Source organism: Haematobia irritans, chromosome 2 (assembly GCF_050003625.1).
Source record: "Haematobia irritans isolate KBUSLIRL chromosome 2, ASM5000362v1, whole genome shotgun sequence".
Classification (NCBI taxonomy): Eukaryota; Metazoa; Arthropoda; class Insecta; order Diptera; family Muscidae; genus Haematobia; species Haematobia irritans.
The window spans coordinates 218,991,625-219,108,384 of NC_134398.1; the positions used below are offsets into that span (position 1 = coordinate 218,991,625).

The 116,760-nt window shown below is 30.3% G+C and overlaps 1 protein-coding gene and 1 long non-coding RNA gene across 4 annotated transcripts; both read right to left on the bottom strand.

The window, feature by feature from the left end:
- Nucleotides 1-2,805: 2,805 nt before the first annotated feature.
- LOC142225276 (uncharacterized) lies at nucleotides 2,806-3,407 on the bottom strand. Its single transcript, XR_012719221.1, has 3 exons — nucleotides 3,318-3,407; nucleotides 3,134-3,232; nucleotides 2,806-3,050 (listed from the first exon to the last, which is right to left on the bottom strand). It is a non-coding gene; the product is annotated as an uncharacterized LOC142225276 (long non-coding RNA).
- A 25,219-nt stretch (nucleotides 3,408-28,626) lies between these two features.
- Nucleotides 28,627-98,256, bottom strand: Shaw (potassium voltage-gated channel shaker cognate w). 3 transcript variants are annotated; one of them, XM_075297459.1, is made up of 9 exons: nucleotides 97,938-98,256; nucleotides 62,922-63,775; nucleotides 62,574-62,784; nucleotides 62,394-62,511; nucleotides 62,135-62,329; nucleotides 55,784-56,002; nucleotides 55,095-55,698; nucleotides 54,898-55,026; nucleotides 28,627-29,523 (listed from the first exon to the last, which is right to left on the bottom strand). In XM_075297459.1, the coding sequence occupies exons 3-9, from the start codon at nucleotides 62,780-62,782 to the stop codon at nucleotides 29,351-29,353; spliced, it is 1,647 nt and encodes a 548-aa protein (XP_075153574.1). In that variant the 5' UTR covers nucleotides 62,783-62,784; nucleotides 62,922-63,775; nucleotides 97,938-98,256; the 3' UTR covers nucleotides 28,627-29,350. The 3 variants fall into 3 exon arrangements, with proteins under 3 accessions (XP_075153574.1, XP_075153573.1, XP_075153575.1); XM_075297458.1 differs by lacking the exons at nucleotides 62,922-63,775; nucleotides 97,938-98,256 and having other exon boundaries at nucleotides 62,574-62,857; XM_075297460.1 differs by lacking the exons at nucleotides 28,627-29,523; nucleotides 62,922-63,775; nucleotides 97,938-98,256 and adding an exon at nucleotides 38,419-38,684 and having other exon boundaries at nucleotides 62,574-62,857.
- Between the last annotated feature and the right edge of the window lie 18,504 nt (nucleotides 98,257-116,760).

A 116,760-nucleotide genomic window follows, 5' to 3' on the forward strand; every position in this document is an offset into this window, starting at 1 on the left:
AAAAATTTTTTTTTTCGAAAGAAATTTTTTATTATTTTATATTAGACGTTTCTTTCACTATCTGAAATATTATATATTATGATCCCTTATTTTTATAGAAATTTTTGTAAAAATTTTATTTTTATAGAAAATTTTGTCTAAATTTTATTCTATGAAAAATGTTGTCAACAAAAATGTTATCAAAATTTTATTTTTATTTTCTATAGAAATAAATTTTAAATAAATTATCAAAATCTCTTTTCTATAGAAAATTTTATTTCCATAGAAATTGTTGTCAAAATTTTATTTCCATAGAAATTTTTGTCAAAATTTTATTCCCATAGAAATTTTTGTCAAAATTTTATTTCTATAGAAATTTGTGTCAAAAATTTATTCCTATAGAAAATTTTGTTAAAATTGTATTTCTATAGAAAATTTTGTTAAAATGGTATTTCTATAGAAAATTTTGTCAACAATTTATTCCTATAGAAAATTTTGTCAAAATTTTATTTCTATTTGTCAAAATTTTATTTCTATAGAAACTTTTGTCCAAATTTTATTTCTATAAAAAGATTGTCACAATTTTATTTCTCTAAAAAAGTTTGTGATATTTTTATTTCGATGGAAAATTTTGTCAAAAATTGTATTTCTATAGGAATATTTTATTTATATAAAAAGATTGTCACAATTTTATTTCTGTAGAAAGTTTTATCAAAATTTTATTTCTATAGACAATTTTGTCAGAAATTTTATTTCTATAGACAATTTTGTCAAAATTTTGTTTCTATAGTATATTTCATCAAAATTTTATTTCTATAGAAAATTTTGTCAAAATGTTATTTCGATGGAAAATTTTATTTTTATATAAATTTCGTCAAAATTTTATTTCTATAGAAAATTTTATCAAAAATTTTATTTCTATAGGAAATTTTGTCAAAATTTTATTTCTATAGTATATTTTGTGAAAATTTTATTTCTATATAAATTTTGTGAAAATTTTATTTCTATAGAAAATTCTGTCAACATTTTATTTCTATAGAAGATTTTTTCAAATTTTTTTTTCTATAGAAAATTCTGTCAACATTTTATTTCTATAGATTTTGTCAAAATTTTATTTTTATGAAAACTTTTGTCAAAATTAAGTTTTTGTGAAAAAATTAAATTTCTTTAGGAAATTTTGTCAAAATTTTATTTCTATAGAAAATTTTGTCAAAATGTGATTTCTATGGAAAATGTTGTCACAATTTTTTTTTGTTTGTGAAAAATTTTGTCAAGATGTTATTTCTATGGAAAATGTCAAAATACTACTTCTATAGTTTTTTTTTCAAAATTGTATTTCTATAGGAAATGTTGTCAAAATTTTATTTCTTTAGAAAATTCCGTCAAAATGCTATTTCGATAAAAAATTTTGTCAAAATTTTATTTCTATAGTAACTTTTGTCAAAATTTTATTTCTATAGTATATTTTGTCAAAATTGTATTTATATATAAAACTAGCGTAACCCGGCCCGCTTCGCTGCGCCTTCCGAAGCGTATTTGGAGGAACAATATGCGTTAACTTAGTCAACTATATCCTTCGTGCTGAAAACAAATTCGAAAAGATTTGAATTCTTTTAAACAAATCGGACTACTTGATTTTTCGTTTATAGGTACAAATACGGCGGGAGAGAGTGTACCCTTTCCTCCAAATGTTTTTAATAATGTTCTGTATTCAAGTAGTTGGACAATCTTCTATATTTCTTGTGAATTTTAAGTGTGGTTTGTCAAGGAAAGGTATCCTTTTCCTCAACAAATCTGAAAATTAAGCACTATTTTATCCAATAAATCGGAAAAAGCAAACGTAGTAAAAAATTTGACCACATTAACATTTGCTAAAATGTTGGAAAATGATGTACCCTCTACGTTGGCTACCAATTTCATGTAAATTTAAGTTCTTTACTAAAAAGAAGTCTGGCAGAAGCCTGTGCAAAAATCATAAAATTATGTACCGAGTTCCCATTTATGGACAACCCTCTACTTTCAATTTAAGAAAAAAAAACGGACAAAAGGGCACCTTCTCCCCACCTTCGCACCACTCCGACCTGATATCGGACTATCACGTACCCTATATTAATTTCGCAACTACTCAATGGTCCCTATAAATTCTATCGAAGTAAATCGACAAAGTTTATTTCAATTTTCCCTTCCCCAACCAGATATCGAAAAATCATATACCAATTTAAAAATCATGTATAAATTTAATCACCTCCTCCCACGTTCCCTGTAAATTTCAAGTAGATCGGCAATGTTTAAATTTTGCTCTATTGTTTTAAAGGGACGTCACTTTCCCCGATACAATATCGACAAACACCGTAGTGAATAGCACCCCCAACCTTCCCAGGAAATTCTTAAAACTTTCCTTCACCGAAAAAAAAGTTTACTATTTTTTATGAAAAATGAACTAACCCATAGTAAGAATGACCATGATTTGGCGCCAAAGATTTTTTTTATCTAGATAAGTTCATGATTTTCTTATAAATTAGTTCATGTATTGCATCGTATTTTAGTTCATTATTACTATGGTGTGGGAAGAATATACTTAAACTCATTCAAAATATTCCTGCTATCCAGAAAAATGAACAATTTTTTGGGAAACCTGTATTAAGAAATTGGTTTTAAATAAACTGTTTGTCAGTATAATTTTCAAAAAAGTAGAGAAATTGAGGAATCAAAGGTACAACAAGCCTCTATACAACTAAGAAATTTTTCGTACAAAGCAAGTCAATTTTCTATAACCACCAGTATTTTATTTCAAAAAAAATTTATAATATTACACAAAACTATGGCTTATGATATACAACAAAGGAAATATTTTTATTCGTACGTTGGATGCAGTTACTTGTCGGTAGTTAGTAATTGCTTCTTCAAAAGAGTAATATTCTATGTTAATAGGACTAAAGTAATTAATTTAAATTTCCATGTTTTCTATCCATATGAAAGATATATGTGGCATAAGTTGCTATATTCAATTGAATTGTCCAATTTAATCGATTTTGGCTAACTTTTGTTGGGCGGATTTGTCTTTTAAACATCTGAAATTGCAAAGTTATACAAAATATAAGAAAAAATATTATTAATTAATTAATTCTATCGTTCATATTGATTTTTAACTTACGGTTTTCAAGAGTATTTCTTAGAGCCAATAAGGATATCAGCTTAATTAGCATTAAACAGTAAGAATATTCAAAAAATTACCATTACAAGACCTGTCTAACTGCAAGTGAAAAAAATTATTTTTAATAAATTGAAATGTTGGTTTTATTAAAAACGGACAAAATACCGTTTATAGAAAAACTTACCACATTGAAAAATCCATCCTGTAGGTATTGGAATCATATCCATGGACTAACGGGACGTTTTTGAAATTATTCTCAGAATATATTTGAACTAAAAAATATTATAAAATTAGACATAATTTCCACTTGTCAGTATAGCATTTAGTATTTAAGTTGGACATTAAGTTCGAGTTTAGAGGCTAAAATCGCAATTTTCATGACAAGTTTTCTTTAATAATCCATTAAAAAAATAATCTTTATAAAAAACTTGGTTTGGGCTATTCTCCATCAAGTTATATTTAAATTTGTATCGAAGACGTACAATTTTATAATTTTCTTAGTGATTTATTTTTAATTTTAGCGGCTAAACTCGAACTTAGTACTCACCTGTAGGAATTGCTGTAACATAAACAAAATAGATTCCAAAAAATAGACTCCAACCTGTGATCCAGATGTGGAATAAATATAGATCATGCTATTACCACTCATGTTGTATATTTTTTATGTAAATCAATTAAAAATCCGCACTAATTTTAAACTATTAACCGAAATATACAGTTCCTTAATCTATTATTTGCTTTTTTTTTTAATCAATAAAAAGTGTTTTTGATTTCTGTAACATCACATTCACTTCTCAGTTTCTAAAATGTTTCGAATAAATGTATTTTCATTAATAAACACCAATACCGCACGTACAATTTTGCAAAATTAAATCCACGTGTGCACTTCATAAATGCATCAACATAACTGAATGCAACAATAAAACTCAAAGACACAAATAGTCATAACGGATACATAGCTGCCGTAAAGAAAAACAACTCCACACACACACACGATCCCTTTCTGATCTCGCTATTGCAAGAAAACAATTCTCACCACAAAAGATACCAACAACACACAAGGAACATTCCATTGTCTCTAGAATCAAAACAACCAACAACAGCATAAATGACGCAATAACAAACACAAACAATCATACGAGATATACACAAAATGTCTCTAAAAACTCCCTCACATGATGCACTCACATTTTCCAGTAGCACGTTTATTGATTAGTTGGAATTCTATCTATAAGTTAAGGTTAAATATATACCAAATCTATGAGGAATCTATATAAAATTATATACACCCGTCAAGGATTATATTAACTACTTTTTATTCTACTTTATCTAAAATTTTCAATGTGAGTAAAAACACTCCAACATATAGTAAAAAGGGAAATAATCTGTAGGTAGCCATCGTACGAATCGGTAATGTCGTTAAGTTAATTTTTACTACAAAATTTTTTTTTCCATACAAAATTTTTTCTTAGTAAATTGTCCACATTTCGTAGTAAGATTTTTATATTGCCCATGTATATTTATAATAGAATCAACGATGCATTAACTACTGTGTTGGAAATTTATTTAAGGAAAAATCCTTCCCATTTCGTAGTTAGTGAACTAAAAAACATTTACTGAATTTTTATAAGTTTTCCTTTAGCTAAGTTAATTTTCGTTGTGGTTACGAAAAATGAACTATATTAGAGTAAATTTGTTGAACTATGTGGAAGTTAAAATGGTCCTTAAATTTACAAGACACTTTTTTTTCTGTGTTCAAGTGTGGGGCAAGGAAGGTTGCCTCTTCGTTCATAACGTTCCCCCACTGCTTTTGTAAATTTCAAGAAAACTTAATTTTTTTGCAGTTTTAGAGGAGGACCTCCTCCCCGACCAAATATCGAAAAGTGATGTAGCGTATCTTTTGTAAACGTCCCAAAAAATGTCAAACAAATTATAAGCCTAAAGGGGCGGCCTCTCTTCCATCCAAATATCACAAAATCAGGTATCAACTATTAATATCGTAACCTCTCCCCAGTCCTCAAGTAACTCGGTAAAGTTTAATTGTTTCGCATAAGTTTGTTCCAAGTTTCAAAAAGTAGGGCAAGGGGGAGGTCCCCCTCCCCATCCACATATGAAATCATCAGGTACCCCATATTAATTCCATAACCTCACCACATGTTTTCTGTAAATCTAAGATAATTTAGAGAATTTTAGCTTTTTCACAGTACTTTAAAAAAGTCGAACAAAGGGGAGGCCCCCCTCCGCCGCCAAATATCGAAATAAAAAGTAGCGGATCTTTGTCTAGATGCCAACACCAATCTTCAATGAAAATTTCAAGCAAATCGGTCAACTTTGGTCTAATTTTCAAAAAGTCGGACAAAGGGGAGGTTCCTCTCCGCGACCATATGTCAAAAAATGAGGTACCCTATTTTCAGCACATGAGTGCCCCCCACGATCTCTGAAAGTTTCAAGTAAATCGGTTCAGCCGTTTTCGCACCAACCCGGAACATACAAATAAACAAACAAACAAATAAACAAACATAATTTGAATTTTATATATATAGATTTTGTCAAAATTTAATGTTTGTGAAAAATTTTGTCAAATTTTTATGAACAATTTTGTCAAAATGTTATTTTATGAACAATTTTGGACAATGCTATAAAAATTATATTTATACCCTTCACCGCTACTGTGGTACAGGGTATAATAAGTTTGTGCATTTGTATGTAATGCCAAGAAATAGTGGTCATAGACCCATCTTTAATATACCGATCGGCTTAGAATTAAATTCTGAGTCGATTTAGCGAGGTCCGTCTGTCTGTCCGTCCGTCTGTCTGTATATGTAATTTTGTGCACAAAGTACAGCTCGCAAATTAAGTTCGATCGTCCTAGGGCCGTTTCTTGGGACAGGGACAATCGCTATTGGTTTTGGAAAAAATCGGTTCAGATTTAGATATAGCTGCCATATATATTTATCTCCGATTTGGTCATAGTTAGCGTGCTTATTTTTATGAATCTCGAAAATCTTGCAAAATATCAGGCAAATCGGTTCAGATTTAGATATAACTCCCATATATATCTTTCGTCCGATTTGGACTCATATGACCACAGAGGCTTTAAATTTTGAACAAGGGGTACGTTTAATAGTATCGTTAAGTGTGTCAAATTTTGTTAAAATCGGTTCAGATTTAGATATAGCTGACATATATATCTTTCGCCCGATTTGGACTTATATGGTCTCAAAAGCCATAGTTTTGCCCTGACTTACTTCGAATTTTGCACAAGCGGTACTTTTAACGATACTATTATATGTGCCAAATATGGTCAAAATCGATTCAGATTTAGATATAGATATAGCTCCCATATATATCTTTCGTCCGATTTGAACTTATATGGCCTCAAAATCCAGGGTTTTGCCGTGATTTGCTTCAAATTTCGCACAAGGAGTACGTTTAGTAGTATAGGTAATTGTGCCGAATTTGGTTGAAATCGGTTCAGATTTAGATATGGTTCCCATATGTATCTTCCGTCCGATTTGCACTCATATGACCAGGGGGCCAAAGTTATACTCCCATTTACGTGAAATTTCGCATAGATAGCAGAATTATTATTCTAACTATACATGTCAAATTTAGTCAAAATCGGTTCAGATTATATATATCTCCCATATATACGTACACCAGAGTTGGGGAAATATGGTAGACTGTTACACATTTTAGACCCATTTTCAATGGAAATTTCCTCCAATTAACTGGATAGCGTTAGCCGATTTAAATTTTTATTCTAGAGATTTTGTAGAAGTAAAAAAAAAATCTCCTTTATATAACTTCCATCAAATGTGAAGTAGTTGAGATGGTAATACAAATTTTGGCCTACATATGGGTGAAGGGTATAATATAGCCGGCCCCTCCCGACTTTAGACATTACTTACTTGTTTTATAGAAAATTTGGTCAAAATTTTATTTATATAGGAAATTTTGTCCAAATTATATTTCTATAGAAATTTTAGTCAAAATTGCATTTCTATAGAAAATTTTGTTAACATTTTATATCTATAGAAAATTTTGTCAACATTTTATTTCTATAGAAAAATTTGTCAAAATTTTTGTTCGATAGATGATTTTGTTAAAATTTAATTTTTGTGAAAAATTTTGTCAACATCTTTTTCTATAGAAAATTTTGTCAAATTTTATTTCTTTAACAAATTTTGTCAAATTTTATTTCTTTAGAAAATTTAGTCAAAATTGTATTTCTATAGAAAATTTTGTCAAAATGTGATTTCTATGGAAAAAGTTGTCAAAATTTTATTTTTGTTAACAATTTTGTCAAATTTTTATTTCTCTGAAAAATTTTGTCAAATTTTTATTTTCATGCAAAATTTTGCCAAAATGTTATTTCTATGGAAAATATTGTCAAAATACTATTTCTATAGAAAAGTTGGTCAATTTTTATTTTTATAGAATATGTTGTGAAAATTTTATTATTATACAAAAGTTGTTCAAAATTTTATTTCTTTAGAAAATTTTGTCAAAATTTTATGATTATACAAAAGTTGGTCAAAATTGTATTTCTATAGAAAATTGATGTACCTCGTAGATGAAGAGGTATATTTTGCACAATCTACCAACACGTGAAGAATTCTACCAATGTACAAGACAGTAAAAAATTTACCTTTTTTTGTTGAACTGCACAGTGGGTACAATAATCTATCAATAATTGGGAAAAATAACTTATACCGTAAAATCGCCTATTAACGTTTTTAAATTTTGTGAAAACCCCAACTTTTTGAAATTTTTCAACTCTTTTATGAGTTATGAGTCTATGGCAATATTTTTCTATGGCACTATTCCTATTTTTCTCAATAAATCTATCATCGAAATCAATGTGTGTTTTGATGCATTGTCCTCTCGGTTATAATGAGAAACAAAAGTGTCGATCTTTCGACCTTTAAAAATTCGGAATACTCGTATTTAAGCATTTCGAAAATCTTTCATGGAAAAAGTTGTTCATTACGAACAATAAACTCAATAATTAGATGATTTCAGAGAGGAAGTTTCTTACTGATGTCGAAGATCAAGGAATAGGGGATCCACATTGCAGCAATGGTGAGCATCATCCAAAAATAATATTTTGCTGTTGAAACATGTTTGAGGTTATCATATTCCTTCTCTAACTATACATGTCAAATTTAGTCAAAATCGGTTCAGATTATATATAGCTCCCATATATACGTACACCAGAGTTGGGGAAATATGGTAGACTGTTACACATTTTAGACCCATTTTCAATGGAAATTTCCTCCAATTAACTGGATAGCGTTAGCCGATTTAAATTTTTATTCTAGAGATTTTGTAGAAGTAAAAAAAATTTCTCCTTTATATAACTTCCAGCAAATGTGAAGTAGTTGAGATGGTAATACAAATTTTGGCCTACATATGGGTGAAGGGTATAATATAGCCGGCCCCTCCCGACTTTAGACATTACTTACTTGTTTTATAGAAAATTTGGTCAAAATTTTATTTATATAGGAAATTTTGTCCAAATTATATTTCTATAGAAATTTTAGTCAAAATTGTATTTCTATAGAAAATTTTGTTAACATTTTATATCTATAGAAAATTTTGTCAACATTTTATTTCTATAGAAAAATTTGTCAAAATTTTTGTTCGATAGATGATTTTGTCAAAATTTAATTTTTGTGAAAAATTTTGTCAACATCTTTTTCTATAGAAAATTTTGTCAAATTTTATTTCTTTAACAAATTTTGTCAAATTTTATTTCTTTAGAAAATTTAGTCAAAATTGTATTTCTATAGAAAATTTTGTCAAAATGTGATTTCTATGGAAAAAGTTGTCAAAATTTTATTTTTGTTAACAATTTTGTCAGATTTTTATTTCTCTGAAAAATTTTGTCAAATTTTTATTTTCATGCAAAATTTTGCCAAAATGTTATTTCTATGGAAAATGTTGTCAAAATACTATTTCTGTAGAATAGTTGGTCAATTTTTATTTTTATAGAATATGTTGTGAAAATTTTATTATTATACAAAAGTTGTTCGAAATTTTATTTCTTTAGAAAATTGTGTCAAAATTTTATGATTATACAAAAGTTGGTTAAAACTGTATTTCTATAGAAAATTGATGTACCTCGTAGATGAAGAGGTATATTTTGCACAATCTACCAACACGTGAAGAATTCTACCAATGTACAAGACAGTAAAAAATTTACCTTTTTTTGTTGAACTGCACAGTGGGTACAATAATCTATCAATAATTGGGAAAAATAACTTATACCGTAAAATCGCCTATTAACGTTTTTAAATTTTGTGAAAACCCCAACTTTTTGAAATTTTTCAACTCTTTTATGAGTTATGAGTCTATGGCAATATTTTTCTATGGCACTATTCCTATTTTTCTCAATAAATCTATCATCGAAATCAATGTGTGTTTTGATGCATTGTCCTCTCGGTTATAATGAGAAACAAAAGTGTCGATCTTTCGACCTTTAAAAATTCGGAATACTCGTATTTAAGCATTTCGAAAATCTTTCATGGAAAAAGTTGTTCATTACGAACAATAAACTCAATAATTAGATGATTTCAGAGAGGAAGATTCTTACTGATGTCGAAGATCAAGGAATAGGGGATCCACATTGCAGCAATGGTGAGCATCATCCAAAAATAATATTTTGCTGTTGAAACATGTTTGAGGTTATCATATTCCTTCTCTGCGTGTACAAGACTTATTCCTTAATCCCTTAATCTTATTTTTTTATTATTTCGATTTGTTACTACACTAATGCAACTAATGCAAATCCAAATCTACTCTTTAGAGACATTGTTGAATTCACATGATTAGTTTCCCCATCTTAAAATCAAACACTGGCTATATTTTTGAGTTTGAGTTCCCTCTCTTAAGACCCATTGTGCGCTAGTAACTGTGAGGGTAAGAGGAACATTTGTAACAGTGACTCAAAAATTGCCAGCGCCAGGCATTAGACCAAAACAGTTAAGAGGCTGTTATACAAAAAAAAAGCTCCTCACCACACCACACCATCGTCACTAACTACACAGCCAACAACCATGATTATTAAAAGTGTATATGAATGGGATTTTAGGCTTCAATCAGCCTTTTTTGTTTGCTTTCGTCGTTTTTGTTGTTCTTATTGGAGCATAGGGGGGTATACACTCTTCGCGTAAAGTAATGGGAAAAAAGAGGGCATATAGAGAACATAGAGACAAACATTTGTATTCTCTTCACACACTCACCCTCATCGGTTGGTAGTGGGTCAGCAGCACTGTGACACTAAGGCCTGTTTGGCAAACGTAAACTCACAACACAACAGCAGCGGCAGTAGTAGTAGTAGCAGTCACTCCTCCTCGCTCACTCATTCACCTCACTCACGCACTCAATTCCGAACACTCACACTCACTTCTTTTGTGGCATCACTTGTGAATACAAAATCAATTTTTAGCACACATTTCCAGCCACTATGCGAGACTGAAACTGAGACGACTTCATTCACAAAGAGATTTCATTTCATTTTTTTTTTTTTTGGAAAATTTCAAATGCTTTTCCTAGGAAATTCAATATGCTTTGATGGCGAGCAAACACTTGATGGTGGTCGTCGTAGTTGGTGTCGGTGACTTTCAAGTTAGGATATTACCAAAATACTTTGGTACTTAAAATAGTTATACATTTTTTCGCTTTTTCATGCCTGGTATTTGAACGCTTAAAACACTCACTACTCGTTTCTTAGAATTTTTTAGGATTCTTTATATATTTCATACATCATGCAATTTTAGGATTTTCTTTTTTTTTAGAGAATTTTCGCCACCATAAAAATAATCTTGATTTCAATTTTCTTCTTTTTTTGTCACGAAACAAATTCCACCATATATTCTAATTAATGTGAAAATAAATTTTCCTTTAAATATTTCTTTTTTTGCCGTTTTATATGAACAAGGAAAATCGGAAAATGAAACTATGGCTGCTTCTTTGGGTTCGTTTGTTTCCGTAGATCTTCTTTAAAAAACGTTCAGCAGCTAACTGAAAATGTTGTCTTACTACCAGAGTGCTCAATACCGCTACTCAGATAGCATCATAGCACAACACAGCATCCATTAAAAACCCCGTCGTTCGCCTTCGTCTTGACTAGTCGTCGTTTTGCGAAAATCACCAACAACAACAACAAAAACAAAAGAGTAATGACTATAGCAACAACAACAACGGCAAGCACGAAACGAACCTATTTGTTATGTTCGTTCAGATGTGTAAACTCTACATTTAAGCATATCTCTCATAATAAAACAGCTCCACCAATAACAACAACAACAAGAGCAGATACCACATGAAAACAAAACGACCACAAGAGACAAAAGTGGCAAAATGCAAAAGAATAAGAAGAAGAAGAAAATTTTTGTATTGGAAGTTTTTCCTGTACTCCACAACAAGTCCCTACCGTATGTTTGATTTGCTCTCATACTCACTCACTCACTGACTATACTCGCTCTCGTGAGTACGAAAAACATATGCGCTCCTTCATCAAAAAACAACAAACAAACAAAATGCTTTTCTCTTTACATTTTCCCCATTTTCCTTAAAAATACAAACATTTTTGGCGGTTAGCAATAGGGTTGCCATGTAGTATTATAGTTTATGCCAACGGCAACATGTTGAATATTTCCCCGGTTTTAGTTTTCTTTCAGAACAAAAAAAGCGAATCTTGAAGAATTTCTTATATAAAGGCTAAGTTCTGCATAATTTGAAAACAAAAACATACATTTTAGAAGAAGAGCAAATCTAGAGATTTTTACTGAAAATTCCATTTTGACTCTATAGACTAGAAAATTTAATTAAATATTTTGGTTTGGTATTATTCTGATAAACCGGACACAGAAAAGATCAATAGACTAGAAACTTAATTTTTCAAAGTTATAATTTTGATACTATTCTTTAATTCATACACAGAAAAGAACAGATTTATGAGAAGAAATGAACTTGCCGATTTTTTTGTGAAAATTCCATTTTGTTTCAATAGACTGAAAAATTTAATTTATTTTTGCTTTTATTATTCTGACAAATTGGACACAGAAAAGATCAATAGACTAAAAAATTAATTTTTAAAAATTTTAGTTTTGATATTATTCTGAAAAAATGTTCGTAGAAAAGAACTGATTTAGTCCATACGTGTTATATATTAGACAAAAAAGTTATGTATAGGTAAGTCCACAAATAATTACGAATCGATATGGACTTTTTGCACGATACGTAGAGAGCCAGAATTGAAATATGGGGGTCGCTTATATGGGGGCTATATACAATTATGAACTTGATATGGACCAATTTTTGTGTGATTGGGGATCGATTTATCTGAGGGCTATATATATCTATAGACCGATATGGAGCTAGGTAGGCATGGTTGTTAACGGCCATATACTAGCACAATGTACCAAATTTCAACTGACTCGGATGAAATTTGCTCCTCCAAGAGGCTCCAAAACAAAATCTCGGGATCGGTTTATATGGGGGCTATATATGATTATGGACTGATCTGGACCACTTTTGGCATGGTTGTTAAATATCACATACCACGTACCAAATTTCAACCAGATCGGATGAATTTTGCTTTTCCATAAGGCACCGGAGGTCAAATCTGGGGATCGATTTATATGGGAGCTATATATAATTATGGACAGAATATGAACCAATTTCTGCAGGTTTGTTGGATACAATATACTAACATCACGTACCAAATTTCAACCGAATCGGAAGAATTTTGCTCTTCCAAGGGGCTACGGAGGTCAAATCTGGGGATCGGTTTATATGGGGCCTATATCATAATTATATATTTCAACCAATTTTTGCATGGGTGTTTGAGGCCACATATATAAACACCACGTACCAAATTTGAACTGAATCAGATGAATTTTGGTCTTCCAAGAGGCTCCGGAGGTGAAATCTGGTGATCGGTTTATATGACGGCTATATATAGTTATGGACCGATTTCAACCAATTTTTGCATGGGTGTTTGAGGCCACATATATAAACACCAAGTATCAAATTTGAACTGAATCAGATGAATTTTGGTCTTCCAAGAGGCTCCGGAGGTCAAATCTGGTGATCGGTTTATATGGCGGCTTTATATAATTATGGACCGATGTTGACCAATTTTTGCATGGTCATTAGAGACCATATACTTACATCGTGTACCAAATTTCAGCCGGATCGGATGAAATTTGCTTCTCTTAGAGGCTCCGCAAGCCAAATCTGGGGATCGGTTTATATCGGGGCTATATATAATTATGGATCGATGTGGACCAATTTTTGCATGGTTGTTAGAGACAATATACTAACACCATGTACCACATTTCAGCCGGATCGGATGAAATTTGCTTCTGTTAGAGGCTCCGCAAGCCAAATCGGGGGATCGGTTTATATGGGGGCTATATATAATTATGGACCGATGTTGACCAATTTCTGCATGGTTATTAGAAACCATATACTAACACCATGTACCGAATTTCAGCCGCATAGGATGAAATTTGCTTCTCTTAAATGCTCCGCAAGCCAAATTTGGGGGTCCGTTTATATGGGGGCTATACGTAAAAGTGGACCGATATGGCCCATTTGCAATACCATCTGATCTACATCAATAACAACTACTTGTGCCCAGTTTCAAGTCGATAGGTTGTTTCGTTAGGAAGTTAGCGTGATTTCAACAGACAGACGGACATGCTCAGATCGACTCAGAATTTCACCACGACCCAGAATATATATACTTTATGGGGTCTTAGAGCAATATTTCGATGTGATACAAACGAAATGACAAAGTTAATATACCCCCCATCCTATGGTGGGTATAAACAAATAAGGAAAGTCTAAAGTCGGGCGGGGCCTACTATATTATACCTTGCACCACTTTGTAGATCCAAATTTTCGATACCATATCACATCCGTCAAATGTGTTGGGTGCTATATATAAAGGTTTGTCCCAAATACATACATTTAAATATCACTCGATTTGGACAGAATTTGATAGACTTTTACAAAATCTATAGACTCAAAATTTAAGTTGGCTAATGCACTAGGGTGGAACACAATTTTAGAAGAAAAAAAATATGGGAAACATTTAAATCTGAAGCAATTTTAAGGAAACTTCGCAGAAGTTTATTTATGATTTATCGCTCGATATATATGTATTAGAAGTTTAGGAAAATTAGAGTCATTTTTACAACTTTTCGACTAAGCAGTGGCGATTTAACAAGGTAAATGTTGGTATTTTGACCATTTTTGTCGAAATCAGAAAAACATATATGTGGGAGCTATATCTAAATCTCAACCGATTTCAATCAAATTTTGGCACACATGACTATATTACTAATTGTACTCCTAGTGCAAAATTTCAACCAAATTGGGCCAAAACTCTGGCTTCTGGGGCCATATAAGTGCATATCGGGCGAAAGATATATATGGGAGCTATATCTAAATCTGAATCGATTTCAACCAAATTTGGCACGCATAGCTACACTACCAGTTGTACTCCTTGTGCAAAATTTCAAGTTAATCGGGATAAAACTCTGGCTTTTGGGTCCATATAAGTCCATATCGGGCGAAAAACATATATGGAAGCTATATCTAAATCTGAACCGATTTCAATCAAATTTGGCACGCATAGCTACAATGCTGAATCTACTCCCTGTGCAAAATTTCAACCAAATTGGGCCAAAACTCTGGCTTTTAGGACCATATTAGTCCATATCGGGCGAAAGATATATATGGGAGCTATATCTAAATCTGAACCGATTTCAATCAAATTTTGCACACTTGACTATACTACCAATTGTACTCTTAGTGCAAAATTTCAACCAAATTCGGCCAAAAATCCGGCTTCTGGGGTCATATAAGTCCATATCGGGCGAAAGATATATATGGGAGCTATATCTAAATCTGAACCGATTTCAATAGGGTTCTATTCTGACCCAAATTAGGAACATGTGCCAAATTTGAAAGCGATTGGACTTAAATTGCGACCTAGACTTTGATCACAAAAATGTGTTCACAGACAGACGGACATGGTTATATCAACTCAGGGACCCATCCTGTGCATTATTGCCAAAGACACCATGTGTCTATCTCGTCTCCTTCTGAGTGTTACAAACATATGCACTAACTTATAATACCCTGTTCCACAGTGTGGCGCAGGGTATAAAAACATTGGCGCTAAATAACTACATTATTAAATACCCAATTTTGGTGGGCTGGAGGCACAAATTGAAAAAATATGTTGCAATAAATAAAAATTAATTTAGGATCAGTTGAACAACGGCTGAGACCCTAGTGTACATAGTCTTCGAATTCCTTTCCCTTAATGAAAATCATATTTTGACGAAAATATGTATGTTTGAAAATCAATTTCCTTTTTTATGTAAAATTTTGTTTTTGTTTCTTTTTTTTTGTATGAAGACCGATATGAAATGCACACTTTGAAAAACTTGTCTATAAAATCGACTTTCCCACAAAATATTCCATGAACATCAAATTTCGACCAAATCCGGTGAAAATAAATGGACGAAGGGACAAAATCACAAGGCTAATATGTATGTTTGAAAATCAATTTCCTTTTTATGTAAAATGTTGTTTTTTTTTTTATGGAGACCGATATGAATTGCGCACTTTGCACTTTCAACATAAGACTATAGAAAAACAAGTATATACGGCCGTAAGTTCGGCCAGGCCGAATCTTATGTACCCTCCACCATGGATTGCGTAGGAACTTCTACTAAAGGCTGTCATCCACAATCGAATTACTTGGGTTGCGATAACACTTGCCGATGGCAAGGTATCGTAACACTTTTTAACACTGTCTTCTAAATTGTAAGTTAGTCCATAAGGGGTATATATTAAACAAAAAAAAGGCCGATTGAATACGTATATAATTCAGTTTGACAAAATTTTCTATAGAAATAAAATTTTTGAGAAAATTTTCTATAGAAATAAAATCTTGACAAAATTTTCTATAGAAATAAAATGTTGACAAAATTTTCTATGGAAGTAAAATGTTGACAAAATTTTCTATAGCAATAAAATTTTGACAAAATTTTCTATAGAAATAAAATGTTGACAAAATTTTCTATAGAAGTAAAATGTTGACAAAATGTTCTATAGAAATAAAATGTTGACAAACTTTTCTACAGAAATAAATTTTTTACACAATTTTCTATAGAAATAAAATTTTGACAAAATTTTCTATGGAAATAAAATGTTGGCAAACATTGCTATAGAAATAAATTTTTTACAAAACTTTCTATAGAAATGAAATTTTGACAAAACTTTCTATAGTAATAAAATTGGACAATTTTTACATGGCTGTTAGAGGCCATATACTAACGAAATGTACCAAATTTCAACCGCATCGGATGACTTTTGCTCCTCCAAGAGGCTCCGGAGGTCAAATCTGGGGATCGGTTTATATGGGAGCTATATATAATTATGGACCGATATGGACCAATTTTTGCATGCTTGTTAGAGACCGTATACTAACATCAGGTACCCAATTTCAAACGGATCGGATGAATTTTGCCCCTCCAAGAGGCTCCGGAGGTCAAATCTGGGGATCGGTTTATATGGGAGCTATATATAATTATGGACCGATATGGACCAATTTTTGCATGGTTGTTAGAGACCATATACTAACACCACGTACTAAATTTCAATTGGATCGGATGACTTTTGCTCCTCCAAGAGGCTCCGGAGGTCAAATCTGGGGATCGGTTTATATGGGAGCTATATATAATTATGGACCGATATGGACCAATTTTTGCATGCTTGTTAGAGACCGTATACAAACATCAGGTACCCAATTTCAAACGGATCGGATGAATTTTGCCCCTCCAAGAGGCTCCGGAGGTCAAATCTGGGGATCGGTTTATATGGGAGCTATATATAATTATGGACCGATATGGACCAGTTTTTGCATGGTTGTTAGAGACCATATACTAACACCACGTACCAAATTTCAATCGGGTAGGATGAAGTTTGCTCCTCCAAGAGGCTCCGGAGGTCAAATCTGGGGATCGGTTTATATGGGAGCTATATATATTTATGGACCGATATGGACCAATTTTTGCATGGTTATGAGAGGCCGTAAACTAACATCAGGTACCAAATTTCAACCGGATCGGATGAATTTTGCCCCTCCAAGAGGCTCCGGAGGTCAAATCTGGGGATCGGTTTATATGGGGGCTATATATAATTATGGACCGATATGGACCAATTTTTGCATGGTTGTTAGAGACCGTATACTTAGACCACGTACCAAATTTCAGCCGGATCGGATGAATTTTGCTGCTCCGGAAGGCTCCGCAAGCCAAATTTGGGGATCGGTTTATATGGGGGCTATACGTAAACGTGGGCCGATATGGCCCATTTTCAATACCATCCGACCTACATCAATAACAACTACTTGTGCCAAGTTTCAAGTCGATAGCTAGTTTCGTTCGGAAGTTAGCGTGATTTCCACAGACGGACGGACAGCCGGACAGACGGACAGACGGACGGACGGACGGACATGCTTAGATCGACTCAGAATTTCACCACGACCCAGAATATATATACTTTATGGGGTCTTAGAGCAATATTTCGATGTGTTACAAACGGAATGACAAAGTTAATATACCCCCATCCTATGGTGGAGGGTATAAAAACATTTACTATCCATTTACTTCCTTTGAAAAACTCTGATTTTAAGTTCATTGTGCTGTTGTTGGGAGGTTTGCCTTTGTAATGCAAGAAACAAAAAACAAAAGTTGGCATCCCTGTTTATACAAAAGCACTGTTGCTCGTATATTATGCTTTTGTACTGCCGCTTTTCATCAAGCAGTAAAAAAACAACAAAGCAAAAGCAAAAACTAAAGAAAAATTACGAAAAATTTGTATTCCAGTCAACAATAGCAACAACAAAATCTGCAAAGAACATTTTTGTTGCTGTCATTGCCACAATTCGTACTCAGCAACATAGACACACACACGCACATATTCCTTCTCACTCACCATAGAGTTTTCAGCAATAACAGAATATACGACAACAACATATGACGAACAACAACAACACGTTAACGGCAAAGATGCGAGATGCGTACAATTAGACTTCCTCGCCACGTATGGCATTTGTTGTTGTTCCCAACAATTCACTTATGCCAAAATCATTTTGTTACCCGTTATTGCTCGTCATGATGTGTCTATTGAATGCCTGCATGCCTGCTGCCTGATAGCAAGCGCGCACTGTTGATTTCTAACATTTATGTGTATATCTCTCCCTTCTCTCACTCGTCTCCCTCTCTCTCTCACACAATATTACTTTTACATACTGTTAGCTCTTCATTTTAACCTACCTTAACTTTCTTTGACATGAATAAAAGCTAAACAGTTATTTGTGAGCTTTTATATCATCTCCCTAGAGATGTGTTCATTGAGTCTAGTAGGTTAGGTTTGTATGTTTGTACTGTTAATGTTAACCATACGTCGATGACCCATCATCACAACATTTATGTTGTGTGGCATTTTGTGCTAAATGTTGATAATATAAGTGCCCTAACATTTCTATAAGCAACAGCTGTTTTGCACTTATGTGATGGCACAACATAGGCTGTATTGAATTTGGTTGTGCATTGGTGATTGGTGAGAGACGAAAGGCTTGAGACAATTCGTTTAACCCTCTAATTCCCCAATTTTTTTACCAGCTGATTAAGTTTTCAATGTTAACTAAACAAAAGCAAGAAAACTAAACAAGAAAAATTTATACGGTAAAATTCAGTATATGCTACAAAGTCTCTTGAACAGTTTCAACTAAGTTTTCATTTTATTTTACCCATTTTTGTTGTCTTAAGGTGTGTTTTACTAAAAGCTTCGTTATTAAATTAAGTCCGCCTAAAGGCGGGATTGGTCATTAGAGGGTTAAAGGATACATTCTTTCACATCTGCATAATAAAGGGTCACAGTCCTCTGTGTGTTACCGAGTCAAACAAAGAATATTTTTATTTTTTTTTAAATAATAAATAATTTTTAAATTATTTATTATTTGAAAAATCAGGGTCATTAATAAATAATTTAAAAATTAAATAATGATTCAAAATATGAAGAATTAAACCGAATTTTAGAATCCATACCTCAAAAATATAATTTTTTTTTTAATTTACCTTTTGTCCATTACAATTAAAAAATTTTTATTTCAATTTTTTTGGTGTTATCATAAAAGATTTTATTAAATTTTATTTAATATATATATATATTTTTCAGAATTTTTCTTGTTGTTATTAACTCTGAAAGTTTTTTTTTCGAAATAGTATACATTCCTTTTATTTGTTGTTGTTTTTTTTTGTTTGGGATTTATTTCTTATTTATTATGTATATCAATCGTCTTAAAGTTGATCTTTTTTTCATAAATTTATTTTATTTTTGTTTTTCATTTTACGAAATATTTTGACTAGATAACAATTTGTTTTGTTTTGTTGGTTGTTGTCGTTTTAAGGAAAATATTTTTTTGTTTGTTTGTTTTAAAAATAAATTATTATAGAGTAAACTTAACAAATACTGCTTAAAAAATCAGCATTAAAGCTAACAAAAAATAGTAATAAGAATAAAGTATATGTATGTATATGTATATATATATGTAGTTTAAATAACAAAATTATTATTATTTTTTTTTATTTTAGACCACTTAACCACTTTTAACTTACTTAGCTGAATTTCGTTTTTTTTTTGTTTTGTTTTGTTCGCAGATATACAATTTTTGTTTTAATTTTATTAAATTTATCTTAGTTTATTGTTTTTGTTTTATTTATCATAAATTTTGATATCGATTTTTTTTTTCTCTTAATTTTGGGTTTTTTTATTAAACTAATCTTATTATTGTTTTATTTTAAATTTAGTTTTCTATACTAAGCGAAGAAAATGTTTTCTTTAGGTTTTTTTCCAATGGATTTTTCAATTTTGTGTTTTTTTTTTTTAAGTTTGATAATTTACAACAATAACAAAATAATGAAGTGGGAAAGGGAATTTTTAAAATTATCAAATTTGTAATTTGTTAAGAAATATTTGAAATTTGTTTTGTTTTTGGGACAAGATGAATCGTTTTTTTTTCAATTTCTTCGTTACATAATTAAATCCTCTGATGTTTTAAGTGAATGTTTTTATTTATTGTTATTTTCATAAACATATAAATATATTTACATATTTAGGATTTGCTTTGTTTATTGAAAATCCTATTTAGTTTTTTTCTCAAGCTGTTCTGTTATGTTTTTTCTTTTAAATGAACATTAACCCTTACTATTTTATCTTTAATAATTAAATTTATAAATTTTTGTTTTGCTTAAATCAAATGAATGCAATTTTTTGTTATTTCCTGAGGTTTTTTATTTTCTTTTTTATTTTATTTTTCTCTTTTTTTTTCAAATAAAAAAATCAATTTATTTATTGGTTCTTCAAAACAAACAAAAAAGAAAATCCTGCTTTTTTTCAAATCTATTTAGAAAACCTTGGTTCTATATTTTTTTATAATTAAAATATATGTGTATGGTAAAATGTTAAATATTTATCTTTATAGTAATTGTAATAAAACAAAAACATAATGTATTAGCATAACAACCCAGAGTATAAATTTCTAAAATAATTTTTTTTTGTAATTATTTTATTAGAAACTATAAAGCAAAATGTTTTTTTATAAGTTAACTCGTTTTTATGATTTTACTCAAAAATTAGTATAAAAACAAATGTATTGCTTTGATATGTTGTGGATATTGTGAACATATATGAAAATGGCACCTAGGTTTTTTAATCTGGTTGTTTGTTATATTTTACTATAAATTTCTCTTTTTGAAATGTAATTAAAGAAGTATTATGAGGGTATTGCTCTTAGGTGTATGATTAAGTTAATGGCCAATTGTACTCGATTATGTTAATAAGAAATATCTACAGAGTTTCCAAGATAATGTAATAAATCTTCTAAAAATTATAAAAAAAATCAGCAACTCGAGAAGGACCTGAAAATTGGGTGTTATGAAAAATCCCAAAAAAGTCCCAAAATAATGTGAAGACAGGGGTTTGAGATTTTCACTTTTTCATCAATTTTCTTTATTGGAAAATTTGCGTATTCCTATTCTCAAACATATTAGCATAGTCAATCTTCCATTATTGAAATCGAACTTCAACAATTTAGATTTTTTTCAATCATAATTGAAAAAAAAAACTCCTATATGTACCTCAAGACATCTTTCTCTCTTTCATGAAATAAAGAGACGAAGAAAATTTTAACAAAAATCTACCAAATTTTAAAAATCTTATTCCGAATTTTTTGATAAAAATTGTTCTCCGAAAGAAATGTTTTATTATTTAATTTTAGAAGTTTATTTCAGTTTTTGTAATATTATATATTATGATCTTCTTAGTGACAATGGGCTTTGGCTTAACAAAATTTTATTTCTATAGAAAAATTGTATTTCTATAGAAATATTTATCAAAATCTGTAGAAACTTTTCTTAAAATTTAATTTCTATAGAAAATTTTGTCAAAATTTTATTCATATAGAAAACTTTGTCAAAATATTATTTCTATAGAATATTTTGTTAAAATTTTATTTCTATAGAAAATATTATGAAAATATTATTTCTATATTATTTTCTTGTTAAAATTTCAATTCTATAGACAATTTTATCAAAATTTTATTTCTATAATGTTATTTTTTCAGAAAATTTTATACAAATTTTACTTCTATAGCAAATTTTTTTCAAATTGTATTTGTATAGAAAATTTTTGTCTAAATTTTGTCTATTTTATTAAAATTGTATTTCTATAAAAAATTTTATTAAAATTTTATTTCTATAGACTAGAGGTGTGTGCGTGACTGAAATTTCACTCACACTCACCCACATTCACGAAACAAAATGTTTATTCACGCACGCTCACGCACGATACGTATTGAAGCCAATCCCACTCACGCACATTCACAAAATGAAAACCAGTACTCACGCACGATCTGTGCGTGAGCGTGCGTTAGTACTACTTTTAAAGACTCACGTTCACGCACGATTCACAACAATTCACTTGATTCACGACAAATTCACGAACCTCACGACATTTTCCAAACGGAAATCTGCAAAGGTAATAAACTTCAAAAATAGAATACAGTTTGAGAGCTAAATTAATTTCAGTTAAAATACGAGTATGAATAAAATCTTGATTTTTTTCGTGAGCGTGATTTTGCAGAAATTTTATTCACGCACATTCACGAACCGATTTTATTTCTCACGCACGCTCACACACGACATTTTTATTTTAGACCCATTCACACACATTCACGACACTTGCATTGGATTTTGTTCACGACTCACGTGATTCACGCGTGTCACGAGAATTTCATGTCACGCGCACACCTCTACTATAGACAATTTTATCACAATTAGGTTCTATAGAAAATTTTGTCAAAATACTATTTCTATAGAAAATTTTGTCAAAATTTTATTTGTATTGAAAATTTTCTCAAAATTTTATATACACACAGAGAACAATTTGGTTGGAAATCGGTTCTGATAATGAAAATTCTACATTTAGAATTATATATTAGGTGTGTCAACCTATTTTCTTTAATGCAATCATCTTTTCATGCTTACTATCATTTGGCAATCATTTCAATAGAATTTCGTTTGTGATACAAGACAAATGGTTGAAGCAACAAAATCTATATATTTTGAAGCATTTGTTTCGAATTCTGTTTGCACAACCAACTTTAAATAAATTTCGTAACTGCCATTTAGCAATCAGAACTGACATACAGTATTCACAACCGAATCCTATTTGAAATATTTTTAAATGTCACTTAAATTTTTGTTAATTACTTGGTTCTCAAAGAAGATATTTTTTGTTTGTTTTTCAATTAAACGTAACAAATGACGATTTTTAAAGCGCTACAAAGTGGCATCCACAATGTTGTTCAAAGCATTATATTGAGGACGTAAGTAAAAGATACGTAACGATATAGGAGTGGATCATTTATGTTGGATATATTATAGGGCATAAAAATCATACGTACCCCAATCGGATTTAATGACATATCTCCAGGATGCTTTGTGTACTTGGAACCTCACAGAGATGTCATTGTGAATAAATTGGTAGGTTCTGAACTGTTTTTATAAACATGAGTGCACCAAAATCTAACTAATCTTATTTGATTTATTTTTAAACAATAATCCAATATGTCAACGTTGTACAACAGACCCAAGTGGATACAAAGGGCCATGGGCCAGATTGTTTTCATAATGCCTAACACACTATCGGGACGCACTCAGCAATAAGAAGAAGTTCATCACTTGTGGTTTCAAAATTGGCTTGTTTGTCCAAACGTGTCTGTAGGCACAGACCAAAATAACTTATAGCGACCAAAAATAACTTATATGCAAAAACTAGTAATACGGGTCCATTTTTATGCATTTTAATATTTAAAAAAGTCGACTTTCAACTGAAGGTCATAATGGAATGTGTATTAAATTTTGTTTGCCCAACCGCCAAAACATTTTAAGGACATTAATTGTTATCATACATTGTATTTAGCTATACATCTTTAATACAAATATTTAAACGTATTTAATCCAAATAAAAAAAATAAAATTTAAATGAAATTAATTTGTAATTGGGGATGGGTGACACAACCAAATGAAGGGAACAACGAAAAATTCCATCGTCTGATACAACCAACTCCATATATAGTATTAGTTGGAGTTCCCATAATTCGATTGAGTCGACCGAATTTATCGGGTGACACAACTGCCAACTGATAGTTGGTGCAACTGCCAAAAGGAGGTTGCCAATAAATTCGGTTATCACAACCAATCTGTATTCTCTGTGTATGTAGAATTTTATTTCAAAATATTATTTCTAATGAAAATTTTATCACAATTTCATTCCTATAGAAAATTTTGTCAAATTTTTAATTCTATAGAAGAATTTGTTAACATTTTATTTTTTATTTTGTCAAAATTTTATTTCTATAGAAAATTTTGTCAAAATTTTATTTCTATAGAAAAATTTGTCAAATTTTTTATTTTTATGAAAAATTTTGTAGAAATTTTATTTATATAGCAAATTCTGTCAAAATTTTATTTATATAGAAAATTTTGTCAACATTTTATTTCTATAGAAAATTTTGTCAAAATTGTATTTCTATAGAAAATTTTGTCAAACTTTTATTTCTATAGAAAATTTTGTCAAAATTTTATTTATATAGAAAATTTTGTTAAATATTTATTTCTATACAAAAATTTGTCAAAATTTTATTTATATAGAATATTCTGTCAAAATTTTATTTCTAATGGAAATTTTGTCAAAATTTTATTCCTATAGAAAATTTTGTCAAAGTTTTATTTCTGTAGAAAATGTTATTTATATAGAAAATTTTGTTAAAATTTTATTTATATAGCAAATTCTGTCAAAATTTTATTTCTATAGAAAATTCTGTCAAAATTTTATTTCTATAGAAAATGTTGTCACAATGAAAAATTTTGTAGAAATTTTATTTATATAGAAAATTCTGTCAAAATTTTATTTCTATAGAAAATTTTGTAAAATTATTAGTTCTTTAGAACATTTTGTCAAATTTTTATTTATGTAAAAAAATTTTTTTAAATTTTATTTCTACAGAAAATGTTGTCAAAATATTATTTATATAGAATATTCTCTCAAAATTTTATTTATATAGAGTATTCTGCAAAAATTTTATTTCTATAGAAAATTTTGTCAACATTTTATTTCTATAGAAAATTTTGCAAAATTTTATTTCTCTAGAAAATTTTGTCAAAATTTTATTTCTAGTTTGTTAATTTTTCATTTCTATAGAAAAGTTTGTCAATTTGTTATTTCTATAGAAATTTTGTAAAATTTTTATTTATATAGAAAATTTTGTTAAATTTTTATTTCTGTAGAAAATTTTTTCAAAATTTTATTTATATAGAATATTCTGTCAAAATTTTATTCCTATAGAAAATTTTGTCGAAATTTTATTTATATAGCAAATTCTGTCAAAATTTTATTTCGATAGAACATTTTGTCAAATTTTTATTTATGTAGAATTTTTCTTTTAAATTTTATTTCCACAGAAAATTTTATCAAAATATTATTTATATAGAATATTCTGTCAAAATTTGATTTATATAGAAAATTCTCTCAAAATTTTATTTCTATAGAAAATTTTGTCAAAATTTTATTTCTAAAGAAAATTTTGTCAAAATTTTATTTCTAAAGAAAAATTTGTCAAATTTTTACTTCTATGAAAAATTTTGTACAAATTTTATTTATATAGAAAATTCTGTCAAAATATTATTTATATAGAAAATTTTGTTAAAATTTTATTTCTATAGAGAATTTTGTCAAAATCTTATTTATATAGAATTTCTGTCAAAATTTCATTTCTTTAGAAAATTTTGTCCAAATTTTATTTCTATAGAAAATTTTGTTAAAATTATATTTCTACAGAAAATGTTGTCAACATTTTATTTGTATAGAAAATTTTGTCAAAATTGTATTCTTATAGAAAATTTTGTCAAAATTTTATTTCTATAGAAGAATTTTGTCAAAATTTTATTTATGTAGAAAATGTTGTCAAAATTTCATTTAGATAGAAAATTTTGTCAACATTTTATTTCTTTAGCAAATTCTGTCAAAATTTTATTTCTATAGAAAATTTGGCAAAATTTTATTTATATAGACAATTTTGTTAAAATTTTGTTTCTATCGAAAATTTTGTCAAACTTTTATTTCTATAGAAAATGTTGTCAAATTTTTATTTCTAAAAAAAATTTTGTAGAAATTTTATTTATATAGAAAATTCTGTCAAAATTTTATTTATATAGAAAGTTTTGTCAAAATTGTATTTCTTTTTTGTCAAATTTTTGTCAAACTTTTTTTTCTATAAAAGGATAGGTTAGGTTACGTGGCAGCCCGATATTTCAGGCTCATTTAGACTATTCATTCCATTTGGATACCACAGTGGTGAACTTCTTTCTTTTCATTGAGTGCTGCCCGATTGCATGTTTGGCTCAATGACAAGGGACCTCCTATTTAGAGTGGAGTCCGAACGGCGTTACACATTGCTATGAAACCACGTAGAGAAACTTTGAAACACTCAGAAATGTCACCAGCATTAATGAGAGGCGATAACCTACCGCTGAAAAATTTTTGGTGGTCGGTCGAAGCAGGAATCGCACCCACGACTCTTGGAATGCCAGGCGGGCATGCTAACCATTGCACTACGTTGGCTCCATTCTATAAAAAATGTTGTTAACGTTTTATTTCTATAGAAATTTTTATCAACATTTTAATACTATAAAAAATTTTGTCAAAATTTTATTTCTATAAAAAAATTTGGCAAAATTTTATTTCTATAAAAATTTTGTCAAAATTCGATTTCTATAGAAAATGTTGTCAAAATTTTATTTCTATAGAAAATTTTGTCAAAATTCGATTTCTATAGAAAATTTTGTCAAAAATTTAATTTCTATAGAGAATGTTGTCAAAAATTTAATTTCTATAGAAAATGTTGTCAAAATTTTATTTTATTCAAAGTTTTATTTCTACAAAAATTTTGTTGAAATTTTATTTGTATAGACTTTTTTTATAAAATTTTAATTCTGTAAAAATGTTGTCAAATTTTATGACTATAGAAAATTTTGTCAAAACTTTATTTCTATAGAAAATTTTGTCAACATTTTATTTCTATAGAAAATTTTGTCAAAATTTTATTTCTATAGAGAATTTTGTTAAAATTCGATTTCTATAGAAAATTTTGTCAAAAATTTAATTTCTATAGAAAATGTTGTCAAAAAGTTATTTCTGTTGAAAATTTTGTCAAAATTTTATTTTATTCAAAATTTTATTTCTACAAAAATTTTAGTTCTATAAAAATGTTGTTAAAATTTGATTTCTATAGAAATTTTATAAAAATTTTGTCAAACTTCGATTTCTATAGAAAATTTTGTCAAAAATTTATTTTCTATAGAAAATATTGTCAAAATTTTATTTCTGTCGAAAATCTTGTCAAAATTTTATTTCTACAAAAATTTTGTTAACATTTTATTTGTATAGAAATATTTTTGTTGTCAAGATTTTATTACTTTATAAAATTTTGTCAAAACTTTATTTCTATAGAAAATTTTGTCAAAATTCTATTTCCATAAAAAATTTTGTCAAAATTCGATTTCTATAGAAACTTTTGTCAAAATTTTATTTCTATCGAAAATTTTGTCAAAATTCGATTTCTATAGAAAATTTTCTCAAAAATTTAACTTCTATAGAAAATGTTGTCAAAATTTTATTTCTGTCGAAAATTTTGTCAACATTTTATTTCTATAGAAAATTTTGTCAAATTTTTTATGTATATAGAAAATTTTGTTAAAATTTTATTTCTACAGAAAATTTTGTCGAAATTTTATTTATATAGAAAATTTTGTCAAAATTTTATTTATATAGAAAATTTGGTCAAAATTTTATTTATATAGAATATTTTGTCAAAATTTTATTTCTATAGAAAATTTTGTCGAAATTGTATTACTACAGAAAATTTTGTCAAAATTTTATTTCTATGAAAGAATTTGTCAACATTTTATTTCTAAAGAAAATTTTGTCAAAATATTACTTCTATAGAAAATTTTGTCAAAATTTTATTTTTATAGAAAATTTTGTCAAAATTTTATTTCTACAGAAAATTTTGTAAATTTTTTTATTTCTATAGAAAATTTTGTTAAATTTCTATTCCTATAGAAAATTTCTTCAAAATTTTATTTATATAGAATATTCTGTCAAAATTTTATTTATATAGAATATTCTGTCAAAATTTTATTTCTATAGAAAATTTCGTCGAAATTTTATTTATATAGCAAATTCTGTCAAAACTTTATTTCTATATAAAATTTTGTCAAATTTTTATTTCTATAGAACATTTTGTCAAATTTTTATTTATGTAGAAAATTTTTTTTAAATTTTATTTCCACAGAAAATTTTATCAAAATATTTCTATAGAAAAATTTGTCAACATTTTATTTCTATAGAAAATTTCGTCAAAATATTATTTCCATAGAAAATTTTGTCGAAATTTTATTTATATAGAAAATTTTGTCGAAATTTTATTTATATAGAAAATTTTTTTCAAAATTTTATTTATATAGAATATTCTGTCAAAATTTTATTTCTATCGAAAGAATTTGTCAACATTTTATTCTAAAGAAAATTTTGTCAAAATATTATTTCCATAGAAAATTTTGTCGAAATTGTGTTACTATAGAGAATTTTGTCAAAATTTTATTTCTATAGAAAATTTTGTCAAAATTTTATTTCTATAGAAAATTTTGTCAAAATTTTATTTCTATAGAAAATTTTGTCAAAATTTTATTTCTATAGAAAATTTTGTCAACAATTTATTTCTAAACAAAATTTGGTCAAAATATGAAAGCCAAAAACGAATTCATACACCTAATACTAATGGAAATTTAGATGAAGTTAACTAATTTGTCATATCCATATGGTCATTGAAAATGAGGGTAATTAAATATAGTATTTCAGAGTGACATATTTATATGCTATTGTATTTAGATATACGTGGGTGTATGTATGTGTGTTTGTGATTTTTTAGATGGTTACTACAAATTCTAATTATAAGATAGGGATGAGCCATAAATGCGTTAATAGGGGGGATACTGATTAATATGTTTGGTAATAATATTGGGTGTATGTAACAAGTAGATAGGGTATGTACGTATTTGGTTTTATTTTTATCATAGGCCTTAGCCTTTGATTTTGATAATTTAAAAAAAAAAATGTTAAAATATATTTTTTGTTTTGTTTTGATTTTGAATATTTTTTCCTATATATGGCTTGAGGATAGTTGTATATTTTTCTTTGGGTATAAGAGTATTTTTAAAGAAAATGGGTTAATGTAAACATTAATTAATTAATGCATTTAGTAGACAGAATTGAATAGTATATTTTTATTTTTGGTTTTAATTTGTTTGTTTGTCTTCTTGTTGTTGATGTTATTATTAAATTTTGTTGTTGTGGTGGTGGTAGATAAAATTTAAATGTCACATTTTGAACTTAGCTGATTTTTCTTGGTTTCATTGCAGTTGTTGTTGTTGTTATTATTATTTATAGTTGTTTGTTGTTGTTATTATTAATGTTATTGTTATTGTTATTTTAATAATCCTATAAAAAGTTTTTCTTTGATGCTTCCGTTGTATTCTTATCCGTATCCTTAAAGTCTTTCGATGTTATGGGTGGTCCACGAGATTCAAAGGTCGGTTTGACCATAGCCAAAGCGGGATTTAGATCAAGCATGGTGCGAGGACTCATGGCTACAATACTGGCACCAATAGGACCTAATAAACATAACGAAGAAACAAAGAGAGAGAGAGAGAGACAAGATTAATATTAATTTTTTTTTTTTGTAAAAAATAAAAGGAAACTAAAGCAAAAAAAATATTGACAAATATTTACAAAATATTTTCTATATATATTTTTTAAACATATTATTCAAGTAGGGGGAAAAAACGAAATGAAATTAAGCAAATTTTGTTTAAAAGCAAGCTTTTAAAGCATTTACTAACATACACAACAATGTAACTAGGAGATATCTAAAATTGAGAGGGAAATGATAGAGAGAGAGGAATAACATTTCAGAGAGAGGAATAACATTTCAAACATGCCAAATTCGAGAGGAAATCAAGCCATCTAAAAGAGATTGTTTTTTTGTTTGTTTCTAATTTATAAAATAGGAAAAATACATGCAATGAAAGAAAATTTATTAAATTTTGTTTTTTTATTTATTTAAACTCAAATTCATTGTATATACAGTTGGGGATTATTCAGCTGAGAGCTATTTAAATCTTTAAAAAAAATATATTTCAAAAATATTTTTTTGAAAGAATCTTTCAAATGTTTCCTCTTAGCTTTAGATCCCAAAAATGGTGAATAGTCAATCAAATCAAATTTATATTTCTTTCTAATCTAAAAAAAATTTATACTCTACAAAAAAATTCTCATGTTATTGGAATTTTGAAAAGGGGGTTATGCTTTTTATACAAATGGGATTTGATGATTTTTCTTTACTAAAAATCTTTATCTTTTCTTGGGTGGTTTTTGTTTTGGGATAATAAAGGGTATTTATTTACCAATTCGTTTAAACACAATTTTTTTGATATTTTACAAAAAAAAAAGGTTCTGCTTTTTTGGGGCTATTTCCTTAAATTTCAATTTTGATTTGGTGGGTGGGAGAAGTTTTTGTTTTTTTTTTGGGGGGGGGTATTTCTACTGGATTTTATTTTAATTCAAAGTTATAAAATAATGAAAATTTTCAATTAATTTCAACACACCCTCCCATTTTGCTTCCGTTTTATGAGGCAGAAGTGTTTTCATTTTTTTTTTTTTTGCATTTTGATTCGATTTTATTTTGTTTCATTTGTAGAGTTTTCATTTCGCTAGGTCTTTTATAGTTTGGTCATTTTTTTTTTAATTTCAGAAATTTTGAACCGTTGATGAATTTGAATTTGTCAAGGAATTGGTTTTTCATTCATAGTTTTAGTCAAAACCAAAGGCCACATCTGTAAGATATAAAACAAGGATTTTTTTCTTTAATGAGTATGTGTTTGATTTGTAAGATTTCTTAAAAGTATACAATGATATATGAAGAGTTTGTGTAGAAAATAAAAAAAAAAAACAAATGTTTTTTGTTTCTTAACTTTAAAATATGATTTCAATCAATAATTAATAGAAACAGAAAGACATTGTAGTTAAGAGAGAGAGAGAGTAAGAAAAATCTAAAATAGGACTAGGTCAACCCTATATGACCCATACACAAATTTGATCGGTTTTTTTTTTTGTATAAAAAGCAATAGTGAGCCCAATTTAAGGAAGAGTTTTCTGGCTAGCTTTATTTTCCTACACTGATAGATTGTCTTTAAAAAAATATATTTTAAGGAATTTTAAGACAAACGATAAAAATTCCTAAAATTAAAAATAAAAAATTTTGTCTTATTTTCCAAGTTTACACCCCACTGTGGCTGATGCATTGACCTTACAAAAAATATATTTTATACAATTTTAAGATTACAATTAAAAAAAATAAGAGTTATGTGGTAATATTTATAATAATTTGAATCCATAGAACTGATACTTTGAACATTTAACGGGTATAATGAATAATAGAAATAATGGAGAAATGGGAATTTCACGGTTATAATGGATAATAGAAATAATGAAGAAATGGCAACTTCATCCAAATCAGAAGAAATTTCTCTGATATAGGGCATTACTAACAGAGATTAGCATATACCACATTAGAACCCTATTGATAATATATGAGTATGATATAGGCACCTTTGTGCAACTTCAGGACGCTTGGGCCAAAAACAATATTTATTTAATATGTGGTACACAAGGTTGTATGAGTAATTTTAATATGAAATTAATTTGTAAAAAATCTTATTTTCCACAAAATTTAGAATTGATACACCTTAGATCAAAATGAATTTTAATTGTGTTACCAATACACATTAAAACGAGATTTGTTACATTCATGGGTGCAAATATCTAGCATCAAAAACTCCAGCAAAATTACTTCCTAACAAGTATACAGAGTAGTAAGTTCGGCCGGACCGAATCTTAAATACCCACCACCATGAATCAAATATAATAGTTTCCTTTGAAAATTTCAGGAGAGTTTGATGACAGATATTTTCCCAAGCAGATCAGTTCAACCAGTAGGCTTCCCACAGACAAAAGTAAAGATTTTACCTATGAAGACCAGATCAAATTCTGAATTTATAAGAATCATTTTTTGTTTGAGTTTTAGAGGAATCATAAACATCTCTTATAAGTGTGCATGAAAATGATGAAATAACGCCTTGGTTTGAAATTTAAAATCTGTAGAATTTCATCCCAATTATTTAAATGATTACGAGAAGTAAAATCTGGAAATTTTGCATCCGATTATCCACTTATTTTCAATTTGTGGATAATCGGATAAAAACTAAAATTTTTAGAAACCCTAGGAGTTAAATCGGGAGTTCGGTGTAATGGGGACTATACCAAAACATGGAAGGATACACACAGTATTCAGCACATTTAATTGTTCTAGAATCTAGACCCCAAATCGGGGGACCGGTTTATAAGGGATATATCAAAAACTTTATGGTCCTAGAATACCCCTAGATTTGCAATTTAATGCAAATTGGATAAAAACTACGAATTCTAGAAGCCCAAGAAGTAAATCTGGAGATCGGTCTATATGGGGGCTATATCAAAATATGGACCGATACTCACCATTTTCGGCACATCTCTTTATTTTCCTAGAATACCTCTAGATTTCTGATTTGAGGCAAATTGGGTGAAAATTACGGATTCTAGAAGCCCAAGAAGTAAAATCGGGAGATCGGTTTATATGGGCGCTATATCAAAACATGGACCGATACTCACCATTTTCGACACACGTCTTTCGGGTCCTAGAGTACCTCTAGATTTCAAACTTCAGGTAAATTGGATTAAAACTACGGATTCTAGAAGCCCAAGAAGTAAAATCGGGAGATCGGTCTATATGGGGGCTATATCAAAACATGGACCGATACACCCCATTTTCGGCACACCTCTTTGTGGTCCTAGAATACCTCTAGATTTCCAATTTTAGGCAAATCGGATAGAAAATACTATTTCTAGACACCCAAGGAGCAAAATCGGGAAATCGGTCCATATGGGTTCTATACCAAAACATGGACCGAGAGGCACCATTTTCGCTACACCTTTTGAAGGTCCTAAAATACCTCTAGATTTCCAATTTCAGGCATAGTGGATAAAACTCCAGTTTTTATAAGCCCAAGACCCCAATTCGGGAGGTCGGTTTATATGGGGACTATATCAAAACTTGGACCGATATAGCCCATCTTCGAGCTTGACCTGCCTGCAAATAAACGACGAATCTATGCTAAATTTCAGGACGATAGCGCCATTATTGAAGGCTGTAGCGTAATTACAACAGACAGACAGACGGACATGCTTATCGTCTTAGAATTTCTTCCTGATCAAGAATATATATACTTTATATAGTCGGAAATCGATATTTCGATGTGTTACAAATGGAATGACAAACTTATTATACCACCGTCACCATTCTATGGTGGTGGGTATAAATATTGGAAAAGTAAACCTTAGAATGGTACAATTCTCAGAAAATGATAACTTCAAGAGAACTTTTAGTTGTCTTTCAAATAATAACGGGTTTCTATAGAAATAAAATTTCGACAAAACTTTCCATAAAAATAAAGTTTTGATAAAATTTTCTATAGAAATTTTAACAAAATCATTTTTCAAAATAAAATTTTGATAAAATTTTCTTTAGAAATTTTCTATAAAAATAAAATTTTTACAAAATTTTCTATAGAAATAAATATTGTCATTTTGAAAAAAAAAAAAATTCTATAGAAATACAAATTTTCACAAAATTTTCGATAGAATTAAAAATTTTACCAAATTTTCTATAGAAATAAAATTTTGACAAAATTTTGTATAGAAATAAAATTTCGACAAAATTTTCTATGGGAATAAAATTTTGACAAAATTTTCTATAGAAATAAAATTTTGACAAAATGTTCTATGGAAATAATATTCTGACAAAATTTTCTATAGAAATAAAATTTTGAAAAAATTTATATAGAAATAAAATTTTGACAAACTTTTATAAAGAAATAAAATTTTGACACACTTTTATATAGAAATAAAAATTTGATAAAATTTTCTTTCAAAATAAAATTTTGACAAAATTTCCTATAGAAATAAAATTTTTGACCAAATTTTCTATAGAAACAAAATTTGACAAAATTTTCTATAGAAATAAAATTTTCCAAAGAAATAAAACTTTCACAAAATTTTCTATAGAAATAAAATTTTGACCAAATTTTCTATAGAAACAAAATTTTGACAAAATTTTCAATTGAAATAAAATGTTGACAAAATTTTCTATAGAATTAAAAATTTTACCAAATTTTCTATAGAAATAAAATTTTGACAAAATTTTCTATAGATATCAAAATGTGACAAAATTTTCTATAGATATAAAAATGTTGACAAAACTTTCTATAGAAATAAAATTTTGACCAAGTTTCCTATAGAAATATAATTATGACAAAATTTTCTATAGAAATAAAATTTTGACCAAATTTCCTATAGAAATAAAATTATGACAAAATTTTCTATAGAAATAAAATTTTGACTAAATTTCCTATAGAAATAAAATTATGGCAAAATTTTCCTTAGAAATTAAATTATAGAAATTCGATAGAATTAAAAATTTTACCAAATTTTCTATAGAAATAAAATTTTGACAAAATTTTGTATAGAAATAAAATTTCGACAAAATTTTCTATGGGAATAAAATTCTGACAAAATTTTCTATAGAAATAAAATTTTGACAAAATGTTCTATGGAAATAATATTCTGACAAAATTTTCTATAGAAATAAAATTTTGAAAAAATTTATATAGAAATAAAATTTTGACAAACTTTTATAAAGAAATAAAATTTTGACACACTTTTATATAGAAATAAAAATTTGATAAAATTTTCTTTCAAAATAAAATTTTGACAAAATTTTCTATAGAAATAAAATTTTTGACCAAATTTTCTATAGAAACAAAATTTGACAAAATTTTCTATAGAAATAAAATTTTCTAAAGAAATAAAACTTTCACAAAATTTTCTATAGAAATAAAATTTTGACCAAATTTTCTATAGAAACAAAATTTTGACAAAATTTTCAATTGAAATAAAATGTTGACAAAATTTTCTATAGAATTAAAAATTTTACCAAATTTTCTATAGAAATAAAATTTTGACAAAATTTTCTATAGATATCAAAATGTGACAAAATTTTCTATAGATATAAAAATGTTGACAAAACTTTCTATAGAAATAAAATTTTGACCAAGTTTCCTATAGAAATATAATTATGACAAAATTTTCTTTTGAAATAAAATTTTGACCAAATTTCCTATAGAAATAAAATTATGAAAAAATTTTCTATAGAAATAAAATTTTGACTAAATTTCCTATAGAAATAAAATTATGGCAAAATTTTCCTTAGAAATTAAATTACCACATTCCTCATCAGCATGCTCTACTTGCAGCAAAACTATCAACCAATTAGTAAAGGATGCTGATGAGGAATGTGGTAATTCCGAAACGTGCGTCCATTCAACCATTTTGCAGTCTATAGGGCTTTGCCCAAATAAATTTGACAAACATTCTTTTACTCTGTTGGTTAAGCTACACTTGTAGTTTAGTCAATGCATGGTTTTAGGCTGAAATCAAATAACATTTTTACAAAATTTTCAATAAAAATAAAATTTTGACCAAATTTTCTATAGAAATAAAATTTTGACAAAATTTTCTATAGATATAAAAATGTGACAAAATTTTCTATAGATATAAAAATGTTGATAAAATTTTCTATAGAATTAAAATTTTGACAAAATTTTCTATAGAAATAAAATTTTGACAAAATTTTCTATAGAATTAAAAATTTTACCAAATTTTCTATAGAAATAAAAATTTGACAAAATTTTCTATAGAAATAAAACTTTGACAATTTTTTTTATAGAATTAAAATTTTGGCAAAAATTTCTATAGAAATAAAATTTTGACAAACTTTTCTATAGAAATAAAATTTTGACAAAATTTTCTATTCAAATAAAATATTGACACAATTTTCAATAGAAATAAAATAAAAATTTTGACAAAATTTTCTATAGAAATAAAATTTGACAACATTTTCTATAGAAATAAAATTTTGACAAAATTTTCTATAGAAATAGAATTTTGACAAAATTTTCTATAGATATAAAAATGTTGACAAAATTTTCTATAGAAAAAAAATTTTGACAGAATTTTCTATAGAAATAAAATTTTGACAAAATTTTCAATAGAAATAAAATAATTAGAATTAAAAATTTAACAAAATTTTTTTAGAAATGAAATTTTGACCAAATTTTAAATAGAAATAGAAACTTTGACAAAATGTTCTATAGAAAAAAATTTACAAATTTTTCACTAGAAACGGAATTTTGACAACATTTTCTATAGAAATAACAGAAAATTTACTATAGAAATTCAATTTTGACAAAATTTTCTATAGAAATAAAATTTTGAAACATGATTTAAATTTTATTTCTTCAGAAAATAAAAATTTTGACAAAATTGTCTATAGAAATAAAAGCTTTGGCAAAATTTTCTATAGAATTAAAAATTTGATAAAATTTTCTATAGAGATAAAAATTTTGATAAAATTTTCGATAGAAATGAAAATTTTGACAAAATTTTCTATAGAATTAAAATTTTGACAAAATTTTCTATAGAATTAAAATTTTGACAAAATTTTCTAAAGAAATAAAATTTTGTCAAAATTTTCTGAAGAAATAAAATTTTGACACAATTTTCAATAGAAATAAAAATTTGATAAAACTTTCTGTAGAAATAAAATTTTATTCAAATTTTCTATAGAAATAAAATTTTGATAAAATTTCCTGTAGAAATAAAATTTTATTCAAATTTTCTATAAAAATAAATATTTGACAAAATTTCCTATCAAAATAAAATTTTGACAAAATTTTCTATAGAAATTAAATTTTGACAAAATTTTATGTAGAAATAAAATTTTGACAAAATTTTCTATCAAGATAAAATGTTGACAAAATTTTCTATAGAAATAAAAGCTTTGGCAAAATTTTCTATAGAATTAAAAATTTGATAAAATTTTCTATAGAGATAAAAATTTTGATAAAAATTTTCGATAGAAATGAAAATTTTTGACAAAATTTTCTATAGAATTAAAATTTTTACAAAATTTTCTAAAGAAATAAAATTTTGACACAATTTTCAATAGAAATAAAAATTTGATAAAACTTTCTGTAGAAATAAAATTTTATTCAAATTTTCTATAGAAATAAAATTTTGATAAAATTTTCTGTAGAAATAAAATTTTATTCAAATTTTCTATAAAAATAAATATTTGACAAAATTTTCGATCAAAATAAAATTTTGACAAAATTTTCTATAGAAATTAAATTTTGATAAAATTTTCTATAGAAATAAAATTTTAACAAAATTTTCTATATAAATAAAATTTTTGCCAAAATTTTCTATGGGAATAAAATTTTAACAAAATTTTCTATAGAAATAAAAATTTGCAAAATAAGATTTTGATTTGAGATTCAAATAGGTTCCCTTAATGTATGTTTAGATTTTACATTTAGACAGTGTGTATCTATAGATAAAAGTAATAGCAATAGGGTTAGAGAGAATTTGTTTTTATATACTAGAATTTTTTTACTTTTATAAATAAGTTATATAATTATTTAATAATTTTTATCACTTGTATAACTTTAGTTTAAATTTAGTTAGTTTTTTTTATTTTAACACAAACAATAAATTCAAAGCCAGAGATATAACATCGAAGATAACAGAGAGAGAGAGGGAGTAAGAGAGAACAAAACAAAGATTTTTTTTTTTGGGGGAAATGTAAAATACAAATAACAAGTAGATTAATAACGAAAGAACAACACTCAAGTCAAGTACGAAAGATTTAGAGATTTTTCTTAATTTCTGTAAAGTTTTTTTTTTTATTAGTTATTAGAATATCCAACGTTTAGTACCAATCCAACGTAGAAAAGTGACATACCGCAGCGTTTGTTAATCTGTAGACAGATAGAGAGTGTCTTTCTTTCATTCACATTTTGGGGATTTGATATGGTTTCCAAATTCATTCTTGTCCATTTCATACGAAAAAGGCGAAAAAGCTCTATGAGATTAGATGTGATGTTAATGAAGTAGTAGTAGTAGTAGTAAATACAGGGTGGCTATAAAAAATGATAGCATTTTGTTTCTTTTGATTTTTTTTTTAACATATAATGATGATTAAGCTGGCTGGAAGTGTCTGGCAATATGTCGATGATGATGTATCAAAAATCCTTGATTTTTTTGGTGGGAAAATTAAAAATACCCCATATATAATTTCCAATCATCTCTTTTTGATATATATATCCTGTATTATCCTTTAGATTTTGCTGAATGTGATGGGGGCGAGTAAAGATATGATTCGAGTTTTATCCAATAAAAGATATGGTTTGTGTTTTTTTTTTCATAAATATGTATACTGTTGCTTTTATGTATTATGGCTAATACATAATTTTTTGGGGGGGGGGGGGGGTTTTATGATAAATTCAAATTTTTGTTTTTTTTTTTCATTTGATTTTGGTGTTGATTTTGATTTCTGGGGTATGATTTTATCGATTTTTCATATTTTGATTTTATTTTCAGCTGGGGCATTTCGTCTTTCCTCCTGGTTTAGTCCATATATAGCATATTTGTCAGAGGCTCTATTGTATGGCTTTAACGTCTTTTTTCGGAGACGATTTGCGCCGCTGCATTGTTGGATTTCAAAGAAGCCTTCCCATTTTACCATCGCCCCGGTTTTTGCCAATCATGGCCGTGTACTCATCTAGATTATTTATCAAAAATTTTTGTTAAATATGGGGATTTTTTCGGTAAGGATTATAAAAAAAAATTGAATAAATCAATAAAAAATAAAATAAATAAAAACGTAAATGTTACGTAAACGCAATGGCATAACATTAATTTATAATTATTATAATATACTATAAAAATATTTTATAATTTCCAATAAAATGTAAAAAAAAAATCTATAACGCTTTGTTTTTTTTTTTAAATAGTGGTTCAGGGGGGGGAGGGTTTCAATTTATACAAGACATAGAAGAAGGTTTTATGCTTATTTCAAAGGTGTTTTGCAGAAATATTTAATGGCTTAGGCATATGGCCTAAATTTTATTGGCATTTCATTTCTTCTTTTCATTCATTAGAAATAAATTAAAAAAATATAATACAGGTGTTGTTTTATATATAACGTAACGTAATGTAACGTGCCGTGCTGGGCCGGCTTGCTTGCTTGCTGCTGTGTGATTGCCTGCTGCTTACTAAGTTACATTCTCTTTATGCTGTTTAAGAGAAAAATAATGCTTGCTTGCTCTTCTAGGTCATACAAAAAGCCTTCATTTTTTGTTGTTAAAGAATCATACAAGTAGCAGTTTAACAATGGTAGTAGTAGTAGTAGTAAGAGAGAGAAAAACAATTTGGCTTGCCAGGCAGTGTGTTCAATATAAGCTTGCTTAACTTGTGTCCATATTCTGGGTTTTGTTGTAGCTGTTTACCCTTTCGAAAAGGGAGGTGGAGGGTTTTTATGCTTGTTGGTGTTTTCTTGAATCAAAACTTTGTTTTCATATTGTGGTGATCAACATAAAGTCATTATGGTCAGTGTATTTGAATTGAATGCATCTTCATCTGGTTTTGTTTTTTTGTTTTTACGTATATGTATTATGTTTTATTAAAAAAAAATATATATGTATAAACGTAAGAGGCAAACAACGACAAAAAAGGCCAAAAAAAAATATTTTTTTTTCTTTATATATGTATATATTGATTTTAAAAATTAATTATATTATAAAACATTACATTATGTATGTTTGTTTTTTTTTTTCGGTATGTTCTGTTTGATTATAATTATGTATTTACACTGTACATTTGTCATTTGTTGTACATTTGTTGTAGACATCTTTTCGGATCATTGGGAGTGGATAGAAGTTTAAAAAATACCTCATTAAAACCTAGTATATTACAAAAAAAAAAAAAACAAATTATTGGACACTATGTTGTATGAGTGATTTTAATATGTGTAGACCCTAAACAAAATGTTTATTAAAACAGTACCACAATTGATGTGAAAAATATGAGAACTTTTTATATTCAACGATATGTTGAAACATTTGAAACCTATATAAGTTAATATGTGTGCACTCTAGAAATTTTATTATTAAATTTCCCAAATATTCTTTTTCATACGGTGAATGGGGTCAGCATTTCTTAAGCCAATGTGGAGGAAGGTTTTTCGTCATGTGGCACAGTTTTTATACCCTCCACCGTAGGATGGGGGGTATATTAAGTTTGTCATTCCGTTTGTAACACATCGAAATATTGCTCTAAGACCCCATAAAGTATATATATTCTGGGTTGTGGTGAAATTCTGAGTCGATTTGATCATTTCCGTCCGTCCGTCTGTTGAAATCACGCTAACTTCCGAACGAAACAAGCTATCGACTTGAAACTTGGCATAAGTAGTTGTTATTGATGTAGGTCGGACGGTTTTGCAAATGGGCCATATCGGACCACTTTTACGTATAGCCCCCATATAAACCGACCCCCAGATTTGGCTTGCAGAGCCTCTTGGAGGAGCAAAATTCATCCGATCCGCTTGAAATTTGGTATGTGGTGTTAGTATATGGTCTTTAATAATCATGCAAAAAAATTGGTTCATATCGGTCCATAAATATATATAGCCCCCATATAAACCGATCCCCAGATTTGACCCCCGGAGCCTCTTGGAGAAGCAAAATTCATCCGATCCGGTTAAAATTTGGTATGTGGTGTTAGTATATGGTCTATAACAACTATGCAAAAATTGGTCCATATCGGTCCATAATTATGTATAGCCCCCATATAAACCGATCCCCAGATTTGAACTCCGGAGCCTCTTAGAGGAGCAAAATTCATCCGATCCAATTGAAATTTGGTACATGGTGTTAGTATATGGTCTCTAACAACCATGCAAAAATTTGTCCATATCGGTCCATAATTACATATAGCCCCCATATAAACCGATCCCCCGATTTGGCCTGCGGAGCCTCTAAGAGAACCAAATTTCTTCCGATCCGGCTGAAATGTGGTACATGGTGTTGGTATATGTTCTCTAATGACCATGCAAAAATTGGTCCACATCGGCCCATAATTATATATAGGCCCCATATAAACCGATCCCCAGATTTGACCTCCGGAGCCTCTTAGAGGAGCAAAAGTCATACGATCCCATTGAAATTTGGTACGTGGTGTTAGTATATTGTCTCTAACAACCATGCCAAAAGTGGTCCATATCGGTCCATAATTATATATAGCCCCCATATAAGCCGATCCCCAGATTTGACCTCCGGAGCCTCTTAGAGGAGCAAAATTCATCCGATCCGGTTGAAATTTGGTAGTGGTGTTAGTATAAGGTCTCTAACAACCATTCAAGAATTGGTCCATATCGGTCCATAATTATATATAGCCCCCCATATAAACCGTTCCCCAGATTTGATCTCCGGAGCCTCTTGTAGGAGCAAAATTCATCCGATCCGGTTGAAATTTGCAACGTGGTGTTAGTATAAGACCGCTTATAACCATGCCATAATTGGTCCATATCGGTCTATAGTTATATATAGCCGATCCCCAATCACACAAAAATTGGTCCATATCGGTTCATAATCATGGTTGCCACCCGAGCCAAAAATAATCTACCAAAATTTTATTTTTATAGAAAACATTGTCAAAATGTTATTTCTATAGAAAAATTTGTCAAAATTGTATTTCTATAGAAAATTTTGCCAAAATTTTATTTCTATAAAAAATTTTGTCAAAATTTTATTTTTATAGAAAATTTTTTCCAATTTTTATTTCTATAGAAAATTGTTTCCAAAATTTTACTTCTATAGAAAATGTTGTCAAAATTTTATTTCTATAGAAACTTTAAACTTAATTATATACGTATTTAATCGGCCTTTTTTAGTTTAATATATACCACGTATGGACTATGTGGTATATATTACGGTGTTAGGAAGTTTAAAGATACCTTGGCATCGGCAAGAGTTACCGCAACCCAAGTAATTCGATTGTGGATGACAGTCTTCAGTAGAAGTTTCTACATAAGCTTCGGCCTGGCCGAACTTACGGCCGTATATACTTATTTGTATTATATTTTGCCACGGATTTCCTTCGCCAAGTAGGACAGCTGCTTTTGTTTTCATTTATTTTCATCGAATAATATAATAATAAATACAGTATAAATACATTTTTGGACACTATGTTGTATGAGTGATTTTAATATGTGTAGACCCTAAACAAAATGTTTATTAAACCAGTACCGCAATTGATGTGAAAAATATGAAAACTTTACATATATAACGATATTTTGAAACATTTCAAACCTATATAAGTTAGTATGTGTGCGTTCTAAAAATTATTCTAAAAATTAGTTATGAGGTTTCCATTTTTGAAGGTTTTAAATTTTTCAAATAGTCTTTTTCATACGGTGAATGAAGTCAGTATTTCTTAAGCCAATGCTAAGGAAGTTTTTTCCCTAAATCAGCAACGAATAATTCCAATACAAAAATAACAAATAAATAAGTTTTTGGACAGTATGTGGTTTGAATGATTTTAATATATGTAGACCCTAAACAAAATTTTGTATTAAACCAGTACCGCAATTGATTTCGAAAATAAGAGAACCTTTTATATTGAACAAGTTCCTGAAGTTTAAGAATTTTATATTTGAAGCTATGTGTGCACTCTAGAAATTGCTATAGACTCTCAAATTCTGAAGATACAACTTTTTGGTGTATTACATTTTTCCAATACTTTTTTATTAGTACGGCGGATGGAGCAGCATTTCGCAATCGAATATGATGGTGTTGTTGCAGAAAGATGATGCGGAGGCAGAAAGCTTCGTCATGTGCCACCGGTTTTTCAATAATTCAGCAAAGAATAATTCCAATACAAAAAAAAACAAATAAATAAATATTTCTATAGAAATAACATTTTGACAATGTTTTCCATAAAAATAAAATTTTGGTAGATTATTTTTGGCTCGAGTGGCAACTATGAATATGAACTGATATGGACCAATTTCTGTGTGATTGGGGATCGGCTATATATATAACTATAGACCGATATGGACCAGTTTTGGCATGAATATTAACAGCTTTATACTAAAACCACGTTGCAAATTTCAACTGGATCGGATGAATTTTGCTCCTCCAAGAGGCTCCGGAGATCAAATCTGGGGAACGGTTTATGTGGGGGCTATACATAATTATGGACCGATATGAACCAATTCTTGCGTGTTTGTTAGAGACCACATTCTAACACCATGTTCCAAATTTCAACCGAATCGGATGAATTTTGCTCCTGCAAGAGGCTCCGGAGGACAAATCTGGGAATCGATTAAATATGGGGGGTATATATAATTATGGACCGATATGGACCAATTTTTGCATGGTCATTAGAGAACATATACCAACACCATGTACCAAATTTCAGCCGGATCGGATGAAATTTGCTTCTCTTAGAGGCTCCGCAAGTCAAATCGGGAGAACGGTTTATATGGGGGCTATATATAATTATGAACCGATGTGGACCAATTTTTGCATATTTGTTAATGACCATATACTAACACAATGCACCGAATTTCCGCTGTATCGGATGAAATTTGCTTCTCTTAGAGGCTTCGCACGCCAAATCTGGGGATCGGTTTATATGGGGGCTATATATAATTATGGACCGATGTGGTCCAATTTTGGCATGTTTGTTAGAGACCATATACTAACACCATGTACAAAATTTCAGCCGGATCGGATGAAATTTGCTTCTCTTAGTGGCCTCGCAAGCCAAATTTTGGGGTCCGTTTATATGGGGGCTATACGTAAAAGTGGACCGATATGGCCCATTTGCAATACCATCCGACCTACATCAATAACAACTACTTGTGCCAAGTTTCAAGTCGATAGCTTGTTTCGTTCGGAAGTTAGCGTGATTTCAACGGACGGACGGACATGCTTAGATCGACTCAGAATTTCACCACTACCCAGAATATATATACTTTATGGGGTCTTAGAGTAATATTTCGATGTGTTACAAACGGAATGACAAAGTTAATATACCCCCCCCCATCCTAAGGTGGAGGGTATAATAACAAATAAATAAATGTTTGACCACTATGTGGTATGAGTGATTTTAATATATGTAGACCCTAAACAAAATTTGTATTAAACCGGTACCACAATTGATTTGAAAAATATGAGAACCTTTTATATTGTACAATTTCTTGAAGTTTAAGAATTTTATATTTGATACTATGTGTGCACTCTAGAAATTGCTATAAACTCTCAAATTCTGAACGACTACTTTTTTATGTATTACATTTTTCCAATATTTTTTAGTACGGCGGGTGGAGCAGCATTTCGTAACCGAATATGATGGTGTTGTTGCGGAAAGATGATGTGAAGGAATATAACGCTTTTCCTTTGCCAAGTGTCACAGTTTTTTCTCTAATTCAGCAACGAATAATCCCAATACAAAATAACAAAATAAATAAATTTTTTGGACACAATGTTTTAATATGTGTATACGCTAAACAAAAGATGCATTAAAGCAATACCGCAATTGATGTGGAAAATATGAGAACTTTTTATATTCAACGATATCCTCAAATATAGTAATCCTATATAAGTTGATATGTGTGCAGTCTAGAAATTTTTTAGACCCTATAATTTTGAAGACATTATGTTTCTAGGTATTCGATTATTCCAACATTCTTTGTCATGCGGAAAAGCATGGGGAATTTCTACAAACCCTATAGTTCTGAAGATACTATTGTTGTATCTATTCGAGTGTTTCAATATTCTTTGCGATGCAGCGAATGGGGCAGCATTTTATAACAAAATTTGATCGTGGTACGCCACGATATGAAGGATAATGTCGATGAAGATAACTTGTTTCTTCCCTGTGAAGATTTTGCCCTTCGGTCGTTTTACTTTCCTCTTGTAGATCTAAAAAGAATGGTCATCAACTTTCCGGTCGATGAGACAATCTTCGTCTTCTTCACCGTTTTGACCGGATAGAAATTTCAAAATAAAAAAAATATTGGACACTATGTGGTATGAGTGATTTTAATTATTTGAAGACCCTAAACAAATTTTGCATTAAACTAGTACCACAATTGATGTAGAAAATGTGAAAACTTTCCATATTGTACGATATCTTGAAATGTTAAATTTCTATATTATATGCCCTGTGTGCATTCTAGAAATTGTTATAAACCCTATAGTTGTGAAAACACTATTTTTACGGGTATTCCAGTATTCTTTTCCATATGGCGTATGGCCCAGCATTTCCTACCCCAAATGTAATGATCCTGTGGAGGAAAATAAATTTTTCTCTTCGCCAAGTGGAACAGTTTTTTGTATTTGCTTAATTCTGCCTAGAATAATCCCAATATAGAAAGACCGAATAAAAACTTTGTTGGGCGCTATGTGGTATAAGTGATTTTAATATAGATAGACCCTTAATAAAAATAGCATTAACACCGAAATTAATGTGGAAAAATTGAGAACTTTTTATAATGGACCATATCCTGCAATGTAAGAATCTTATATTAAATGCTATGTGTGCACACACACAAAAAAAAATTTTCTTATTCAATCACGAAATTAATTGATCCAATTAATTTTTTAATTGAAATGTCTTCAATCACAGAAATGATAGTATCAATTAAAAAATTAATTGAAGGCCAATTAAAAAATTAATTGATTAAACTAAAAAATTAATTGATACTATTAATTGTTGTGATTGATTTTTGTTTCAATTAAAATTAAATTTTAATTGAAAATTTTTTCGTGAAATTTTTTTCTGTGCATGATAAATTTTTTTAAACTGAAAATACTAAATTTGAAAGTTTGATTAGGAATATTTTTCAAATGTTTTAGAATTTCACACAATTATTTGATAGTGGCGATTTGGAAAGGTGATGCGGATGCATATAACCTTTTCTCTTCGCCAATTGGGACTGTTTTTCCTTTACTTCGGCATTGAATAAAGCGAATATAGCACTGTGATATTCAAATCCCACTTGCTGTTAACGTTTCACTTTCTTCTTGTGAATCTCAAAACACGAATCTTACCGACAATCTTCTCATGTCCAACGCTTTGTACTTGTAGAAGCGTCAAAACCTGTTCTGCAAAAGACTCCAGCTTGTGTTATTAGTTCTGGCATCGCTCCGACAGCATGTCTCATGTTCAAAAGTTTTTGGGGGATATGACCCATGAAATCTTTTGTTGTTAAATCGGCGGTCTGCCTATAGACCATCGTTGATTTTTGTTACTTTTGCTGCTGTGGTATCCATTTTCGGACACCAGGCAGTGTCTCAGTACAAGATGACGTACGAGCTCCTAAAACTCTCTCTAGATAAATTTTCGACTGTACACAGATAAATTTATCACCAAAATTTTTCCAATTAAAATTTAATTGAATTTAAATGAAAATCAATTGGAAGTTTAATTGGATCAATTATTTTTGTATTCGCATTGGTAATTGATTGTATCAAGTACTTTTCGTACTACAATTTTAAGTTTTTCATAAAGCCAAAAAGACAATAGCTTTTGGAGGCTAATAAATAAAACTACTCAAAACAAAACTTTTTATAATGTTCCATCGAGCGTATGACTAATATAAATTCCTTAAATATAAATTTTATAGAAATCAGCAAATTGATTTTGTTGCACAATCAACTGCCATAGCTGCATATACATTTCAGCGAAATATATCCAGGACAATCCACCTTGTGTGCATATTATTTATTTATTTCTCATATCAATTTCCTTATGATAACAGTCAAAATTATACCAAAAAGGGGAAGACAACTTTCTCATATTGGAAAAATTCTAGAATTAGACCATAATAATAGCCCTGAACTAAAATAAAATTAAATTGGCTTTTGACTCTTTTGTTTTTTTAGTGCGAATGAGACTCATCACAAGCCATTGAAAGGAGGAGCAAAATTCAAACTCTGTTTGATCACCGAGCGATAATACTTTTTTTCGTTCTTCTTTAGAATCCGTCTATACCCTTAGACCCATAAAATTCAAACTCTTTTTGATTTTCGACCTCACTTTACCTTTCGAATCACCGAGCGGTAACACTCTTGTTGCGTTCTTTTTTAGAAACCGTCACAACTGTTAAACTGCAGAAAAACAATTTTTATTATGTACACTCGGGCGTATGACTAATATAAATTCATTAAATTTAAATTTTATGAAACACAACGAATTCATTTTTATTCGCAATCACCTTTCATAGCTCTATATACATTTCGTCCAAAATTTTCCGGAACATTGCGTCATGTGTGCATTTATTTCTTATATCAATTTCTTTATTATTTATTTCTAAATTACAATGTATTCAATGAGCCCAATATTGTGGTCTTTCCAATTAATGTTTGTTTTTTATAAAAGTTCACTTTGAATGTAAAATTAACAGAGGGCATGAGAAATGAAAAGGTTTTCTCACTGATGGAAAAATTATTAAAATAATATTTTGTATTCTAAATTTTTATTATGTACACTAGGGCGTATGACTAATATAAATTCATTAAATTTAAATTTTATGAAACACAACGAATTGATTTTATTTTGCAATCACCTTTCATAGCTCTATATACATTTCATCCAAAATTTTCCGGAACATTGCGCCATGTGTGCATTTATTTCTTATATCAATTTCTTTATTATTTATTTCTAAATTACAATGTATTCAATGAGCCCAATATTGTGGTCTTTCCAATTAATGTTTGTTTTTTATAAAAGTTCACTTTGAATGTAAAATTCACAGAGGGCATGAGAAATGAAAAGGTTTTCTCACTGATGGAAAAATTATTAAAATAATATTTTGTATTCTAAAATACAAAGTAAAGATATTAAAATATTTTTTGTGAGGTATTGTCATAATTTCTCTCTTGTACTTACAGCATTTAGAGGACATGATCTTGGTAAATTGCTAGTCTTTCGTAATTCTCCCAAAAGGTTAGCCAAAAGAATTTTATCAAATTTTTCCGATATGACATTACAAAATGAAAATGTAACATTGGCAAAGTTTAAATGTCGTGAAGATTTAGTAAATTTCGCCTTTATGTTTATATTACACAGAAAATCACTTCCTATATTTTGATCAAACATTATATATTCATTGAAAAGGTAATTCGAAGGACCAATTTTTCGAAAATCACAATGAAATTGTCTCAAAGGTTTACCGACAATTTCACAGATGAAGCTATAGAACTCTATTACAAGACGATTCTCCGTGGGCTGAAAATTTTTATATTTTGAATTTTGAAAATCAAAAATTAGTCAATTCAATTACCTTGATACATATAAGGATTAACAATATTAGATAGCTTATATTTTTAGAAGAAGTTTCCATAATTGTCCTGTCCAATGAATCTTGGATAAAAATTTAATTTTAATTCTATACAACTTTAATGACTTGGTTTTTGGAGACCACTATCTATCTATTTGAGGATGTGGAATTTGTTATTGAACTAAATAATATTTAATGATTCAAATAGCAAACATTTTTTTAACTATTCAACAATTACCCGTCTCGTAATAATGATAGTAGCTTTTATTTTGTTTAAATACAAAATGAGTCCAATCATTTCCGCAAAAAAAAAAATTAATCGCTACTAAATATCTTAATATGCCATTTCAAAATTATTATCTTGATGGTAAAAATAATTAAGGTGTACATCAGTATCTATAAATGTTCGTTATTTTGCAGAACGAAGCTTTTTTAAAATCAGAGACATTTTTGATTGCAGCCAACGATTCCATGAAAAAAAAATCAAAAACAAATTCCATTAAATAATTTACTAAAATACAAAAAAATTAATTAGACCAAATTAAAAAAAATAATGGGCCACTGAGACTTTTCTCCACTATTTTAATTTTGATTTTAGATTAGATTTTAAATAGAGTTTCAAATTGGGTAAAAACTACGGATTTTAAAAGCCCAAGAAGTAAAATCGGGAGATCGGTCTATATATCAAAACATGGACTGATAATCACCATTTTCGGAACATCTCTTCATTTTCGTAGAATACCTCTAGATTTCCAATTTCAGGCAAACTCCAGTTTTTATAAGTCCAAGACCCCAAATCGGCAGATCGGTCTATATGGGGGATATATCAAAACATGGACCGGTACTCACCATTTTTGACACACGTCTTTATGGTCTTTACAATACATCTAGATTTCCAAATCGGATAGAAAATACACTTTCTAGACACCCAAGAAGCAAAATCGGGAAATCGGTCCATATGGACGCTATACCAAAACATGGACCGAGAGGCACCATTTTCGGTACACTTTTTGATAGTCCTAAAATACCTCTAGATTTCCAATTTCAGGCAAAGTGGATAAAATTTCAGTTTTTATAAGCCCAAGACCACAAATCCGGAGGTCGGTTTATATCATGGGGACTATATCAAAACTTGGACCGATATAGCCCATCTTCGAACTTGACCTGCCTGCAAACAAACGACGAATCTGTGCTAAATTTCAGGACGATGTGCTAAATTTCAGGACGATAGCGCCATTATTGAAGGCTGTAGCGTAATTACAACAGACAGACAGACGGACATGCTTATCGTCTTAGAATTTCTTCCTGATCAAGAATATATATAATTTATATAGCCGGAAAACGATATTTCGATGTGTAACAAATGGAATGACAAACTTATTATACTCCCGTCATCATTCTATGGTGGTGGGTATAAAAAATTGACAAAATTTTCTATTGAATTAAAAGTTTGTCAAAATTTTCTATAGAACTAACATTTTGACACAATTTTCTATAAAAATAAAATTGTGACAACATTTTCTAAAGAAACCAAATTTTGACAAAAATTTTCTATAGAAAAAAAATTGACAAAATTTTCTATAGAAATAAAATTTTGACAAATTTTTCTATAGAAATTAAATTTTGTCAAAATTTTCTATAAAAATAAAATTTTGTCTAAATTTTCTATAGAAATTAAATTTTCACAAAATTTTCTATAAAAATAAAATTTTGAGAAAATTTTCTATAGAAATACAATTTTGACAAAATTTTCTGTAGAAATACAATTTTGACAAAATTTCCTATAGAAATACAATTTTGACAAAATTTTTTATAGAAATAAAAATTTGATAAAATTTTCTATAGAAATAAAATTATTACAAAATTTTTAATAGAATTAAAAATTTGACCACATTTTCTATAGAAATAAAATTTTTACAAAATTTTTTATAGAAATAAAATCTTGACAAAATTTTCTATAGAAATAAAATTTTAACAAAATTTTCTATAGAAATAAAATTTTGACAAATTTTTCTATAGAGATAAAATTTTGACAAAAGTTTCTTTAGAAATATAATGTTGACAATATTTTATATAGAAATAAAATGTTAACAAAATTTTTTATAGAAATAAAATTTTGACAAAATTTTCTATACAAATAAAAAATTGACTAAATTTTCTATAGAAAAAAAATTCAGAAAATTTTCAATAGAAATAAAATTTTGACAAAATTTTATATAGAAATAAAATTTTGACAAAATCTTCTATAGAAATAAAATTTTCTATAGAAATACAATTTTGACAAAATTTTTTATAGAAATAAAATTTTGACAAAATTTTCTATAGAAAGAAATTTCACAAAATTTTCTATAGAAATAAAATTTTGACAAAATTTTCTATAGAAATAAAATTTTGACAAAATTTTCTACAGAAATAAAATTTTCTATAGAAATACAATTTTGACAAAATTTTTTATAGAAATAAAATTTTTACAAAATGTTCTATACAAATAAAAAATTTACTAAATTTTCTATAGAATAAAAATTCACAAAATTTTCTATAGAAATAAAATTTTGACAAAATTTTCTACAGAAATAAAATTTTCTATAGAAATAAAATTTTGACAAAATCTTATATAGAAATAAACTTTTATATAGAAATAAAATTTTGACAAAATTTTCTATCGAAATAAAATTTTGACAAAATTTTCTATAGAAATAAAATTTTGACAAAATTTTCCATGGAAATAAAATTTTGATAAAACTTTCTATTGAAATAAAATTTTGACAAAATTTTCTATAGAAATAAAATATTTATAAAAGTTTCTGTAGAAATAAAATTTTGACAATATTTTCTATAGAAATAAAATTTTAACAAAATTTTTTACAGAAATAAAATTTTAACAAAATTTTGTATAGAAATAAGATTTTGACAAAATGTTCTCTAGAAATAAAATTTGAACAAAATTTTTTAAAGAAATAAAATCTTAACTAAATTTTTTATAGAAATGTTTTAATTTAATTTGGAAAAATGTTCCGCTGGTACGAATTTTGGTCCAATTGCGGAACAATGTTGGTCTAAAATAAAAATTCATTGCGGCAATGCTGGTTAGCGTTCACTAAAAAAAAATCTGATTCAAGCACGAAATTAATTAATCCAATTATTTTTTAATTGTTTTATTTTTTTTTAATTTTTCAATCCCGAAAATGATAGTATCAATTAAAAAATTAATTGAAAGTCAATTAAAAAATTAATGGATACTATTAATTTTTGTGATTGATTTTTGTTTTAATTAAAAAAATATATTAAATTTTCTATAGAAATAAAATTTTTACAAAATTTTTTATAGAAATAAAATCTTGACAAAATTTTCTATAGAAATAAAATTTTAACAAAATTTTCTATAGAAATAAAATTTTGACAAATTTTTCTATAGAGATAAAATTTTGACAAAAGTTTCTTTAGAAATATAATGTTGACAATATTTTATATAGAAATAAAATGTTAACAAAATTTTTTATAGAAATAAAATTTTGACAAAATTTTCTATACAAATAAAAAATTGACTAAATTTTCTATAGAAAAAAAATTCAGAAAATTTTCAATAGAAATAAAATTTTGACAAAATTTTATATAGAAATAAAATTTTGACAAAATCTTCTATAGAAATAAAATTTTCTATAGAAATACAATTTTGACAAAATTTTTTATAGAAATAAAATTTTGACAAAATTTTCTATAGAAAGAAATTTCACAAAATTTTCTATAGAAATAAAATTTTGACAAAATTTTCTATAGAAATAAAATTTTGACAAAATTTTCTACAGAAATAAAATTTTCTATAGAAATACAATTTTGACAAAATTTTTTATAGAAATAAAATTTTTACAAAATGTTCTATACAAATAAAAAATTTACTAAATTTTCTATAGAATAAAAATTCACAAAATTTTCTATAGAAATAAAATTTTGACAAAATTTTCTACAGAAATAAAATTTTCTATAGAAATAAAATTTTGACAAAATCTTATATAGAAATAAACTTTTATATAGAAATAAAATTTTGACAAAATTTTCTATCGAAATAAAATTTTGACAAAATTTTCTATAGAAATAAAATTTTGACAAAATTTTCCATGGAAATAAAATTTTGATAAAACTTTCTATTGAAATAAAATTTTGACAAAATTTTCTATAGAAATAAAATATTTATAAAAGTTTCTGTAGAAATAAAATTTTGACAATATTTTCTATAGAAATAAAATTTTAACAAAATTTTTTACAGAAATAAAATTTTAACAAAATTTTGTATAGAAATAAGATTTTGACAAAATGTTCTCTAGAAATAAAATTTGAACAAAATTTTTTAAAGAAATAAAATCTTAACTAAATTTTTTATAGAAATAAGATTTTGACAAAATTTTCTTTAGAAATAAAATTTTGACAAAATTTTCTATAGGAATAAAATTTTGACAAAATTTTATATAGAAACAACATTTTGACAAACTTTTCTATAGAAATAAAATTTTAACAACATTTTCTATAGAAATACAATTTTGACAACATTTTCTATAGAAACAATAATTTTGACAAAATTTTCTATAGAAATAAAATTTTGAAAAAATTTTCTATAGAAATAAAATTTTCACAAAATTTTTTATAGAAATACAATTTTGACACAATTTTCTATAAAAATAAAATTTTGACAAAATTTTTTATAGAAATTAAATTTTTTCAAAATTTTCTATGGAAATAAAATTTTGTCAAAATTTTCTATAGAAATACAATTTTCACAAAATTTTCTATAGAAATTAAATTTTCACAAAATTTTCTATAAAAATAAAAAGTTGACAAAATTTTCTATAAAATTAAACTGTTGACAAAATTTTGTATAGAAATAAAATTTTGACAAAATTTTCTATAGAAATAAAATTTTGACAAAATTGTCTATAGAAATAAAATTTTGACAAGATTTTCTATAGGAATAAAATTTTGACAAAATTTTCTATAGAAATCAAATTTTAACAAAATTTTCAATAGAAAAAAATTTTACAAAATTTTCTATACAAATAAAATTTTGACAAAATTTTCTAAAGAAACCAAATTTTGACAAAAATTCTCTATAGAAATAAAATTTTGACAAAATTTTCTATAGAAATAAAATTGTGACAAAATTTTCTATAGTAATAACATTTTCTATAGAAACAAAATTTTGACCAAATTTTCTATAGAAATAAAATTTTGACAAAATTTTCTATATAAATAAAATTTTGACAAAATTTTCTATATAAATAAAATTTTGACAAAATTTTCTATAGAAATAAAATTTTGACAAAATATTCTATAGAAATAAAATTTTGACAAAATTTTCTATACAAATAAAATTTTCTATAGAAATAAAATTTTGTCAACATTTTCTATAGAAAGAAAATTTTCTATAGAAATAAAATTTTGACACAATTTTCTATAAAAATAAAATTTGGACAAATTTTCTATAGAAATAAAATGTTGACAAAATTTTCTATAGAAGTAAAATTTTGACAAAATTTTCTATAGAAATAAAATTTTGGCAAAACTTTCTATAAAAATTAAATTTTGTCAAAATTTTCTATAAAAATAAAATTTTGACAAAATTTTCTATAGAAATAAAATTTCGACAAAATTTTCTATAGAAATAAAATTTTGACAAAATTTTCTATAGAAATAAAATTTTGACGAAATTTTCTATAAAAATAAAATTTGACAAAATTTTCTACAGAAATACAATTTTGACAAAATTTTCTATAGAAATAAAGTTTTGACATTTTCTACAGAAATAAAATTTTGACAACATTTTTTATAGAAATAAAATTTTGACAAAATTGTTTATAGAAATAAAATTGTGACAAAATTTTTTATAGAAATAAAATTTTGACAAAGTTTTCTATAGAAAAAATAGAAATGAATAGAAATAAAAATCTTCTATCGAAGTAAACTTTTAGAAAAATTTCAACTTTTAATTGTTTTAATTTAATTTGGAAAAATGTTCCGCTGGTACGAATTTTGGTCCAATTGCGGAACAATGTTGGTCTAAAATAAAAATTCATTGCGGCAATGCTGGTTAGCGTTCACTAAAAAAAAATCTGATTCAAGCACGAAATTAATTAATCCAATTATTTTTTAATTGTTTTATTTTTTTTTAATTTTTCAATCCCGAAAATGATAGTATCAATTAAAAAATTAATTGAAAGTCAATTAAAAAATTAATGGATACTATTAATTTTTGTGATTGATTTTTGTTTTAATTAAAAAAATATATTAAACCAATTAAAATTTTATTTGATTAGTTTTGAAAATTAAATTAAAATTTTAATTGGAAATATTTTGGTGGAATTTTTTCTGTGAGCGTTAGCGTTCAGTATTCCATTCTCAATAAATTCGACAAATATTTTTTAAAATTCAATATTGGTACTATTTTTCTTTAGTGTAGTAATAGATGATTTTTTTTGTAAAGAATGTACATACTCCTAAAACGATCCGAAAAGATGTTTTGTTATGTCCTAAAAAATTTTCTAAGTGTAGTTATATCTCTTGTATTCTTTTTCCACTAAACCAATATTTGTCCATTGACGACATCAGAGCAATAAAGTTTTTTTGTTTTATGCCAAAAAAGAAAGAAACTCACCTGATTTAGGACTCACTAGATCTTTGGTTTTATTATTCATACGTCTTGGTCCAGTACCACCAGAGCCCATAGGGCCAGAATTTGGTCCCGAACCGGGTGTACCACAGCCACTTACACCCCCTGATTGACCTGAAACGACCAAACAAACAAATAAACGCAATAACACCTTGATTGACTCTCAACCCCTTTTAGTTTACCTGGCAGCCTTGGTGGACGGGGCTGTTCAACGGGAAGCACACGTCTACGTTTCTTTGGCAGTTTTGCTCGAGCCTGTGTATGTGAATAGTACATGGCAAAATTGCTGACAATAACTGGTACTGGCAGTGCAATGGTTAGCACACCGGCTAGTGCACACAATGCACCCACAAACATGCCGATATAGGTCTTTGGCACCATATCACCATAGCCCACTGTAGTCATTGTGACCAGGGCCCACCACAGACCCAATGGTATACTATTGAAATCATTGTGCGGATTCGTTTGTATACGCTCCGCATAGTAGACCAGACTGGCGAATATAACAATGCCCAAGACTAGGAAAAATACCAGCAGTGTCAATTCTTTGGCAGATGCTCTAAAGGTTTGTATCAAAATTTTCAATCCCGACGAGTGACGTGTCAATTTGAAGAGACGCATAATGCGTATGATCGAGAAGAATTCCAAAATATCGGCATTCTCCAAATGTGAAGCGAATCGCTGTAGCACCAAATCAATATAGAAACTCAATGTGGCTATATAATCGATGATATTGACAGATGATTTAATGAAATCACATTTATTGGGTGATGATATAAAACGAACCTATTGTAGCAGAGAGAGAGAGAGAACAACGAAAATCACAATGATCATAGTGAATTCGATTATTGTGAATGATTTCGATACTTACCAATATTTCAAAGGTAAACCAGGCATTACAAACACATTCTATATAGAAAAAGGCTATGTGGGCATTTGTTTGAGTCTTCTCCAGAAACCAGGAGGAACTGCCATTGGCTGTATGCACGGAATTGTTGCGGACATAAGGTACCCTCATATCCGGGTGGGTTTTCAAACAGAATGACAATATTGAAATGCATATAAAGAATACCGATACGACACCAATTATCTGCAAACAAAGACAGGAAGATTGAAAAAATTGGGTAAAAATTTGCGATATTTTAGAATTAAGAATTTTTAATAATTTATTTTTATTTTATTTTGTTATTCATTTTTTATTTGCAATAGCCTATACAAAAGGAATAAAATCTTGTATAAAGTGCAAAACAAAAAGAGAACAAAAAAAAAATAAGCAAATTTAAATAAAAAGCTAAAAAAAATTATAATATACCAAATAGCAATACACAAGTCGAAAATCGACTTTTTGCTATAAAAAATAAATCATAAATGCAAAATCGAAATTTTGTAATCTTTAATTGACTTTAGACTTTTTTGAAAATCGTATTTAAAACTATAGAGAATTTTTGATATTGGCCAAAATCGACTTTTGACATTTTTGAAAATCGTATCAAATCGATTGATTGACAAAATCGAATAATCGACTTTTACTTTAATCGAACATTGAATAAAATCAATTTATCGACAATTTACAATAGAAAATATTAAAAATTCTAATTTCTATAACAACAGTTAATTTGTCGATTTTGACTAATATGACGATCCGTAGTGCTTGTTTTTCATTCCATTCATACTCAACTGATTTCGAAAAAATCCTCAAATTTATGGAAATTCTCCACAAATTTCTCAAGTCCCCAATTCGAAAATCTCGCCCTCATTCACGAAAAATTATTCCCAGAGTGGGGGAAATTCCCCCAATAATGGCAACAATGTTCTTTAGTGGCCGCAAGGGCATCGACTATTACCAAGAGGAAAGTGATCAACATATTCGATGTATATTTCCTAGAATTTCGTACTTTTTGTGAAGACATTTTTGAGCCGATATCAGATTTATGGTACTATAGTTTTGACAATTTTTTAATATTTTGAGAAAGTCTTACACACACTTACTTGCACATATTCTTTTACAAAATTTGGCAAAACAGACAAGTTAAAGCCAGATGAAATCTCGATTTTGTAAAAATCAAAATTGTACGCCTTTAGAAAATGTTGTAAAAATTTTATTTCTATAGAAAATTTTGTCAAAATATTATTCCTATAGAAAATTTTGTTAAAATGTTATTTGTGATGAAAATTTTGCCAAAGTCTTATTTCTATAGAGAATTTTGTCAAAAATTTATTTCTATAGAAGATTTTGTCAAACTTTTATTTCTATAGAAAATTTTGTCAACATTTCATTTCTTTAGACAATTTAGTCAAAACTTTATTTCTATAGAAAAGTTTGCCAAAATTGAATTTCTATAGAAAATGTTGTCAAAATTTTATTTCTGATGAAGATTTTGTCAAAATTTTACTTCTATAGAATATTTTGTCAACATTTTATTTTTGTAGAAAATTTTGTCAAAATTTTATTTCTGATGAAGATTTTGTCAAAATTTTATTTTTATAGAAAACTTTGTCAAAATTTTATTTGTCAAAATTTTACTAGTGATGAAAATTTTTGTCAAAATGTTATTTCTATAGAAAATTGTGTCCAAATCTTATTTCTATAGAAAATTTTGTCAAAAATTTACTTCCATAGAAAATTTTGTCAAACTTTTATTTCTATAGAAAATTTTGTCAAAATTTTATTTCTATAGAAAATTTTGTCAACATTTTACCTTTAGAAAATTTTGTCAACATTTTATTTCTTTAGAAAATTTTGTCAAAATTTTATTTCTATAGAAAATTTAGTCAAAATTTAATTTCTAATGAAGATTTTGTCAAAATTTTATTTCTGATGAAGATTTTGTCAAACTGTTATTTCTGATGAAAATTTTGTCAACATTTTATTTCTATAGAAAATGTTGTCAAAATTTTATTTCTATAGAAAATTTTGTTAAATATTTATTTCTATAGAAAAGTTTGTCAAAATGTTATTTCTATATAAATTTTTGTCAAAATTTTATTTGTAATGAAAATTTTGTCAAAATGTTATTTCTATCGAAAATTTCTTCAAAATCTTATTTCTATAGAAAATTTTGTCAAAAATTTATTTTTATAGAAAATTTTGTCAAAATTTTATTTCTATAGAAAATTTCATCAAAATTTTATTTCTATAAAAAATTTTGTGAAAATTTTATTTCTTTAGAAAATTTTGTCAAAATTTTATTTCTATAGAAAATTTTGTCAACATTTTATTTCTGATGAAGATTTTGTCAACATTTTATTTCTGATGAAGATTTTGTCAAAATTCTCTTTCTGATGAAGATTTTGTCAAAATTCTATATCTGATGAAAATTTTGTCAACATTTTATTTTTATAGAAAATTTTGCCAAAATTGAATTTCTATATAAAATTTTGTCAAAATTTTATTGCTGATGAAAATTTTGTCAACATTTTATTAATTATTTCTTTAAAAAATTTTGTCAAAATTTTATTTCTATTAAAAATTTTGTCAAAATTTTATTTCAGATGAAGATTTTGTCAAATTTTTACTTCTATAGAAAATTTTGTCAAAATTTTATTTCTATAGAAAATTTTGTCAAAATTGAATTTCAGGTGAAGATTTTGTCAAAATGTTATTTCTGATGAAAATTTTATCAACATTTTATTTCTATAGAAAAGTTTGTTAAAATTGAATTTCTATAGAAACTTATGTCAAAAGTTGATATCTATAGAAAATTTTGTCAAAATTTTATTTCTATAGAAATTTTTGCCAAAATTTTATTTCTATAAAAAATTCGTTCAAAATTTTATTTCCGATGAAAATTTTGTCAAAATTTTATTTCTATCAAAATGTTATTTCTATAGAAAATTTTGTCAAAATTTTATTTCTGATGAATATTTTGTGAACATTTTATTTCTATAGAAAAGTTTGCCAAAATTGAATTTCTGATGAAGATTTTGTCAACATTTTATTTCTGATGAAAATTTTGTCAAAGTTTTATTTCTATAGAAAATTTTGTCAAAGTTTTATTTCTATAGAAAATTTTGTCAAAGTTTTATTTCTATTGAAAATTTTGTCAAAATGCTATTTCTATAGAAATTTTTGTCAAAATGTTATTCCCATATAAAATTTTGTCAAAATTTTATTTGTGGTGAAAATTTTGTCAAAATCTTATTTCGATAGAAAATTTTGTAAAAAATTTATTTTTATAGAAAATTTTGTCAAAATTTTATTTCTATAGAAAATTTTGTCAAAATTTTATTTCTATAGAAAATTTTGTTAAAATTTTATTTCTATAAAAAATTTTGTCAAAATTTTATTTCTGATGAAGATTTTGTCAAAATTTTATTTCTGATGAAAATTTTGTCAAAATTTTATTTCTGATGAAAATTTTGTCACAATTTAATTTCTTTAGAAAATTATGTCAAAATTTTATTTGTATAGAAAATTTTATCAACATTTAATTTCTATAGCAAATTTTGCCAAAACTTGATATCTATAGAAAAGTTGCTCAAAATTTTATTTCCATAGAAAATTTTGTCAAAATTTTATTTCCAAAAAATTTTTTCAAAATTTTATTTCTATTAAAAATTTTGTCAAAATTTTATTTTCGATGAAAATTTTGTCAAATTTTTTTTTCTGATAAAAATTTTGTCAACATTTAATTTCTATAGAAAATTTTGTCAAAATTTTATTTCTGATAAAAATCTTGTCAACATTTAATTTCTATAGAAAATTTTGTCAAAATTTTATTTATATAGAAAATTTTGCCAAATTTTATTTGTATAAAAAATTTTGTCAAAATTGTATTTCTGATGAAAATTTTGTAAACATTTTATTTCTATAGAAAAGTTTGCCAAAATTGAACTTCTGATGAAGATTTTGTCAAAATTTTATTTCTGGTGAAAATTTTGTCAAATTTTATTTCTATATAAAATTTATAAAATTTTGTCAAAATTTTAATTTCTATAAGAAAAATTTTATTCGCATAAAAAAATGATTTATTTCTAAACAAAATTTTATTTCTATAGAAAATTTTGTCAAAATTTTTATTTCTATAGAAAATTTTATCAAAATTTTATTTCTATAGAAAATTTTGTCAATATTTTATTTCTATAGAAAATTTTGTCAAAATTTTATTTCTATAGAAAATTTTGTCAAAATTTTATTTCCATAGAAATTTTTTTCGAAATTATAATTCATTAGAAAATTGTATCAAAATTTTATTTCTATAGAAAATTTTGTTAAAATTTTTATTTCTATAAAAAATGTTGTCAAAATTTTGTATCTATAGAAAATTTTGTCAAAATTTTATTTCTATAGAAAATTTTGTCAAAATTTTATTTCTATAGAAAATTTTGTCAACATTTAATTTCTATAGAAAATTTTGTAAAAATTTTATTTCTATAGAAAATTTTGTCAACATTTTATTTCTTTAGAAAATTTTGTCAAAATTTTATTTCTATAGAAAATTTTGTCAACATTTTATTTCTATAGAAAATTTTGTCAAAATCTTATTTCTATAGAAAATTTTGTCAACATTTTGTTTCTTTTGAAAATTTTGTCAAAATTTTATTTCTATAGAAAATTTTGCCAAAATTTTATTTCTGATGAAGATTTTGTCAAAATTTTATTTTTGATGAAGATTTTGCCAAAATTTTATTTCTGATGAAAATTTAGTCAACATTTTATTTCTATAGAAAAGTTTGCCAAAATTGAATTTCTATAGAAAATTTGTCAAAATTTTATTTCAGATAAAGATTTTGTCAAAATTTTATTTCTGATGAAAATTTTGTCACAATTTAATTTCTTTAGAAAATTTTGTCAAAATTTTATTTGTATAGAAAATTTTGTCAACATTTAATTTCTATAGCAAATTTTGTCAAAATTTTATTTCCAAAAAATTTTTTTCAAAATTTTATTTCTATTAAAAATTTTGTCAAAATTTTATTTTCGATGAAAATTTTGTCAAAACTTTATTTCTGATAAAAATTTTGTCGACATTTAATTTCTATAGAAAATTTTGTCAAAATTTTATTTATATAGAAAATTTTGCCAAATTTTATTTCCATAAAAAATTTTGTCAAAATTTTATTTCTGATGGAGATTTTGTCAAAATTTTATTTCTGATGACAATTTTGTCAAAATTTTATATCTATAGAAAATTTTGTCAAAATTTTATTTTTATATAAAATTTTATTTCTATATAAAATTTATAAAATTTTGTCAAAATTTTAATTTCTATGACAAAAATTTTATTCGTATAAAAAATTATTTATTTCTAAACAAAATTTTATTTCTATAGAAAATTTTGTCAAAATTTTTATTCCTATAAAAAATTTTGTCAAAATTTTGTATCTATAGAAAATTTTGTCAAAATTTTATTTCTATAGAAAATTTTGTCAAAATTTTATTTCTATAGAAAATTTTGTCAAAATTTTATTTCTATAGAAAATTTTGTCAAAATTTTATTTCTATAGAAAATTTTGTCAACATTTAATTTCTATAGAAAATTTTGTCAAAATTTTATTTCTGATGAAGATTTTGTCAAAATTTTATTTCTGATGAAAATTTTGTCAACATTTTATTTTTATAGAAAAGTTTGCCAAAATTTAATTTCTATATAAAATTTTGTCCAAATTTTATTTCTATAGAAAATTTTGTCAATATTTTATTTCTATAGAAAATGTTGTCAAAATTTTATTTCTATAAAAAATTTTGTCAAAATTTTATTTCTATAGAAAATTTTGTCAAAACTTTATTCCTATAGAAATTTTTGCCAAAATTTTATTTCTATAGAAAATGTTGTCAAAATTTTATTTCCGATGAAAATTTTGTCAAAAGTTTTTTTCTATAGAAAATTTTGTAAAAATTTTATTTCTTTAGAAAATTTTGTCAAAATATTATTTCTATTGAAAGTTTTGTCAAAATTTTATTTCTATAAAAAAATCTGTCAAAATTTTATTTCTATAGGAACTTTGGTCAAAAGTTACATTTCTATAGAAAATTTTGTCTAAATTTTTATTTCTAAAGAAAATTTTGTCAAAATTTTATTTTTATTTATATACAAAAAAAATTATGAAGTACCATGAATTCTACCAACCTACCAAACACTTGAATTCTACCAACTGTGAAATGGAATTTTTGTTGAAATTTAGTGTACTTTCTTTTTTGTACTTTCTTAAAAATTGTATTTTCCATCCCTGTCTTATCCTAAGTAACATTGTTTGAGATATTCTTATCTTAAGTGCATACCTTGGCCGCATTCGAGCTATATGGTTCATCAAATAATGACCATATTCGTGGTTTCATTTCTTGCCACCACGATAGTGTTCCCTTGTAATAGTCTTCTTCGAAACCAAATTTTCGAGCTAATTCCTCTTCGGACGGTTTTTCTGTATCGAGGTCTAAACGATCTAATACGGCTAGGGTTTCTTGTGTGTCACGATGCTGCCAAAGAGACGAAAGAGATTAATCCCAAGAACATTCCTAAGGCCAAACAAAGATCACTTACCTGAGTGTAGGTCATCCAACAACATGGTTCTACTTGATTTGAATCGAGACCCCAAAATTCAAGTTCCTCTTCGAATAGGGGACCACATACGTCCGTGGGGTAATGTAGTTTTCCAGTTCTGTGGGACAAAACAGAAACTGTTCTAAAACAGATTTTAAAAATCACAACATTTGTACTCACCTGTAGTAATTTAAGACTTGGGCAAATACGCCCGGATGTCGATCGAAAAAATACTCATTCAATAGGGGATCATAATTGGCCAGGGCTTCAGTCAGTTTGGACAACCTTGTGGCCGGAATCTTTTTCAAGGTTGCCTTATAGGTTTCATGCCGAATGCCGCCCACATTCAGGACAACCCGATTTTCCGAGTCCATATTTATCAAATTCATTGCTGTGTGTGAGCGTGAATAATAGGAATTTTTTTTCGGAATATAAGTCATGATGATCTTCACAACGGTCGGATGGAGGGGGGAGGTGGGATGTAACAAAAACGAAACAAAAAGACCAAACTGTAAACATCATACTAACCTCTTTAGGAGAATGTGAGTGTGTGTGTGAGTTAATGGTGAAAAAGAATTAAATTTGCAAAGCTTTCGAACACCACTGACAATGGTGTGACAATGATGTCTCTTCTAATGATACGGGGATGACTAGGCAGCACAGGCAAAAAAAATCTGAGGAACAATAGCTACTTAAACGCTGATTATTGATGATGAGTTAGATTTATCCTAGGGCTTGTGTGTATGTGTGAGTGTGTATGGGGTTAGCAGATACTCTTAGCTGGATGGCTCTACAAGTGAGTTAGTTGTTCGAATGTTGTTATTGGATGATTTCTATTGGTATGTATGTGAGGTTCGTGTGTGTGTTTTTTTGTTGCTTGTTTTTGTTGTTTTTGTTGTTTCTTTGTTATTCGAATGATTCTATTACTACGGGATGCTCTTAGATTGAGTAGCTTTTGCTTTGTTTCTCTTGGCGATAGACATTAGAAAAAATTTCATATATTTGCAATTTTTTCTTTTTTCTCTTCCACACTTCTTGCTGATGACACCACTCCTTTTACTATCGCCTCTTAAAGTGCTGCTGCTACTGCTGCTATTGCTACTGCTTCTGCTTCTGCTACACAAGATGGCCCTTGGGGCCTTAAGTTTTGCCACTGATTCGTATGAAATGAGATCCTTTGATGAATTCTCCAATAATTTCATTTAGATTTCAATTGTACGGGGGGAAGGCGAAATGGATATTAGCTAATTAGAGAAGCCATTTTTGCTGCTGATGCATTCTTGAAGCATAGGCGGCAAATAGTTTAGGGTTAGTCATCTCAGGCATATGAATGGATGCGTTTAAAGCTTAGCTATTGACTGATGATACGTTAGTATTCTGAACTGCAAAAAAAAAAAACAATATAAGATAAAATGTGTATTAGGGTAGTTCGTGATGATCACAATTAATTGAAAAAAAATCGAAAAATAGTCCATTATTGTAAACATTAGCTTCGTAAAATTTTCCTCTACAAAAGCCACCAAAGTCGTTAATTTGACAACATAAGAGTAGTCTGATAAGTTTTTAGTCTAATTATTCATATTTTTATTTCGAAAAGCCGTGCTTTTTACCACCATAGTCTCCTTCTAACTCTACACACTTAGCGCAGTATACGGTGAACCACTTATTAATGTAATTTGCTCACACGAATACAATCGCCAAGCTGACTGTATTCAACTATACCAGTTTCATTTTAGTGAATAAAGAAAATTAATGCCATAGTTCTTATTGTTATGGATAGTTCTTATTTTTTTACCTTTAACAGGTTGGCTGATAAGTCGCCGGTCTAACAAATAAAAACACATTTTTTTGTCAAAATTCGTTCGATCACCTCTTCATTGCAGCCAATTTTTTTCCCTGCGAGCATCCTTTTGAGGTGTGAGAACAAGGAAAATCGCTGGGGGCCAGATCTGGAGAATACGGTGGGTGGGGAAGCAATTCGAAGCCCAATTCATGAATTTTTGCCATCGTTCTCAATGACTTGTGGCACGGTGCGTTGTCTTGATGGAACAACACTTTTTATACCCTCCACCATAGGATGGGGGGTATATTAACTTTGTCATTCCGTTTGTAACACATCGAAATATTGATCTAAGACCCCATAAAGTATATATATTCTGGGTCGTGGTGAAATTCTGAGTCGATCTGAGCATGTCCGTCCGTCCGTCCGTCCGTCCGTCCGTCTGTTGAAATCACGCTAACTTCCGAACGAAACAAGCTATCGACTTGAAACTTGTCACAAGTAGTTGTTATTGATGTAGGTCGGATGGTATTGCAAATGGGCCATATCGGTCCACTTTTACGTATAGCCCCCATATAAACGGACCACCAAATTTGGCTTGCGAGGCCTCTAAGAGAAGCAAATTTCATCCGATCCGGCTGAAATTTGGTACATGGTGTTAGTATATGGTCTCTAACAACCATGGAAAAATTGGTCCATATCGGTCCATAATTATATATAGCCCCCATATAAACCGATCCCCCGATTTGGCTTGCAGACACTCTAAGAGCAACAATTTTCATCCGATCCGGCTGAAATTTGGTACATGGCGTTAGTATATGGTCTCTAACAACCACACAAAAATTGGTACATATCGGTCCATAATTATATATAGCCCCCATATAAACCGATCCCCCGATTTGGCTTGCGGAGCCTCTAAGAGCAACAACTTTCATCCGATCCGGCTGAAATTTGGTACATGGTGTTAGTATATGGTCTCTAACAACCATGCAAAAATTGGTCCATATCGGTCCATAATTATATATAGCCCCCATATAAACCGATCACCAGATTTGACCTCCGGAGCCTCTTGGAAGACCAAAATTCATCTGATTCAGTTGAAATTTGGTACGTGATGTTAATATATGGCCTCAAACACTCATGCAAAAATTGGTCGATATCGGGCCATAATTATATATAGGCCCCATATAAACCGATCCCCAGATTTGACCTCCGGAGCACCTTGGAAGAGCAAAATTCTTCCCATTCGGTTGAAATTTGGTACGTAATGTTAGTATTGGGTATCCAACAACCATGCAGGAATTGGTTCCTCTCAGTCCATAATAATATATAGCTCCCATATAAACCGATCCCCAGATTTGACCTCCGGTGCCTTTTGGAGAAGCAATATTCATCCGATCTGGTTGAAATTTGGTACATGGTGGTAGTATATGATATTTAACAATATTGAAATTTGTGGATGACAGCCTTTCGTAGAAGTTTCTACGCAATCCATGGTGGAGGGTACATAAGATTCGGCCTGGCCGAACTTACGGCCGTATATACTTGTTTCTTCTTCATATGGGGCCGTTTTGCCGCGATTTCGACCTTCAAACGCTCCTATAACGCTCCTATAATAGTCACTGTTGATTGTTTTTCCCTTCTCAAGTTAATCGATAAAAATTATTCCATGCGCATCCCAAAAAACAGAGGCCATTACTTTGCCAGCGGACTTTTGAGTCTTTCCACGCTTCGGAGACGTTTCACCGGTCGCTGTCAACTCAGCTGACTGTCGATTGGACTCAGGAGTGTAGTGATGGAGCCATGTTTCATCCATTGTCACATATCGATGGAAAAACTCGGGGTGTATTACGAGTTAACAGCTGCAAACACCGCTCAGAATCATCAACACGTTGTTGTTTTTGGTCAAATGTGAGCTCGCGCGGTACCCATTTTGCACAGAGCTTCCGCATATCCAAATATTGATGAATGATATGACCAACACGTTCCTTTGATATCTTTAAGGCCTCTGCTATCTCGATCAACTTCATTTTACGGTCATTCAAAATCATTTTGTTGATTTTTAGCTGTTTTCATCGGTAACCACCTCTTTTGGGGCGTCCCCTGGGTTCACCGTCCTCCGTGCTCATTTCACCACGCTTGAATTTTGCATACCAATCAATTATTGTTGATTTCCCTGGGACAGAGTCCGGAAACTCATTATCAAGCCAAGTTTTTGCTTCGACCGTATTTTTCCCCTTCAGAAAACAGTATTTTACCAAAACACGAAATTCCTTTTTTTCCATTTTTTCACAATAAAAAATGTTGCTTCACAAAAGACGCTCTATCTCACAAACTAATTGACTTAAAGACGTCAAATTTTGACACGAATCTTTTGAAGGTTGGTACTATACAAAAATAATATGCAATCAATACTAGCGACGCCATCTATGTGTCAGACCGGGGACTTATAAGCCAACCTGTTAGTAACCAAAGACAGAAGGGAAACTATCTGCGACTTGGGCTCATTACACATTATTCTGCTAATAAGTCGGTTCCGTACTAGAGGTGTGTACGTGACACGAAATTGTCGTGACTCATGCATGAGTCGTGAGTCACGCTCATGGTAACGTCGTGAGTGTGCGTGAGCGTGATAAACAAACAAACTGTCGTGCGTGAGCGTCAGTCACAAAAATAATATATTTGTGAGTGTGCGTGAGTAACGAATTACACTCACGAAAATAATCGCCCTCACCAACATAAAGCTCTTAAGAGTTAAATTCATTTACAATTTTAGTTACACCTGGGATGTTAAGAGTGTAATAACGCTCTCGATTTAAATAATGCTCATGTTTTCAGACACGTCGCTAAGGTAAATTACTCATAAAATTATTCGTGAGTCACGACATTTTTCGTGAGTCACTACATTTTCGTGCGTTAGTACAAATTTTCTTTTCGTGAGTGTGCGTGAGTCCTACCAAGCAATATCGTGCGTTAGTAAGATTTTCCCGTCGTGAGTGTGCGTGAGTAAACTATTACTCACGTGCACACGTCTATACCATACCACTGAAACCTTTCGGTCTAAAGTTCCACCATTCAGATCATCGGGCTTTTAGTTCCATCACTAAGGCTTTCGAACCTACAGCTCCGTCACTGAGATTATCAGGCCTGCGGACCTACTCTCAGGCCTACTATTTCACTTTAGCAGTTTCTCCACTTATGGTAGGTCTTCCGGCCTACAGCCCAACCATGAAAACTTTCAGGTCTACAGTTTCATCATTCAGATCTTCGTTACTATAGCTTAACTCCTAAAACCTTCCGCTCGCCACTAAGACTTTCGGGCCTACAGTTCCATCACTGAGATCTTCGGGTCTACAGTCCCACTACTAAGACTTTCAGGTCTGCAGTTTCATCACTCAGAGCTTCGTACCTATAGCTCCACTACTGAGACTTTCGAGCCTATAGTTCCACCACTGAGATTTTCAGGCCTATAGTTTCATCATGGAAATCTACGGACCTACATTTCCACCACTTTAACTTTCGTGACTATAGTCCCACCACTCAAACATAGATTCCCCACTGAGACTTTCGGACCTACAATTCCATCACTGAGATCTTCGCGTTTACAGTCCCACTACTAAGACTTTCAGGTCTGCAGTTTCATCACTCAGAGCTTCGTACCTATAGCTCCACTACTGAGACCTTCGGCTCGCAATAGAGACTTTCAGGCCTATAGTTTCATCACGGAAATCTACGGACCTACATTTCCACAACATTAACCTTCGTGACTGTAGTCCCACCACTCAAACCTTCGATTCCCCACTGAGACTTTCGGACCTACAATTCCATCACTAAGATCTTCGGCTCTACAGTCCCATCACGAAGACTTTCGAGCCTACAGTTACACCACTCAGACCTTCGTATCTATAGCTCCACTGCTGGGACCTTCGGTACGCCACAGAGACTTTCGGGCCTATAGTTCCATCACTGAAATCTTCGGGTCTATGTTACATTCCCACCACTAAGACTTTCAGGCCTACAGTTCTATAGTTTCACCACTCATACCTTCGTTCCACCGCTGATACTTTTGAGCCTTCAGTTCCATCACTGAAGCCTTTGGACCTACATTAACACCACTGAGACTTTCAGGTCCAAAGTTTCTACACTGGAACCTTTCAGCACTGAGATCTTCGTGTTTAACGTCCCACTTCTATGACATTCGAGCCTACACCTCAACCATTGAGATCTTCGTGCCATCAGTTCCATCACGGAGTTCTTCGAAACCTACAGTTCTGTCATTGAGACGTTAGAATCTACAGTGCTACAAATGGAACCATTGGGTCTATTGTTCCAACACTGAAGATGTTCTGGTCTACATTCCCATTACTGGCACTTTTGAGTCTACAGTTCCAAAATTTTATTTCTATGAACATTTTGTCAAAACTTTTTTTATAGAAAATTTTGTCAATATTTTAAGTCTAATGAAAATTGTGTCAAAATTTTCATTATATAGAAAGATTTGTCAAAATTTTATTCCTATAGAAAAATTTTATTTCTATAGAAAATCTTATAAAAATTTTATTTCTATAGAAAACCTTATAAAAATTTTATTTCTATAGAAAATTTTATTTCTATAGAACATTTTCTCATAATTTTTATTTCTATGGAAAATTTGGCATAATTTTATTTCTATACAAAATTTTAGTTGTATAGAAAATTTTGTCAATATTTTATTTCTATAGAAAATGTTCTCAAAATTTTACTTCTATAGAAAACTTTGTCAAAATTTTATCTCTATGGAAAATTTTCTTCAAATGTTATTTCTATAGAAAATTTTGTCCAAAATTTTATTTCTAATTTTGTCAAAATTTTATTTCTATAGGAAATTTTCTCAAAATTTTATTTCTATAGAAAATTTTGTAAAAAAAAAAACTTTCAATGACAAATTTTGTCAAAATTTTATTTCTATAGAAAATTTTATCATAATTTTTATTTCTATGGAAAATTTGGTATAATTTTATTTCTAAACAAAATTTTACTTCTATAGAAAATTTTGTCAAAATTTTATTTCTATAGAAAATTTTCTCAAAATTTTACTTCTATAGAAAACTTTGTCAAAATGTTATCTCTATGGAAAATTTCCTAAAAATGTTATTTCTATAACAAATTTTCTCAAAATTTTATTTCTATAGAAAACTTTGTCAATATTTTATTTCTATAGAAAAGTTTCTCAAAATTTTATTAATATAGAAAATTTTCTTAAAATTTTATTTCTATAGCAAATTTTCTCAAAATTTAATTTTATAGAAAATTTTCTCAAAATTTTATTTATACAGAAAATTTTGTCAAAATTTTATATCTATGGAAAATTTTCTTCAAATTTTATTTCTATAGAAAATTTTCTCAAAATTTTATTTCTGTAGAAAATTTTGTCAAAAATTTATTTCTATAGAAACTTTTGTCAAAATTTAAGTTCAATAGAAAAATTTCTCAAAATTTTATTTCTATAGAAATTTTTCTGAAAACTTTATTTCTAAAAACTTTCGTCAAATTTTTATATCTATGGAAAATTTTCTCAAAATCTTATTTCTACAGGAAATTATGTCAAAATTTTAGATCTATGGAAAATGTTCTCCAAATTTTATTTCTATAGAAAATTTTGTCAAAATTTTATTTCTATAGGAAATTTTCTCAAAATTTTATTTCTATAGGAAATTTTCTCAAAATTTTATTTCTATAGGAAATTTTCTCACAATTTTATTTCTATAGAAAATTTTGTAAAAAAAACATTCAATGGAAAATTTTGTCAAAATTTTATTTCTATAGAACATTTTCTCATAATTTTTATTTCTATGGAAAATTTGGCATAATTTTGTTTCTATACAAAATTTTAGTTCTATAAAAAATTTTGTCAAAATTTTATTTCTATAGAAAATTTTCTCAAAATTTTACTTCTATAGAAAACTTTGTCAAAATTTTATCTCTATGGAAAATTTTCTTCAAATACTTTTTCTATAGAAAATTTTGTCCAAAATTTTAGTTCTATGGAAAATGTTCTCCAAATTTTATTTCTATAGAAAATTTTGTCAAAATTTTTTTTCTATAGGAAATTTTCTCAAAATTTTATTTCTATAGAAAATTTTGTCATAATTTTTATTTCTATGGAAAATTTGGCATAATTTTATTTCTATACAAAATTTTAGTTCTATAGAAAATTTTGTCAAAATTTTATTTCTTTAGAAAATTTTGTCAAAATTTATTTCTTTAGAAAATTTTGCCCAAAATTTTACTTCTATAGAAAATTTTCTCAAGATTTTATTTGTATTGAAAATTTTCTCAAGATTTTATTTGTATTGAAAATTTTGTCAAAATTTTATTACTATAGAAAATTTTGTCAAAATTTTATTACTATAGAAAATTTTGTCAAAATTTTATTACTATAGAAAATTTTGTCAAAATTTTATTTCTATAGGAAATTTTCTCAAAATTTTATTTCTATAGAAAATTTTGTAAAAAAGAAAATTTTCAATGGAAAATTTTGTCAAAATTTTATTTCTATAGAAAATCTTATCAAAATTTTATTCCTATAGAAAAATTTGTCAAAATTTTATTTCTATAGAATGTTTTGTCAAAATTTTATTTCTACAGAAAAATTTCTCAAAATTTCAGTTCTATAGAAAATTTTGTCAAAGTTTTATTGCCACAGAAAATATTCTCAAAATTTTATTTCTATAGAACATTTTCTGAAAACTTTATTCCTATAAAAAAAATTTGTCAACATTTTATCTCTATGGAAAATTTTTTCAAAATTTTATTTCTACAGAAAATTTTGTCAAAATTTCATTTCCATAGAAAATTTTGTCAAAATTTTATTTCTATAAAAAAATTTGTCAAAATTTTATTACTATAGAAAATTTTGTCAAAATTTTACTAGTATACAATATTTTGTCAAAATTTTATTACTATAGAAAATTTTCTCAAATTTTTATTTCTATAGAAAATTTTCTCCAAATTTTATTTCTATAGAAAATTTTCTCAAAATTGTACTTTTATAGAAAATTTTGCCAAACTTTTGTCAAAATTTCAGTTCTATAGAAAATTTTGTCAAAATGTTATTCCTATCGAAAATATTCTCAAAATTTTATTTCTATAGAAATTTTTCTGAAAACTTTATTTCTAAAAAATTTTCGTCAAATTTTTATCTCTATGGAAAATTTTCTCAAAATCTTATTTCTACAGAAAATTTTGTCAAAATTTTAGTTCTATGGAAAATGTTCTCCAAATTTTATTTCTTTATAAAAATTTTCTCATAATTTTATTTCTATAGAAAATTTTGTCAAAATTTTATTTCTATAGAAAATTTTGTAAAAAAAAATTTTTCAATGGAAAATTTTGTCAAAATTTTATTTCTATAGTAAATTTTGTCATAATTTTTATTTCTATGGAAAATGTTGTCATAATTTTATTTCTATACAAAATTTTACTTCTATAGAAAATTATCTCAAGATTTTATTTCTATAAAAAATTTTATCCAAATTTTATTTCTATAGAAAATTTGGTCCAATTTTTTTTTATAGAAAACTTTGTCAACATTTTAGTTCTATAGAAAAAATTTCTCAACATTTTATTTCTATACGAAATTTTTTTCAAAATTTTATTTCTATAGAAAAGTTTCTCAAAATTTTATTTCTTTTGAAAATTTTCTTAATTTTTTTTTCTATAGAATTTTTTTCAAAATTTTACTTCTATAGAAAATTTTCTCAAGATTTTATTTCTATTGAAAATGTTGTCCAAATTTTATTTCTATAGAAAATTTGGTCCAAATTTTTTTGTCTATAGAAAACTTTGTCAACATTTTACTTCTATAGAAAATTTTTCTCATAATTTTATTTCTATAGAAAATTTTTTTCAATATTTTATTTCTATAGAAAATTTTCTCACAATTTTATTTCTATAGAAAATTTTCTCAAGATTTTATTTCTATTGAAAATTTTGTCCATAGTTTATTTCTATAGAAAATTTGGTCCAATTTTTTTGTCTATAGAAACTTTTGTTAACATTTTATTTCTTTAGAAAAATTTCTCAAAATTTTATTTTTATAGATAATATTACTCATAATTTTAATTCTATAAAAAATTTTTTCCAAGTTTTATTTCTATAGAAAATTTTGTCAAAATTTTATTTCGATAGAAAATTTTCTAAAAAAAAATTCAATGGAAAATTTTGCCATAATTTTATTTCTATAGAAAATTTTGTCATGATTTTTATTTCTATGGAAAATTTTGTCATAACTTTATGACCTCAAGCCGAACAAAATTAATAATCAGAATAAACATAAAATAGGTCAACAACACTTAAAAATATTTTTAAAATAACTTTATTTCTATACAAAATTTTACTTCTATAGATAATTTTCCCCAGATTTTATTTTGTCCAAAATTTTATTTCTATAGAAAAGTTTTTTAAACATTTTATTTTCTTAAATTTTTTTTTGTCTATAGAAAACTTTGTCAACATTTTATTTCTATAGAAAAATTTTCTCAAAATTTTATTTCTATAGAAAAAATTTCTCCAAGTTTTATTTTTATAGAAAACGTTGTCAACATTTGATTTCTATAGAAAATTTTTTTCATAATTTGATTTCTATAGAAAATTTTCTCAAAATTATATTTCTGTAGAAAATTCTCCCAAAATTTTATTTTTATAGAATACTTTTTTTAAAATTTTATTTTTGTAGAAAACAATCTACCTTTTTTGGTAGAATTCTCAATATCAGTCAAATTTGAAGGTTATCCTATTTTTCTAGACATTAAAAAACTTAGCGGAGTAAAATAGTTTCAACTACGCTGGGCCAAGTGTATTGGGTCAAAAAATAAGACTATGTTTAAAAAATATAAGTCAGTGTTATAATGTGTTCATAATATATAAATTGTCACTATTCCAAAATATTTTTTTCTTTGTTTCTTAGGCCAAGAACTTATTGTACCACCCACGAAAGTTGTTCTCACTTTTAGTAGATAATTACAAAATATATAGATTTAAATAAAACAAAATGAACTTAAAGATTTCATTAAGAAGTATTTTTGAGCAATTAGTCGTTTTCTATCGAAAACCTTCCCAACATGGACTAGTTTCGAAATTTCTATTATAAAAAAAAATGAAATTTTCTACTACATACTCGTAGTAATTATTATTATAACCAATATACAAAATTTTTCTTATTTTTTGCAAATTTCAAAAGCGAAATTAGGTTGATGTTATTATTATTCATGAAAATTGTTGCTGCCACCACAGCACGTGCTCACTAGCACCTTTCTTTGGGGGGTTATTGAACTGAAAACCGAAACGGAGCAAAACAAATTTGAAACGCTAATATAACCCAACAACATCAACAACAATATACCATTCACAACAAACACAATAGCAACAAACAATGTATAATCACGTAATATAAAAAGGGGCAAGTGGCAAAATTAAATGGCATTGCCACTCTTCAAACAAAAAACGGCACCGAAATAAAAGGAATGCCGCTTAGAAAAATATTTCATTTTTGTTTTTCATATAAGAAAAAGGCCCATCATACACACACATACATACATTTACACATTCTACACTAATTTACTCATTCTCACTCTCAGAGGCCTACATTTGCAAACAAATTTACACGCACACACATATTTACACTCACATGGCTATACACATGTTTAGCAACACACTGTTGATAGATTTCACTTGCGATAACTCCCGCGTAGTTATTTGTTGTTGTTTTTTTGTTTTTTTGCCTAAGACTTTGGCGAAGAGGCCATGCGCACTTAGCCACCCTCTTTACTCCCCAAATGGAGGAGCATAAGGACACTTAAGTAATATACGAGGGTTGAGTCAAAAAAAAAAAAAAACACAATATAGATATTTTCCGTTAATACTGGATGCCAGAACATTTCATCAGTGTAAATCGAGTCGGTCTTGACAGATTGCATTTTGATAAAGTGACGTTGATTCAATTCACAGTATCAATTTATTGTGATTAAAGTATTAAAGTGTCATAAATAATAGCAGTACTAAATATTTTTTACTAAAGCTAAAAATGTTGGAAGTTGTTCTAATGGCACAACTATAAAAGAACTTCCAAATATGTACTCTCAAAGATGATTTTTATTTTCAGTACAAAGAAAGTTTAAATACCCCCACCCTAGGATGGGGGGTATATTAACTTTGTCATTCCGTTTGTAACACATCGAAATATTGCTCTAAGACCCCATAAAGTATATATATTCTGGGTCGTGGTGAAATTCTGAGTCGATCTAAGCATGTCCGTTTGTCCGTCCGTCTGTTGAAATCACGCTAACTTCCGAACGAAACAAGCTATCGACTTGAAAATTGACACAAGTAGTTGTTATTGATGTAGGTCGGATGGTATTGCAAATGGGCCATATCAGTCCACTTTTACGTATAGCCCCCATATAAACGGACCCTCAGATTTGGCTTGCGGAGCCTCTAACAGAAGCATATTTCATCCGATCCGGCTGAAATTTGGTACACAGTGTTGGTATATGGTCTCTAACAACCATGCAAACATTGGTCCACATCGGTTCATAATTATATATAGCCCCCATATAAACCGATCCCCAGATTTGGCTTGCGGAACCTCAAAGAGAAGCAAATTCCATCTGATCTTGCTGAAATTTGGTACATGGTGTTGGTATATGGTCACTAACAACCATGCAAAAATTGGTCCACATCGATTCATAATTATATATAGCCCCCATATAAACCGATACCCAGATTTGGCTTACGGAGTCTCTAAGAGAAGCAAATTTCATCCAATACGGTTGAAAATTGGAACATGATGTTGGTATATGGTCTCTAACAACCGTGCCAGAATTGGTCCATATCGGTCCATAATTATATATAGCCCCCTTTTATAAAACGATTCCCAGATTTGGCTTGCGGAGTCTCTAAGAAAAGCAAATTTCATCCAATCTGGTTGAAATTCGGAACATGGTGTTAGGCAGCTAACAACCGTACCAACATTGGTTCATATCGATCTATAGTTTTATATAGCCGATCTCCAATCACACCAAAAAATTGGTCCATATCGGTTCATAATCATGGTTGCCACTCGAGCCAAAAATATTCTACCAAAATTTTATTTCTATAGAAAATTTTGGGAAAATTTTATTTCTATAGAAAATGTTGTCAAAATTTTATTTCTATAGAAAATGTTGTCAAAATTTTATTTCTATAGAAAATTATATACGTATTTAATCGATCTTTTTTGATTTAATATATTCCACTTCCAATTTAGAAGACGGTGTTAGGAGGTTTTAAGATATCTTGCCATCGTTTTATGATATCTGGCAGTGTTTAGAAGAAGTTTCTACGCAATCCATGGTGGAGGGTACATAAGCTTTGGCCTGGAAAAAATTTGACGAAAATTTCACGAAAAAAAAATCCACAGAAAAAAATTTCACGAAAAATTTTCCAATTAAAAATTTAATTGGTTAAACAAATTTTTTATTTATTTATTTATTAAACTTATAGTAAATAAAAGAATAATAGAGAAAAATCTAGCATTAGCTACTTAGGCTATCAGCTAAACAGCTTGGAGTTATATGAAAGGATGATGTACAGTGGGAGTAAAGATGAATAAGTGCTAAGTGGATTTGTAAAAGGAAAATTCCTAGATGTTATCTCCATAAGGAGTTAGCATAAAGGGCCCAAAATTGAGTTGTCTGTCCCAACCAGATCTATACTAAAGGCTGTGGAAAGGTTCATTCACCCGAAGATAAGAAATAACATTTTGAGAAAACTTCCTTTAGAAATAAAATTTTGACGAAATTTTCTATAGAAATAACATTTTTCCCAAATTTTCTATAGAAAAAAAAATTTTGAGAAAAATTTCTATAGAAATAAAGTTTTGAGAATATGTTCTATGGAAATAAAATTTTAACAAAATTTTCTATGGAAATAACATTTTCACAAAATTTTTATAGAAATAAAGTTTTGAAAAAATTTTCAATAGAAATAAAATTTTGAGAATATTTTCTATAGAAATAAAATGTTGAACATTTGCACAAAATTTTTTATAGAAATGAAGTTTTGAAAATTTTTCATCATCATTTTTCAAATTCTTCTTTATTAATTTTATTTTTTAATACAATTCATTTAATGAGTTAATGAGTTTTGAAAAAAAAAATTCAATAGAAATAAAATTTTAAGACAATTTTCTATATAAATAAAATGTTGAAAATATTTTGTACAGAAATAAAATTTTGAGAAATTTTCTACAGAAATAAAATTGTATTCTATATAAATAAAGGTTCTATATAATTAAATAAATGTTCTATATAAATAAGATATTTAACAATATTTTCAATAAAAATAAAATTTTGACAAAATTTTCTATAAAAATTTTTATTTAAGTTTGGAAAAAAACTTTTCTATAGAAATAAATTTTTTACAAAATTTTCTATAGAAATTAAATTTTAACAAAATTTTCTATATAAATAAATTTAGAGAAAATAAAATATGTTGATAAAATTTTCTATAGAAATAAAATTTTTTATAGAAATAAAGTTTTGAAAAAATTCCAATGGAAATAAAATTTTAGAAATAAAATGTTGAACATTTTCACAAATTTTTTTATAGAAATAAATTTTTGAAAAAAAAAATCAGTAGAAACAAAATTTTGAGACAATTTTCAATAGAAATAAAATGTTAAAAAAAAATTTAGTACAAAAATAAAATTTTGAGAAATCTTCTACAGAAATAAAATTTTTAGGAAATTTTCTATATAAATAAAATATTTAATAAAATTTGCTAATGAAATAAAATTTTAACAAAATTTTCTATAAAAATTTTTATTTAAATTAAAAAAAATCTCTAGAGAAAATAAATAATAAAATGTCGATAAAATTTTCTATAGAAATAAAATTTTTACAAAATTTTCTATACAAATAAAATTTTGAGGAAGTTTTCTATAGAAAAACATTTTTCCCAAATTTTCTACAGGAATAAAATTTTGAGAAAATTGCCTATAGAAATAAAATTTTTACAAAATTTTCTATCGAAATAATATTTTCACAAAATTTTTATAGCTATAAAGTTTTGAAAAAAAATTCAATAGAAATAAAATTTAGAGAATATTTTCTATAGAAATAAAATGTTGAACATTTTCACAAAAGTTTTTATAGAAATAAAGTAAAAAAAAAAATCAATAGAAATAAAATTTTGAGACAATTTTCTATAGAAAAAAAATGTTGAAAAAATTTGGTACAGAAATAAAATTTTGAGAAATTTTCTACAGAAATAAAATTTAGTTCTGTATAAATAAAGGTTCTATATAATTAAATAAATGTTCTATATAAATAAAATATTTAACAAAATTTTCTATAGAAATAAAATTTTTACAAAATTTTCTATAGAAATTAAATTTTAACAAAATTTTCTATATAAATAAATTTAGAGAAAATAAATAAAAAATAAAGTGGTGATAAAATTTCCTATAGAAATAAAATGTTTACAAAATAAAAATAAATAAAAAATAAAATGTTGATAAAATTTTCTATAGAAATAAAATTTTTATAGAAATAAAGTTTGGAAAAAAAATATTCAATAGAAATAAAATTTTAGAAATAAAATGTTGAACATTTTCACAAAATTTTTATAGAAATAAATTTTTGAAAAAAAATTAATAGAAATAAAATTTTGAGACAATTTTCTATAGAAAAAAAATGTTGAAAAAATTTGGTACAAAAATAAAATTTTGAGAAATTTTCTAAAGAAATAAAATTTTCAGAAAATTTTCTATATAAGTAAAATATTTAATAAAAATTGCTATAGAAATAAAATTTTAACAAAATTTTCTATAAAAATTTTTATTTAAATTTGAAAAAAAAAACTTTTAGAAATAAAATTTTTGAGAAAATTTCATTTAAAAATAAAATTTTCATAAAATTTTCTATAGAAATAAAATTTTTACAAAATTTTCTATAGAAATAAAATTTTGAAAAAAAAATCATTTTGAGAAAATGAATAAAAAATTAAATGTTGATAAAATTTTCTATAGAAATAAAATTTTTACAATTTTTTTTTATAAATTCAACATCATTAAAATTATTAAACCTTAAAACAAGACTTTTTAAATTTGGTAGACTTGGTAGATATTTTCACAAAAAAAAAATTAATAGAAATAAAATTTTGAGACAATTTTCTATAGAAAAAAATGTTGAAAAAATTTGGTACAAAAATAAAATTTTCAGAAATTTTCTAAAGAAATAAAATTGTCAGAAAATTTTCTATATAAATAAAATATTTAATAAAATTTGCTATAGAAATAAAATTTTAACAAAATTTTCTATAAAATTTTTTATTTAAATTTGAAAAAAAATCTTTTAGAAATAAAATTTTGAGAAAATTTCCTTTAAAAATAAAATTTTCAGAAAATTTTCTATAGAAATAAAATTTTTACAAAATTTTCTATAGAAATAAAATTTTGACAAAAATTTCATTTTGAGAAAATGAATAAAAAATTAAATGTTGATAAAATTTTCTATAGAAATAAATTTTTTACAATTTTTTTTATAAATTCAACATCTTTAAAATTATTAAACCTTAAAACAAGACTTTTTACATTTGGTAGATATGGGGTAAACTTTTCTTGAAATTTTGGTAGTAGTAAATAGAAATATTGAAAATATTCCTTTTTTATAAATGCTCATTCATACAGAGTTCATAGAAATAAAAAGCAATAAACTTTTGTTTAGTGAAAATGAAAAATCAATTTATAAAAAAAAGAAACAAAAAAAATGATTCCCTTATAAAAAAAAAAAACTCTAATTTATTGTAAAAATGAGTGGGTCTTATATATGTGAATATTTATTTGCTTTATTCATAATGAGTGACATTAATCAAATGACTCAAAGATTCCCCCAAAATGAGGGCCATCATTCAAACAACAAAAGAGAATATAAACAAACCAACGAAAAATCACCAGCAACACTTAAAAATTTTCACCGAAAAATTTATGACCAATAAATAGATTTTTAGTGGGAATCAATTCCTTTGAAAATAAGATAATTGTAAAACAAACGTATAGATGTTTGCTTGATGTTTGGCGATCAGTTTAGATATATGAGTACGTAGGCGTATACGTATTAGCATTTCCCTTGTAATCATTTTGTGTAACTCATACGCACCCCATGATAGGATTTTTTCAAATTCAAATTGCAATTACGCCATATCAACAACATTGTTTATAATTTCGTCTATTATGAAAATAAATAAATGAAAGATATACGATTCCAATACAATCATCACAAAATAAGTGCTAAGATGTATTGCATTAAATTGCCAGAGCAAAAAATAGAAATAATTTGAAAAAAAAACATACAAAAGAAATTCGGTTACTGAATGCAAGACAAGACTTTTGAGAATTCTTCTGGAATATGTCACAGTCTTGTGGTTAATCTGTTGCATGGGACTCTTTAGAGTGCAATTCCATTTAACCAATAACAATGAGACAATATTTCTGAAAATTTCAGACAGAAATTAATAATTTTATTTTTATGTTATCAAAAATTATCTGGTTCTCGAACGGAACTAATGTCTTTAAAATAAATAAATTTTAATTGAAAGTTACAAAAGCTCATTGAATTAAGGACACACATCCTTGAAATTGGCGTCCGCCTGTTAACTTATGGCGCTCATTCAATACAAAAGTCAAATATTTTTAAAAAATATCAAAAATATATTTTTTTGTACCCTGCGCCACACTGTGGAACATGGTATTATATGTTAAGTTAGTGCATATATTTGCAACACCCAGAAGGAGACGAGATCGACACATGGTGTCTTTCGCAAAAATGCTCAGGGTGGGCTCCTGAGTCGATATAGCCATGTCCGTCTGTCCGTGAACACATTTTTGTAATCAAAGTCTAGGTCGCAGTTTTATTCCCATCGACTTCAAATTTGGCACAAGTATGTGTTTTGGCTGAGAATAGAACCCTATTGATTTTGGAAGTAATCGGTTCAGATTTAGATATAGCTCGCATATATATCTTTCGCCCGATATAGACTTATACGATCCCAGAAGCCAGAGTTTTACCCCAATTTAGTTGAAATTTTGCACGAGGAGTACAATTAGTAGTGTAGTCAAGTGTGCCAAATTTTATTGAAATCGGTTCAGATTTAGATATAGCTCCCATATATAGCTTTCGCCCGATATGGACTAATATGGTCCCAAAAGCCAGAGTTTTGGCCCAAGTTGGTTGAAATTTTGCACAGGGAGTAAATTTAGCATTGTAGCTATGCGTGCCAAATTTGGTTGAAATCGATTCAGATTTAGATATAGCTCCCATATATATTTCGCCCGATATGAACTAATATGGTCCTAGAAGCCAGAGTTTTGGCCCAATTTGTTTGAAATTTTGCACTAGGAGTACAATTAGTAGAGCAGTTAAGTGTCCAAAATTTGATTGAAATCGGTTCAGATTTTGATATAGCTCCCATATATATCTTTCGCCCGATATGGACTAATATGGTTCTAATAGCAAGAGTTTTGGCCCAATTTGGTTGAAATTTTGCACAGGGAGTAGAATTAGCATTGTAGCTATGCGTGCCAAATTTGATTTAAATCGGTTGAGTTTTATATATAGCTCCCATATATAGCTTTCGCCCGATTTACACTCATATGACCACAGAGGCCAATTTTTTGCTCCGATTTAGTTGAAATTTTGCACAGAGAGTAGAGTTAGCATTGTTGCTATGCGTGCCAAATTTGGTTGAAATCGGTTCAGATGTAGATATAGCTCCCATATATATGTTTTTCTGATAACGACAAAAATGGTCAAAATACCAACATTTTCCTTGTAAAATCGACACTGCTTAGTCGAAAAGTTGTAAAAATGACTCTAATTTTCCTAAACTTTTAATACATATATATCGAGCAATAAATCATAAATAAACTTTTGAGAAGTTTCCTTAAAATTGCTGCAGATTTAAATGTTTCCCATATTTATACCCTTCACCACTACTGTGTACCACAGGGTATAATAAGTTTGTGCATTTGTATGTAACGCCAAGAAGGAAAAGTCTGAGACCAATCGTTTAGTATACCGATCGTCTTAGAATTAAATTCTGAGTCGATTCTGCGATATCCGTCTGTCTGTCTGTCCGTCCGCCCGTCTGTCTGTATATGTGATTTTGTGCACAAAGTACAGCTCGCAATTTAAGTCCGATCGTCCTTAATTTTGGTATGGGGTCTATCTTCGGGTCAAAGATAATCGCTATTGATTTTGGAAAAAAATCGTTTCAGATTTATATATAGCTGCCACATATATTTATCACCGATTTGATCATAATTCACGCATTTATGAACCGATCTTCTTCAAATTTTGTACATCTGAATATTTTATGAGTCACGTAAAACCTGCTAAACATCAGCTAAATCGGTTCAGAGTTAGATATAGCTACCATATATATCTTTCGTCCGATTTGGACTTATAAGGCCTCAAAAGCCAGAATTTTACCCTGATTTGCTTCAAATTTGGCACAAGGAGTACGTTTAATAATATTGTTAATTGTGCCAAATTTGGTTAAAATCGGTTCAGATTTAGATATAGACCCCACATATATACCTTTCGTCCGATTTGCACTTATATGGCTTCAAAAGCCAGAATTTTACCCTAATTTGCTTCAAATTTAGCACAAGGAGTACGTTTAATAATATTGTTAACTGTGCCAAATTTGGTTAAAATCGGTTCAGATTTAGATATAGCTCCCATATATACCTTTGGTCCGATTTGCACTTATATGCCTTATAAAGCAAGAATTTTACCCTGATTTTCTTCAAATTTAGCACAAGGAGTACGTTTAATAATATGGTTAACTGTGCCAAATTTGTTTGAACTCGGTTCAGATTTAGATATAGCTCCCATATATATATTTCGTCCGATTTGCACAAAAGCCAGAGTTGAAGCCTGATTTGCTTCAAATGTTGTATATATACGCTGAGTAGAATATTTCATATTTTAGACCCATTTTCAATGGGAGTTTCCTTCAGTTGACTCGATAGTTTCCACAGGATGGGGGGTATATTAACCATAGGATGGGGGGTATATTAACTTTGTCATTCCGTTTGTAAAACATCGAAATATTGCTCTAAGACCCCATAAAGTTATATATTCTGGGTCGATCTGAGCATGTCCGTCCGTCCGTCCGTCCGTCTGTTGAAAACACGCTAACTTCCGAACGAAACAAGCTATCGACTTGAAACTTGGCACAAGTAGTTGTTATTGTTGTAGGTCGGATGATATTGCAAATGGGCCATATCGGTCCACTTTTACGTATAGCCCCCATATAAACCGACCCCCAAATTTGGCTTGCGAGGCCTCTAAGAGAAGCAAATTTCATCCGATCCGGCTGAACATGGTGTTAGTATATGGTCTCTAACAACCATGCAAAAATTGGTCCACATCGGTCCATAATTACATATAGCCCCCATATAAACCGATCCGCCGATTTGGCTTGCGAGGCCTCTAAGAGAAGCAAATTTCATCCGATCCGGCTGAAATTTGGTACATGGTGTTAGTATATGGTCTCTAACAACCATGCAAAAATCGGTCCACATCGGTCCATAATTATATATAGCCCCCATATAAACCGATCCCCCGATTTGGCTTGAGAGGCCTCTAAGAGAAGCAAATTTCATCCGATCCGGCTGAAATTTGGTACATGGTGTTAGTATATGGTCTCTAACAACCATGCAAAAATTGGTCCACATCGGTCCATAATTATATATAGCCCCCATATAAACCGATCCCCCGAGTTGGCTTGCGAGGCCTCTAAGAGAAGCAAATTTCATCCGATCCGGTTGAAATTTGGTACATGGTGTTGGTATATGGTCTCTAACAACCATGCAAAAATTGGTCCACATCGCTCCATAATTATATATAGCCCCCATATAAACCGATCCCCCGATTTGGCTTGCGAGGCCTCTAAAAGAAGCAAATTTCATCCGATCCGGCTGAAATTTGGTACATGGTGTTAGTATATGGTCTCTAACAACCATGCAAAAATTGGTCTACATCGGTCCATAATTATATATAGCCCCCATATAAACCGATCCCCCGATTTGGCTTGCGAGGCCTCTAAAAGAAGCAAATTTCATCCGATCCGGCTGAAATTTGGTACATGGTGTTAGTATATGGTCTCTAACAACCATGCAAAAATTGGTCCACATCGGTCCATAATTATATATAGCCCCCATATAAACCGATCACCAGATTTGACCTCCGGAGCCTCTTGGAAGACCAAAATTCATCTGATTCACTTGAAATTTGGTACGTGGTGTTAATATATGGCCTCAAACTACCATGCAAAAATTGGTCGAAATCGGTCCATAATTATATATAGGCCCCATATAAACCGATCCCCAGATTTGACCTCCAGAGCCCTTTGGAAGAGCAAAATTCTTCCAATTCGGTTGAAATTTGGTACATGATGTTAGTATATGGTATCCAACAACCATGCAGGAATTGGTTCATATCAGTCCATATTTATATATAGCTTTATATAACAACCATGCAAAAATTGGTCCACATCGCTCCATAATTATATATAGCCCCCATATAAACCGATCCCCCGATTTGGCTTGCGAGGCCTCTAAAAGAAGCAAATTTCATCCGATCCGGCTGAAATTTGGTACATGGTGTTAGTATATGCTCTCTAACAACCATGCAAAAATTGGTCTACATCGGTCCATAATTATATATAGCCCCCATATAAACCGATCCCCCGATTTGGCTTGCGAGGCCTCTAAAAGAAGCAAATTTCATCCGATCAGGCTGAAATTTGGTACATGGTGTTAGTATATGGTCTCTAACAACCATGCAAAAATTGGTCCACATCGGTCCATAATTATATATAGCCCCCATATAAACCGATCACCAGATTTGACCTCCGGAGCCTCTTGGAAGACCAAAATTCATCTGATTCACTTGAAATTTGGTACGTGGTGTTAATATATGGCCTCAAACTACCATGCAAAAATTGGTCGAAATCGGTCCATAATTATATATAGGCCCCATATAAACCGATCCCCAGATTTGACCTCCAGAGCCCTTTGGAAGAGCAAAATTCTTCCAATTCGGTTGAAATTTGGTACATGATGTTAGTATATGGTATCCAACAACCATGCAGGAATTGGTTCATATCAGTCCATATTTATATATAGTTTTATATAAACCCATCCCGAGATTTGGTTTTGGAGCCTCTTGGAGAAGCAAAATTCATCCGATCTGATTGAAATTTGGTACGTGGTGTTAGTATATGATTTCAACAACCATGCCAAAAGTGGTCCATATCAGTCCATAATCATATATAGCCCCACAAACCGATCCCAAGATTTGGTTTTGGAGCCTCTTGGAGTAGCAAATTTCATCCGAGTGAGTTGAAATTTGGTACATTGTGCTAGTATGTGGTCGTTAACAACCATGTCTAACTAGGTCCATATCGGTCTATAGTTATATATATATCCCTCAGATAAATCGATTTCCAATCACACAAAAATTGGTCCATATCAAGTTCATAATTGTATATAGCCCCCATATAAGCGACCTCCATATTTCAATTCTGGCGATGTTAAGGAGTTTTAAGATACCACAACCCAAGTATTTCAATTGTGGATGACAGTCTTTAGTAAAATTTCTATGCAATCCATGGTGGAGGGTACATAAGCTTCGGCCTGGCCGAACTTACGGCCGTATATACTTGTTTTTTTTTTTATATCAATTTCATTAATATGGTGAAAATGCAATTTCAATAAAATTCCTACGATGCGTATGAGTTATAGATATTTTGAATGTTGAAATCATAAAACGTATACGCCAACGTTGCAGCCATCCCCTAAAATATGGACTTTGCCAATAAAGGAGCATTCAATAACATGAATCGGGATCCAATATTGAAGGTTTTTTTTAATTTTCTACAATTAGAACGCCAAGCGAAACCCCCTTTTGCAGCCACTCATGAGTACAGGGATATACCCCCATGAGAAATTATAATACCTGGTCTGTGGTATGTATTTGGCTCTCCTTATTGGAGAAAGGATAAAAGTCATCAGATACACAGATGAAATGGCTCAAGTGGCAAACAGAAGAAGAGGACAATAATGGACCATTTTGGTAGTCAAACTATTTTTGACAAATGTCCCTGTACCCTGTGTTCTTGGAGTTTTGTAGCACAACTAAATCAAAACCTAATTTCCTCGAAATCTTCTTTGGGGTTTCCATTCATCTTGTGGTTGTTAGAAATTTTATTTCCATCAAAATAGAAAACCAATATTTCAACGTTGAGCTTTCATTTACCGGCAATTTATCTCATGAAAATAAATTCTCACCAAAAAAATTTATGACAATTTATGATCATAATATTTTCTGTAGAATTTATTAAAGATTTTGTTTATATTTCACCACTTGGACTTTGTTTGATGCGCCACAAAATTCCACCATACAATTTACTGAATCATTTGATCACCGTCCCTCGTAAATAAGGCAACACAATAGCAAAGTCACAGCTCATTTTTACGGCTAAACAGTGACTATGCATTCACACGAGAGAAAAAAGAAACTAACCACACATTGTTTTTTTTTTTTTTTGTAACAAAAAAAATCCATTTCCTTCCTGCTGTTGATGGGGATTTTATATTTTGTTGCCTTCATTATTATTTAAATCTAGTGCATTTGATGCTAATGAAAGACATCAAACGTTCGAGGATTATTGACTCATCTCTTAAGACAATCAAATACAATAGCATTCACACACATTAGCTTTGAGATAATTTTCCTTTCGTTCTCATGGATACAAGATTTTAATTATCCAGTAACACAAAAAAAAATATTTAGATTTTTTATAGCATCTTAATTCATACTAATCTTGATGATGCCACTGATGACGATAATGGTGATGTAGATGTGATGTGGCAAATGATAATGAAACAACAACAACGACGACGACCACTACTATTTGCTGGCACCTACATGCGAATGTGTTTATATTCTTCCATGTGTACCTGATGCTGTTGTGGCTTTTGATTTTTCTAGATATCTTCCAATAGCAAACAATTAAATTTTAATTTATAAAAGTTTATAAAATTTCAAATTCATGGAATCTTAAATGAGCTAACCTCCTGTGTTGTGTTCTGTTTTTTTTTTCGTTTTTGCTGCGGGTTGCATGTGTGAATGTATGTGATTAGGACAACGTTAATACGCATTAGAAGAGTCTTTGTGCTATTGTTAGTGCCTGATCTGGAGTGCCAACAACATTCACCACACAACAAAACAATAACAACATAATTTTGTGGCACTTTGTCTTAACTGATGGATTTATAGACTATGTTGAAAGTGATGGTATTACTGCAATAGAGACACTGAGAGAGAGAGAGAGAGCGAGAGGGAGTATTCTCTTGTGCGAGCAAGAGAGTAGAAAATTTCGTATACTCGTAAATTAAGGAGTTTTTATTCACCACTATTAACTCCCCCCCACACGAAGTAAAAAATGTTTCTCTTTTCCTCTCACCTTAACCATAGGCGAGAAGCATAAATTACAAAACTGTAACAACCAGTGTTGCCAATGAAAATGTTTTCTATTGCCATCTTGCGAAAATGCAAATGTAAACAAATGTCATTGTTTGAACTCTTGGGGACCTAAACCCTTTAATGATTAACTGATTTGTTTGAATTGTTTGAGTCTTGACATATTTCTATGTCAAAACAAGTAAGGAAAGTCTAAAGTCGGGCAGGGCCGACTATATTGTACCCTCCACCACTTTGTAGATCTAAATTTTCGATACCATATCACATTCGTCAAATGTGTTGTGGGCTATATATAAAAAGGTTTGTCCCAAATACATACATTTAAATATCACTCAATCTGGACAGAATTTGATAGACTTCTAGAAAATCTATAGACTCAAAATTTAAGTTGGCTAATGCACTAGGGTGGAACACAATGTTAGTAAAAAATCTGAAGCAATTTTAAGGAAACTTCGCAAAAGTTTATTTATGATTTATCGCTCGATATATATGTATTAGAAGTTTAGATAAATTAGAGTCATTTTTACAACTTTTCGTCTAAGCAGTGGCGAGTTTACAAGGAAAATGTTGGTATTTTGACCATTCTTGTCGAAATCAGAAAAACATATATATGGCAGCTATTTCTAAATCTGAACCGATTTCAACCAAATTTGGCACGCATAGCTACAATGCTAATTCTACTCCCTGTGCAAAATTTCAACTAAATCGGAACAAAAAATTGGTCTCTGTGGTCATATGAGTATAAATCGGGCGAAAGCTATATATGGGAGATATATCTAATTCTGAACCGATTTCAACCACATTTGACACGCATAGCTACAATGCTAATTCTACTCCCTTTGCAAAATTTCAACTAAATCGGAGCAAAAAATTGGCCTATGTGGTCATATGAGTGTAAATCTGGCGAAAGCTATATATGGGAGCTATATCTAAATCTGAACCGATTTCAACCAAATTTGGCACGCATAGCTACAATGCTAATTCTACTCCCTGTGCAAAATTTCATCTCAATCGGAGCAAAAAATTGGCCTCTGTGGTCATATGAGTGTAAATCGGGCGAAAGCTATATATGGGAGCTATATCTAAATCTGAACCGATTTCAACCAAATTTAGCACGCATAGCTACAATGCTAATTCTACTCCCTGTGCAAAATTTCAACTAAATCGGAGCAAAAAATTGGCCTCTGTGGTCATATGAGTGTAAATCGGGCGAAAGCTATATATGGGAGATATATCTAAATCTGAACCTAATTCTACTCCCTGTGCAAAATTTCAACTAATTCGGAACAAAAAATTGGCCTCTGTGGTCATATGAGTGTAAATCGGGCGAACGATATATATGGGAGCTATATCTAAATCGGAACCGATTTCAATAAAATTTGGCACGCATAGCTACAATGCTAATTCTACTCCCTGTGCAAAATTTCAATTAAATCGGAGAAAAAAAGATTGGCCACTGTGGTCATATGAGTGTAAATCGGGCGACGATATATATGGGAGCTATATCTAAATCGGAACCGATTTCAATAAAATTTGGCACGCATAGCTACAATGCTAATTCTACTCCCTGTGCAAAATTTCAATTAAATCGGAGAAAAAAAGATTGGCCACTGTGGTCATATGAGTGTAAATCGGGCGAACGATATATATGGGAGCTATATCTAAATCGGAACCGATTTCAATAAAATTTGGCACACTTGACTATACTACTAATTGTACTCCTAGTGCAAAATTTCAACCAAATTGGGGTAAAACTCTGGCTTCTGGGACCGTATTAGTCCATATCGGGCGAAAGATATATATGGGAGCTATATCTAAATCTGAACCGATTTCAATAAAATTTGGCACACTTGACTATAGCACTAATTGTCCTTCTTGTGCAAAATTTTAAGCAAACCAAAATCAATGGGATCTATTCTGAGTCAAAACACATACTTGTGCCAAATGTGAAGTCGATTGGACTAAAACTGCGACCTAGACTTTGATTACAAAAATGTGTTCACGGACAGACGGACATGGCTATATCGACTCAGGAGCCCACCCTGAGCATTTTTGCCAAAGACACCATGTGTCTATCTCGTCTCCTTCTGGGTGTTGCAAACATATGCACTTACTTATAATACCCTGTTCCACAGTGTGGCGCAGGGTATAAAGAGATGGGCCAAATGTTTTAGATTAATCTCTCGATGCTACATGAAAATCACATTCGTAAAGGGTGATTCTTTTGAGGTTAGGATTTTCATGCATTAGTATTTGACAGATCACGTGGGATTTCAGACATGGTGTCAAAGAGAAAGATGCTCAGTATGCTTTGACATTTCATCATGAATAGCCGAACGATCTGCCACAACGTCGAATTTTCAGTGAATGGGCCCTAGAAAAGTTGGCAGAAAATCCGCTTTTTTATCGACAAATTTTGTTCAGCGATGAGGCTCATTTCTGGTTGAATGGCTACGTAAATAAGCAAAATTGCCGCATTTGGAGTGAAGAGCAACCAGAAGCCGTTCAAGAACTGCCCATGCATCCCGAAAAATGCACTGTTTGGTGTGGTTTGTACGCTGGTGGAATCATTGGACCGTATTTTTTCAAAGATGCTGTTGGACGCAACGTTACGGTGAATGGCGATCGCTATCGTTCGATGCTAACAAACTTTTTGTTGCCAAAAATGGAAGAACTGAACTTGGTTGACATGTGGTTTCAACAAGATGGCGCTACATGCCACACAGCTCGCGATTCTATGGCCATTTTGAGGGAAAACTTCGGAGAACAATTCATCTCAAGAAATGGACCGGTAAGTTGGCCACCAAGATCATGCGATTTGACGCCTTTAGACTATTTTTTGTGGGGCTACGTCAAGTCTAAAGTCTACAGAAATAAGCCAGCAACTATTCCAGCTTTGGAAGACAACATTTCCGAAGAAATTCGGGCTATTCCGGCCGAAATGCTCGAAAAAGTTGCCCAAAATTGGACTTTCCGAATGGACCACCTAAGACGCAGCCGCGGTCAACATTTAAATGAAATTATCTCCAAAAAGTAAATGTCATGGACCAATCTAACGTTTCAAATAAAGAACCGATGAGATTTTGCAAATTTTATGCGTTTTTTTTTTTTTAAAGTTATCAAGCTCTTAACAAATCACCCTTTATTTTAAGGTAAAAATTCTTTGTGCTTTTGACCATATTTTCAGTGTAAATCAAGAATGGAAAAAAATTGTGTACCACACTTATTATTATACGACAGATTTAGGGTGTCTAAAAATGATACTAGTTAATCGGTTAATCGAATTTCTTCACAAAAGCCTAAATTGAAATGCGAAAACATTGGCATTTTTGGTTAATCTCAAAACCGGAGCTTGGACATCGGATAACCGGTCCCCTGTATTTCAATGAAATTGCTAAGTTGTCTTATGTTTCGAAACTTCTCATTACTTTTAATGTACATGCAAAACTGCTCTTCTAGAGATGAGCTAAATATTCACTTCGCCAGAAATTATTTTGGCGTCATATATAAAAATCCTTTGTTTTACTAATTTTTTGCAATAAATTTAAATTTTCTGAATTTTACTGTGTATAAAATACAATAAAAACAAATAAAATAAATCCGCTCCATGTCTCGAAAAGACGTGGAATTTGCTATAAAATATTATTATAGTATTAATCAAAACCCCTTTTCGTAGAGAAGTCGTTTTTTAAATTTTCTTTATTTTGTGAAATGAAATCTAAAATAACATCAGTTTCTGAGCCAATTTTGTATCACTTCCCGATGCAAAAAGATATTTTCCATAGCTTTTATGATTACACTGAGAAAAAAATGTAAACCTATGCAAACTAAACCTTTGGGAGCCACTGTGGTGCAATGGTTAGCATGCCCGCCTTGCATACACAAGGTCACGGGTTCGATTCTTGCTTCGACCGAACACCAAAAATTTTTCAGCGGCGGATTATCCCACCACAGTAATGCTGGTGACATTTCTGAGGATTTCAAAGCTTCTCTAAGTGGATTCACTGCAATGTGGAACGCCGTTCGGACTCGGCAATAAAAAGGAGGTCCCTTGTCATTGAGCTTAACATGGAATCGGGCAGCACCCAGTGATAAGAGAAAAGTTCACCAATGTGGTATCACAATAGACTGAATAGTCTATGTGGGCCTGATACATAGGGCTGCCACCTAACCTAAACTTTTGGGATTCGCAATTTCCACAATAATAATGTTAAGAACAGGTATGGAAAATGCGGTACTATAGTACGTTTTTCAATACCTTTTCACCCCGGTCAGTACCTCAACATTTGTCAAAAAATTTTTCCTATTCAAAATTTTGTCAAAATTTTATTTGTAAAGAAAACTTTGTTAAAATTTTATATCTATAGTAAATTTTGTCAAAATTTTATTACGGTGGAAAATTTTATTTCAGTAGAATATTTTATCAAAATTTTATTTCTATAGAAAAATTTGTCAAAATTTAATTTTTTCTGAAAATTTTGTCAAAAATTTATTTTTATAAAAAAAATTTGCCAAAATTTTATTTCTATAAAAAATTTGCAAAAATTTTATTTCTAAAAAAAAATATCAAAATTTTATTTTTATAGAAAACTTTGTTAAAATTTTATATGTATAGAAAATTGTATTTCGACAGAAAAGTTTATCAAAATTTTATTTCGATAGAAAATTTTGTCAAAATTTTATTTCAGTTGAAAATTTTGTCAAAATTTTATTTCAGTTGAAAATTTTGTCAAAATTGGATTTCTATAGAAAAATTTTGTCAAAATTTTATTTCTATAGAACATTTTGTTAAAATTTTATATCTATAGAAAATTATGTCAAAATTTTCTATAGATATAAAATTTTGTCAAAATTTTATATCTATAGAAAATTTTGTCAAAATTTTATTTTTATAAAAAAAATTGCCAAAATTTTATTTCTATAAACAATTATTTCTATAAACTTTCTATAGAAGTAAAATTTGGACAACATTTTCTATAGAAATAAAATTTTGACAAAATCTTATATAGAAATAACATTTTGACAAAATTTTTTATAGAAATAAAATTTTGACAAAATTTTCTATAGAAATAACATTTTGACAAAATTTTTTATAGAACAAAAATGTTGACAAAATTGTCTATAAAAATAAAATTATGGTAGATTATCTTTGACTCAATGGCAATCATGATTATGAACCGATATGGACAAAATTGACAAAATTTTCTATAGAAATAAAATTTTGGTAGATTATTTTTGACTCGACTGGCAACCATGATTATGAACCGATATGGACCAATTTTTGTGTGATTGGGGATCGGCTATATATAACTGTGGACCGATATGGACCAATTTTGGCATGTTTGTTAGAGACCGTATACCTACACCATGTACCAAGTTTCAACCGGATCGGATGAAATTTGCTTCTCTTAGGGGCTCCGCAAGCCAAATCTGGGGATCGGTTTATATGGGGGCAATATATAATTATGGACCGATGTGGACCAATTTTTGGCATGTTTGTTAGAGACCATATACCTACACCATGTACCAAATTTCAGTCGGATCGGATGAAATTTGCTTCTCTTAGAGGCTCCGCAAGCCAAATGTGGGGATCGGTTTATATGGGGGCTATATATAATTATGGACCGATGTGGACCATTTTTTTCAAATTTCAGCCGTATCGGATAAAATTTGCTTCTCTTAGAGGCTCCGCAAGCCAAATCGGGGGATCGGTTTACATGGTGGCTATGTATAATTATGGACCGATGTGGAGCAATTTTTGCATGGTTGTTAGAGACCATATACCAATACCATGTACCAAATTTCAGCCGGATCGGATGAAATTTGCTTCTCTTAGAGGCTCCGCAAGCCATATCTGAGGGTCCGTTTATATGGGGGCTATACATAGAAGTGGACCGATATGGCCCATTTTCAATACCATCCGAACTACATTAATAACAACTACTGGTGCCAAGTTTCAAGTCGATAGCTTGTTTCGTTCGGAAGTTAGCGTGATTTCAACAGACGGACGGACGAACGGACATGCTTAGATCGACTCAGAATTTCACCAAGACCCAGAATATATATACTAGACCTGTCCAGATTTCCAAAGTTCACATTTTTTAATGAGCACTTACAGTTAAAAAAATTGTGTTTTGAAAAATCTCATACATTTCCTGGACAGGTCTAATATATACTTTATGGGGTCTTAGAGCTATATTTCGATGTATTACAAATGACAAAGTTAATATACCCCCTACCTATGGTGGAGGGTATAACAATACCCAGCAAAAAAAATTTGGAAGTACTTCTAAAGGCACAACTTTAAAAGCACTTCCAAAAATGTCCTTCCAGAGATGTTCTTTATTTTAACTACGCAGGAAGTTCTTTAAATTTAATTTTTTATAACTGGCTTTTTTCATACTTTTAAAGGGCAATTTTAACATCTTTTATTTCAAATATGTTAAAAACAGGGTAAGGATTAATAAAATGGTAGAAATTATTTAAATTTTGTCGAAAATTTTTTTTTAATTCATTCTAAAAAAATTGCGAAATTTTGTGGTCAAGGGTTTCAGACAATTAAAAAATCAAAAAAAAAATTAATAATTATTTAATTATTTGTCAAAATACCACAATTTTTTTTAATTCACATCCAAAACACTGAATTCGGATCACATCTAAAGAAGTGATGCATATTCAGTGCAATGGATGTTAAAATAGTGGACATCCATCCTATGACAAGCCCATGTTAAATTCATCGCTTCTGTGCCAATTTTGCACCACTTCCGGATCCAAAAATAGCTTTTTACTACTTTTTTGGCGACGCTTTTTTTGCTGGGTACTTGTTATAATTTTAATAGATTCCAATCAGAGAAGCCTTTGTAAATTGCATTTTGTTTTTGTTTTTTTTTTTTTTTTGTCAAATACTGACAATTTTATTCTTTCTTTATTTTACTCAACTAGAACCTAGTGATTGGAAGATTTCATTTTCAAATTTCTAAAAGATGTCTGATGAAAAGCAGTCCTCTAACAAATTCAAGTATCCCAAGGAAATGGAGAAGTTCGTAAAGTTCGGACAACCTGTAGACTGCACGTTTTTGGTTGGACCAGATATAAAATGCGCCGACGTGATTGAAGGCCATAAGTTTATTTTTGCGACCGCATCTCCTGTTTTCGAAGGCATGCTTTTTGGTGAATTTAAGGAAAAAACCAGTCCCTTTGAGATTCATATCCCAGACGAAGATCCGGACGCTTTTTACAATTTACGCTATTTACTATATCATGTTGATGCTCTAAGATCGTATAGTGTAATTCAGCTTATGGATCTGTACCATGTTTGTGACAAATATCAGATGGAGAACCAAACTGCGAGGATTTCTGATGAACTTAAATTACGCTCTAAAGACATACCGTCGAAGGAAATAAATATTGTCCTCTCTTTTGCAATGGATTATCAATTGATTGACCTGCTTAGCCATATTTGGAGACGAATCAATGAATTATCTTGGCCTTCTGATAATATTGACGTTCTAAAGCCAAATCAATTCATAATGTACACAAGCAGATGGGTGTGGTCACGAATTAAAGCGCTTTTGGCTTTAACACTCATATATAAGAAAATATAGCCAAAATAAGTTTTTCAAAAAAAAATTAATTTTTTGAGGATTTTCATCGAAATTTTGATTTTTTGAGATATTCCGGAATTAGATTTCTTTGGCTCTAGGATGCATACTATAGAGATATGGCCAAAATAAAGTTTCCATATGAAGATTACATTTTTTTGAGGGATTTCATTGCAATTTTGATTTTTTGCGAGTGGTCACGAATTATAACCCTTCTGGCGTTTGGACGAATATTTAAGGAGATACGGCAAAATATGTTTTTTTTTATATAAAAATTTAAAATTTTTGAGGATTTTCATCGAAATTTTAATTTTTTATACCCTCCACCATAGGATGGGGGTATATTAACTTTGCCATTCCGTTTGTAACACATCGAAATATTGCTCTAAGACCCCATAAAGTATATATATATTCTGGGTCGTGGTGAAATTCTGGGTCGATCTGAGCATGTCCGTCTGTCTGTTGAAATCAAGCTAACTTCCGAACGAAACGAGCTATCGACTTGAAACTTGGCACAAGTAGTTGTTATTGATGTAGGTCGGATGGTATTGCAAATGGGCCATATCGGTTCACTTTTACGTATAGCCCCCATATAAACGGACCCCCAAATTTGGCTTGCAGACCCTCTAAGAGAAGCAAATTTCATCCGATCCGTCTGAAATTTGGTACATGGTGTTAGTATATCGTCTCTAACAACCACGCAAAAATTGGTCCACATCGGTCCATAATTATATATAGCCCCCATATAAACCGATCCCCCGATTTGGCTTTCGGAGCCTCTAAGAGAAGAAAATTTCATTCGATCCGGCTGAAATTTGGTACATGGTGTTAGTATATGGTCTCTAACAACCATGCAAAAATTGGTCCACATCGGTCCATAATTATATATAGCCCCCAAATAAATCGATCCCCAGATTTGTCCTCCGGAGCCTCTGGGAGGAGCAAAATTCATCCGATCCGGTTGAAATTTGGAACATGGTGTTAGAACATGGTCACTAACAAACACGCAAGAATTGCTCCATATCGCTCTATAATTATATATAGCCCCCATATAAACCGTTCCCCAGATTTGATCTCCGGAGCCTCTTGGAGGAGCAAAATTCATCCGATCCGGTTGAAATTTGCAACGTGGTGTTAGTATATGGCCGCTAATAACCATGCCAAAATTGGTCCATATCGGTCTATAGTTATATATAGCCGATCCCCAATCACACAAAAATTGGTCCATATCGGTTCATAATCATGGTTGCCACTCGATCCAAAAATAATCTACCAAAATTTTATTTCTATAGAAAATTTAGTCAAAATTTTATTTCTATAGAAAATTTAGTCAAAATTTTATTTCTATAGAAAATGTTAAAATTTTATTTCTATAAAACATTTTGTCAAAATTTTATTTCTATAGAAAACATTTTGTCAAAATTTTATTTCTATAGAAAATTTTGTCAAAATTTTATTTCTATAGAAAATTTTTTCCAAATTTTATTTCTATAGAAATTTTTTTCCAAATTTTATTTCTATAGAAATTTTTTTCCAAATTTTACTTCTATAGAAAATGTTGTCAAAATTTCATTTTTATAGAAACTTTAAACTTAATTATATACTTATTTAATCGGCCTTTTTTAGTTTAATATATACGACGTATGGTCAATGTGGTATATATTACGGTATTAGGAAGTTTTAAGATACCTTGCCATCGGCAAGTGTTACCGCAACCCAAGTAATTCGATTGTGGATGACTGTCTTCAGTAGAAGTTTCTACGCAATCCATGGTGGAGGGTACATAAGCTTCGGCCTGGCCGAACTTACGGCCGTATATACTTGTTTTTTAATAACATTGTGTTTCATCCCAGGGCGCCAGCCGATTTAAATTTTAATTCTAGAGTTTTTGTAGAAGTATAAAAACTTGTCTCCATTAAAAGTATTTGTATCTGGAAATGAAAACCTTTATATAGATCCCAGCAAATTTGAAGTAGTTGAGATGGTAACACAAATGTTTGTCTACATAGTGGTGAAGGGTATAATATAGTCGGCTCCGCCCGACTTTAGACTTTACTTACTTGTTTTTGTATAATAAAGAGGGAATGCATTTTAATAAAGAGGAGATGCATTTTAAATTTCTCCAAACTCCATTGTACCATGATATGTTTCTCTGAGATTAACCAACAATTTTTTGCCAACATATGGGCAACACTGTTATCCAGCAACCGTTATTATAACAACAATACAGAAACTGGCCCTAAGGAACAATGTTAAGAATATGATGGTCAACCGCAACGAGCGATACGTTTACGGTTGCCCTAAACACGCACTCACACCATTATAGAATTAATACAAAGTGAGATATTTAGGAATGTGTGAAGTCAAGAAAAAAAATCCCTAAACAATGGTTGCCCTAGTATACAAGTGTAGCTGTCACCACCTTTGTTATTTCGTTGTGTTGCGAGTATTGGCCCTCTATTATGTGTGTGTGTGTGTGTGTGCGAGTGAGTGTGTCAAATGTGTTCCATGAATTACTCGTAAAATTTTTGTATACAACCTCATTTTTCATTACTGCATTAGTCTCTTCTCCTTTGTATTATAGATGGAAACTAGTTGTTGTTTATATATTTCCCAAAAAAAAAAACACACACACAAATTGTTTACTCTTTTGAAGATTATTTTTAAAAGAAGCAATTTTAATATCAATAAACAATAACATATGCACAGTAATATACATTGATTTTTCTTTTTTTTTTTTTGAAATAGCTTTGTATATTTATAATAATTGAGGATTTATGACAAACAAAAAAAAACTTTCATTTCATTAAAAATTTATGAACAGATGTTTAATTCTGGTGGACGGAGGAGAGTTGGGTGAAAGTAAAAGAATGTAGGTTTAATGTTATGTCTCCTCATTAATAAAATAAACTGCTCACTTTTTCATTGACACTAACACAGGGTAACAAATTAACTCACGTACTCACTCATACAACAAATATTCTTGATACACCCACAAAAAAGACCAACCAGCGATTTTACTACACAATAGAATTTTTTTTTTTGTTGGTTGGTTTTTTAGAGCTTGTTTTTTATATATTTTTAAAATCATAGCTCCTTTACGGTTTTCTTCTTACACTCTTAATTCAATTAAACGGAAACCACATATACACATACACACACACACGCACTTATTCATATATATGGCCATACGTATACGTATGTTAAGACTATGAGAACTGAAACACTGTCACTCCTTTTTTCCAAAAAAAAAAAAAACAGGAAAAACTTCATCGATTTTTCTTTCTATTGTGGTAACATTCTTGCTTTGCTTTCCATGCTAGTGGTTTAGTAAAACTCTTTTTCCATAACTTTGCTCATTTTGCATTCCACCCAAGGGGGCTTTTCTTTTAATTTTCATTTTTAATCTTTGGCATTGCATTAAAAATTCCATTTTTGCCCCATTCTTAGAATTATAAAAAAAACGCTAAAGTTAACCTCACAAAGTTGAGCTTTTTTTTTCTAGATTTTTGTGTCACTTAATTGTTAACTTTTCTTGGTGTTGTGGTGCGGCGCTGTGGTGGCTCGATGTAGTAGATATGTATCTACATACCTTTTGTTGCAACCTTCTTTCCTCTGGTTAAATGAAAATATATGTTTTTTTTGCGATATATTTTTTCTTATCTCAACCGTTTTTATTATATTCACCGTTAATTTTTATTACAAACAAAAACAAATATTTAAATTAAATTTAACAAAGGGAAAATAATAAGTTAATGTGATTTTTTTCTATTTCTTTTGTTTTTTTTTCTTTAATTTAGACTACAATTAGTTTGGATCGATTTTGAATTTCAAACAACAAAAAAAGAAGAATATATGCGTTTCCCTTGTTTTTGCCTTAATACACTCCCGAACTTTTTACTCAATCAAACACTTTACTAGTACTGACGATATATCGCTCTTTTTGGTTGATTGTATTCGAGGGAAAATAACAATTTTCCTTTTGGTTTTATCAGCTGCTTCTTCTTTCATCTCAAAAATACCAACACTCTCTCATATGGCTATGTGTACAAGCGCAGCACCACTTGAATAGCAAACGAACAAAACGAATGTTGAAAGAGAGCATAAGAGCCGAAGCGAAAAAGAAGCACAATCGTCTATGCAGAACACAGAGTCTTTTGTGTGTACAAGCATGCAAACATGCATTCTCTCAAATGTTGAAAGTCCCACGTTGTAGGTAAGGGTATTTGTATGTTCACCACTAAGTACGTACTTCAATACACCACGGTCTCCCTAACCATCTAAAACTACATACTTTAATATGGAACAACAAAAAGAAACAGTCAACCGGTAGCTTAAAGTCCCCAAGAACAACAACAATATCCTCATCATATTAAAGAGCATGAGTAAACCATACTGTTAGTTACTCCACAAATACATATTCACATGCAAACCGAAAAAAAGGCTCTCATTATATTTTCGTTTCGTTTAATAATCCTACCACCCACCCACCATCCCCCCCCCCAACAAGTAATGCCACCGGTATACATTTGTATTTATAAAGCTTGAAATTCATTGTTTTTGATTTGTGTGTGTTTTTTTTTTTGTTTTTGTTCTTTGTAAAACACAGCTGACACATGCTCGATTCAATATCATCATGACTATAAGATAGATAATAGCCATTCAGTGTTTTTGTTTGTTAGTATTGTTTTTTTTTTTGGAATCGTTTTGATTTTTCATTATAAAATTTATTCGATACTTGTTTTTCAATTTCATAATGTGCTTTACTGTAATGTAAACATTTTAAGTTTTTCTTTTCTTTTATATCAACCACGCAGCCAGACATCTTCAGTAGCAGAAAAACTAAAACAAATACAACGATATTCCATATGTATCTGTATCTGATACGAGTCGATGGTAGCGCGCAAAAATATTTATACACGTTTGCAGTTCATCAACAGATAATCAAAATAATCGAATAAAGTTATTAAATTTAAAGTATCGAAATATTTGTAATTACCTATACACCGAAAAAAAAAGAATATTGTTGTGAGACCAACGATTTTGTATCGTTGAAATACGGATTCGAATTTAGAAGAAGCATTTGTCTGATATAAAGATTTTTTCCCTTGACGAAAAGTCGATAAACTTTTCAATGAAGTGATTCGATTAACAAATGGGTACACTGGAAAAAAATATGTCCGTGGTATTAAAGATTACGCAACATAAATTGTACGAACAGCAATTTACACAACATTAGGGACAAATTTCTTTAAACTAATAACATTTTAATTAAAAGAAAGTCTAACATCGTTGCTTCAATTTTTATACCTTCACCACTACTGTGGTACAGGGCATAATAAGTTTGTGCATTTGTATGTAACGCCAAGAAGGAGTAATCATAGACCAACTTTTTAGTATACGGATCGACTTAGAATTAAATTCTGAGTCGATTTAGCTATGTCCGTCTGTCTGTCTGTTGGTGTATTTTTGTGTGCAAAGTACAGCTCGCAGTTTTAGTCCAATTGTCCTAAAATTTGGTATAGGGTCCTGTTTCGGCTCAAAGACGATCCCTATTGATTTTGGAAAAAAATCTGTTCAGATTTAGATATAGCTGCCATATATATTTTTTTCGCCGATCTGGTCATAATTGGCGTGTATATCAACCGATCTTCCTCAAATTCCGTACATCCGAATATTTTATGAGTCTCGAAAAACTTGCAAAATATAAGCCAAATCGGTTCAGATTTCGATATAGCTCCCATATATAGCTTTCGCCCGATTTACACTCATTTGCCCACAGAGGCCAATTTTTTGCTCCGATTTAGTTGAAATTTTGCACAGGGAGTAGAATTAGCATTGTAGCTATGCGTGCCAAATTTGATTGACATCGGTTCAGATTTAGATATAGCTCCCACATATATATTTTTCTGATTTCGACAAAAATGGTCAAAATACCAACATTTTCCTTGTTAAATCGCTACTGCTTAGTCGAAAAGTTGTAAAAATGACTAATTTTCCTGAACTTCTAATACATATATAACGAGCGATAAATCATAAATAAACTTTTGCGAAGTTTCCTTAAAATTGCTTGTGCCACACTGTGGAACAGGGTATTATAAGTTAGTGCATATGTTTGCAACACCCAGAAGGAGACGAGATAGACACATGGTGTCTTTGGCCAAAATGCTCAGGGTGGGCTCCTGACTCGCTATAACCATGTCCGTCTGTCCGTCCGTCCGTCTGTCTGTGAACACATTTTTGTGATCAAAGTCTAGGTCGCAATTTAAGTTCAATCGCCTTCAAATTTGGCACATGTTAATAATTTGGGTCAGAATAGAACCCTATTGATTTTGGAAGAAATCTGTTCAGATTTAGATATAGCTCCCATATATATCTTTCGCCCGATATGGACTTATAGGGCCCCAGAAGCCAGATTTATGGCCGAATTTGGTTGAAATTTTGCTCAAGGAGTACAATTAGTAGTATAGTCAAGTGTACAAAATTTGATTGAAATCGGTTCAGAATTAGATATAGCTCCCATATATATCTTTCGCCCGATATGGACTAATATGGCTCTAATAGCCAGAGTTTTGGCCCAATTTGGTTAAAATTTTGCACAGGGGGTAGATTTAGCATTGTAGCTATGCGTGCCAAATTTGGTTGAAATCGATTCAGATTTAGCTCCCATATATATCTCTCGCCCTAGAAGCCAGAGTTTTGGCCCAATTTGTTTGAAATTCTGCACTAGGAGTACAATTAGTAGTGCAGTTAAGTGTCCAAAATTTGATTGAAATCGGTTCAGATTTAGATATAGCTCCCATATATATCTTTCGCCCGATATGGACTAATATGGTTCTAATAGCCAGAGTTTCGGCCCAATTTGGTTGAAATTTTGCACAGGAGTAGATTTAGCATTCTAGCTATGCGTGCCAAATTTGATTGAAATCGGTTCAGATTTATATATACAGAGGCCAATTTTTAACTCCGATTTAGTTGAAATTTTGCACAGGGAGAAGAATTAGCATTGTAGCTATGCGTGCCAAATTTAGTTGACATCGGTTCAGATTTAGATATAGCCCATATATATGTTTTTCTGATTTCGACAAAAATGGTCAAAATACCAACATTTTCCTTGTTAAATCGCCACTGCTGAGTCGAAAAGTTATAAAAATGACTAATTTTCCTAAACTTCTAATACATATATATCGAGCGATAAATCATAAATAAACTTTTGCGAAGTTTCCTTAAAATTTCTTCAGATTTAAATGTTTCCCATATTTTTTTACTAAAATTGTGTTTCACCCTAGTGCATTAGCCAACTTAAATTTTGAGTCTATAGATTTTGTAAAAGTCTATCAAATTCTGTCCAGATCGAGTGATATTTAAATGTATGTATTTGAGACAAACCTTTATATGTTCAGCACCCAACACATTTGACGGATGTGATATGGTATCGAAAATTTAGATCTACAAAGTGGTGCAGGGTATAATATAGTCGGTCCCGCCCGACTTTAGACTTTCCTTACTTGTTATACCCTCCATCATAGGATGGGGGTATATTAACTTTGTCATTCCGTTTGTAACACATCGAAATATTGCTCTAAGACCGCATAAAGTATATATATTCTGGGTCGTGGTGAAATTCTGAGTCGATCTAAGCATGTCCGTCCGTCCGTCTGTTGAAATCACGCTAACTTCCGAACGAAACAAGCTATCGACTTGAAACTTGGCACAAGTAGTTGTTATCGATGTAGGTCGGATGGTATTGCAAATGGGCCATATCGGTCCACTTTTACGTATAGCCCCCATATAAAGGGACCCTCAGATTTGGCTTGTGGTGCCTCTAACAGAAACATTTTTCATCCGATCCGGCTGAAATTTGGTACATGGTGTTGGTATATGATCTCTAACAATCATGCAAAAATTGGTCCACATCGGTCCATAATTATATATAGCCCCCATATAAACCGATCCCCAGATTTGGCTTGCGGAGCCTCAAAGAGAAGCAAATTTCATCCGATACGGCTGAAATTTGGTACATGATGTTGGTATATGGTCTCTAACAACCATGCAAAAATTGGTCCATATCGGTCCTTAATTATATATAGACCCCATATAAACCGATCCCCAGATTTGGTTTGTGGAGCCTCTAAGAGAAGCATATTTCATCCGATCCGGGTGAAATTTGGTACATGATGTTGGTATATGGTCTCTAACAATCATGCAAAAAATGGTCCACAGTGGTCCATAATTATATATAGACCCCATATAAACCGATCCCCAGATTTGGCTTGCGAAGTCTCCAATAGAAGCAAATTTCATCCAATCCGGTTGTAATTTGGAACATGGTGTTAGTATATGATCTTTAACAACCGTGCCAGAATTGGTCCATATCGGTCCATAATTATATATAGCCCCCATATAAAACATTCTCCAGATTTGACCTACGGAGCCTCTTGGAGGAGCAAAATTCATCCGATCCGGTCGCTAACAACCATTTTGTCAAAATTTTTATTTCTATAGAAAATTTTGTGAAAATTTTATTTCTATGAAAATTTTGTGAAAATTTTATTTCTATAGAAAATTTTGTTAAAATTTTATTTCTGTAGAAAATTTTGTCAAAATTTTATATCTACTTTGTCAAACTGAATTATATACGTATTGGATCGATCGTTTTTGATTTAATATATACCACGTATGGACTTACATACAATTTAGAAGATGGTGTTACGAGGTTTTAAGATACCTTGCCATCGGCAAGCGTTACCGCAACTTAAGTAATTCGATTGTGGATGGCAGTGTTTAGATGAAGTTTCTACGCAATCCATGATGGAGGGTACATAAGCTTCGGCCTGGCCGAACTTACGGCCGTATATACTTGTTTTTTACTAACATAGTGTACCATCTCAGGGCATTTCAATCTGAAGCAATTTTAAGGAAACTTCGCAAAAGTTTATTTATGATTTATCGTTCGATATATATGTATTAGAAGTTTAGGAAAATTAGAGTAATTTTTAAAACTTTTCGACTAAGAAGTGACGATTTTACAAGGAAAATGTTGGTATTTTGACCATTTTTGTCGAAATCAGAAAAACATATATATGGGAGCTATATCTAAATCTGAACCGATTTCAATCAAATTTGGCACACATGACTATATTACTACTTGTACTCCTAGTGCAAAATTTCAACCAAATTCGGCCAAAAATCTGGCTTCTGCGGCCATATAAGTCCATATCGGGCGAAAGATATATATTGGAGCTATATCTACATCTGAACCGAATTCAACCAAATTTGGCACGCATAGCAACAATGCTAATTATACTCCCTGTGCAAAATTTCACAGGGAGTAGAATTAGCATTGTTGCTAAATCGGAGTTACAAATTGGCCTCTGTGGTCATATGAGTGTAAATCGGGCGAAAGCTATATATGGGAGATATATCTAAATCTGAACCGATTTCAACCAAATTTGGCACGCATAGCTACAATGCTAATTCTACTTCCTGTGCAAAATTTCAACTAAATCGGACCAAAAAATTGGCCTCTGTGGTCATATGAGTGTAAATCGGCCGAAAGCTATATATAGGAGCTATATCTAAATCTAAACCGATTTCAACCAAATTTTGCACGCATAGCTACATTGCTAATTCTACTCCCTGTGCAAAATTTCAACTAAATCGGAGTTAAAAATTGGCCTCTGTGGTCATATGAGTGTAAATCGGGCGAAAGCTATATATGGGAGCTATATCTAAATCTGAACCGATTTCAATCAAATTTGGCACACATGACTATACTACCAATTGAACTCCTTGTGCAAAATTTCAAGCTAATCGGGATAAAACTCTGGCTTCTGGGTCCATATAAGTGCATATCGGGGGAAAGATATATATGGGAGCTATATCTAAATCTGAACCGATTTCACATCAAATTTTGCACACTTGACTATACTACTAATTGTACTCCTAGTGCAAAATTTCAACCAAATTCGGTCATAAATCTGGCTTCTGGGACCCTATAAGTCCATATCGGGCGAAAGATATATATGGGAGCTATATCTAAATCTGAACCGATTTCTTCCAAAATCAATAGGGTGCGTGACCCAAAACAGGATCTTGTGCCAAATTTGAAGGCGATTGGACTTAAACTGCGACCTAGACTTTGATCGCAAAAATGTGTTCACAGACAGACGGACATGGCTAGATCGACTCAGGGACGCACCCTGAGCATTATTGCCAAAGACACCATGTATCTCTCTCGTCCCCTTCTGTGTGTTCCAAACATATGCACTAACTACTGTTCCACAGTGTGGCGCAGGGTATAAAAATATATATAGCATTTTACTTTGTAACATTGCATATCAGCCACCCTGTATACGTATCTGCACATTTTCTAAACAAAAAATATAATATGCGTTTCATTGGTCTTGGGATTCAGCTCGACCGTATACACTCGTTTTTCATTCGTTCATTCGAATGTTATAAAAAAAAACATTTTGAAGGATTTTCAATTAATTTCTCTTGTTGTACACGCAAAAAAATAATTCTTTCCTCCCAAACGAAATTTTAGACAAACAAAGTTCGTTTCTCATATGCTTTTCGCTGTAAGGAAGTGTATTTGGAAGAAAAGTATATACTTTTTGTGATAAACGTTTATTCTTTTCCAGGATGTAAAAACAATTTCATAAAAACAAACTAAAAAAAAAAACATTGTTTTCTTGCTAATTGCATTTTCCCTCACATCTTTCTCACATCCACTAGGTTTTTTAGTTCTTAACACCTTTTCCTGTAATACCAACAATGTAGAAGAAATTATACGATTTTATCAATTTTTAAAATTTTTTTACCTTTCGCTTGGACGGAGAATCGAACCGCGGACCATGCACTTTGTAAGCCAACACACTAACCACTGAGCTATGTACCTGTTATGGTTATCAATAGATAAATATCCATATAAATTATATTTATATAGCATAGCCTGCGGCGCCCATGAACCGAATAAACAAAGTTTATTTAACAGAAACAAACATTTAGTTTGGCACCGTGGAGCAGTGGTTGCTACGTCCGACTTGCATGCCAAGGGTCGTGGGTTCGATCCCTGCTTCGACCAAAGTTTTTTTTTTTGTTTTTTTTTTTTACATATATTCCAGATATGTTCGGAAGATTCCGACAAAATTTACAACATTACATTGTAGTATATTAAGTTTTGAACTGTAAAATGTGTTTTATTAAAGACCTAAAGTCAGAAAAGAACAGTGTTTGATATAAACGAAATGGACTGTGTTGTTGTTTCAAAAATATTTTTTTTTATTGAAAATATAAAAATTTTGTAACAAACGAATTTTTTTGGTGATAAAAGTTTAAAATTTTCGAAGCAATTCAAAAAACTCTAACAAAAGAAAAACGTTTTCGGTACACGTTTTCCAAACGTTTTTTTTCTTTGCGTGTACTGTCAGATTGGCTCGTCATTCTCATTATTCCTCATCTTCCCATTTATAAAATCTTAAATCGATTGCTTGTTGTTGTTAGTTTTTTTCTTAATTGAATTTAATAATTCAAGGAGTTCAATGGATATACAAAATGGTCCAAGTGATGAACTTCAGTCATTTCACATTTTCACAAAATGCTACAAAAGTCTTTAGCCCCCATACGAAGAATGGTAATTACGAAAATGTTTGTGTGTACTAAAAGAGACTGGGAAGTAGTTTTTAATGAAAGATATTCAAGACGGCTATAGGTACCTTGAAATGTCTTATGCTTATGAATAATTAATAATAAATAAAATAAAAGCCAAAATGGAAATCAAAAACAAAAGCGGATATCATAATATCTCAAATACGTAATATTAAGTGCAAATTACATTAATAAGTGACAAAACGAGTTAAGGTGGTCTATGTGGTGTCTAAATGAGAACTATGGAGTCGGGCCAATTTACTCGAGTTCGGCTATAAAAGAAGAAAAGTATAAAAAATTTCAAAAAAGTTTGAAAAAACGTACAATTGGAGGCTGCATACAAATATGAGCTGATGCTGGAGAGCAAATTAGTAATAAGGAATGGACAACAAACGGTGTAGTTCGGGAAGAGAAATTCAAATTTTTATATGAAAAACTTATTTTAACCATATCATATGCATCATAGATCCAAAAGGTTTTTAATTCGTAATCAATCCCAAAAAATCAAAATTTCGATGAAAATCCTCAAAAATTTTAAATTTTTGTATGAAAAATTTATTTTGGCGATATTTCCTTAAATATGCATCCTAGAGCCAAAACAGCTTTAATTCGTGACCATTCCCAAAAATCAAAATTTTTATGAAAATCCTCAAAAATTTTAAATTTTTATATGGAAAATTTATTTTGGCCATATTTCCTTAAATATGCGGATTAGAGCTAAAAGGTTTTTTAATTCGTGACCACACCCAAAAAATAAAAATTTCGATGAAAATTTTAAAATTTTTTAAATATCAAATTTTTAAATAAAAAACTTATTTTTGCCATATTATTTTAAATATGAGTCCTAAAGTCAAAAGGGCTTTCATCCGTGACCACCCGGAAAAAACAAAATTTCGATGAAAATTCTCAAAATGGTAATCTTTTGACCATATCTCCTTAAATATGCGGATTACAGCTAAAAAGTTTTTTAATTCGTGACCACCCCCGAAAAAAAAAATTCGATGAAAATCCTCAAAGATTTCAAAATTTTAAATAAAAAACTTATTTTTGCCATATTATTTTAAATATGAGTCCTAGAGTCAAAAGGGCTTTAATCCGTGATCATCAGGAAAAAAACAAAATTTCGATGAAAATTCTCAAAATTTTAATCTTTTGACCATATCCCCTTAAATATGCATCCTAGGGCCAAAAGCTTTTTAATTCGTACCCCCCTTAAAAAAATCAAAATTTCCATGAAAATCCTCAAAAATCTAACATTTTTATTTGAATTTTTTTTTGCCATATTCCCTTAAAATTTTTTATTAAAATTTATTTTGTCCATATCTCCTTAAATATCCGTTCTAGAGGCCAACAAATAAGGTTTTTAATTCGTAACCACACCCAAAAAAATCAAAATATCAATGAAAATTTAATTCGTGACCACCCGGAAAAAATCAAAACTTCGATGAAAATACTCAAAATTTTAATTTGTTATGTGAAACATTTATATTGGCCATATTTACTTGAATATGAGTCCTAGAGCCAAGAAGGCTGTAATTCTTGACCACCTCCAATACATCAAAATTTCAATAAAACTCCTCAAAAATTGTAATCTTCGTATGAAAAACTTATTTTGGCCATATCTCCTTAAATATGCGCCCTAGAATCAAAAGGGCTTTAATTCGTGACCACCCCCAAAAAATCAAAATTTCGATGAAAACCCTCAAAAAAGTTAAATTTTTATATAAAAAACTTATTTTGGCCATATTTTTTTAAATATGCGTCCTAGAGCCAAAAAAAAAATTTAATTCGTGACCATCCCAAAAAAATCAAAATTTCGATGAAAATCCTCAAAAAATTTTAATTTATTTCGGCCATATCTCATAGATCCAAAAACTTTTTAATTCGTGACCACCCCAAAAAAATTAAAGCTTCGATGAAAATCAAAGATTTAATTTTTTATATAAAAAAAAACATCTCCTTAAATATGCGACTTAGAGAAATAGGATTTTAATTCGTGACCACCCTTTGGGGTGGGGTCAAAATTTCAATGAAAATCCTCAAATATTGTAATTTAATTTATTTTAATTTAAATATGCGTCCTAGAGCCGAAATTACATGGGAGATACATCTAACCGCGTACCAAATTCCATCAAAATCGATTATAAATACGACCGGAATCCTGCGAACATAGACGGACGGACACTAAAGACTAAATCGACTCAGGAGTTGATTCTGAGTCGGTCGGTATATATTTTATGGGGTCCAAAATCAATATGTCTGGTAGAAACATTTTTTGGCAGACCAAAGTTATTATAACCTGACCACTATGTGGTTATAATGACCGCTAGAAGGTTTTAATACAATTACCCAATCCCACGGCGTCGGGTTCTGTGTGCCGGATTGACTCGATGGACCCCATCCATTGGCCAGCGGCTGCCACATCAGTGTACGTGTTGTTTCGTCCGTCTTTTTGTGTTGGAGAAGGTGCATCCCGAGGAGCCTTCTCCGTTTGCTGTTGGTCCGAGCCGGGATAGAGGAGAACCCCGGACCATGGTATTGTTCAGTCTGCCGAAACCTGATCCACCACCGTTCGGTTTCGGTCAGGTGTAACCGGTGCTTGGAGTGAGTGCATTACCGGAACTGCTGCGGCTTAACATCGCTGCGGGAGTATAGTCATACTGACTACGTGGCTGGATGCTGTGCCAGCGATAGCAGCAGTGGGTCGTCTGACTATGCGACCCCCCCGACATCTCCCGTACAACAATATTCTCCGCCTCAGCATCTTACACCCAATATTGTTGTTCCAGTTCGGGATAGTGCATCGTTTTTGCAATTTAATTGCAACGGGCTCCGAGGTAAGATTAGCGAGATCGTGGCCTTTATGAATCGGAAAAGGATAAGGGTCGCAGCTATCCAGGAGACTAAACTGAATTCCACCTGCAGCCTACGCCATTGTGATGGATACAATGTGCTTCGAAAGGATCGCACAAGAAGTGGAGGTGGTGGCCTGGCTTTCATAATACACCGTTCCGTGCAGTATAGACCTATCCCGCTTGTGCCAGACACTAGTGACCTGTATATGGAATGTATGGGGGTAGCAGTCAAGTCTGGGGCTGCCGAAATAGAGCTATACAATGTGTATATACCGCCGGTTGGTAGCTGTGCTCCAGGTTATTGCACAAACATTGAGTGGCTATTGTGCGGGCATAACCGATTGGTTCTAGGAGACTTTAATGCCCACCATGAACTTTGGCATTCACTCCTAGGTAATGACCATGAGAGGCATAGCTTTGGCAGAGCAGATAGATGACTCCACATTTTGCACGGTGAACGAAGAGGCCCCCACGAGAATTATGGGTGACTGCAGCAGTTCGCCAGATTTATCTTTAGCGTCGCCTGGTTTGATAAATGACGTTTCCTGGCAACCCGTCATTTCATTGGGATCGGACCACCTCCCCATAATTCTCACCATTAACCGACCCTCCGATTCCATAACCTCTGAACGCCGGACGTTTATCAATCAAAAGAAAGCCAACTGGGAAGGCTTCAGAGAATACACCGATCGCCGCTTCAGGGAGCTCCCGCCCCCCTCTTATGTTCATGTTGCCCAGAGGGCATTCCGGGACATCGTCAACCCAGCAGCCGCTGGCTTCATACCCGCCGATCGAATTGCCCAAGTGAGGCCCAACTTCCCAGCCGAAGCGGCGGGACTCGCAGACGAGCGTGACGAACGCCGTCGTGCTAACCCTGCTGATCCTAGAATCAGAGAACTAAATCTAGAGATTAGTAAGATAGTCGACGAGCACAAGAGGAACACTTGGTTAGAGCACCTGAAGCAATGTAACTTAGGCACAGGAACTGGTAAATTGTGGTCAACAGTGAGAGCCCTCTCGAACCCCGCTACAAGGGATGATGGGATTTCGGTAACCTTTGGCGACGTAATTGTGACCGATCCGAAGAGATGCGCCAAATACTTCAACCGACTGTTTGTCGAGCATCCCGAGAGTGATAGAGCGAAAAGGAGAGCCACTCGTCGCATACGTGGTCTCCGAGCCGACGACACACCACAATTTACCGCAGCCGAAGTTACCAATGTCATCAACAGCGCGAAACCATCTAAGGCGCTGGGCCCCGACGGAATTTCAATGCTAATGCTGAAGCATCTGGGAATACTCATTATACCCGATGTCTGGAAGATGGGAAGAGTGATTCCACTACTGAAGCCAGGCAAAGATTCGAGTAAAGGTGAATCGTACAGACAGATATCCCTTCTCTCGCCAATAGCCAAGACACTTGAGGCACTACTCCTCCCCAGCCTTGTGGAGAATTTTCCAGCTGCCCACCATCAACATGGATTCCGTAAGGTACACAGTACGACGACAGCCTTACATGCCATTTCGACACATATCAATAGGGGTCTTAATCAGCCCAAGCCGTGTCATAGGACGGTCCTCGTGGCGCTTGACCTATCGAAAGCGTTCGATACGGTCAACCATGCCACATTATTTGAGGACATCGAGAACACGCCCCTACCGGCAGGCACGAAGCGTTGGGTTCTTAAATATATGTGTGGACGCCAGTCGTCGTGGAATTCAGGGACAAGAAGTCAAAACCCCGTAGAGTTAAATAGGGAGTTCCCCAGGGCGGGGTGATATCTCCGGCACTGTTTAACCTCTACCTGTCCTCGATTCCACTCCCTCCTGACGGCGTCGAGATTGTGTCTTATGCGGACGATTGCACAATCATGGTATCCGGGCCCATTGTTGATGACATTTGCGATCGATTAAATGTCTACCTCGCTGATCTTACCAGTTATTTCACTGCAAGAAATTTGAGGATATCTCCCACCAAATCCTCAGCCACAATATTCACTACATGGACGGCGGAAGTACGCAGGCAGTTGAATGTCAGAGTCGATGGCGAAACAATTCCGACAATAAATTACCCCAAGATTCTCGGGGTCACATTCGACAGCCTTTATAAGTCGTCCGTCCATGCCACTGCAATTTGTGATAAGCTCCGCGATAGAAACAAGGTCCTCAAGTCGCTTGCCGGCAGCACTTGGGGTGCGGACAAAGAAACCTTGTTAACTACATATAAGGCAATTGGCCGGTCAGTGGTAAACTATACAGCGCCAGTGTGGACACCTCAAACGAGCGATGCGCAGTGGAATAACATACAGACCTGTCTGAACGCTGCCCTTAGAACCGCAACAGGATGTCTCCGCAGTACACCTTTATGCGGAGACCAAGATCATCCCAGTGCGTCGACACAACTACATGTTGTCAAAGCAGTACCTCTTGGGTTGCCATCGAAGTTGTCATCCGAATCACCATCTTGTGGATAGACAACCTCCACCTTCACCTTCTAGAGCCCGAGATCCAGCGTTACAAAAGAGAGCCTCTAGATCAGGCAGCATACCAGACAGGTCTGAACAGGATACATGAGGATACTGTAGCTGAAGCGGTGAGAAGCTACAAGGTTAATCCTGTTCTCGGATTCCGACCGCCGCCCATTGCACCGGAGGAGAGAGACCTCCCACGGCAGACAAGGGTAGTTTTGGCTCAACTAAGTAGCTGACGTGTGTCCCATATGTAATCAAGGGCCACATTACACTCGTCACCTTTTTGCTTGCCCAGCTAAGCCTACCCGTCTCACTACCAGATCACTCTGGACACACCCCATCCTTGTCGCAGAGTTCCTTGATCTGGCTACCAGCTGAACTACACAAGCATAGAACAAAATTGATGAAACTACATTAAAAATTGTTACAACAACAACAATACAATTACCAACAAATAGTGATTATATTATTTTAGATTTAAAATAAATCAAGTTCAATTAAGAGTTGTAGTACTAAATATTTTTTATATACTCTGAATTTAGAAATCTTAAGAATTAAGACATATTTTTAATAGCCGTATTTGTAAATTAGCTTACGCCTGTATTCCTTAAATTCAGTATTTAAGTTAGATGAAAATTCCAAATTCAAATTATCAAGTAAAATTGCCTCAATAAATTTATGTTTTGCCTTTTCATCTTCGTTTTCTGGTATCCAATCCAAAAAATTATTAGGCATCAAGTCATTAGCTACTATATAAGGCTCCATATGCGCTATCAATTCATCTAAATGAACTGTATAACCCTCCTTCCATCTGCTTGTGTACGTTAGGAATTGATTTGGCTTTAGAACGTCAATATTATCAGAAGGCCAAGATAATTCATTGATTCGTCTCCAAATATGGCTAAGCAGGTCAATCAATTGATAATCCATTGCAAAAGAGAGGACAATATTTATTTCCTTCGACGGTATGTCTTTAGAGCGTAATTTAAGTTCATCAGAAATTCTCGCAGTTTGGTTCTCCATCAGATATTTGTCACAAACACGGTACAGATCCATAAGTTGAATTACACTATACGCTCTTAGAGCATCGACATGATATAGTAAATAGCGTAAATTGTAAAAAGCGTCCGGATTATCGTCTGGGATATGAATCTCAAAGGGACTGGTTTTTTCCTTAAATTCACCAAAAAGCATGCCTTCAAAAACTGGAGATGCGGTCGCAAAAATAAACTTATGACCTTCAATCGCATCGGCGCATTTTACATCTGGTCCAACCAAAAACGTGCAGTCTACAGGTTGTCCGAACTTTACGAACTTCTCCATTTCCTTGGGATACTTGAATTTGTTAGAGGACTTAGGCTTTTCATCAGACATCTTTTAGAAATTTGAAAATGAAATCTTCCAATCACTAGGTTCTAGTTGAGTACAAGAAAGAACGAATAAAATTGTCAGTATTTGACAAAAAAAAAAAAAAAAAAAATACTCTGATTGGAATCTATTAAAATTATAAAATTATAACAAGTACCCAGCAAAAAAAGCGTTGCCAATAAGGCAGTGAAAATGTTCTTTTTGGATCCGGACGTGGTGCAAAATTGGCACAGAAGCGATGAATTTAACATGGGCTTGCCATAGGACGGATGTCCACTATTTTAACATCCATTGCACTGAATATGTATCACTTCTTTAGATGTGATCCGAATTCAGTGTTTTGGATGTGAATTAAAAAAATTGTGGTATTTTGACAAATAATTAATTATTAATTTTTTTGTGATTTTTTAATGCAATCTAACGCTTGTCTGAAACCCTTGACCTCAAAATTTCGCAATTTTTTCTAGAATGACTTAAAAAAAAATTTTCGACAAAATTTAAATAATTTCTACCAATTTATTAATCCTTACCCTGTTTTTAACATATTTGAAAGATTTTAAAATTGCCCTTTAAAAGTATGAAAAAAGCCAGTTATAAACAAGTATATACGGCCGTAAGTTCGGCCAGGCCGAATCTTTTGTACCCTCCACCATGTATTGCGTAGAAACTTCTAAGAAAGACTGTCATCCACAATCGAAGTACTTGGGTTGTGCTATCTTAAAACTTCTTAACATCGTTTTCTAAATTGTGAGTTAGTCCATACGTGGTATATATTAGACAAAAAAGTTATGTATAGTTAAATCTACAAATAATTACGAATCGATATTGACTTTTTGCACGGTACGTAGAAAGGCAGAATTGAAATATGGGGGTCGCTTATATGGGGGCTATATACAATTATGAACTTGATATGGACCAATTTTTGTGTGATTGAGGATTTATCTGAGGGCTATATATAACTATAGACCGATATGGACGTAGTCAGGTATGGTTGTTAACGGCCATATACTAGCACAATATACCAAATTTCAACTCACTCGGATGAAATTTGCTCCTCCAAGAGGCTCCAAAACCAAATCTCGAGATCGGTTTATATGGGGCTATATATGACTATGGACTGATATGGACCACTTTTGGCATGGTTGTTAAATATCATATACGATCACCACGTACCAAATTTCAAGCAGATCGGATGAATTTTGCTTCTCCAAAAGGCACCGGAGGTCAAATCTGGGGATCGGTTTATATGGGAGCTATATATAATTATCGGCTGATAGGAACCAATTCCTGCATGGTTGCTGGATACCATATACTAACATCACGTACTAAATTTCAACCGAATGGGAAGAATTTTGCTCTTCCAAGGGGCCCTGGAGGTCAAATCTGGGGATCGGTTTATATGGGGGCTATATATAATTATGGACCGATGTGGACCAATTTTTGCATGGTTGTTAGAGACCACATACTAACACCATGTACCAAATTTCAGCCGGATCGGATGAAATTTGCTTCTCCTAGAGGCCTCGCAAGCCAAATCGGGGGATCGGTTTATATGGGGGCTATATATAATTATGGACCGATGTGGACCAATTTTTGCATGGTTGTTAGATACCATATACTTACACCATGTACCAAATTTCAGCCGGATCGGATGAAATTTGCTTCTCTTAGATGCCTCGCAAGCCAAATTTGGGGGTCCGTTTATATGGGGGCTATACGTAAAAGTGGACCGATATGGCCCATTTGCAATACCATCCGACTTACATCAATAACAACTACTTGTGCCAAGTTTCAAGTCGATAGCTTGTTTCGTTCGGAAGTTAGCTTGATTTCAACAGACGGACGGACGGACGGACGGACGGACGGACGGACATGCTCAGATCGACTCAGAATTTCACCACGACCCAGAATATATATACTTTATGGGGTCTTAGAGCAATATTTCGATGTGTTACAAACGGAATGACAAAGTTAATATACCCCCCATCCTATGGTGGAGGGTATAAAAATTAAATTTAAAGAACTTCCTGCGTAGTTAAAATAAAGAACATCTCTGGAAGGACATTTTTCGAAGTGCTTTTAAAGTTGTGCCTTTAGAAGTACTTCCAAATTTCTTTGCTGGGTATTTTTATACCCTCCACCATAGGGAGGGGGTATATTAACTTTGTCATTCCGTTTGTAATACATCGAAATATTGCTCTAAGACCCCATAAAGTATATAACATATATACTTGTTATACCCACCACCATAGAATGGTGACGGGGGTATAATAAGTTTGTCATTCTGTTTGTAACACATCGAAATATCGATTTCCGACTATATAAAGTACATGTATATTCTTGATCAGGGAAAAATTCTGAGACGATATAACGATGTCCGTCTGTCTGTCAGGCTGTCTGTCTGTTGTAATCATGCTACAGTCTTCAATAATGAAGCAATCGTACTGAAATTTTGCACAAACTCGTATTTTGTCTGCAGGCAGGTCAAGTTCGAAGATGGGCTATATCGGTCCAGGTTTTGATATAGTCCCCATATAAACCGACCTCCCGATTTGGGGTCTTGGGCTTATAGAAATCGTAGTTTTTATCCAATTTGCCTGAAATTTGAAATCTAGAGGTATTTTATGACCATAAAGAGGTGTGCCAAAAATGGTGAGTATCGGTCCATGTTTTGGTATAGTCCCCATATAGACCGATCTCCCCAATTTACTTCTTGGGATTATAGAAACCGCAGTTTTTATTCAATTTAAATGAAATTGGAAATCTAGAGGTATTGTTGGACCACAAATATGTGTGCCAAAAATTGTGAGTATCGGTCCATATTTTGGTATAGCCCCCATATAGACCGATCTCCCGATTTTACTTCTTGGGCTTATAGAAACCGCAGTTTTTATCCAATTTACCTGAAATTGGAAATCGAGAGGTACTTTAGAACCGTAAAGAGGTGTGCCAAACATGGTGAGCATCGGTTCATGTTTTGGTATGATCCCCATATAAACCGACCTGCCGATTTGGGGTCTTGGGCTTATACAAACCGTAGTTTTTATCCAATTTGCCTGAAATTGAAAATCTAGAGGTATCGTTCCATGTTTTGGTATAGCCCTCATATAGACCGATCTCCCGATTTTACATTTTGGGTTTATAGAAACCGTAGTTTTTATCCAATTTGCCTGAAATTGAAAATCTAGAGGTATTTTAGGACCATAAAGAGGTGTGCCGAAAATGGTCCGTATCGTTCCATGTTTTGGTATAGCCCCCATATAGACCGATCTCCCGATTTTACATCTTGGGTTTATAGAATCCGTAGTTTATATACAATTTGCCTGAAATTGGAAATTTATAGGTATTTTAGAACCATAAAGAGGTGTGCCACAAGTGGTGAGTATCGGTCCATGTTTTTGTATAGCCCCCATATAGACCGATATCCCGATTTTACTTCTTGGGCTTCTAGAATCCGAAGTTTTTATCCAATTTGCCTGAAATTCGAAATCTAGACGTATTTTCGGGCCATAAAGAGGTGTGCCGAAAACGGAGAGTATCGGTCCATATTTTAGTATAGCCCCCATAAGAACGATCCCCCGATTTAACTCCTTGGGTTTCTAGAAACCGTAGTTTTAGCCGATTTGCCTGAAATTGTAAATATTCTGGTATTTTAGGCTCACAAAAACGTGTATCGGAATAAGTTTTTATCGGTCCATTTGGTAATGCCACCATATAGACCGACTTCACTTTTTGTGGGTATAGAAGGCGCTCTGATTATGAAAATTGCTTGTAACTCAATGTAAAATTTCCAGATTTTACTTCTCGGGTGAAAATCTACATATTTAAGATTTCAAATCAAGACGTTATTTTATAATTTTCTTGCACACTTACAAGAGATGTTAATGATTCCTCTAAAACTCAAACAAAAATGGTTCTTATAAATCCAGAATCCGATATAGTCCTCATAGGTGAAATCTTTAAATTTATCTTCGGGAAGTGTCCTCAAGCCCTCCTGATATTTCAAAGGAAACCCTAATATTTGTTTCATGGTGGTGGGTATTTAAGATTCGGCCCGGCCAAACTTACT

What these genes read in the sequence shown, in the direction of transcription:
- Shaw (XM_075297458.1), bottom strand. Translation starts at nt 62,833, where the DNA reads ATGACTTATATTCCGAAAAAAAATTCCTATTATTCACGCTCACACACA. An exon ending in GGTTTACCTTTGAAATATTG is followed by an intron (nt 55,699 to 55,783) that starts GTAAGTATCGAA and finishes CTGCTACAATAG; the next exon opens with GTTCGTTTTATATCATCACC. An exon ending in TCTAGTGAGTCCTAAATCAG is followed by an intron (nt 29,524 to 54,897) that starts GTGAGTTTCTTT and finishes TATGTTTATTAG; the next exon opens with GTCCTATTGGTGCCAGTATT.